General features: G+C 40.1%; 2 protein-coding genes across 8 annotated transcripts; one reads left to right on the forward strand and one right to left on the reverse strand.

The window, feature by feature from the left end:
• Nucleotides 1–5,350: 5,350 nt before the first annotated feature.
• On the forward strand, nt 5,351–80,749 carry BLNK (B cell linker). The gene is made up of 17 exons (XM_082854138.1): nt 5,351–5,544; nt 28,143–28,208; nt 32,406–32,455; nt 43,179–43,219; nt 47,744–47,900; nt 50,448–50,611; nt 56,088–56,169; nt 57,426–57,497; nt 64,501–64,573; nt 66,304–66,331; nt 67,132–67,174; nt 69,396–69,483; nt 70,047–70,078; nt 73,483–73,559; nt 74,386–74,469; nt 75,926–76,081; nt 80,433–80,749. The coding sequence occupies exons 1-17, from the start codon at nt 5,498–5,500 to the stop codon at nt 80,550–80,552; spliced, it is 1,380 nt and encodes a 459-aa protein (XP_082710264.1). The 5' UTR covers nt 5,351–5,497; the 3' UTR covers nt 80,553–80,749.
• A 12,801-nt stretch (nt 80,750–93,550) lies between these two features.
• On the reverse strand, nt 93,551–119,562 carry ZNF518A (zinc finger protein 518A). Of its 7 annotated transcripts, XM_082854460.1 has the most exons (7): nt 119,515–119,562; nt 116,921–117,006; nt 110,621–110,709; nt 103,961–104,108; nt 101,186–101,237; nt 100,527–100,650; nt 93,551–100,385 (listed from the first exon to the last, which is right to left on the reverse strand). In XM_082854460.1, the coding sequence occupies exon 7, from the start codon at nt 100,255–100,257 to the stop codon at nt 95,788–95,790; it is 4,470 nt and encodes a 1,489-aa protein (XP_082710586.1). In that variant the 5' UTR covers nt 100,258–100,385; nt 100,527–100,650; nt 101,186–101,237; nt 103,961–104,108; nt 110,621–110,709; nt 116,921–117,006; nt 119,515–119,562; the 3' UTR covers nt 93,551–95,787. The 7 variants fall into 7 exon arrangements, with proteins under 7 accessions (XP_082710586.1, XP_082710583.1, XP_082710588.1 ...); XM_082854457.1 differs by lacking the exon at nt 110,621–110,709; XM_082854462.1 differs by lacking the exons at nt 101,186–101,237; nt 110,621–110,709.
• Nucleotides 119,563–144,179: the final 24,617 nt, after the last annotated feature.

The following is a 144,179-nucleotide window of genomic DNA, read 5'->3' on the forward strand; positions in this document are numbered from 1 at the left end:
AACTTATATATTAACTTGGAGATAATGGCATTCGTGACACTGAGTCATTCTACCCAAGAACATGGACCATCTCCCGAGTTGCTCAAGTCTGCTTTAGTTGGGGGCCCTCTGAATCTAGATGGACTGTCTGGGTAAGAGGACTAGGAGACTCGTGGCGCTCCACCAGATAAAAGGTAACAGAAATCTGTCATCAACAGCCACAGCATCTGCTCTCAAGGGCTTCTCCTGGCCTCCAGGACCTCAATCCCTGGAGGCCATGAGCCTTATCTTGGCTTTCTACTTCTCTGACACTCCCATTCCTTGGACAGAGCACTCTGCCTCTCCACCCTTGCCTGCTCTCTGGCTTCATCGTGGCCCTGACTAACAGGGAAGACCTGGTCTCCTGACCATCGAGGACCCCATGTACTTGCCTCCCACCCCATCTTTGGAGAGCTATTTCTGGCTGGTGGCTGGGCCGTGTGACTGATGAGGAGTATGGGTGTTTGTGAACCAGTCTGACCAAAGGAATGGTCACGTGCTGGGAATCAGTGAGGAATAAGATGAAGCCCCAAGGTGAGACTCAGTGACAGGGGCATGAATGACATTCATACTTGGTTCTAGAAGAAAGGAAAAACCTCTGAAATCCTTCTTGAGAGTCAGCAGTTGGGAACATGGCCTGGGAATGAGAGTGGGGGTGGATCTAGCTGCAGAGAAGAAGCAGGAGGCTGAGCAGTGATCCAGGTGAGGATCTAGGCTGGAGTGAGAACAGGGCGAGGGTGGAAATATTACAAAGGAGAGTCCTGCTCGCAGACTGGCTCTGAGGGCTGAAGGCAAGGGAGGAGGTGAAGATGAGACAAAGGCCAGGAGTTGTCTGTCCTGACAACAGGCTATGGTAATGTTCTTGCCAACCAAGGACCTGGACTGATACTTGGACGGTTTTCTTCAAAGCGATTCTCCTCGTAATACGGATACTGCACTGCAGGCCAATTTCATATACAGAATATTGAGTTTACTGAACAGATGAAATAGGGAACTGATTCATGTCACAGAAAGTGAAGCCTCGAGCCTAAAAGAGCCTTTGCCGCTTTGTTCAAGTCACAGCTGTGTCGTCTCCTTCCTTCTTCCTCCCTTCCTGCCCCCTCCCCGCAAAGGAGAACAGATAGACCACTAGCAGCGTCTGCCTCAGTTCCTGTTCTCTCTTGGCCTTTCTCTGGCCTCGTCTGCTATTTTTCTCCAGTGCTTTACCCAGGCTCCCTAACTTCCTCCCAAACCTTCCTCCATCGGGGCCCTTAACTGGCACTGGCCAATTCACCAGGCATGGGCCTGACCAACAGCAAGCCCCTGCTCCTTTGGCCTGCACATGTCAGAAAGCTGCCAGGGCCACCGTTCCTGCAGGACAGCCCCCCCACCCCCATCCCAAGAATGGGGGCCAGCACAGGGAAAAGAGAGGGAATGGTTTGGGGGTTAAAGGGCCCTGGCTCAGGGATCAGGAAGAATGGGTGGCCTTAGGCAAGTGCTGTCACCTTTCTGAGGCTCAGACTTCACATCGTGAATGATAAGCGTACCCCCGTCATAGAGTTGTTGTGAGGCTGACCTTTGTGGGAGTAGGTTATGATTAGAACAATAGAAGCATAGTGTCCATGCCACACTTCGTCTACTTCCTTTGGCAATCTGCCTAAACCAGCCCTGGCAGGGGAAGAGCCATGAGCAGGTGGGTGGCAGAGCAGAGAGGGTGAACCGTGGCTCACCTTCCAGTTTCAGTGAGGACTTGGACTATTTCCAAAGGTCTGTAAACTGACACAACCACCTAGCCTCGCTCTGGGAAGCAAACTCGCACAGACCACCAAAGGCATCTCTTCTGGAAGCTATGAGAGTGTTTCTGCTCACGGAATCCAATTTCTGTGCACATGGGCCAATGTCCAGATGCCAAGTCAGAGGGAGTCTGAGCCCTTCTTGAATACCCTTTCTCATCCTCTAAAGGTGAGAAGTTGAGGCCAGGGAGATTAAGTGACTCACCCAAGGTCTTGGTTAAGTTGGTGCCTTGATGTCAGGACAGGGCCTTCTGCTGAAGCACAGGTATCTCTTGTGATGGCAAAACCCTGTGATTGTCAGCTTAGACTATGGAAACAAGCTTGGGTTTGAATCCCAGCATTGACGAGTGGTGTAACTTTGGGCCAGTTACTTAACCTCCCTATGAATCCGTTTTTTCACGTGTATAATGAATGGTGTCAGGACTACCCTGGTGGTCCAGTGGTTAAGACTCTGCGTTCCCAACGCAGGGGGCCTGGGTTCCATCCCTGGTCAGGGAACTAGATCCCACATCCCGCAACTAAGAGCCTGCATGCCACAACGATGATCCCGCGTGCCACAGCTAAGACCCAGCGCAGCCAAATAAATAAATTAATTAAAAGAAAAAAAAATGAATGGTGTCATAGTACACGAACATAAAAGCATTGAAAACGCATGTTGTTGTTGGTTGTCATTAACGGATGCAAGGAAAAGAACCCAACAGAAACCAGCGCTGCTTGGTCTCATCCCCAAACTCCAATATAATGTCTTCTCGTTCTCAAGCCTCATCGTTTCACAGAGCTAACTGAGACTTGGGCGGACTGTCCTGGCTTTGCCCCATAGCTTTAGACCAGATCTTATTTTATATATTTTTGTTAAATATTTAATATCTACAATAAGTACCTATATACCCACCACTCAACTTAAGAAATAGGACACTACCTTTGCCTTCGAAGTCCTATGTGCCCCTTCACTCCAATCCCACTCCCTAGTTCCATTCACCTGAATTTTATATTTATCATTCCCTCCCTTGGTTTGACCCTATATGTATATGTCCTAAATAATAAATTAGTTTTACATGTCTTTAACCTAAATATAACTGGATCATGGTGTATGATCTTCTTTAACTTGCCTTTATTGCTCAGATTATTTTTGCTATTTATCTATACTGATCAATTGTATTCACTCCTTTTCGCTGTTGAATAGTGCTCCACTGCATGAATATGCCACAATTAATTTATCTGTTTTCCTGTTGAGGGGCAATTGGGTTGTTCCAAGTGTTGTTTTGTTTTCTGTTAGAAATGGTGCTTCAATGACAATTCTTGCACGTGACTTGGTGTACATGGTATATTTTTAGTATTCTGACACAGTGCTATGTTATGTATGACCTCATGCTGGGTCATAGGTATGTATGTCATCAAGTGTATTAGGTAATACCAAGCTGTTTCCAAAGTGGTTGTACCTAGTTATATTTTTATCAGCAGTGTACAGGAGTTCCACATTTTCTTTAAGGTTGGTATTATCCATTTTTCATCTGTTAATCTAGTAATTAATTAATTGTCATGTTCACTGTGCCATGTAGTTCGAGACTGTTTATCATGGTACGTTGATCTCCATGTGCTGTGGAAACCATGTTGTGTGGTCTTACTCTTTCCACAAATCATAGGCTAAAATTTGGTGTCCTCAATTTCCATGTTTGCACTGACCAAGTAGTGGCAGCCTGGAACATCATGGCTATCACACTACGTACCACATGGGGTAAAATGCCCAGTCTGGAAAAGCAGACACTCATTTTTATCACGTCAGACTAGACACAGTAAAAAGAAGAAAGACAAGTGGCTGTAAAAAGAAAAAGCAGAAGTGTAACCCTTGCCCTTGGTCTTTTTCTCTGGGGAAATAATAAGTACGCAGCCCAGGTGCTGAACAGAGTTGTTGGTTGAGAGAAAAGTCAAGTAGCTGACGGGGTGCACTTTACAGTAATTTAGAAGGAACAAGCCGATTATTGCCCCATTCGTTGGAGCTTGATTTTCCTGACCCTGATGACATTCTCCGTGCCCTCACTCTTCCTGGTCTACTAGTTCCCTTCTGTTAAGACCTGTGAGGAGCTGAGAGGTGAAGGTCTAGAACTCTTTCAAGATAAATTGCAAGAAAATTGAGCTTCCTGTTTGGGGAAAATAAACAATTGGAAGAGCCAAGCACTTACATTTTTCTCATGAAAGATGATCTTTCTTGCTGGCCTGGCCAATTCAGGGGTTTGGCCGAGCAGAAGGGCCCCACCCTTCAATAGCCCTGTGGATTCTGCTCCTGACCATCTGGTTAAACTAGAAATTCAGAGACGGTACATGAATGTGAATAATCAAGATTTACCTGGAGAGGGGCTTCCCTGGTGGCGCAGTGGTTGAGAGTCCGCCTGCCGATGCAGGGGACGCGGGTTTGTGCCCTGGTCCGGGAAGATCCCACATGCCGCGGAGCGGCTGGGCCCGCGAGCCACGGCCGCTGAGCCTGCACGTCCGGAGCCTGTGCTCCGCAACGAAAGAGGCCGCAACAGTGAGAGGCCCACGTACCGCAAAAAAAAAAAAAAAAAAAAAAAAAAAGATTTACCTGGAGAAATACAGAACCTCTGTTTGTACAAAGGAGAGGTACAGGAGGAAAGGCATCCATCTACTACATCCATCTCTGCCTCTCACCTTCCTCCCGCTCCTCTTCCCCTCCTCACTGGCCCATCACTAGGTCTGGTGTGGGGATGAAGGTGAGCAGTGGATGAGGCCAAGAGGGGACAAAGGCAGTGAGGAGAGTGGCACTCTGCTTTTAAGGGGACTTCTGGATGGCCTGATGTCAGAACTGCATTGTTGGGAGGTTGTTAAATTTGTTCCTAGCTGACCTTTGAGTACATCTTGATTTTGTTTGAAAGCATCTGGCTATCAGCACAACTCCTGACACCATCAACCTCATAAAGGGGCCATGCTGTACAATGGAGATCCTCTCCCCTTTTCCAGATCTCCTATCTGTCTCTATCCCTAATGACCTTGCCTAGAGAATTGTCTTCCCATTTTACACAGATCTTCAGGAAAACTGAATTCTAACTCTCAAAGTAAACTGTTACCACTGTGTCACTGTCATCTTGATATTTATTTAAAACCATTTGGGGGAGAGGAGTGAGGAGAAACTACACAAAAATGCCATTTTCGTATAACGATCCTTTAAGTGGAAAAGTTTATCCATGACTTTATGCAAATGAGCAGAAAGTCCCAAAGAGACTTTCAGATGGAATTGATTATTCTGCTTTTCCTTGAGCTCAGGAAGGGGACAGCATGACACCTGCTGAAAACAAGGACTATATGTGTTCAGGACAACAGGAAGTAGTGACCAGCCAGAAGCTTGCCCTGACCTGATTATAAATCTGGTTACAGAAGAAAGCAGCTGGAAAGCAATTTGCATGTCCAATAGGTTTCACTATTAAAGTTTACACAACGTGGAGTGATCGGCCAAGCCGGCTGGCTACCCAGGTCACATGACTATGTAGAAACACGAAACTTGACTACATGCTCAAGCAAGTTTTACTTCTTCCTCGTGCAGGGGTGTCTGCCAGCAGCCTGCAGTCTCAGAAATCAGACTCAAGTGACTAGGACTCTTGAGATCAAAGGCTTACCATGCTACTCCCCAGGACAGCCAGGGACTGCTGACGTGACCACTGGACAGTGATCTGTGGCTCGTATAGTTACCAAAAATAATGGATAAGCTTAATAAAATAACTGTCCCCGCCAGTCAGAAGTTGAGGTAAGATTTTCGCCATCCAATACTTTTCCTTCTTCTTCTCTCTTTTTTTTTTTTCAGTGATCTTACTGCATCTCAGAAATACTGAAATCCTGGAATACTTTGCTAGCTGTAAGGCTGTGGGGTGTCAATTGCTATAGGGAAAGGGACTTGCATTTTTAAAGAAATGTGTAGGAACAAGTGAGCTTACTCTAGCTGGCTTTGCCAGTGATGGATTGAAGTGTAAAGCTTTGAAGAGAAAAGAAAAGCCAAGGGCTTAGACTCTACCAATGGTCAGCTTGGAGAGTCTGAACACAGCAAGCTTTTCTAAAAAGAGTTTGGTCTAATCTGAGTACTCAAATATTTCATTGTGGATTACTATTTAATGTTAAAGATTGTTGTAATAATTTGTATCCGTTGTAGTTTTACTATCTCATTTATTTTGTGGCTGTATGTCACAAGTGTTTTGGGGAGATTAGATCTGTTTTTCCAGTGTCTCCATGTCAGTGTAACAATTATCTATAAAAAGCCACTTCGAAAGAATAAATAAACCAGAAGTGTCCCAAGGGGAAAGAATCAAGAAACTCTTCTGACTTACAGAAGAAAAGACTTCCCAAATTTTTATTTTGAAGATTTTCTTTTTGTCTCATTGTGACAACATCATGGCTTTTTGAGACTGGAACTTTTAAGTGTTCAATGAGTGTTTTATATTTCAGCTACCACTTGAACTTCAGTTTTTCACAGGGTGATGTGACACGTGTAGCAAGGAAGTTATCAGAAATGATAAGGAGCTAGAGAATCAGAGCTTTTGAGACAGAATTTAAGAGAAACTAGTCTGAGAATGGCAGAGGGACAGCCCTTCCCAGTTAGAATATGGGTCATAGACCTGGTAGGTACTTGGTAAATGATAGTTTGAAACGAACTGCTGGTCTGGAATCAAGAGGCAGCATGGCCGCGGTCAGCCCTTTCAAGGGTGTGTTGGTAAGGAGACAAAAAGCTTCCTCAGTCTTGCCCTTGGTCTCACGTTGCTACACCGTCATGGGAGGTGGGTAGGTAAAACAGTGCAAGTAGTAAGTGACTCAGTGAGTATAAGAAGTGAATTGGAGTAGCTGGAGAGGTTTTAACAGAGAAGACGCTTCAAGTGCTAAGGTTTGTCAAAGTAAATGAACAAACAAAATCAAATAAAAACGAACATGTAGATGTTGAGAACGGAGTCGTGGTTACCAGAGGTGAAGAGGCAGGGGGCGGAGGGTGAAATGGGTAAAGGAGGTCAAGTGTATGGTGATGGATGAAAACTAGATTTTTGGTGGTGAGCACACTATGGTACATACAGAGGTAGAAATATAATGTTGTAAAAGTGAAATGTACATAATGTTATAAACCAATGTTACCTCAATAAAAATAAGTAAATAAATAAAGAGCTAGGCTTTGAGAGGCAGGTAAGATAAAAGAAGTTGGAGAATTGGAGGGAAAGCCTGATGTGCTGGGAGGGAGGAAAGACGGAAGCTGACGCTGGGAGCTGGACTTGACTAGGTCCATTTGTAGGATGATGAGGAGAGTCTTCTGCCCAACAGAGGCTGTAGAATAGGCCTGTGGGACCAGAAAGTCCTCAAAAGGTTAGATGCGTAGGGTGGGGCCAGATCACAAAGGGCAGAGAGGGCTCTAACCACGGAGGGCTGGAGAACGGTTTATACAGTTACAGATGTCATGCCAGCGGGCTTAAGGGAGGTTGGCAGGATGGACTGGAGGGGGCCGAACCTGGAGGCAGGGATGCTCAGTAAGAGGGGCGGTTAAGTAACCCAAGCCTCTAGTGCTGCAGGCCTGGACTTGGGGCAGAGCAGTGAAAAGGGAGAGCGAAGGAAAGACATGCCAAAGAAACTAACAAGGCATGGATATTAAGATTTCTCCCCAACGAGCAAGAAGGTTTAGCAGGTCCTTTTCAGAGATATTCCATAACCTAGGCCTATACTAAGTCTTAGAACCTCTTTCAGGATATCCAGATGGGGATTTAAATAACGAGAGGCAACAGAACCTAAATCACTTTATGATCCTTCCCTCGGGGACAAAGTTCAGCTTTGTCACAGAGCAGTCGATAGACAACATACAACACTAGATTAGAGGGTAGAAAACCAAAACCATATTGTGGATAATCATATACTACATTCATCTGCTCAGGCAAAAGTAACTTTTTTTTTCTACTTGGTTACTGAGTTGTTTTTACAGAATTGGCCTGTTTTAATAAAATGTGCACTGTCGATGTGAAACTTTTCAAAGAAATGAAATTGTAAACACAGTGAACTTGAAGCACCATTTTAAATCTTTTCTGTAATTAGATGGGATGGCAAGGAATAGGTCAATGAATACTTGATCCCTGTGGTTTGTATCCTCTGTCCTGACAGGTTATCACCAATTCAGAATGTTGCCAACTGTGTAATTATTTGGCATCAGATGGCAGTATAAGTGAAGAGCTGTGTTCATACTCTTAGGTTTATCAAAGTTTATATGATAATTTGCTTAAATTCTTAGCCAGAAAAAACAGAGAGCTAGTGAGTGTCCATCAAGGGGGAGTAAAAGGGATGACCCTGATCTAGGGGGTGTATTCCCAGGGCTGGAAAGAGACTAGAGGCAGAAGGAGTGACCAGGAGGGAGGGAAAGTAGAGTCAGCTAAGAAAAAGAGAGCAGGCATGATTGGAAAAAAAAAAAAAAAAGATTCTCAAAATGAAGGAGAAAGAGAAGGTTCCAGATGGACCTTCCCAGATGGACAGCTGGGGATGAGTAGTCAGCCTGAGAGTTTCTACTGCAGAGGAATTGAGAAAGGCGAAGTGGTTAAGTTGTATGTGACCACAGAAATGTGTGAGCACAGATTCTTGCTTTTTTTCTCCCTTTGGGGCACTACATGAAGTCGGTTTCTCTGTTAATGGGAATTCAAAAACTCTCAGGATCTTTTAGTTGATTCTTAGCCATGATTTTCCCTGGATTTTATAAGGTAATGATATCATCAGAAACTCAGCTCAGACCTGGGGTCTCAATCCTTCCACAGTAAGTATTCCTATTCATAAAAATATTACACTCCTAGGTAAACGTTTCAACATTTACAGTCCTGAATCACAATGACTATATTCCTTTCAAGTTAGTGAAACTAGTTTGTAAAGGAAATTTTACGTTTTTATATTTTTAATAACCTCCCAGATGACTCATCGTTTGTGCGTGTGTATTTTTCTTTGTAGCTCCCACAAACACATACTCACTTATTTTTACAAATGGAAAAAGTCTTTGACACAGGTGTGGTCAAGCCAAGTCTCCCTAATCCTTATATTATTGGTTGAAGAGTATGGTATTTTTCAGTCAAACTAACCTATGTGTGAGTTTAGGAAAGTTTACTTAAATTCCCTGGTCCCGGCTACTTCAGCTGAAAAGATAGAGATAATAACAGCACCGATCCCACAGGGCTGTTGTAAGGATTAGAGTGATCCTGGTACATAGTAATTATTGGATTGAAAAATGGTGGTTATTTAATATCTTATTGTTATTCTTATTAATTCTATAGGTGTGCAATTGATTTTCCGAACAGAAACATAGTACTTTACGTTGATCCTTGATAAATTTCATGTCAGTTTCAGTTCTTCTTTTTAGCTATTTTGTCTATTTTACCTGTTGCTTCTGACATCTGTGGCATTTAGCTTTGCATGGGCTGTGACGTGACAAACGTCCCTTCTCTGCCCTAATCTAAGTGGCTAATAAACTGTTGAGCATGACAGAGCCCTGCCATGGGTGTCTGGGTCTCATGGCTAGGGCTCTCATTTGGAGATCCGATTTGACAGATCCTGGGACATGATTTTTCTTCTCAGGTCTTGGAATCCTCAATTGGCATTTCCAGTTACTTGACTTTTCAAGTTCAATTCTTCAGAAACAGAGTTATCTTCTTTTCACCTTTCTGCCACTAGATCCCTCTCTGGTCCTCCCTGTTTCTGTCAATGGTGTCATCATCAACTCTAAGTCTGATGCATCCTTTCCTCTGTACCTCCACTCACCTAACACAACCTCAAGTCTTTCTTTCATGATGCTTCCATAGATGCCCTTTTCTTTCCTTTTCTACCACACCATCCTGGTTAGGTCCTCATCACCCTGTGTCTCCCAGCTACAAAATGAGGAGTTTGGATCTGACAATTCTCAAAGTCCCTCTCAGCTCTGATGCTGTGTGATCCTTTAGCCATGAAGACCATGCTTGAAATGTTACATCCTCTAAGGCTACCATTTCATCCCATGACCCTCAGGAAATATTTCCTGATGGAATTATCAACTTGTTTGAGATAGTTTTCAAAATATTTTCAAACTCTTTTCTTACAAAGTTTTTGAAAACTGCCCAGCTCAGAACACTGGGAACAGAGGATTAATCTAGACAGCATCCAGATGCATCATCTAGAAGGTAGCTATGATGTATTTAGAAGGACAAAGCAATTGGTACCCAAAAGGTCAGGATTCCGATTGCCAATTACGAGCTATGGGTCCTGATGAAATCACTCAACTTCTCTAGGCCTCAGTTTCCTCAACTGTCAAATAAAACTAGAGATGCCTTCCTCACAGGCTTGTTGTGAAGACATGGGCTAAAGTGCCCAGAATATTTGTCACATGGTCAGTATAACAAGTAAATAAAAAGTAAATACAACAATCAGTACTTTAACCCACCCTTCATGAGTGACCATTTGTTCTCTGTCTTCCTACTCATGGTAGAAGATCCAACCCCCTTTAACTGGAGGGCAAGCAGAGCAGGAAGCTGCCCAGGGGCTCACGGTGGGTGGATAGAGCACATCCTGAATACAAGTGTATCTCGGGCATCTCTCTTCTCATTCTTTTATAAGTTTAGATCAGAGGCCAGTGCTGAGGTGGGAGGGCAAGAGGAGGCACAGCATCTAATGGTAGAGATAAGATAGACTTCCCAGGAAGTATGGTTTCCTATTCTCCTCACACTGCCTCCCTGCCTTATGTCAGCTGAGAACCTGCACAACTAGGCTATATTGTGTTGTACCAATGGATGCAATTCTCAGACAAGGTCTCTGTCTTCGCATGGGCAAGCTACATGGGAGCCACTTTAGACATTTGCTTGGTGTTTGTGGATTTCAGGATCATCACCTAGGAAAACTCAAGGCACTCTTTCTCATCCACTCTGGGCATGGGTCTGCCAGGAAAATGCTAAACCAGAGTCCACATATTCAAGGCACCCTCTCTTCTGGATCCAGTAATCACCTGAACAACATGTGCTGTGGCTGAACAATTCCTCCCTCTTCGTGCAACCCGTCCCCAAAGTGGCTATGATGCAATTAATTCGGTTTCCAAGAACTGAACCACAATTACATTCTAGCCCTGCCTCTTACATCACTGGACGGGAGGAGATTGGGCTGGTACCAAATGCTTTAGGCACACATTTACAATCTCTCGGTTTTCCCCCACAGATGATTAACCTCATCTGTTCTGTGGAGAATTTACTTATTTGGTGCCTTTTCAAAGAGGATCTTACTATTGCCCTCATGCAATGACATGAAGGAATCCAGGCTTGTTAAAGAAACATGAATAAGAAAAAAAAGAAATTAAATAATAGCTTGTTATAGAGATATTGATGGCTTTCTTTGGCTTTTTAATAAACCCCAGAGAAGTTATCTCCTTCTGCCCTCCCCCAAGACACAGCTGCATCATTTAGATCAGTGGTTCTCCACCAGGGACAATTTTGCCCTCCAGGGGACATTTGACTATCCCACTGGGGGAGGGGGTGCTGCTCGCACCTCGTAGGTAGATGCCGGGGCGCTGCTAAACACCCTGAACTGTGCAGAGCAATCCTTACAGCAAAGTATTATCTGGCCCAAAATGTCAATAGTGCTGCATCTGGGAAACTCTGATCGAGACCAAGTGGAATGAATTCTGTGTAGAGCAAGAAGCACAGATTCTCTTGCCTGTGCTTATAGTGACAGCGTGTATTTATAATACATAGCTTTGCAATTGATGTGGCCTCTGCTTGCTGGACTGATTTTCCTCTGTCTGGGATGATTTGGGTCAGGGGTTGCCAAGGGGAAAGTTCAGAAGTGCTTGAGCCTATATTTCAATGAGTTGTTTTTTTTGTTTGTTTTTTTTTTTTCAATGAGTTGTTTTTGAAAAAGAAAATTTTTAGTGTCAAACAAAACTAGATTCCAGGAACTCCACGCACCACTGAAGCATAAGTTGTTCTCTCCTGGGTAGAGAAGTGAGAGCAGGAAAAGATTTCCAGACATCATGTCGCCTTAGAATAGTATGTTTCTACCTCTCTAAGTAGACTGGGCAACTTGAGTGGACACCACTAGAGTTAGGATAAAAAGTCAGTCAGACTCCGATTCTGTAGGTTAGTGGTCACAGGGGCTGCCGCTGCCTCCCCATCAGACACATTGTGTCTCTTACTTTGTGATTTGGATCCATCAGGTCCCCTTAAATCTCACTGACCTGGAACCATTCTGCTTCTTTAAGGTGACCCTGCACCTCTCTATTTGCTCCCTTAGGTGTTGATGTCTAAGCTCTCAGAAACAGCTTTAGTTTTCTCATTCCACGTACCTGCTCAGCTTCCTAAGCCTCCAGGGACCAAGCACACAGTTAGAGGTTAAGAGGATGGCACACCTGTGGCTCCAGGAATGGGCCCCCCCTGCAGATTGGGTGGAATTCCAGCCCCATCCAAGTCCTGCCTCCAGATCCAGGGAGCCGTGAACCCTGAAGCGTGTTCCAGCTAACTGTCCGCTAGGCCCCACTGACCTCAAGGCTCCCCAGCACGCTGTAGCGAAGCAGCTTTTGTGCCGGGCTCTGATGCAGAGGCACAGGTCCCCTGGTTTGCGGTGGAAACCCTCCCTCAGAGAAGCACACCTCCTGCTGTGGGCTGAGCCTCTCGCTGGCTCATGTGCTCCCATTCCCAGTTCTGCGTCCCTCAGTGGGCAAGCTTGTCTTCCTTCCCACACCTGTACCTCGCTCCACAGCTGAGGACTGTCTGCTCCCAACAACTCCTCCCTCCAGCTCCTCGTTGTTTGACCCGCCTTCTCCTACCTGTCCTGTCTCACCTCCCTTCCGAAAGGTCATCCATCAGCAGCTATATCTGCAGGCTGATTTTCCACTCAGGTGTTTTCACAACCCTTTTACAGCATCATGGTCTAGGCCCCCAAACAGGCCGTAGTCCCTCAGTCCAGCATGGCTTGTTTCAATGCTGATTTCCACAGCAAGGCATGGAAGCCAACTTAAGGGACGTATTGCATGTCCTTGATGAGCGGTGCTTCCCTGTTGGCCACTTTCCCGAAAAAGGAGCTCGTTATCCCGGGGGCGTCTCTGCCTCCCAGCAGGCTAGCTGGGGGCCGCAGATCTCCTCCAGGTTTCAACACTCCCCACAGTGTAGGGAATACACAGCAGAGGCCACCAAGTTTCCTGGGCCTGTGCTGTGCAGTCTCACGGGGCCCCATGCTTGGTTTAGTGTCTGCTGTGGCCGTCTTAAGATTCTCAATAATTTTGAACTAGTAGCCCTGCATTTTCATTTTACACTGAGCCCCAGAAATTAGGTAGCCAGTGCTGGCCACAAGTTCCGTGAGCCCCCTCGGCTGAGCCAGCTCTCCCTGCAGTGTGTCAGGACGCAAACATCAGTGGAGAAGCCTCCTCCTTTCCTCTCCCCAGCCCCCAAATCAGAAAGGTTTACAGGGCAAGTGAGAGGGAGCGGCCATCTCTCTAGTCCCTCAGGTAAGAGGCCCAGAGAGGTGAAGTCACTTATCCAAGCTCACACCAGAAAGGCCTAGTCTAGAACTACACCTCCATGTTTGCCTAGGAGGAGGGAGGAACAGCAGGCCACGCCTTCCTTTTTTTTTTTCCTGTGTTATTTACTGGCCAGTAAAATGTTCTAGCTTAGTCTGTGTTCTGTATTTTTCCGAGACTTTTTTTTTTGTTTAACTAAAAAGCAGCTAATTTACTAGTCAGAAACCCCAGTGAGGCCCTACAGAATATTACTGTCAGTATTTCATGCTATTACATGTTTCCAGGTCCAAACTTGAATTTCACACTGACTCAGTCATGTGGTACCCTACTGAGACTATATATTTTTCAAAGAATGCTCCCACAATTGTTCATGGAATCTGAGAGTGAGTTATAATTAAAAAGAGCAGAGTTGGTCTTATGTGTAGACTAAGCATACAGGACCATGTTGTATAATTTAAGAAATGCCCCAGAAAGGTGTTTTTTGCTGAACTTTGGAATCAGGCAGACCTAGGTTTGAATACTTGCTCTGTACTCCCTTGTTCTTGGTCTTTGAGAAGGTTACTTAATTCTTTTTAGCCTCAGCTTTTCACCTGGAAAATGGGAATAATAATATATAATATAATAAGGGTGTTGTAACAGTAAACATATTAAATAGAGAGTAAAAGTTCAGTCAATGTCCCCTCTGCACAAGTCCCTCCTGGCCTGGGCTCTCCTGTTGCCCCAGTTGTGTCACTAGAGAGACATCCTCCTGGGATAAGGCGTGTCTCAGAGTCCTGGTTCAAACTTAAACATCACTATGTGTAATAGGTTAAGGCATTAAGCCTTAGCCGTCACTAACACCCAAGTGGGAGTCTAACAGCTCAGACCGTGGGGACAGAGAGCTGTGCTCTTCTGTCTCCAGCACAGAGGTGGCTCAGTCTATGGTTGTTAGTTGAAAGAAGGGGACATTGTTCAGGAAAGCGGTGATAAGAAGGAGGGGAAGGTCAGAGGAGGGAGACCACACCTAAGTAAAGGGAGTTCCCAGCGGGGAGGCTGTGACTGAGGTTGCTTGGACCAGAGGATTAGAGAGTTGAGCTCAAAGGTAGAAAGAAATGCCCTCCCCCATTGACTATGTTGTTGCTGTTTACTTTACAACTTCACTTGGTTCAAAGTGCAAAAACTGCAGGGTGAAGGGTACCTTTTAAGCATGTTTGACATATTAATGACCATACCTAATCCTGGACAGGAAGGAAACAGTCATTTTAGTGCAAATAACTACAGTAGAATCAAATACAAACATGAGAAATATACTTTCAAAAAGGAGCATGGCAAATGTAATACCACATCACTGGAAAACTGGGCCCTCTACACATATGTAACTATTTTGCCTTTTGAATTGTCTTTACAGCCTGTTCAGGGTCAAAATCTGCTTTTTACAACTGAAAACCTTTTGATTTCATGTCATCACCACATTTACAGATTATTTCAGTTGCCCAACCAATCCCAGATGACTGGTCAAATTCACCTGATGAATGCTGAAAACAACTCTTCACATGACTAAAACAAAAGTTATTCATGTGCCTCAAAAGTAAATTGGAAAAAAAAAATCCGCTTTAAAATTGTTAATGACTACTTGGGGTGAGGAACTGTTCTGCAACTAGTTAGTGGTGGTGATTGCACAGCACTGTGAATTTACTAAATGCCACTGAATTGAACACTTTGAAGTGGTGGAATGATGAATTTTTGATAATGAAATTATTTTCCATATTTATCATAAAATATTATGAGGATCCATGATCATATTTTTGTTCGACCAATTAGATACTGTATCAAAGCTGTTTTTTTAGAAAAATGTATTAACTGGGGAATTCCCTGGCAGTCCAGTGTTTAGGACTCAGGGCTTTCTCTATCGTGCGCCCGGGTTAGATCTCTGGTTGGAGAACTAAGATCTCGCGAGCCGCGCGGTGCGCCCAAAAAAATAAAAAATGTATTATCGATAAATGTTTCTGGATGGTAAACATTTAAGAATGTCAATGCTTCCTTCCACTTCAATCCCTACACGTGATATTCCCCAATATCTTTTTTTCACTAAGATCCCAAAGAAATGAGCTTCAGTCAAATTTTTTCAATGTATCGGCAATACCATTCTGCAAAATCTCTCTTTACTCCCTGAAAATATCTTTGCTTTCAGCTATAGAAATGAATGCCCAGACAAGTGGGTGTACCATGTAGACACAGCCAAGGCTCATGTTTTTTCTACATTAAGGCTAATTTTTTAAAGAACACGCTCAAATTCTTAAAACATATTCCTTTTCTAGAATTACATAGGATTATATTTTCAGAATTTTATGAAAATGATTAGAGTTACTTATTTATCCTTGAGTCTTACAAATTTGAGAATCATCAGTTTCACACAATAATTTTCATGCTGTTAGAGGAAAAACTGTAAACATCACAAAATTCCTGCTACCAGCAACTAGTTAGAACAAGAAGCAAATCAGAGCCCAGGGACTTCCCTGGTGGCGCAGTGGATAAGAATCCACCTGCCAAAGCAGGGTACATGGGTTCGAGCCCTGGTCTGGGAAGATCCCACATGTCGTGGAGCAACTAAGCCCGTGCACCACAACTACTGAGCCTGCGCTCTAGAGCCCATAAGCGACAACTACTGAGCCTGCGCACCACAACTACTGAAGCCCGCGCACCTAGAGCCTGTGCTCCGCAACAAAAGAAGCCACCGCAATGAGAAACCCACACACCGCAGCAAAGAGTAGGCCCCGCTCTCAGCAACTAGAGAAAGCCCGTGCGCAGCAACGAAGACCCAAAGCAGCCAAAAATAAATAAATTTATATTTAAAAAAATAGGCTTAAAAAAAAAAAATCAGAGCCCAGTACAAGATTAAGTAACAGGACGTCTGGGGGTTCTTCCAAACCCATGAGCCTCCCTTAACGTTTTTGCTTTTCACAACCTGCTTTCACATGTTTTAGGAAGAAGCTTCCCTCTATCCCAGCCCCTCCCTGCTGCGTGGGTGAGTGAGAGCAAGCACCAGCAAGAGGAAGGAAAGTGCTGCATCCCTACAGGCCCCTAACATCTGGGAGCGGGGGAGCCTGACAATTTCTGCTGTCACATCAAGGGGCAAATCTTCTAAGAACTTTTTACAGCTAGTATAACCTAGTTTCCTGTCATCTCATCAGTGTCAGAGCGGTGTGGCCCAAGCCTCACTGCCTGATAGGGTAGAGTGTGCCAGGAGTTTTTTGGAAAGGAATCAGGGTATTAGTAGGATCATCCTTGGTCCTGGTTATGCCAAGTCAGCCCAATTTTGGTCTGCTTATAACCGAGATCAGCAATCTAGATATGCCAAAGACTACCACAAAATATTTGCAGATCTCAGTGGGAAAAAAAGAAGGAAATGGTGGAGCGTCTGCAGAAACTTGAAAATTACTTTCTCTGGTTAATAGGTGGTTAGTAAGACAACCCAGGCTGCGAGATGCTCACGTGCAAGGTGCACACATGCCCCTACTCCAGGACTCTTAGGTGGCCTTTCTGACTAGGGTGATAAGAAGGGCGCACAGGGATAGCTACCCAGGTCTCCTTGCAGCTGAGCTCAGCCACTCTGCTTGTAAGCCTGCTCCGGACCCAGAGAGCCCCTGCCACATTCCTTTCTGCCGCCTGTGTGCCCTGCCCTCTCTTTCCGCCTTTTCCTGCCATCTGTCCCTTCCTCTTTTTTCTCTGCCCCTCCCTAAAGACTGAAACAGGCCCCTAAGAGACCGTGCAACCATCTAGCAACAAGTCTGACCTTGGGGACTAGTGGCAGGGCAGTGGGGGCACATGTGTTCCCGGTAAAACCCACTTGGCTGGTAGAGGGATTGGATGCCTTCTCCAGGGACGGAGAGGAAGGTGCCCAAAGAGGCCCGTGGTGAAGCTGGTCATCCACCCTGGTGAGGGGCCCAGGCTGAGACAAGTCAGCACATGTCATCCAGGGGTGATGAGAGCACGGGTTCTGGAGTCAGACGGCCCGATTTGGAATCCCAGCTCTGTTGTTTATTACATGTAGGACCTGGGGCAAATTACTTCTCTGGGCAAATATTTTCTCACTATAAAAATCAGGATAATCACAACAATGTGAATATACAATGCGATGTGAATACACTACTGACTGTACACTTAACATTGGTTACGATCATACATTTAACGTTGTGGGTTAGTTTTTGATCACACTTTTTAAAATGGGGATAATAATAAGACCTACCTCACACGGTTGTGAGGGTTAAATGAGATAAGCACGCGAAGTACCTGGCACATAACACATGCTCAGTGAGGGCTGGCATTCACTGTTGTCGCCATTGATTATCCAACTGACCACTAGCCTGGCTCACTGGGCTTGGACTGTAACCATGGCTCTGGGCTATGGTATGAGACGTTGGAAGGCACATCCCTGCCATGGAAAAGCTGCTCCTCTAGAAGGAGAGTCGGACCATGTGTGGAAAGGGAAGGAGCAGGGTGTGAGGGAAAGAGCTGGGGGAATCCTCAATAATTGATCTTGGTGCAATGGGAAAATGTCTCTGGAATTTAGTGTCCTCCCTTCCAGTAGGAGGCTGACCCAGGATATTCCTAAAGTCTCTCTCACCATCAAACTTCTGTGACTACCTTGATAACAGGCAAAACTAGGAGTTGGGATTTCAGAGCTGCGTGGTCTGAGACCAGCCCGGTGACCTCCTGGGCCTTGTATCTGCATCTGTGAATGGGGCTGGGGGAGCTACCTCACTCTTGGGAGGCTTCTCAGGTTATCACAGGATGGAAAGGACTTGCCAAAACTTCTGTCCCAGCTTCACCGTGGACTCGCTCTCCAGAACGAAGCAGCTTTGGTTGCTGAATTTGCAAATCTAAATATAACACCAATAATACCACAGAAAGGCTGGCCTGGAGGAAATGGGGCATGAGGAAGCCAGGCCAGGGCTAGAAGAGGCTGTGGAAAGGACGGAGGAGGGAAGCTGGTGATAGGACAAGGTCTGCTGCATGCAAAAAACAGAATACTCACTAAAAAGTGGCATTCTGTTTCAAAATGACGGTCGGTAGCCAGACTTCAGTTTTGAGATGGAAGTTATCCAAAAGGAAGATATTTTGTGTGAATCAGAGAATTCCTACCCCCCACCCATCTGCCTCTCTCTGTCCTCTGGTCTGATATAAGTCATAGGCTTCTGTCATGTGATATGGTGGCAGAAGGGACCTTCCTCCTGCATTACCAGACACAGGGTTTGTGTTCAGGGTAGCTCTGGATCCACACATGCCCTACTCAGTCTGCACTCACTGAATATTTGTGGAGTAAACAAGTCAAATACATGTCTTACATAAAACAAATAATAATATTAAACTTTAAGGGGGAGGCCCCCCAAGTCAGTAAATCAAGAAATAATATTTTCATGTAATATTTTAAAAATCAAAATTAATGCAAAAAATTCCATGATGAACAAAATATTGACATTTTAAATGAAGACAGGACCAGGGCTACTGACACAGCGCTGTGTTCCAGCACAGTCCTCTGTGAGAACTGTTGGCCTTGCGGCCATCAATTCTCTCTTCTGCCCAGATGAGGCCCTGAAGGCCACTCCTAGTGTTACCCCACTATTTTGGGGATCCCACTGCCGTGGGCTTGGGCCAGGGCCCAGCAGAGTTGCCTTCCTACTGGTCTCTGAGCCACCAGTGTCACCATGCCTAGGCCCTCCTCCATTCTTCCACCCTAATCATGACACTCCTCTGAGTAAAGGTTTCCAAAGGCTTCCTGTTGCCCATAAACCCCATCTCCTTGGCCTGACTAACAAGGTCCTTGACTCCCTGTATCCCCCCAACCCAGCCTCAGCTTTGACGGCACCTTTCCCCCATACCCCCAATTCCTGGCACTCTCAGCTTCTCACTAGACCCCAAACATCTCAGACAATTTCCTCTGAGCCTTTGTAGTTGCTGTTCCCACTACCTAGCTGCTGTTCCTCACTCTTCTGCCTGGTGAATTTTTATTTTCCCATCAAGACCCAGCTCTCAGGTCACTTCATCTTAAAACCTCAAAGCAGTCACTCCCTTTTTAGGATTCTTACAGCTCTCTGATCTTCCCTGTTCCCAGCAAAGAATTATGAGTAGTTTTCACTTGTTATCTGTCTGTATCACATGAATTTTAAAAAATTAGTTGTATTACTTTCATAAACTGAACAAAAAAACTATTTTCGGTTTAGGACAAAAAAACAGTTTAAGATATAAAATACAAAAGATGTCATGTGAACCAAATCATAATTCAAAAATTGCTATAGCACTGGAGATTAAATGACTAAGTACTACGTGCATGCTATGAATTCAGGATATATAGAAATATAATTTAGAGCTGCGAAAGACTTGAATGTCCGTGTAATCCAGCCTTCTCATTTTACAGGAGAAAATGAAGCATTAAGTGTGACAAGAATTGCTCAGATTTGCACAGCCAGGAAGCTTCAGAGATTAGAGTAGAATCTGCATCTCTAGACTCTCAATCCAGTGCTCTTTCCTTAAGTGGCCTCCCTTCCTGTGCCTTTCCTGTGTACAGATCAAGAAATGATCTGTAAGGGGAAAGGGATGACTTGAGCTGGGCCGTGGGCTGGTGGGATGGAATGGGAACAATTGTGTGTTCATAACAGTGGGTTAATTATGTCTAAAATGTTTGGTGTCCAAATTTTGAAGGCCTTTGAATGCCAAGCTAATGAGTTTTTACCTTATCCTGCAAGCAACAGGGAGACATCGAAGACTATTCATGAGTGGAATGACATGATAAAAGCAATTTAAGAAAATGAACATGGGGAAGGGGAGAGACTGAAGGTAGGGAGACAAGATGGGGGACCACAGAGGAATGAATAAAGAAGATGTGGTACATATATACAATGGAATATTACTCAGCCATAAAAAGAACGAAATAGGGCTTCCCTGGTGGCGCAGTGGTTAAGAATCTGCCTGCCAATGCAGGGGACACGTTCAATCTCTGGCCTGGGAAGATTCCACATGCTGCAGAGCAACTAAGCCCGTGCACCACAACTACTGCCTGCACTCTAGAGCCTGTGCTCTGCAACAAGAGAAGCCATTGCAATGAGAAGCCCACGCACCGCAATGAAGAGTAGCCCCTGCTTGCCTCAACTAGAGAAAGCCCATGCACAGCAACGAAGACCCAACACAGCCAAAAATCAAAAACAAATAAATAAATAAATTTATTTAAAAAAAAGAATGAAATAATGCCATTTGCAGCAACATGGATGGACCTAAAGATTGTCATACTGAGTGAAGTAAGTCAGACAGAGAGAGAGAAATATTGTATGATATCGCTTATATGAGGAATCTAAAGAAAAATGATACGAATGAACTTATTTACAAAACAGAAACAGACTCATAGACTTGGAGAGCGAACTTGTGGTTGCCGAGGGGAAGCGGGGCGGGGGGAATAGTTAGGGGGTTTGGGATTGACATGTACACACTGCTGTATTTAAAGTGGATGACCAGCACAGGGAACTCTGCTCAATGTTATGTGGCAACCTGAATGGGAGGAGAATTTGAAAAGGAGTGGATACATGTGTATGTATAACTGAGTCGCTTTGCTGTACACCTGAAACTAGCACAACTTGTTAATCAACTATACTCCAATATAAAATAAAAAGTTAAAAACAAAAGATGAGGGACCACTGGCATAGTCCATCATCCATGAGATCACAATGGCTGTAGCTGAAGGAGTGGACAGGAGGGTACAGAGATGGGTAAGATGCATCTAAAGATGAATTGATGTAACTGGTGAGAGGAGATGAATAGTCAGTGAGAGAGAGAAAAAGTTAAAAAAAAAAAGCTTGGAAATTTCAAGCCTGAAGATCCAAGAACACCAGATTATTTAATTACTTGCTAAATTTAATAACAAAAATAAAATATACCATAAAATAAAATATACCATAAAATTACTTGCTAAATTTAATAACAAAAATAAAATATACCATAAAATGATTAGTTGCATCTTAAAAAAGAAATCCAGAGTCAATAATGAGATCATTTAAACTCCAGTAAAAGGGGGAAGTCAGCTAAAGAATCAGCAGACCTAGTGATGAGAGTTACATTTTAAAAAATCCGTTCATAGCATGAAGTAGTTAAGAGACTGGATGTTCTCTTTGCCTCTCCATATACCAAAGACAATATTAGAGATATTTCTACTCCGATTTGATCTAAGAAACATGTAAGTTGGAGATACCAGGCCAGTTGTGAGGAGGACACAGGTAGATGTCCTAAGAGTACCCAACCAAGCAGGTGTAGCTAATTCACAGGCAGTCACACTCGCAGTTCCGGGAACTCAGGGTGAGACTGAGTAACTCTCGGCCAAGAGTAACAAAAAGCCAGGCTTGATTCAATAGACACTGGGGTGCTGCAGGCCCTTGAGGAGGGAGTGGCCTGGTGAAAGCTGGGTTTTAGAAACATTAGCGGAATAGGCCCTGACAAAGCTTCAGAGCATGGATTGGAGAGGTACACGGGCAGAGGCAGCTTCTTCCTGGTGCAAAGGGGCAGCTGTAGGCGTGGATCTTGGCTGCAGGAGAAGGACCAGCCCCGTGCATACTGAAAGGATGAAACTCCAGAACTGGGCTTGAGGTTAAGATGTGTGGGGGCGGGGGTGGGGGGGGGGGAAGAAGGAGGAAGGAGTTGCCTGCTCTTTTTGTTTGTGAAGAGTTGCTTGAATATGAAACCCTCTTTAATACATTCCTAAATCCAGATTAAATAGGGATTTTCTCAGATTAACATTGCTTTGCATTCCACTTTTTCTAGAAAAACAGAGTGAAAAAAAATACACTAAAACCTGTCTTTTCATGGTCCTCTGTGAGTGCAATAAGAAGCTAAAAGGAAAACAAGATGTTTTCTGATTTTTTTTCTATTAAACTTTTAAAAAAGCACTTCTTGCAGATGATAACATCTTTTAAATCATGTCCTGTATATAATAAAAATTATTAGAAAGGTTTTTAGTGAAATATGTCTGTTTTTAGACTACTCTTTGCTGATCTGGCCACGTGCAGCTGCCTTCCCAGTGCCCCCCACCCCAATTCCAGCCCTAGTGGAGCTCTGCATCCCACCAATCCATACTTCCATGCCAACCAGCCATGTCAGGCTGGGGAGTGTTCTCAGTCAACCCTCCCTGCCACTACCAAAAAAAAAAAAAAACCCACAGCAACAACAATAATAATAAAACCCAATTCTGGGGTACCTTCCGGCCTGGAGGAAATCTACCCAAGTTCATCTACAATGAACATGTATTGCATACAGCTGCCATTAACAGTCTCACACAAAATAGTTTCACTGCCCTAAAAATCCCATGTTCCCTAAAAATCCTTTCCTCTTCCTGAGCTCCTAACAAACCTCTGATCTTTTTACTGTCTCCGTGGTTTTGCCTTTTCCAGATTCCAGGTGGAATCATACAGTATGTAGTTGTTTCAGATTGGATTCTTTTACTTAGCACACATTACATTTTAAATCAGAAATCATCAGAAATTAAAAGTTGTACAGCCTGTGTAACCAGCCACTACTTACCTGTAAGTCCAAAAACGAAAAGAAAAAAAAAAAAAAAGAAAAGAAAAATGGTTATCTTTTGCCATTCAAATCATAGTAGCCCTAGCCCACTTTTACAGACTTCCTTCCCCTGGGATTCTGAGTGTCCTGGGGCTGCTTGCACGTCCCACATCTCTACTCTGGCTCTTGCTTGTGTCCAGATCCATTCACCCGTCTCTAGGAGCCATTCTCTGGTGCAGAGGGTATCTTCTAGGTTCCATCTGGATTTCTTGGGCTCCTTCCACCTCTTTCCACCAACCCATCCCTTATTTCCCCACAGTCCTAACAGAGTTAATAAGACTTCACTGAAGTTTGAGGAATAACAGAAGGGAAGTATAACACAAAGAATGACACATATTTGCTATTAGTCAAGGCTTCGCTTAGTGTCCTGGACCCTTCCTCAGGTCCTCCCTGCTTTGCTCCCAGCCAGAGACCACGTTGAGTGCCAGCTCACCTCTGCATCACGAGAATGAATGCTACTAGAGGTCAACTCAACCTGTAGTCCAGGGACCAGCAACCGGGAGGCCCCAGGTAGACAGGAAACAGCCCGGTACCAGAGCCCAAGACCTGCCAACCACATCCTCATTTTCTTCACTGCCGGTTTCTGGACTGGAGTCTTTGCAGGATGAGTGACAGCAAGGACAGCTCATCCCCCACAGATAGGGCTATGGTTGTGTCTTCATCCCAATGCCACCACATTCCGTTCTATTCCGGGTTAGAGCGCCATATGAGGAATGGCAAAATCCAGCCATAGCACTCCGCTCAGAGCAGGTCCAGTTGCTTCTGGATTACTGCACGGTGCCAGGGGCACATCCTTCCTGTAGCCCCTTCATCTCCACTCTGCGGCTTTTACAAACTGTGGCTCAAGAAGAAAGTGTGTGACTATAAGAAAAATAAAAATATACAGGCACAAGGTAGTCTAAATTCCCACAGAGAAAAATCAGGTCCCATAAAGAAGCGACAGTCTGGTAAAGAATACGTCCAAATTAGGTTACCAAACTGACCACTCAGCTTCTCTGTCTGAAACTTTGCACGGGGTTAACAAGGATTTTAATTTTCCTCAAGCAGGTATTTGCTTTACTTGACACAACTAAAAGGCCCGCAGTGGGAAAAGGTATGATCCGTCACAGTTGAGCCCAAAGGGTGGGCTTCTGAGCAGTAGAGTCAGCATCACCTGGGAACCTGTTAGAAATGCAAATTCTCCAGCCCCACCTAGATGTACCCAATCAGAAACTCCGGGGGTGGAGTGAAACTCTGGGTTTCAAAGGGCCTCCAGGTGATTCCGGTGCAGTTTGGTGTGAGGACCACGGGTCTATCAGATTCTAAAGTAAGCTGCTTCTTTGAAGGCAAAAAACTGCTGGTAACTTTCAAATGATGATTTTTCCTCTCTCAGGACCTCATGGGATCTAAATTTATTGAGATCCAGGCTCAGCCAACACACTACAGTGTGTTGTTAAATAAATTTGTTGATATTAACTCAAAACCTTGAAAAATAAATTTGAAACAATGACAAAGGAGAGAATATAAAATTCAATTTGGTTTATACAAGGAATAATAAATATAATTATTTATATTACCTTCTCACCATTTTTAAACGTCTAAATGCCATATTGCTTAAAAATTGCTTATTAATATTGTTTTAAAATGTGTATTAGATAAGCTATGTCCTTTGTTTTATTTTGTTACGTACACATGGCTGTCTCTTCACAACTTTAAAAAATTAGAACATTGTGATCCTATTATTCATTCTCCCAACCATGGAAGGATATCTCAGAAACAAAAAATCAAAGTGCAGCTTTTTTATGCCTTACCTATTTTCACCCACACACAACTTATCACGGTGAAACAACTGATGTGCAGCTCGAGAGCATCCTCTCCTGAAACAGTCCAGTTGCACATTTCTTTGCTATTGCATATCCTTCAAGTTGTGGTAGAGGAAAAAATGTGCTCCAAAATGGAGCAGAAGATACTAGAGGGCAGCAAAAGCTGTGCATCGCACAGTGTATGAAGAGTTGATAGAATGAGCTGAGAGCGTTACCACATTTTCTTGGTTTGGGGGACACTGACTTATAAGGTAACCTAAGTTTGGCAGCTGTAACTGAGCAGTCTGTGGACGTCAGGATTTGTGTGAATGAGATGCAGAGGGAGGAGAAAAATTCAATGATTTACTATAGTTATAGATTATAATTATTTTAATAATCTATAATTAAAAGTAATTAGGAAATGCCAAGAAACATCAGCTACCAAGTTGAACAAATGACAAAATTACCTCAAACTTTTTTGCAACTATTTGTAACATCTGTTTGTCTACGCCTACAGCAAAGTCACTTATGCAAATCAGCCTCTGGCTCCCTATTACTCTGCCTGTGTCCCACTCTTGACAGGCCTCTGATAGGATCCTTCACTCTGGCTCATTTTGGCCTTTTACCCCTTTAGGCATTAACTTAGGCTAAAGACTTTCCACTCGGTTACAGTCAGCTTATAACCAGAGGTGCCCTCTGCTCTCCACTTGAAATTATTCAAGTTCTTTCCAATCAATCCATTTCAACCTCTCTCTCAATCTCACTTCCTCTCTACTCCCAGACCTCCTATTTTTCATTTTCACCCATTCCTCTATCTCACAGATTCTCTATAGTTCCTCCGGTAAAGGAGAAAGGGGTTTGTACAGGATGTACGTGAACAAATTCTAGAATACTGTATGGTTCTGAGGTAACTCAAGAGTCCAGCTTGAAGGACCCTCTGTGTGTCTCTGATGGACCAGTTGGTCCTCTTCTCTCTCATCCATCCTTCTCTCTCTGCCGCTGAGCCTGGTGCTTTGCTGCGCTCTCACACATATGGAGTCAACATGCCCAGCCTCCCTAACTAGCGATATAAGATGTGGCCTCATTTCCTCTGTTACCCAAATTATGACTTGCACTGACCTTCCCATATCTGAACTTGGGCCCCTCAGTGGGTCCCCCAGTTATGTAAATGATTCCCCAAGACGCAGCCTTAAGGATGTCCTGAAAGAAGTCTCTCTTCTCTTTCTACTCCACTCTCCAGCCTGTCCTCCCTCTGCACTCCACCGCTCCGTGCCAGTGGGACACACTCTTCCCCACAGCCCAACCAAGGCTGGGCTGCAGATCCTGACAGGATACTACTGAAGATTCAGAGACAATAAAGAGAATTATCTCGTTGAAAATGGCTACTGATGGCATTGTGGATGGCTCTTCTCAACGCAGAGGCCCAGACCCAGTCTCAGGTTCAGGGCTACCTCCCCACCCCTCCAGCTCCCCACCATTGAAAACCCCTCAGGTTTGTCTCTGCTCTTCAGGTCTCCAGGTCCTCACAGTGATTAGACCTAGAAGGGAAAAGGGCTCCTCCAAATCCCCAGTCTAAGTTCCCACTTCTTGTATGACAATCTCCCTTTTCCCAAGGTTGTTGAGAGAGGGAAAGTCTATCACTTATGCAATAAATCTCCCACCATTTCCTTGATGCCCAATGGTCCTCAGGAAACAACTACAGCAGAACATCAGCACAGGAGAGTTAGCCTGAGATTAACACTTAGTGGAGGACGCAAACAGGCCAGGCCAGGCGGAGTTCCTCTGACAAGCTGTCCTCTCATCCTCTCAACTGCTCCATCCCTACACCAAAAATCTTTGCAGCATATGAGTCATAAATCCATACATAGTCCAAGAGACTAGTTCTCCCAGATTCCAATTCCAATCAATGGGGTTTCCTAGACCTATGCTAAGCCTAATTATGCACCACTCTTCATATTAGCTAACAGAGGGCTTAGCTCCCAAAGTGAGAAAAATCTGCATTTTTTAATGGAAAAAGTCCATTTTCTTCTAGAACAATGGCTATATACAAGTTTACATTTCATTAACTAAAGGGCCCAATGAAATAGTTTTCTCAGAACAAAGGAAAGGCTTGCCTGGAAGGTAAATTCAAATATGTTACTCTTTCAAGGCAGAACCATGTGAAATTTTATTTAGATATATTTTAAGTTAGAAAATCATTATTAAGAAAACAAAACATGGTCCTATACTTTGACCCTTTTTCTAATTTGTAAACTTTTCTAATTACAATTAGCTTTGAAAACCATTTAACAACTTCTTGCATATCCTTCTAAAAAGTTATGCCCATATCAGCACACATGTATGTATGTCTTTTTTTCCCACAAAAAAATATATGCATATTCTGAATTTTCCTTCTTTCTTTTCTTTCTCCTCATCCTCCATTTTCATTTAACTTAATACCTCGAGTATTTTTACATATCAGCAATATAGATGTATTTCTTTAAGGTCTGTGGTATTCCATTTATGGTTTTATCAATGTGTATTTAACTAGTTCCCTTTTAATGATAAATGGGCATTTAGGTAGTTCCCAGGTGTTTTTAGTGGGAAAGGCAGGAAGGATTAGGGTTATTACACATAATTCTGCAATAAACATGCTGATATGTATAATGTTTGTATAGCTTGTGACTATGTTCATAAGGTAAATTCCTAGCAGTGGAATTTCCAGGTCAAAAGGCAGAGTGGTTTTACATTTTGACAGATACTGATTGTAATAATTTATATTCCCAAGAATATCTGTATTCTCATATACTTGTCAACCCTGGGGATTATTATGCTTAAGTTTTGCCCATCTGATAGGTAGAACATGATATCTCATTGTTTCCATTTAGATTTCTTTAAATGTAAGTGATGTTAAATAGCTTTTCATTGGTCTGTTGGCCACTGGTATTTTTTTTCTGTTAGCTCTGCATTCACATCTTTTGCTCATTTTCCTACCACATTTTTAAACTTTTTTTACTGAGTTGTAAGATTTCTTTGTTAATCAAAACATGTAGTTCTTCTTCTTATTATGTGTTGCAAATATTTCTTCCAGCATGGCATTTATCTTTCGATTTTGTGCATATTACTTTTGGTTCTGCAGAAGTTTCAGATATCTGTGCAATTTTCCAGATTCTACCTAGTTAAGTTAACCAAGAAAAAAAAATCTTGAGTCTGATTTCTGTCTATACTGTGTCCTTCAAGGTAGCTGCATCCCTGCAATGTTGATGCTCCGAGGACAATAAGTGATAAACAGTGAGGCTTATGATAGCTCACATGTCTCCTCAGAACAGATATTCTGTTCTGATCTGAGAATCAGAATTCCTCTTACAGCCATAGACTGACCCAGACTTCAACGGGTGGGGGTGTTGAACGGGTGTTTGGGGGTTTATGGTAAGGTGTTTCTTTCTCTCTCTCTCTTTTTTCTTTATACTCAAGAAGGAGAGAAGACTTTTTAAAAAATCAACCTAGTTGTTAACATTTTATGTTTAATTTCATTTCTTACAGGCAGCTTCAAAAAATGGTCCATGATATCAAGAACAATGAAGGTGGAATAATGAACAAGATCAAAAAGTAAGTTAGATGCCATAGCACTATGTGAACACTTATTTAGGTAAATAACATCTTATGTCAGCCTGCACTAAGTGGAAGAACACAAAACTTCCCTGTTACCCGAGTGATGAGTTGCAACCTCTTTAGCATGCGACACTTTCTTACTCATGGCTAGAGTCATGGTGGTCAGACCCACATTCAGGAAACATGGTGAATGAGTGGGTGGTACTCAGGCACCTTGCTTTTCTCTCTCACTGCTGGAAAGCTGAGCTATGCCATGCAAGGTGCCTGGCAAACATCAAAAGAGACCTTTATAGAAGCAGGACAATCAGCTTCTCTGACCACTCAGCCAAGGGTCACTAGGACACACTTGGAGAAGTCCAAAAGAGAAGTTGCAATAACACAGCCTGACTTCTTTAGGATGCCATAACTGTTTCCATATTTTGATTTCTGCTTTTTCAATTATGGCCTTAAAATGGTGTTTTCAATTGGCACTTGGAGAGGGCAAGTTAGAATTCCAAACCTTCCTGCACACACAGACACACACACAAGCCCCTAAGGTTCTTTTTGTTGCTTTTTAGAGAATAGAAATTGTACATTGTACATACCAGCATTTGCCACTCAAAATCTAAGTCAAGAGGAAAGGGGAAATGGTATTCTGTTAAGATTTTGTTTAAGGCTTTTTTGTTTTTGTTTTTATGAAAGTAATACAGATTCACCAGGAAAAAAAAAATCAAAGAGTTCAGAATAGTACAAAGTCAAAATCTCTCACTTTCTCCTATCCCCACCCTAACCCACTCCCCAGAAATGGACACAGCATGAGCGAATTTGGTTTATATATCTATATGTGTATGCTTACATGCTCACATACACATGTTGACATAGATATAGTACATACATTTTCATCATGAGTGGCATCATACCACATACACATTCTACCAACTTGCTTTGTTGGTTTTAATTAATGCTAAATCACAGACATCTTTCTTTGTTAGTATGTAAAAATAACGATATACCTTTTTTTAAAAGTTTATTTATTTATTTATTTTTGGCTGCTTTAGGTCTTCATGCTGCGCACGGGCTTTCTCTAGTTATGGCGAGTGGGGCTACTCTTCGTTGTGGTGCATGGGCTTCTCATTGCGGTGGCTTCTCTTGTTGCGGAGCATGGGTTCTAGGCACGTGGGCTTCAGTAGTTGTGGCTCGCGGGCTCAGGAACTGTGGCTCATGGGCTCTAGAGCGCAGGCTCAGAAGTTGTGTCGCATGCGCTTAGTTGCTCCGCAGTACGTGGGATCTTCTTGGACCAGAGCTTGAACCCTGCATTGGCAGGCAGATTCTCAACCGCTGTGCCAGCAGGGAAGCCCACCATATACCTTTTAAACAGATAATTAATAGTCTACTATAAATGTATTATCATTAATTTAACCAGTTACATATTGATGGACATTTTTTAAAGTGGGAGTAGGAGTTTAAACATACATTTTGGGGGCCAATTTGATAATATCTATCAAAATTTTGTGGCCATTTCTTTTAGTTTACCTGTCACAAATAATACTTCAATAAATATCCTTTGCAGACTTTCAATGTACCAGAAAGCTAAATTCCTGAACTGAAATTTCTAGTTTCTGGGTAGAAGGATTTGTGCCCTTGAAATTTTGCTTGATATTGCCAAATTGCTGTCCAAAAATTTTGTACCACCAATAGTGGATAAGAGTTCATTTCCTTGTGCCTTCAGAACAGAGTATCTTTTTTTTTGCTTTTTTTGGTCTTTGCGAAACTTAAGAGTAAGAAATCAGGGACTTCCCTAGTGGAGCAGTGGTTAAGAATCTGCCTGCCAATGCAGGGGAAACGAGTTCGAGCCCTGGTCTGGGAAGATCCCACATGCCGCAGAGCAACTAAGCCCGTGCGCCACACAACTACTGAGCCTGTGCCCTAGAGCCTGCGTGCTGCAGCTACTGAAGCCCGTGTGTTACAATTACTGAAGCCTGCGCGCCTAGAGTCTGTGTTTCGCAACCACCACAATGAGAAGCCTGCGTACAGCAAAGAAGAGTAGCCCCCGTTCGCCACAACTAGAGAAAGCCCGCATGCAGCAACGAAGACCCAATGCAGCCAAAAAATAAATAAAATTAAAAAAAAGAGTAAGAAATCACTTTTTGTGGTGTTTTTAGGCTATAAAATGTAAACGAGTTTCAATATGTATAACTGATCACCATAAAATAGTTAAAATGGTCTTCTGCTTGTGGGGCAGTGGTCACCTCATACAGGAGAAGAATTTGTCTTCATGTTCTGTCCTATGATGGCGAGAGGTGTGTGATTATTTTCATTTCTTATTTCTGATATATATAGACTCTCATTGAAATGAGAGAACCCTGCTAGTCATTGTTTCAATTACTAGCAATTCTAGATTAATTATCCCACAGTTGCCAATTTTACAATACACCAATTCTCTCAATAATATGAAGTCTTTGTATAAAATGTCTCTTTATTCCATGGCCAGTCATACTTAACAGAAGCCATGGAGCTCAAATTTTTCCATATAATTTCTGTGTCATTCTGCCCATTGTCCCTAAATGCACTTTTACTTGACAAACCATGTTTTCTTCTCAGCTTGGGAAATATGGCTGCCACAGTCATTACCCTGGGTGAAGTCAATGGCCCTTTGGGTCTAAGTGCCCCGAAGTTAAGCTCTCACTCGTAACCAAGTAACAGGTGCCACCTTGAAAGGAGGAAGCACAGTTGAGCACACTGGTTTCCTAACAGAAGAGCAGAACAGAGTTGTCACTGGTTCATGGTCAAATGAGAAAATAAGGACCTTCAAGTGTTGGGGGTTGGCATGCAGCTGCTGGCTGCTCAGTGAGGCCCAAACCACACCTCTTATTCCTGGTCGGTGTTCAGTGAACAACGGTAATCTCTTGAATCTGTCCTTTATTCTGAGATGATGACCTTCACACATTTGGGGGTATTAAAATACCCTTTCTTTCCTTTTTTGAAAGGAAGGCAATAAAAAGTAATAGTTGGTTTGTGTTTTTTGAAATCTTAATGTTCCATGAACAGATCTCGCACCAGATACACTTTTGTTTTTGTTTTTCTTCCCTTCATCACCTTGGACAATCTCTCTCTGGACCTCATCATAGGTCTAATGACAATGTCTTCCCAGCTCGCCCTGCTGGCTTGCTGAGAATTAAATGAAATAACAAACAGGAGAGCCTTTGGTGAAACAAAAAGCAGAATTTCTAGGCAAATATAAATATTGTTAGTTTTGCAACATTACAGTTCTGGTTTATAAGGCTTGTTTTTTGTAATCAAACGTGATTTTCTGTACCGCTTTTTTCCCCCCAAAATGAAATATGTTTTGTATGTAATGGTTACCTTATACACTGCTTATATAAAGAGATGTGATATTTTAGTATATGAAGGCTACTGAGTTTTATATAGGTTTATTTATATATATTTTAAATTTCACTAAGCAAATCATTCTTAAATAAAATGGGTAACTATTATTAAAAATAATAATTTACTATAAACCTTACACATTTCAAATAATGAAAGAGAAAGTGTTGTCAGAACTTGTAAAAAGCCTAAAAACTGGGATACATTTTTGAAATGTAATTTTAGTTTTCTCCTTTTAATGAGTGGGGAAGCATTGTGCATATTCAGAACATTTTATATGTGCATAAAGATAGCAGTTTTGAGAGTGCTTGAAACAGTTCAACTTCTAATCTAAATATCACAATCCCCAACCTGGAGACACTCACTGCTCACTTATTTGGCATTTTTTCAATAGTACAAAAATAATTTCAGTCCCACCTACAGCTAAACTGTTGATTATAGCTAATTTTTTACTATTATTTAAAGCGTTTATTAAATTATTTGTTAAAATAGAGTTCATCTTCTCTTGCCTTCCTATCAACCAATCAACATTTACCTTCCTTGGACCTCTGAGCTCAGCGCTTACATGTATTCTGGCCTCTCGGAGCCCTTTCACCTCCCAACTTCACTTTTGTCGAGTCACAGCCACACCGGGGAGATGGGGAGAGGTGGGAAACCGCTCACTAATGGCTTTGCTATGTTTACAGTACATTTAGTCTTTCAATGTGATGAGTCCAAAAGAAGCTATTATTCTATTAGTTATCTATCCATTATCTCTAAACATGCTTATATCATGGACCTTGACAACAGTTGTCCTACTCACTGACCAGATGTCTAATTTGTTATTTACAGGCTGAAAGTCAAAGCACCTCCAAGTGTTCCACGAAGGGACTATGCCTCAGGTAAGAGTTATTTCTAAGATACTTGGACTCTTGACTAATCTAACGTTCACAGTTACTTCTTGAAAAGTGAACACTGTTCTCCTCATTTGAAAACAAAAGGAGCCCATCCTAATTTTAAGAATGACCAAATCTATTAGGCATTTGACTATAGCGGGGAGGTAGTAATCCTTCAATCCATCCATCCATCCATCCATACATACATACATCCATACATCCACTCACCTATTTATCAAATATGTACTAAGCAACTTCCATGTGCCAGGCACATACAAGGCTTTAGTAGAAATACAGTGAAAATAAAATAGATATAATCTCCATATTCATAGAATTTATAGTCTAGAAGGGAAGATAAATGATATTAAAAGCAATTACAATTCAGCGTGATGGGGAAGCACAAAGTTCTATGGAAGTACATAGCAACAGTACCTAATCTAATCTGAGGTGGAGAATGTGCAGGAAGTGGGGAATGGAAGGCTTCCTAGACAAAGAATTGTTAAAAAGATATTTGAGGGTCAGTGAGGTGGGGGGAGGGGTATCGAATAAATTACTGATAGCACATAGTTACTCAGTGCTCTCCAAGTTTTAGCCCTGCAACCCCATTCCACCTAAGATCAACTTCGTCAGGGAAGAGGAGTTACTCTTGAGGTTAGTAGTGTTTATGGCAGCAGTAAGCTAAGTAAACTATCCACCACACTTGCCTTTTCTAGAACAGATGCATTGGGAGGATAAGTCTAAAATCTCTTTCTACTGGCTTAAATATAAAAATGTCCTGGATATGGACAGATCTATACAGCCCTCAGTGAAAACCACAAGGCTACAGACATTGATGAAGACTCTTCCTCTATAGCGCAACAGCTAAAACCAAATCACAACCTTAAAGGATGATTATTATTTTATTTTATTTTTTTCTGCCACTGATCAAGATAGCATTAAATCAGGTAGTTGAGTTCCCCTTGGGCACTGATGGAATCTTATCACATTCAGAAATGCTGACCAGCATACCAAGTCTGGTGACTGACCCATTGGTCACTTTCCAGAACACACTAGGTCACACAGTATTTATTGACCTCACATTGCCAATCAGTCAGCAAGCCTAGACAGTTGATTAGGGGATTCCTTTGCAATTTGGAGCTAAAGAATAAACACCCCGTCCTGACTTTTAAAATCTACCTAATTTGTCTATGGCCATACCACCCTGAACACACCCAATCTTGTCTAAAATCTACTTAATCAAAAGCAAATGAGGGAATTTCCTGGCGGAGGGCCCGGGTTCAATCCCTGGTTGGGGAACTAATACCCCACAAGCCGAGCGGTACAGCCAAAAAAAAAAAGAAAAGTTAAAGAGAACAAATACATTTTCCCTCCAAGTTCTAAAAAAGAAAAGAAATCAAAGCAGACTGAACCTGTTAGGTACCCAAAGGTTTGATTGGAAAATATGGAATCATGGAGTCTCAGGTTTTAAAGGGACCCCAGAGGTCATATAATCTAACATCCAATCCAGTGCTTAAAGATACCCCCCCCCCCCACCATGCACCACACACAAGGCCCACTTTCCACTTGGACACCTCCTGTGATGACCTCCCAAGCCTGTCTTGTCCAGTCACGGAGAGACAACCCTGGAGTGATGAAGATGTGATCCATTTCCTGTGGCTTCCTAAGTCTCTCCGGGTGGCCACATAGTGCAAGTTTTTAAATATTAAAAAAAGGGGAAACAGAGTTGTTCTGTGAAACTTCAAGGATAGAATTAAGAAGTGAGGTCCTTCGAATGGCTTCTTCTCTACAATAAACATCTCCAGGTGCTTCAGCCATACCACACAGTCTTTGATTCACTCAACAAATATTACATGAGTGTCCTGTTTGACACTCACTGTGCTAGATATATAATAAGGAAAAAAATATAGTCTTCAACCTTAAAGTGCCTAATGACTAGTGGGGAGTCACATAATAAATCGGAACATAAACAGGTAAATACAAATTACCAAACATGGTAACTGCTGTGAAGGAACATGGCAGATGCAGTGATAGGGAATCAGTATGGGGTAAGGGAACAATGTAAGGAGTCAGGGAAGGTCTCTCTGAGACGGTGACATTCAATTTGGATCCTGGGGAATTAGGAGGAACGTTTGTCACATTGTAGATGACCCAGCAGCACTGGAGATGCTGGATACAAACATTAGGCGCTCAGAGGCAATTCGATCTATCTGACTTCAGGATGGATGTCTGGCCTCCTCATACTCAACTGTCTCCTTGCTCATGCCCTCACCCAGGCCCCTTCTTTTCCTCTACTTTTTACTTGGGCGGAAGACAGGGAGATTCATGATTTATTCACCCTTTGGCCTAACCCACACACACTGGAGATCATCCTTGATTCCTCCTCTTCCTTCAAACTCTACAAAAAAAAATTAATCTCTAAAACTTATTAATTCTCTCTTTTAAGTGTCTCTCAAACATTTTTGCCCCTCTCTATGTACATGGCTACAGCTCAGACCCTGGTCATCTCTTGCTTGTCCTAGAACAAAAGCCTCTAAGTAGTCTCCTGAATTCCTAATTCCACGGGGTCCTCTCAACCTCCACCAGAGAACTGTTCTGAAATACCTTTGCTTAAATATTTTCATGGCTCTCCATCATCAACAAGAAGAACTGCAAACTACCGAGCCTGCATACAAGGTCCTTCAATGCCTAGACACTAAATGGCTGTGTAACTTTGGACAACTCGCTCTTTTCTCCTTTTCTAGATCATGTGGGGCTGAACCAGAAGACCTGTTAGGTTCCCGCCAAAGCAAATACCCAACACTCTGGCAGAAACACAAGTCCTGGGAGCCCAGGACCCAGTGATGAAGCAAGTCTCTCCTAACCTTCCCTGGCTTTAGAACTTTGCCTCTTCCAATCTCCTTGATGCTCAGAAGTTGCCTTTCTTGACCTCAGACACCTGCTCTCTTCCCTGAAACCCCCCAAATAGTCTTGATATCAGTACATTTGTACTTAATCTCTCTTGGAACACAGAAACCTGGCCCAGTCATGTCTTCTAAGTCTTTGCTACTCAAAGTGTAATTCCTAGCCTGGCAGCAACAGCATCACCTGGGAGCTTGTTAGAAATGCAAAATCTCTGCTCCACCCTAGAACTACTGGATCAGAATTTGCATTTTAAGAAGAACTCCAGAGGATTTGAATGTATATTAAATTTGACAAACCCTGCTATAAACCACCAACTCTGTTCTTATATTGATTCTCCTGAACTGAAAGACAAATCTGTTGAAGTTCCAGAATCTCTAAAATTTATCCTATTGTTTCACCAGACCAATATGGCCTTGCTTAATCTCCCTGCTCTTACACTCAATCCCTGGAAAAGGTCCTTTTGGCAAAACCACCATCATCACCTGCAGTTAGTACCCCCTTTGCCAATCCCTGCCCCCCCAAACTCATGTCCCAGGAGCATTTCCAGCTACTTTCCCTGAGCCTTGGGGTCCCTGCACAGCTGCAAGCCTGGGGCCTCAGAAACCAACCCTGACGGTTCCTCCTGAACCTATAGCATCTTCAAGGATCTTGGAGGCCCCAGTGCTTGGAGACCTTAGCCCACCAGACCTCCTGAGTCCAGGAAGCCTATCAAGTGCTCCCTGGAGGTCTGTGCAGATTTGATCCACCCAAGGCTTCTGAAACAGCCCCACCTGTTTCAGCTGGATGCTGGAATTATGTCCTCTTTCCAGTTCCAGAAGCAAATGGCTTCCCAAACCCTTTAAGCCAAGTTGGAGAGTGTGTTGACCTTGGTGATGCTGACCTTCAGAGAGCAGAGGATAGAAAGAGCCAGCGCCCCCCAGAGGTCAGCAAAAGAGTAACCACAGTCCCTCTAGTGGAGTGTGTAAGGACAAAGCTTGAATTATACAAAGAATGGAGGCCTGGACCTCCTACAGATGCAGGTCAGGCCAGCGTGCAGCCTGTTGCTTTCACTTCAGACCTCACAACCCTGCTTGGTCTCTGAGGAGGGAACATTGCTCACAGGGAGCTCACGGTCCACTGAGCAAACTGTATTACTCCTGCGCAGCTGGCATTGTTGTGGGAAAGGAAGATATCCAAAACATATTGGGTGTTTACTCTGTCCTGGGCATTATGCTAAGCTCTTTACAGACATTAGCTCATTTAATCTCCCATTAGCACATTATATAGAAATGACTATCTCAGTTTCACAAATGAGGAAAATGTGTTTCAGGAACATTAAGTAACCTGTCCAAGGTTACTGCAGCCACTAAAAAGAAGACCCACCCCAGGCTTCCATTTTTCCTCCCTTTGACCCAAGCTGGGATGGCTACACTTTTCTGGGGCATTTCTTATTTACTATTCTGAAAGCCCCAGAGCCTCTGACATTAACACCTGCTTGTTGAACTTTCAGAGTTGAACAGCCTCCTCTATCTTTGAGTCTAAGGTCTGGCTGGAGAGGGAGGGTGGGGAGGGGAGATCAGTCGTGGTGCCCCAGAGTCTTCTGGGGTCACTGCAGAAGCCCCACTCGTCACTCTGCAAGCCCCTGAGAGGTCAGAACTGAACAAGGCCTCTCTCCTTGTACGCTAGGGCCCTGACAGCCAGGGGCTGTTGTCATGTCCCCAGGAGGTCCACCTTCTCCTCCCACCACTGATAAGGTTCAGGGAAGAGATCCGAGCAATGATAAAGCGGGGAGACCTCAGGGCAAAGAAAGATACTTAGACAGGGATTGCTGGGTAAATGCCCACCACAGAAGCAGAGCTTTCTGTTTCTCCTTGGTTTTATCTGAATGCTCAGTGGAGGGCCAGGTGGCTCACATGAGATTTCAGCTGCAGGAGCCAACACAGCCTGGCCTCCAATCCAGCCCCCATACTCACCAGCCATGTGCCTCAGACACATGTGCCTTAGCCCCAGTTTCCTCGATTGTAAAACAGAGATAATAATGGCCCCTACCACATAGTACTGCTTTGAGGATAAATGAAGAAATACACTTATAACACTTCCCCTAGCACCCAGCACATAGGAGGTATTCAATGATGGAATCTATTATTATTTTCCTCATTGTCACCCATTCAACACATTTATCAGTTTATGCTTTTATTAATGCAGAACTACAAAATGCAAAATGCCATCCAGACCCATAGATAAATTAAATAGGTCTTGCTTTTCGGTACAGAGAGACACAAACAACTTAGTCATAGCACAGGGCAGAATGAAGTACATGCTACAAGGGGCCAGCAGCATCTACGAGGGCTCAGAGGAAGAAGTTGACGGGTTATGAGCAGAGGGACTGGGAAAGACCTTATAGAGGAGGGATGACGGGATTTCCATGGAAGAAGGAAGATGGGCTGGGGGAGCAGCGCTAGCAGAGCAGAGAACTATCAAAAGTGCAGGCTGGAGGAACCAGCTGTCTGGTATTACTAGACGTGAACAAGGACGATCCGGCTGCAAGAGGAGCCGATGGAGGGACAGCAGGTTCAGGCATTTGAATGTGCTGATACAGAAGCTTGACTTTATTCCATAGGGAGCCACTGATGATTCTTGAGGAAAGGAAGCGCATGATCCAACCTTTATTTTAAGAAAATAGCCAGAAACGGTCGGAAGGATGAATTGAAGAGGAAGGATAGTGGAGACAGGAAAACTAGTTAGACGATGGCTGCAACTGCTTTCACGAGTAGCTAATCAGAAAGTGGACCCTGCCTGACTGAGAACAGGAGTGAACCAAGGCAGGGAAGTGTGTCTTATAAAAGCATTTTATAAAGGTTTCTATTGTAAATGATTGAAACAAAAACATCTTGCTGCCTTACGTTTTGACCTTCAGTTATCCCCAAACTTAAGGTATTAGAAATTTCTTCCCCCACTGTTCCAGTATTGGCATATTGGGAAGAGGACTTGTTCACCTATTCTTCTAGAGTTTCTTGGCAAACCTAATGATCAGAATACACTATAATTTGGTATAAGTCAACCCAGAGAATAATTTCATAAGAATTATTTTCTGTTAATGTCAAGGTTTTACTCACGTTTGACTTGTAGAATGAAGCTCCTTCTTAGAGCCTCTATCACGTTTCTCCTGAGAGAGGGCGCTGTTGATACCACTGCTTAAAACCTGGCCACCTTGATCCAAAGACTTCCTTCTGGCCGCGCTTCAGCTCCATAATTCTTTTCCTTGTGCCTCTGTGGACTCCCCCTGGTTCTGGAGTCAGTGGTCTGCTGTGGCAGGGGATAGAAATGGCAAGAAAAGCTTCCACTGAGGTTCTGGGGGATTCAGGGACCATCCACCAGGCCTTCTAGCCATGGCTGCTCAGTGGGGTGGGAGGGAAGATGGGATGCTTTATGGTGCAGTCATCAGAGCCACTCTGCCATCTGAACCTGTGTCTCATTGAGTGAATTGTATTTAGACTCTGAGGTCAGTTTATGTGATGGGATTGACACTAAGCTTCTCATACTCTAAACGTGTTTTGGTGGGAAAGGGGTCTAATAGTCTCCTTGACTGTCATAATCCAGACCTATTTTATTCTTCAAGATCATAAGCTACTTAAGACCTGTCACATCCATCTTTATACACCCTGTGGAGCCTAAGACAGTGCCTGCACCCTGGAGCCCAAGGACAATGAGGCAGCATGACGCTGGGGTTCAGAGCATGCACTTGGAAGTCAATCAACTTCCAGAGCTCAACCCTTGGTTTTACCATTTACTATATGACCTTCGGCAAATGATCTATTTTCTCTAGTCCTCAGTTTCCTCATAAGATTTTTGAGAGAGCTAAGTGAGTACAAAGCTCTGATAATATTGCCTGGCATGGAGTAAAGCACCAGAAAAAATTTTTTTTTATAAGAAAGTCAACATTTGAGCCACAGAGAATCATAGAAGTTACTCTCTTTTAGAGATCTGGAATTTTATTTTATAGATCTGGAAAATTGAGGCCGAGAGATGTTAGATATTCTTGCCTACTCTCCAACTAGTTAGAAACAGATCCTGGATGAGAATTCAGGTCTATCTGACTCCCTGTGCAGTGTTCTTCCTATTACACCGTCCACATATTGACTCAAAGAAGTCCTTGGAAGCAGCACAGTATGGATTGCTACTCCCAGGTCCCAAAAATGTCCCTTGAAAAAGACATATAAGGGTCAGAGGCACCATTTCTCTGCCCCAGTGAGACTTTTCTTAACGCATTGAGAACTGACTTTATTTTATTTTATATTATTTTTTTCAAAATTCTTTTTCTTATTAGTCAACCATTTTACATACATCAGTGTATACATGTCAATCCCAATCTCCCAATTCATCACACCACCACACCACCCCCACCACTTTCCCCCCTTGGTGTCCATACGTTTGTTCTCTACATCTGTGTCTCAATTTCTGCTCTGCAAACCGGTTCATCTGTACCATTTTCTAGGTTCCACATATATGCGTTAATATACGATACTTGTTTTTCTCTTTCTGACTTACTTCACTCTGTATGACAGTCTCTAGACCCATCCATGTCTCAACAAATGACCCAATGTCGTTCCTTTTCATGGCTCAGTAATATTCCATTGTATATATGTACCACATCTTCTTTATCCATTCGTCTGTCGATGGGCATTTAGGTTGCTTCCATGACCTGGCTATTGTTGATAGTGCTGCAATGAACATTGAGGTGCATGTGTCTTTTTGAATTATGGTTTTCTCTGGGTATATGCCCAGTAGTGGGATTGCTGGATCATATGGTAATTCTATTTTTAGTTCTTTAAAGAACCTCCATACTGTTCTCCATAGTGGCTGTATCAATTTACATTCCCACCAAACGTGAAAGAGGGTTCCCTTTTCTCCACACCCTCTCCAGCATTTGTTGTATGTAGATTTTCTGATGATGCCCATTCTAACTGGTGTGAGGTGATACCTCATTGTAGTTCTGATTTGCATTTCTCTAATAATTAGTGATGTTGAGCAGCTTTTCATGTGCTTCTTGGCCATCTGTATGTCTTCTTTGGAGAACTGTCTATTTAGGTCTTCTGCCCGTTTTTGGATTGGGTTGTTTGTTTTTTAAATATTGAGCTGCATGAGCTGTTTATATATTTTGGAGACTAATTGTTTGTCTGTTGATTCATTTCGAAATATTTTTGCCCATTCTGAGGGTTGTCTTTTTGTCTTGTTTATAGTTTCCTTTGTTGTGCAAAAGCTTTTAAGTTTCATTAGGTCCCATTTGTTTATTTTTGTTTTTATTTCCATTACTCTAGGAGGTGGATCAAAAAAGATCTTGCTGTGATTTATGTCAAAGAGTGTTCATCCTATATTTCCCTCTAAGAGTTTTATAGTGCCCAATCTTACATTTAGGTCTCGAATCCATTTTGAGTTTATTTTTGTGTATGGTGTTAGGGAGTGTTCTAATTTCATTGTTTTACATGTAGCTGTCTAGTTTTCCCAGCACCACTTATTGAAGAGACTGTCTTTTCTCCATTGTATATACTTGCCTCCTTTGTCACAGATTAGTTGACCATAGGTGTGTGGGTTTATCTCTGGGCTTTCTATCCTGTTCCATTGATCTGTATTTCTGTTTTTGTGCCACTACCATATTGTCTTGATTACTGTAGCTTTGTAGTATAGTCTGAAGTAAGGGAGTCTGATTCCTCCAGCTCCATTTTTTTCCCTCAAGACTGCTTTGGCTATTTGGGATCTTTTGTGTCTCCATACAAATTTTAAGATTTTTTGTTCTAGTTCTGTAAAAATGCCATTGGTAATTTGATAGGGATTGCATTGAATCTGTAGATTGCCTTGTGTAGTATAGTCATTTTCACAATATTGATTCTTCCAATCCAAGAACATGGTATATCTCTCCATCTGTTGGTATCATCTTTAATTTCTTTCATCAGTGTTTTACAGTTTTCTGCATACAGGTGTTTTGTCTCCCTAGGTAGATTTATTCCTAGGTATTTTATTCTTTTTGTTGCAACGGTAAATGGGAGTGTTTCCTTAATTTCTCTTTCAGATTTTTCATCATTAGTGTATAGGGATGCAAGAGATTTCTGTGCATTAATTTTGTATCGGGTCACTTTACCAAATTCATTGATTAGCTCTAGCAGTTTTCTGGTGGCATCTTTAGGATTCTCTATGTAGAGTATCATGTCATCTGCAAACAATGACAGTTTTACTTCTTCTTTTCCAATTTGTATTCCTTTTATTTCATTTTCTTCTCTGATTGCCGTGGCTAGGACTTCCAAAACTATGTTGAATAATAGTGGTGAGAGTGTACATCCTTGTCTGGTTCCTGATCTTAGAGGAAATGCTTTCAGTTTTTCACCATTGAGAATGATGTTTGCTGTGAGTTTGTCATATATGGCCTTTATTATGTTGAAGTAGGTTCCCTCTATGCCCACTTTCTGGAGAGTTTTTATCATAAATGGTGTTGAATTTTGTCAAAAGCTTTTTCTGCATCTATTGAGATGATCATATGGTTTTTATTCTGCAGTTTGTTAATATGGTGTATCACATTGATTGATTTGCATATATTGAAGAATCCTTGCATCCCTGGGATAAATTCCACTTGATCATGGTGTATGATCCTTTTAATGTGTTGTTGGATTCTGTTTGCTAGTATTTTGTTGAGGATTTTTGCATCTATATTCATCAGTGATATTGGTCTGTAATTTTCTTTTTTTGTAGTATCTTTGTCTGGTTTTGGTATCAGGGTGATGGTGGCTTCATAGAATGAGTTTGGATGTGTTCCTTCCTCCGCAATCTTTTGGAAGAGTTTGAGAAGGATGGGTGTTAGCTCTTTTCTAAACGTTTGATAGAATTCACCTGTGAAGCCACCTGGTCCTGTACTTTTGTTTGTGGGAAGACTTTTTTTTTTTTTTTTTTTGCGGTACGCAGGCCTCTCACTGCTGTGGCCTCTCCCGTTGTGGACACAGGCTCCGGACATGCAGGCTCAGCGGCCATGGCTCACGGGCCCAGCTGCTCTGCGGCATGTGGGATCCTCCCGGACCAGGGCACGAACCCGTGTCCCCTGCCTCGGCAGGCGGACTCTCAACCACTGCGCCACCAGGGAAGCCCTGTGGGAAGACTTTTAATCACAGTTTCAATTTCATTACTTGTGATTGGTCTGTTCATATTTTCTATTTCTTCCTGGTTCAGTCTTGGGAGGTTATACTTTTCTAAGAATTTGTCCATTTCTTCCAGGTTGTCCATTTGATTGGCATAGAGTTGCTTGTAGTAGTCTCTTAGGATGCTTTGTATTTCTGCGGTGTCTGTTGTAACTTCTCCTTTTTCATTTCTAATTTTATTGATTTGAGTCTTCTCCCTTTTTTTCTTGTTGAGTCTGGTTAATGGTTTATCAATTTTGTTTATCTCCTCAAAGAACCAGCTTTTAGTTTTATTGATCTTTGCTCTTGTTTTCTTTGTTTCTATTTCATTTATTTCTGCTCTGATCTTTATGATTTCTTTCCTTCTTCTAACTTTGGGTTTTGTTTGTTCTTCTTTCTCTAGCTCCTTTAGGTGTAAGGTTAGATTGTTTATTTGAGATTTTTCTTGTTTCTTGAGGTAGGCTTGTATAGCTATAAACTTCCCTCTGAGAACTGACTTTAAAAAAACAAACAAAAAAAGGATTTGAAAGGAATGAACATGAGATGACTGTAATAACCGTTCAAGGCCTCGTAGATAGGAGCTGGTGGCTCAAAGGCAGAGAAGGCAGGTTTGGGGTGCTTGTGGACAGGGTGGAGCTGGTCAGCTGAGACTTATGTTTGTGCATTCTGCTTCCCACATGCCATTTCAGAGAGGCCAGCTGACGAAGAGGAGCAGTGGTCAGATGACTTTGTAAGTATTTGTTCCTGGGACTAGAAGGGTATCATTTCCACCAGGGCCCCTGGGAGGCCTTTATAAAGACTTGTTTCTGAATGACACGCTGGCGGTCAGCTGCCCATCACGGAGGGGAGATGGCTGGGCTGGAAGGGCCACCTATAGGCTGGGCAGCAATAACCTCACAACGGCTGGCGTGAGCAAGCACCATCATGTGCCAGGCTAGGAGCTTCCTACTTATTCCCTCGTGTAACCCTCGTGACAGCCCTATGAGTAGGCATTCTTATCCCCATTTTCTGCTGGTATTCAGAGTACTCATCAGCACAGCCAAAACAGACGTTAAAATGCTTGAATATTTCCACCTCCGTTGGCAAATGCCTCTGCCCTGAATTCCGCAGTGCCCCATCACTGCTTGGTCCCTGCCAGGAGCCCTAAACAAACTAGAGAGTGAATGCTTGGCACATCGGGGAGTCTCCGGGACACTCCTTAAGGTCACGGTCAGTACCTGGGCTGGATTTGTTCTTAAACAGTTTGGACATCAGCCCTGCCCATTTTACAGGTGAAGAAACCAAGACATGGAGAGTTTAAGTAACTTGCAATTCCAAAATTCAAACCCAGGCTCTCAGATCTCAGAAGCAGACTTTTAAAACTCAAGGGGCTTGCTGTGACCAAGAAGATATGAACGGACTCTGGGGGCCACAGATGGCGAGGGCTCTCCCTGACCATGATGACATTGGAGTGGTGTGTCAGAATTAATTGTGAACCTCTTCAAGATGGCTCTGCAACCCACAGGGCCCCAGGGGCCACTTCTCTTTGGGCCTGAATCTTATAGAGACAAGACATCCTGAAAACTTTTCTGTACAATGATTATTCCTCACATATCAGATTCATGCAGAATGTTAGGCTGCTCCAGTCTGTGAGCTTTATATCTGGAAGGGATCCAAGAGGGCCTCCACACAACCACATACCCCATAAGGAAACTGAGGCCAAGAGCCTGAAAATGACTTGCCGACCATCTCTCAATTACTCAGTGACCCAGTAGGATGAGAACCCAGGACTCCTGTCCAGTGCCCAGAATTGAGCCTGAGCCCAGCTCTGCACTGTGTACATCACCTGGGGTTTATTCAGAGTATCAGGAGACGGAAGCTCCTCCCGTTTCAACTGCAGAGAAAATATTTTTGTAAAGAAGGAGTGAGGTGGCCTCACTGTGGGTCACCTAGGCATGGAGAGCCTCCCAGGGCTCAGCAGCACTGATCCCTCAGAAGCACTGCAGCTGCGCCCCCTGCTGGAGGCACACACACACACACAGGGCCACATCGGAAGCAAAGTTAAGACGCTGGACCAACCTCCCCCAGGCAACCGAGAAAACTGAGCTCGCTGGCTGAAAGAAGACAAGGTGGGGACCTAGCAAACACAAAATAAAATCAGCCTGAAGAGGAGGGAATGACTTGTGTCCCCAGAGTTAAACAACCAAAATGAAGGTACCAGCTATAGTAAGGATTGATTGAACATTCACTCACAATTTTTACCTTCTTGGATTCCCTTGGTACATAGAATGAAATCCAGGCTTGTTGCTAAAGCCTCCAGACCTGATGGAATCTGACCCCTGCAGCCATGTCTAGCCTTCCCTGCACCCCCTCAGCAGGGGTTGCTCATCCCAGCCCAGGCACACAGGCCTGCCCTCAGTCCCTACAGCAGGTCGAGGTCCTGCCTAACTCAGCAATTTCAGACTCATGGTCCTTGGGCAGGTGAAGGAAGAGCGGAAGAAAGGAGAAACCAGGGTATCCCCATCGTTCTTCACTTGGTCGGCTCCTTCTTGTACTTCAGGCTTGGCTTAAGTGTCTGCTTCTCACCAGGAAGGCCTTTCCAGCACCCCTCTCCAAGACAGAATCCCTCTTCCCTTTGCTCTCTGTCTCAGGAACCTGATCATTCCCTCAGTGCATCTATGACCAGGCATATCTATTTTATCTGTTTGATTATTTACTTATTTATTATTCACTATTTGTTTGTTGTTGGTCTCCCGTGCTAGCATACAAGCACTATGAGGCCAGGGACTGTGCTCTGAGTCAAGCATGATGGCTGGCACATAGTAGGTGCTCAATAAATATTGATTACATGCATGAAGGAATGGACAATTTGAGAAGATTTTTGTCTGATTACACATTCCCTTCTTCAAAGTTCCCATTAGACTGTCCAAAGTATTGTACTTCCTCAAGTATTGAATGAATGAATGGATTAATTAATTAATTAATTAACAAAAGAAGTTTGTTTGTCATAATTTAGAATAATTTGGGGGGAGGGGATTTTTTTTAACTCTCAGAAGTTTGAATAGATTCCCTTTCAATTCTCTTGATGAAAAGGCATTCAACACATTCTACTGTGCTTGAAGTAGGAGGGGCTTGTGGTGCATCTCCCACAGAAAAGACTTCCCAAATGAAGGGCCAGTTCAGCACTTCCTGAGCGTCCATTCCCTCCTCCTCAGTCCCTTCAGAGCCCAGGCAGCAGCTCAACGCATTCATTCATTCCAAGTATGCTGGGTGTGCACCTACCCTGCAGCAGGTCCCATGCTGGGCCCTGGATATATAGTCTCAGTCTGGTCCTCATGGGGGCACAGTCTGGTAGGCAGCCCAGTGTCAGAGGACGGCTGCCAGGAACAGCTGACGTGGGATCTCTCTTTTTCTACCTTCTCTGCCACCTCTGCCAACCTGGTCCTCTCAGTCAGACTGCTGTGCCGGAGGGGCTGCAAGGACTCCAGACTCCTCCCCGGGATGCACACTGATCCTCAGCCTCCAGGTAATTAAGTCTAGGAAGCCAGTCCCTGCTCCACGAAAACTGAAACAAAGTGGGGTGCCCAAACCGTCCCCCACTCAGGCACATGTGTCTGGCTGCCCACTGGTTCTTTCACTTTCTGAATGTCTATTAAAGCAACTGCTTCTCCGTGCTCATAATGACGTCTCCCTGGGATGCTGCAGCAGCACTAATTGGGTCCTTGGCCCGGATGAAGAGAGTTCCTGGCTTGGGAAGCCAGGGTCTTGCTCTGTTAAGCCTCCCCCTGGCCCACCCTTTCACCCCCACTCCACCTCCCAGGCCTCCAGCCTGGGAACAGTCTTTGGCTTCTCCAGAGCACAGACGGCAGGCTTAAATTACTCAACTCCTCTGGGCCTCAGTTTCCTCAAGTGCAAAATGGGACTTTTTAAAAAACTATCTCATATGATTGTGATGAGGGGTCAATGAGGTATACAGTGCATAGAAATGTTAGTGATAATAATAATCATTACTATTATCATTACTTTATTCAGCCTAATTTCATATTTCCATTTGCTATTTCTGACCTAGGGGTTTGGGAAAAACCCCCTACAGGAATTTTCTTACCTCCCCCCTCTCCCTGTCCCTTCCTGGCTCCCCCATGCCAGGGTAAGGACAAGCACCCTCCTTTGGGCTCCTTCCTCCTTTTATTCTGTCTCCCCCGACTCCTCCAGCCACCTCGGGAAAAGCTCTATTTTCAGCCTCCTTTCTCTTTCCTTATCCCACTCTTCACCCTCTTCCTCTCCTCTCCCGCATCTCCCTATGGACTGAGGAGGAAAGCACAGCGCTCGCTCACTGATTCCTTCATTTGTTCCAAACATCCTGAGTGTCTCTCATGTGCTGGCCCTGTCACGGGCCCTGAGGATACGGCAATGAAGGAAACGCTATACCTGCCTCAATGTTACACAATTGCCAGGGAAAGGAGACAGGCCAAAAGGCAGGTACATCATAGATTCATCGGAAAATCATGTATGGATTGAGCATCATGTCAGGCAGTGTGAGGGGGCAGTGGGCACAGAGGTCAGAGGACCTCTTAAGTCCTGAATCAAATATTTCCTCCATAGGAGTATATGTATGTGTGCTACACACATAAACTATCTCTGAACAAAACGCACAAGAAGCTAGTCCCTCTGTTTGCCTCTAGGGAGAGGAACTGAGTGGCTGGGAAGACTTCCCTCCTTGTGAACTGTTGGAACTTTAGACTGGCTCCACGTATTTTCAATATGGACTTAAATAAAATTTATATGAAAAAAACAAACAAAAAGAAAGAGAATGGACTCTGAGTCAATTTGAAGTCCTTGTCCCTGCAACTGTCCAGCTCTGTTTAAAACAAACAAACCTTATCTCCTCAAAAGTGTCCATATTCCTGAGCTTCTCCTTACCCTCTCTTATTAAACTTACATTTTCCTCAACCATCAACCTTCATGATTAATAAAACCTATTTGGTTATTCTATTTTATTGGGTCCTTTTTCTGTCTTCTTAAAATATATTTTATCTCTGGCTCTTCTTTGCAGACATACAGAATTCAGCCACCCTTGGGGTTAGTAGTCCATGCGTTCCCCCAGGATAGTAGTCCAGGTGATACGTGTTGGAGGCAAAAGGCCCGGCTTCAACCCCAGGGCTGCTGCTAACAGCTGCCTAACCCTGGTTAGCCGACCCCTCCCAGCCTTCCTTTCTTGTCCCTCCGTCCCTCCTAAGCATGCGTGGGGCGCTGAGCATGGTATCTGTACTTGCAGGACAGCGATTATGAAAACCCAGATGAGCACTCCGACTCGGAAATGTATGTGCTGCCGGCCGAGGAGGCTGGGGATGACAGCTACGAGCCACCACCCGCCGAGCAGGAGACTCGGATAGTTCACCGGACCCTGCCCTTCACCAGGGGCGAGTACGTAGGTGAGTCCCCACCCAGACCTTGGTCGCTCGGCCTTCAGGGCAGCAGGGAGCGGGGCAGGCCAAGGTCGCAGCATGGTGGGCACCTCCCACTCTCACCACCTCCAAGTGGGTCATCTGGTCACTCACAGGCACTGGAGGCCCCGCTGGTAAGTTTGCCCTTTGGGGAAGGGAGGGGGTATCCTCCCTAAACTGGGAATGTTGAAAACAGGCAAAAGATAAAACAAGCACATCCTGACGTGGTTCCCCACCCCACCTCAATTCCTAATAGTCCCCAGAGAAATCAGCCCAAGATTAGTCCCTTCTTCTCTTCTGGCTTCCTGCGTACAAGGTTCTGGAATTTCTCTTGAGATGGCTGTATGGAACCAGGATGACCTTCAGGGATCCCAGTGTCTGCTAAGGCCCCTCCTTCCTCCATCCCTCCCACCGCAGCGCCACGCTGGCAGGCTGTACAGATACACTGAGTCTGGACAGTGGAGTTTTAATTGGGGGGAGGGGCAAGGGGAGGGGATAGGAGTGAAGCCCTCTAAGCCTGGAATTAGCCTTATTGTTTAAAAGGATGGGATGAGTCTTAGGTGTGGCCTCCAGGCCTGAGTGTAGCTTTTAATGCCCGCCCCCCCCCCCCGCGCCCTCCCCCAAGAAGAAGTCTGTGTTCCATTCTAACAGGTGACTAAGTTCAGCAAGGTGAGGTGGGGAGTGTGTCCATGTGATCGCCGTGAGGCTAGGAGTCATACAGAGCATCCCTACGTGTAAAGGGTTCAGTGTCCCTTATCCCTGAGGATAACTTCCTCCTTACGGGGTACGAGGTACTGCCCCTGCTTCGCGCCACATCTGTTGAGGACCTACTATGTGTTGGAGCTATGCTAAGCAGCAAGCAGGACAGGCAGACTCCCCGACTTTTCACAGTTTTACAACTTAGCGCTTTACAGTCATGGCCTACTTCACCTTCTTGATAATCACAAAGGAAGAAAGTGAGGCTCAGAGGAGTGAACTCACTGGGCCAAGGTTTATAAGTGGCAGAGCTTGGATGCAAGTCGGGCCTTTCAGCCTCCAAAGCCCGTGCTCTTCACCACTCTGCTCCACACACCGCAACCAAATTTGTGACCTCGTTCAATCATCGCAACAACCCTGGGAAGGAAGGGGCTGCATCAGGCCTGTTTACAGACCAAGAAACCGCTATTCGGGACGGTTACGCGGCTCATTCCAGGTCATACTCTTCGAAGCCTGTCTTCTATGCTTTGCTCCTTCTGATGGGCTTAAATCTTATATTAAGAAATCTCAGTAAACTCCAAGAGCTGCCAATAAAACCACAAAAACTGACAGTCATAGGCACAGTAAAGTAGATGCCTTGGCGCCTGAACGCGGCTACGCCGCCAGAAGGAGGCACCAAGTGTAAAGTTAACCACATACCCTCAGCGAGGCAGAAGCGCGGGCCGAGGGCTGGAGCAGGCGCCGGGAGGAGAGCAGAGTGGGCCAGGCAGAGGCAGGGGCAGCTGTACCAAGCTAGGGGCCGGCCGTAGCAGGAGGAAGGAGCAGGAAGCCAGGGTAAGCGCCTGGGCTGGTTCCGGGAAGGGGAACCCACCAGCTTACTCCTATGCGAAGATTTTCCTACGGTGTATCAGTCAGAATGTGTGCTCGCAGATCAACCGGGTAGACGCCCTGTTGCCTAAGCCCTCCACCACGTTATGCAGGTAAGGTTAGCTGTGTATGTTAGGCATCGGCTCTGCCTTGCTGCTTCCCCCCTAATCCCTACAGTAACTCTCTGAGGTGGATAGCTCCGATCCTCATTTTAAAAATGAGGAATGTGAGTCCCAGAGAGGTTACATAATGAAGAAGCAGCCCAAAGGAGTGCCGCTGGTGGGTGGAGAGCAGGAGCCTGGACTCCTTCCCTGACACCTGGTGAGGACGGTCCTGGACCAGGGGGTACTCACGACTTCCCCATGATTCGAGGACATCATCAAGGGGAGGAACGTATAGGTTCACCCGCATAAGTAGTTGCAACCCTGAATACACCTTAGAATAACCTGGGGAATTTTAAAACTTATAATACCAGGTCCCTCCCCAGAAGTTCAAACTGCATGTCTGGAGTGGGGCCTTGGCATTTTTTAAAGCTCCCAGGTGGTTCCTATGTGTAGGCAGGATTGAGAGTCACTGCCCTTAAGGCTTCATGGAGCAAAGTGAACCACTGAGGAGTACCGCCCCCCCAAGACCCCCCCCCCCCCGCAACACACACACAAGGTCACCATCCACTCTGTTTAGCAGAGTGTTTGGGCTGTCTGCTCTTCTGGGTCTGTGGGTCTCCATCAGTCCCTAGGAGGATGTTTTTGATGAGGACATTCTCCTGGTTTTTATAATGTAAGTCAATGGGCAGTTGAAATCTTTGCTAACATGTCATTCTACTCTTTAAGGGAACGCCCCAGTTAATAATGTGTTGGCTACCTAGATGCTGGGGGTTTTATACTTTCTAGATCTCGGTGGCTTCCGCCCAGGGAATGATCCAGAACCCGTTCATCTTATGCTTTGTTGTTCTTGTTGTTTTTCCTCTCAAAGACAATCGGTCAAGCCAGAGGCAGTCTCCGCCCTTCAGCAAGACCCTTCCCAGTAAACCCAACTGGCCTTCGGCAAAGGCGAGGCAGGCCGCCACTCTGCCAGCCCCGACTTCTCTGCACAAACCTCAAGTCCCACCCAGACCCAAAGAGCTCCTTGAGGATGAGGTAAAGTAACTCTGTCCAGAAGACTGCCCAGACCCAGTGGAAGGCAGGATGTGGGCCGGATAGGGGGAGGGGCAGGACAGTGTGGCCTCAGGCGTGTCTTCCTTCCTCCAGGCCCCGCTCTCCCGCTGGCACTAGCCACCCTGCCCCCTCTAACTCTCCACTGTTATGCTGAAAGGATGTTTTCTTTAAAAATGGCATATATGGTCTTATTTTAAGCACTTTCATTTACTACAGGCATATATATCCATACTGGAGCTGTGCCCCTCTAATTATTCCTTCGAGAAAGAGTCCCTCAGTTTCCTGCAAACCTCTCTTTCCTCCATAATATATTTCCCTCTTTATTCCCCATTGCTTCTCTCCCTGTCCTGCCTCATTTTCTTTCCCCCACCTTCTTTTCTCTCTGATCCTCCACCCCCCTCCTCTAACATGCAGAGGGGTGCAGTGGGACATACACTGGAGACCCCTAGTCTGTAGGAAGACCCGTGGAGGAGCTGACCCCTCACTTCCCTCGGCAGCTCTTGCTTCTCACTCCCTCTCCCCAGTCCCGGGTATCCAGGGACCATCTTTGCCGATTGTCCAGGACCCAACTCTCGGTTTATGTCATCAGTCTCCCTTCTGCCAGCACCTAGATTTTCACGTCTTATTCCATATGGAATTGTTCCAATTTAAAAATGAACAGGTAAACCCATTCAGGCTATTGGAGGAATGACTGATAAAGCCTAATATGTTATGGCTCCCAGATGTATTTGTATTTTAAATAAAGTCAAAGACAAGCCCTCAAACTTAGCCATTAGAACAACCCTACAAGTGTAACAGTCTGAGAAAGAAAAGAACATTAAAGGCAACTCTTAACCATCACGACATAATCTTACTGCAGCTTCTCGAAGAAGTAACTTGTTTTTATAAATTTATTTATGTATATATTTATTTATTTTTGGCTGCGTTGGGTCTTTGTTACCGCGCGTGGGCTTTCTCTAGTTGAGGAGAGTGGGGCTACTCTTCGTTGCGGTGCACGGCTTCTTATTGCGGTGGCTTCTCTTGATGCAGAGCACGGGCTCTAGGCACGCGAGCTGCAGTAGTTGTGGCACACGGTCTCAGTAGTTGTGGCTCATGGGCTCTAGAGCAGAGGCTCAGTAGTTGTGGCACACGGCTTTAGCTGCTCCGCGGCATGTGGGATCTTCTGGACCAGGGCTCGAACCCATGTCCCCTGCATCGGCAGGCGGATTCTTAACCACTGCGCCACCAGGGAAGCCCCAGAAGTAACTTGTTTTTAAATGCCTGTAGATGGTAAAACCTACAGCTTATGAGCATGTTGTGAAATGACCTTCATTTCCACCTTAGAATAATTTGTAGCCCAAGAAGAGATGGAAAAGAGACTTTTAAATAAAATAGAGGCAGCACCCAAGCTCAAATTCCTGCTTTGACCCTTACTAGTTGTGTGACTTAGGCAAGTCAGATAAACTGAGTCTCAGCTTTTCCTCTCTTCAGGTTATTTTAAAGATTTAATAAAGGAATATATATATATATATATATATATATATAATCACTAAATACAGTGCCTCACACAAAGAAGGATTCCATGTATCATATATAGATATTGGATTCCTTTCTACCATATTCTAGATTCTTTATAAAATCCAGTTTTCTAGTTTCTCCTGAAGACTGAGGGTCTGTCAACACTTGGCCAGCCATGGCCTCAAAGCAGCTGAGCCTCATGGCAATACTCCAGCTCAGCTGTGAATCCCTGGCCCCTGTTTCCATTTGTCATCATCCCCATCACTCATACAAGACTTGCACACACCCTGACTCTGTACATGTCCCATTATTGTTCCACGCCTGCTCCTATAAGTATTTGAGGTTATGACCCCCTCTCTAGAGACAGTTTAAGTCAGGAAGTCAGCAGACTGAGAATGAGTATGGTTTGTCAATCCTCAGTCTGTCTGTCAGTCTGAGAGGGGATGCTGCCCTTTCAGGGTGAGAACAGGGTGGCCGGGAGAATCTGAGCGTGGGACATGGTAGGAGACCATCTGTTAGGGTCTCACGGTGGATTCTTTCGGCATTCGGCAAATCCATATGAAGATATCAATTCAGACACAGAATACAAATGAAGACTGCGGGTTTTGTGAAGCTCTCCATTTCTGTGACTAACTGGAGGTGGACCCCAGTGGGGAGAGGCCGAGCATTGCCAATAGCAGCCTGTGGAGGTGGCTCAGGCAAGCCTGAACCAGTGGGAAAAGGAGAAGTCTGGAGGAGGCACATTCTGGAATGGGCAGATGGACAGTCAAGATGAGAAAGAGGTTTAAAAAAGAAAAAAGAAGCCAACATTAAGAGCTGGCTGAGCCATTAGACAGGAAAAGAAGTCAAACAGAAGCATAAATGAAGACGTTTAGCCCTACCATGCAGGTTACAGGCATAATATGGGGGTTCAGGCTGACCAGAGAGTTGGCAGTGGGAGGAAGGAGCATCTGTGCTATAACATCTGTGCTATAGCATCTGCACTATAACAACAAGAGCGGCTAACACTTGACCAGTGCTGTGTGTCGGTCGTGTTCTGAGCACTCCGTATGTATTATCTCATTACATCCTCACAGCAACCCTAGGAAGTGTGTGCTATTATCACCCCCATGACAGATGAGGAAATGGTACAGATAAGGTGCAAAGGGGTTGAAGAACTTGTCCAAGGTCACAGAGGTAAATGATAGAGCCAGCATCTGAAATCAGATGATTACATACTAGATCCCAGGTGCTAAAGAGCTATCCTGTGCCACCTCTCCAGTAGCCACTGAGAAGAGACCAGCTCTTCATTCAACACAAATGTGCCAGGGCTTCATTGGTGCCCAAAGCAGACCCAGTACATGTCCTTGCAGGGCATCAGTTTTGTGATTGTATGTGACCTTGGATAGATTACTCAACTGCTCTCAAATTCCTCACCTGTAAAATGAGGATAAGTACACCTAACTTAATAGTAGGTATCATTGAAAGAATTCAGTAAAATAATGTATGTAAAGCTATTAAATGTTCACATGAGTTGTATTAAGCAAGAAACTCATGTGGGCATTTAATAGCTCATCTTAACGACTCCTGACATGGAATGGGGTGAAGGGCGATGGGAAAGTGAAAATAAGATGAATCCGTGGTGCTCCTAGTTTTCACATTTAAAGTTTGGGGGAAGGCAAACATGTAAATACCTACAGCAGGTGTCTTGATACTGAACATCCAAACACTGGAGTTGATCTAAGATAATTGTTTAAATAATCATCTATATTTTAATCATGCCATTGTAAAAGCTGAGGAAGGATTCTAATAGCATGTAGGCTGTGGCAGTAGAATAATCTGCCTGGCTTCAAAAGACCAATTATTCATGTAACTACAGCCAGTTTTTTGTGATGTGAACATGGGATAATGGGGTTTATATCAAAACACTGCAGCACCGTGAAGATGAACTTGTTAGGACACAGATTATGATGATTCTTGACCATCTGCTTATTTTGGCAGGTAACAGCTTTAGTATAGTGTTACAGCATAGTACTAGTGGCACCTGCCTTTCTGGGTTATTACAAGGAGTAAGTGAGATTACACACGTAAAGTACTCAGAAGAGCACCTGGCAATAAGCGCTCAATACATGTTTGGTTTTTGTTTCCTCCCAGTCCCCATGTTGGCAACCAACCAAGGCAGGTTGTAAAAACCACTTCTGAGATCTGGTTACTTTATTTACCTCTTATAAAATCCCTCCCTCCCTATATTTATGGTCAATTGATTATTGACAAAGGTGCCAAGAAAATTCAACGGGAAAAATTAGTTTTTTAAACAAACAGTGCTAAGATAACTGTACATACACATGCAAAAGAACGAAATTGTACTCCAATCTCACACCATATATAAAAAGTTAAATAAGACTGGATCATAGGTCTAAGTGTAAGAGCTAAAACTATAAAACTCTTGGAAGAAAACATAGGTATAAATCTTTTTTTTTTAATTTTAAAAATTTATTTTATTTATTTATTTTTGGCTACATTGGGTCTTCGTTGCTGTGCGCGGCCTTTCTCTAGTTGCGGAGAGCGGGGGCTACTCTTCGTTGCGGTGCGCGGGCTTCTCATTGTGGTGGCTTCTCTTGTTGTGGAGCGTGGGTTCTAGGCACGCAGGCTTCAGTAGTTGTGGCACACAGGCTCAGCAGCTGCGGCTCACAGGCTCTAGAGCGCAGGCTCAGCAGTTGTGGCGCATGGGCTTAGTTGCTCCGCGGCATGTGGGATCTTCCCGGACCAGAGGCTCCAACCCGTGTCCTCTGCATTGGCAGGCAGATTCTTAACCACTGTGCCACCAGGGAAGCCCAGGTATAAACTTTTATGACCTTGGGATAGACAACGGTTTCTTAGATACAATACCAAAAGCACAAACAACAAAAGAAAAGAGTAGATAAAAGTGACTTTAAAATGTAAAACGTTTGTGCTGCAAATGATACCATAAAGTAAAAAGACAACGTGTAGAATGCGAGAATTTTTTTGCAAATTATATAACTGATAAGAGATTTAAATCTAGAACATTTAAATAACTCATAATCCAAGAATAAAAAAGACAAACAACTCAATTAAAAGTTGGCAAAGGGGTTGAACAGACTTTTCTCTGAAGAAGATATACAAATGGCCAATAAGCAGACGAAAAGATGCTTGACATCATTAAGGGAAATGCAAATCAAAATCACAATTAGATACCACTTCACACCTACAAGGATGCTTACAATCAGAAAGACAGACAATAACAAGTATTAGTGAATATGTGGAGAAATTGGAACCCTCATACATTGCCAGTGGGAATGGAAAAATTGTGCAGCCACTTTGGAAAACAATTTAACAGTTCCTCAAACTATTAAATATAGAGCTACAATATGACCCAGCAATTCCACCACTAGGTATATTCTCAAGAAAAATGTCCATCTACACAAAACTTGTACATGAATGTCCACAGCAACGTTATTCATAATAGCCAAAAAAGTAGAAACAACCCAAATGTCCATCAACTGATGAATGGATAAGTAAAATGTGGTATAGTCATACAATGGAATATAATTTGTCCATAAAAGGGAATGAAGTACTAAAATGTGGTTAAACCTTGAAATAACTATGCTAAGTGAAAGAAGTCATGAAAGACTGTGTATTGAAATATTGTATGATTCCATTTATATAAAATGTCCAGAATGGGCAAATCTTAAAGATAGAAGAAGGTTGGTGGTTGACGAGGTCAGGGGAGGGGATGGATGGGTGTGACTAATGGGTGCAGGAGTCCTCTTGGGGGTGATGGAAATGTTCTAGAGCTAGATTGCAGTGAGGGTTGCACACTGTTAATATACTACAAATCACCAAACCACTTTACACAGGGGAATTTAATGGTATCTGGATTATATCTCAGAAGATTTTTCTAAATATCACTGCTTCTTATGCAGTAAACTCTGAATATACAGCATTTCTGTATTTCTTTTAGGCTGATTATGTGGTCCCTGTGGAAGATGAAGATGAAAACTATATTCATCCCACAGAAGACAGTTCACCCCCATCCGAAAAAGGCAAGAGTTTGTAGTTTTAAGCACCTGAAAACTTCTGCAGTTGACAGAGGCATACAAGACCATTTGGTAGCGAGCTCTAAGGGGCTCAGAAATGATAGTGCCCAGGCCTCTCTCCTCTGTGGCCGTAGCATTTGCCTTCTTTGGCTAGTGGAACAGAGAGCATAGTGAGCAACCCATCTCTGTGTTTTATAGCCTTTACCCTTCTTTCTCCATCCTCTTCCCTGATTTAATACTCTCTTCTCAAGGTATAAAAGCACCTAAGTTCTTCTCTTTAGCTACTCACTTAGAATGGATTTCTTATCAAACCTAATACTCACAAAGTCATGAGCCACCATGTTGACCTTACAAATATTGCCCCAGGAACAGTTTCTGCAGAGGGCTGAAAAAATGAAAGAGTAAAATATGCTCTATGTTCTAATGCTTTAAAATTGAGTGCTATCTCAGGCCCATGAGAAACATTTCATTTGTAAATCCTTCACGAAATAACAAACGCAGTCACAAACAAATTATCTCCAAAAGCCTGTGCCACGTAGCCTCAGATGAGGTGTGGAACAGTGTATGATTACTCTGGATATAGTCGCTATGGAAAATATAATCCTGTATAAACGCTGCCTCTTCAAGTAACATTACTCATCTAATAAACTTGACTCCAAGGTAGCAATACTCGGTTTTTACACTGCCATCACGTCGCAGCTCTCTCCCACGCCCTAAATATCACCGACAGCTTCTAGACCCACCAGTATTTCTGAATTCACCCATCACCATGAAACAATAAATACAAATTAAATGCCCCCACCTCCACCCCCCAGAAACCTACAAAATCCAAGAGGAATGATATGTGCTATGTGTGTTACGTGTGGCAGGGAAGGTGGGGCTATTAATCTGGCCCCTCCATTGTTAGTTCAATGCACGCCTCCTGGTAAAAAAACAAACTCTTTCATCTCCTAGACACCCAGTTTGGCAAATGAAATTCCAAGCCAGTATTCACTTTAATTATTAATATATTCATTCTAAAAATGTTTTTTTCTTCTGAGAAGGCTTCTTTTAATGGCTTGTGGGCTTACTAATTGTGTCCCCCATTCTTTGCAGATTCTCTGGTCTGACCCATCATTTCCACAATGCATTTTTCCATAAATGTGAATCTCCCTCAGTAGACTATCTACTATATATGTATATGTGTGTGTGTGTGTGTGTGTGTGTGTGTGTGTGTGTGTGTGTGTATATAATTATAATATAGGTGTGATTTTGTGTTTCAGCTCCCATGGTGAATAGATCAACCAAGCCAAATAACTTCTCAAAGCCAGCCTCACCTCCAGGGACAGCTTCAGGTAGAGTGTACACAAGATTTGGCGGTTTTGTTTCTGTTTTTTTTATTGTGAAATGATTACATTTGGGGGTTTCATTTTTAATCTGTTCTAAATAAAACAAACAACTCAGAGCAAATATTAAGAAATAATCCCTTGTATTTCCAAATGTCCTAATAAATGGTAACAGAGGCCTCCTCCTCAGGCTCATCCACCGTCTGGGGGCACCTATGTGACGGGACCCTCACCCCCATGCCCCTGTGCCTCTATCAGACAAGTCCTTTTTTTCATCCTACCTCTCTGGGCACTTGGCTGGCTTGCCCTCCTTCTCCCCTCCCCTGACTGAGGACGCCTGCACCGTTCAGCCTCAGCCCTCTGCTCTTCCTTCAGAACGTCGTGCAGTTAAGAGCTTGGGTTATGGGCCAGGCATCCCAGTGCTCCCCATTATCAACTGTATCACTTTGGGTCTGTACTTCACCTCTCCAAGCATCACATTTTCTCATCGGTAAATGGAGATGATAGCCCGTGCCCAGAGACAGGAGAATTCTGAAATTGTGAATGGGAAATTCTTAATGCAGTGCCTGGCACACAGTAGGTGCTTGGTAGAGTAGTATTTTTCACTTCTTCCCGGTTTATCCATTCTTCTGGCTTCACTTCTCTGGTCTAAGCTGATAACTCTGGTGTCCAACCTTGACCTTTCTTCCCTTCTGAACACACTGACCTTCCCACTACCTCGAGCTCAGTGCATCCAACACCCTTACTCTTTGGGCATCCTTATTCCTCTTTACACATCAGCCTCGAGGCTCCATGTCTCAGAGTGCCCATGTTCTGTCCCAATTCTGCTTTGCTTTTTCCTGAATTTGCTGTTCTATTTTAGTTGCCACCACCTGAGCCAGGCTTTCTTTACTTTATCACTTCATACCTTCTGTCTTACAGAGTCCACTAGCCATAATCTTGCCTCTAGGCTCTCTCCTCAGTCACTGAGATGAGCTTCTGACCCCCTCCAAATGTTGCTAGCTTCATTCCATTACAAAGTTAGTTTTTACCATGTCATCCCTACCCAAACCATGAACACTCAGTGGTTCCTAGATGTCTCCTGTAGGGTTTGGCAACCCCCAGACTGAGGCCCACAGTACTGAGTGGCGCCCATACCCCAACCTTTTTACAGCACAGAGAAGTGCAGGAGCTTCCTCAACAGCATTCTCTCCTTCTCCTCTCCCCCACCCTGTACCAAACACACACACACACACACGCGCACGCACGCACGCACACACACGCGCGCACACACACACGCACGCACACGCACACACACGCATGCACACGCACTCCCTTCTGTCCCAGACCTGAAGGCTGAACACAGAGACTGGGAGACTGACCTCCGCTTTCAGGGACGTGCTCCTTGAGAGAAAATGAAAGAAGAGTATTTTTAAAAATCTTTTCCTAGACTCATTTCCTGTGCAATTGCTCACCCTCTTCACAAGTTCTTATTTATCCTCCCCCTCGGAATCCACAGGCTCTTTATACTTGGGGACTAGAGGTCAGAGGCATCTTATCCAGCTCATCTTAATTTCTGGGAACAAATGTCAACACACCAACCTAAAACGTCACGGCGAGGTCGCTTTGGTCCCAACTGAAACGGAGACTCCTGACACTTGATAACTCAGAGGGGCTGTTATTACTGGAATAGAGAACCTTTCACTGAAACAGATAAATGAAGGCTTAAACCCTCCTTTAGAGTATAGTTTAATACTCTCTGGTGCTTACATCTTAAAATGCTCTTCTTGCCTTACACAGACCTCTCCTTCCTAAAACACACCCAGTACTCCAATCAGCCTGTCTTTGCCATAAGACTCTCAGCTCCATGTCTTGCTCATAGCTGTGTTTCCACGGCCTAGACAGGACCTGGCTCACAGTAGGTGCTGAAATGGTAGATGGGTCAGTTGGTTGAGAGAGCGAATGAGTCCCCCAACTCTGGCTGTCTTTAAGGAATCACATGGCCCCATCATGAAGGCATTAGCCCACTGGATTTTTTTATTCATTAGTTTTTATATTAACCTAGTATAGCTATATTTTATCACTAGAGGCATCAGATGAAGAAACCAAACCTGAACAAGAAAATAATTTCCTGGTTAAATGATTATTGGATATAGACAGGAGGAAGTTCAGGAGGAGGAAGGAAGTGAGATAACTTGAGCGGGGGGGCCGTGGGGGGCGCGGGTAGGGAACAAACCTGCACAGCTAGAGCGAGTTTCTGAGTGTGCAAACAGTACAGTTTTCAGAGATGATTTTTATAAAAGGAATAATCAGACTACTTGCCTGTGTCTTTAAATAACAGATCATTGTCTTTAAAGGCTTCAGAAAGTTCCCTGATAGGCATCATGAAAGTGCTAAGGTTTCAGGGTCTCTGTTAAAGTCCCGCTCCACGACACTTGCCTCTGGTTAATGCTGCTTTTGGCTCTTTGATGGCTAATAAGCTGCTGGCCGCAGATTACACAGCGAATTAGGTGCAGAGGTCGGCTCTCCCTCTCCTTCGTGTTCCATACTGGGAAGTACAGTAGCAGGAGTTAGCACAGACTCCAAAGCCAGAGGGTCCAAGTCTTCACTCACTAGGTGCCAGACTTTGAGCAAGCTAAGTAATCCCTCTGTTTCTTAGTTTCCTCTCCTGAAAAAAATGAAGGGGAAAATGGCACCTATACCTAGCGGTATTGTGAGAATTACATGAGTAAAAAGATACGAATCACACTCATAAAATGATAGCTTTGTGATTATTGTTATTGTTCAGAATCCCTTGTTTAACCTGCCTTGATTCATGACCAGCCTGGCACATCACCCGGTACACACCTCAGAGAAGTGTTTCTTCCTTTCCATATAAAGTTTTACTCTAAATTTCGGGGGTGTTTCAACCTCAATACAGCTGGTGTTTGGGGCTAGGTGATTTTTGTTGGAGCTGTCCTGGGCATCGCAGGCTGTTTAGCGGCATCCCTGACCTCTGTCCACTAGATGCCACTAGCACCCCCTTCCCCAGTAGTGATAGGCAAAGATTTCTCCAGTCATTGCAGAAAGTCCCTGGGGGAGGGGGACAAAATCACTCCCAGTTAAGAAGCACTGGTCTAAACAAACTGAAAGACTGAAGTCCATTGTGATTTATCTCTAAATGAACATTTAGAAGAAGGTAGCGCAACCTCTGGCTAATTTGTAGCCTTTGTCAGAAAAGGGTAGACAGAGCATGTATTTCTGAGCTTGCTCTAAGTAAACAGCATTTTTAAAGTATTCTATCTCTTTATTTCTTAAAATAGGGGAGGAGTTTAGGAATTTACAATGCCCTGCTGATATGCAAGCAGAATTTTACCCATAGCCCAAATTATTCTTAAGTTGTTAAATTAAATCTCTTTTATGTATTTTGTAAGAGTTCATATAGTACCTGAGAGTAAGGGATGCTTCGGCTAGTATGCAAGCCCCACTAATGATAATAGGGTGTCTCTAACAGCTAAAAGAGAGTTAAATCCCAAGGGCTTACAATGCCAACACTGAGATCATTAAGAATAAGGAAACCTACCACACTGTATGCAAAACTGAAAAGAGGATGATGTACAAAATATACATGGTAGAAGGAAAAACTAAGAGTAAATTGTTTTCCAAGTTAAGAAACTTCGGTAAGCACCAGCTTGTGCAAGGCCTGTGCTGTTAAATCAAACCTTAACATAACTTTTTGCTCCCTATGATTTAAACAAAGATGATTTTTCTCTTTTATTAGTAAGCTTTTGGACACATCTCCCTCCATTGCATCCCCAGTTTCTCCCTTGGAGCGTTCCAACCAAGAATTCGGCTTGGCCAGGAAGCAGGGATCCTGGCAATGAGAAGGGTACAGTGTTGTCCTACCCCAGCCATGCCCCGGGGTCTGACTTCAGCCGGGGCGGCAGAGAGGGTCACTGGCCTACGAGGAGTAACTCTCCATCCTCCCGTGGGCATTCACAAAAGCAGCCCTCTGTTTCACTAATCTTTCCCCACATAAAGGAGAAGCAGCAAGTGACTCTGACATGCCAAATCATGCCCCAGAGTAACATTATGAGATATTGGCTAGAGAGGACACTGCCTGCCTAGGCTTTCAACTTGAATGGCCTTGGTTTCCAACCCTGGCCTTGCCCGTTAACCCCTCTGAGCCTCTGTTTGCTTCCCTTGATGTTATGTGAGGCTTAGAAGTGGCACATGTGAAGTACCTGGCACAGTGCCCGGCACCTAGAGATACTGCCGTGGTAGATAACAAGATGAGAAAATGAAAATAGCAATAATCATATTTACTGAGATCCTTTATGAGCTATAACTTATGTATCATAAAACTCACTCATTTTACATGTATAATTCAATGTTTTTTGTAAATCATTACATTTATAGAGTTTTGTAACCAGCACTACAATCCAGTTTTAGAAACTTTCTGTGCCTACCCCAACTCCAAAAGAGCCATTATGCTCATTTGTGGTCAATGCTGTTCCCATCCTCAGCCCTGGGTAACCCTGATCTGCTTTCTGTTGCTATAGAGTTGCCTTTTCCAAACATTCATATAGATGGAGTCATATAATATACAGTCTTTTCCATCTCACTCCTTTCACTTAGCATAACATTTTTGACCCTCAAAACTTTCAGTCCCTTTCCAGCAATATTACTTTATATTTGGCTAATTCTTTACATGTTCAAAGTTACCTTATTACCTAACCACAGTAACTCTGTGTTAGATAAAGTAGCTAGTGGCATCCCCATCTCACAGAGGGGGAAACTGAGACACAGTGGCTCGTAAGAGGTCACACAGCCAGTTTGGTGGCAGAGAAATAACTGGAACCCTGTCTTCCTGATGCAGAACCAGAGCTTGTACTGGACTCCACCACCACAGAGGACAGCCAGCATGCCCCTCCTTCTCCTCTGACTGCAGAAGTTATTTACGAGGAGGGAAGGGGAAAGGAAGACGTTGGCCAACTGTTTGCAGATATGAAGGAAAGGGAAGCTTAGTAAAGAAGCCAGGCAGTAGATATGACAACAATAACATGCTCAGGCCAAGCGAGCCCTTGGTGAAAAGAGAGGGGACCCCTGGGAGGAAATTCTGACTTAGACCTTCTTTCTGCTTCCTTATTTTTCAGACGAGGGATTTTTTTTCTCTTCCCCAAAACTTTCTATCAACATCTATGAGTAGCAAAGTGTATTTTCACAATGTGAATCTTAAGTATTGAGAATGTGAAGAACAATATCAACTTGATACCCTTGCTAATAAAACACAGTTAGACTCATACTACTACACATTCAGATGACATTTCAGTTTATTGTCGGAGGAAATGTTAAAAATTCCATATGGGGCTTCCCTGGTGGCGCAGTGGTTGAGAGTCCGCCTGCCGATGCAGGAGACACGGGTTCGTGCCCCGGTCCGGGAAGATCCCACATGCCACGGAGTGGCTGGGCCCGTGAGCCATGGCTGCTGAGCCTGCGCGTCCGGAGCCTGTGCTCCGCAACGGGAGAGGCCACAACAGTGAGAGGCCCGCGTACCGCAAAAAAAAAAATAATTCCATATGTAGTCTCTTTCTCAAAATGTTTTTAAAAATCCCATCAGGGTCAGCTTACATCTAAGTAAGGGTTACATGGGAGGGGCCGTTCCTTCACCAGATGCCACTGGTGAGTGCTTATGGAAATTAGCCCTATGTAAGGACTATGTGTAGAAAGAGTAAATGGGCTCTGAGTGAGAGCCTGAAGGCCTCTCTCTAGTCAAGTACATGAGAATGAACTTTATGATCTCTGTGTTTAATACTTTTCGAGGACTTTTTCTCTTTTTGTGTGTTTGGAATAGGTGGTCCTGTCAGATGAGGTGGCATGGGGGTGCATGTGCTTCTCTTGTTATAAATTCTGAGAGGGCAGAAGCCTATGTCTACTTCTTCAGCTCCTCCACAGCCCCTAACACGGTGCCTCCAAGGGCTTTACACATACCAGGTTCTCAATAACTCTTGCTAATAGATGATTACCTCAGTGTTTACTTATGTGTGCTTTATCTTGCAAACTCAAATACATACTGTGGGCAAGTCCAACCTATATGTACAGAGTATCCCCTTTAAGTCCATTAGGAATTGTGGACTTATAAATGTAGTAAGTTCTTAATTAAAACATTTATTCAGTTCAATTTAATTCAGTAGAGAGCCTTTATCTCACTGAGCAGTAATGTCCAGGCAGGCGGTATCAGCCTGGGAGGAGGCAGCTGGGACACGCTGAGGGGAGCTGGCTTAGCTCTGGCCTCTCCGCATCCAGGCCTGCTGCCTATCTCAGCAGTGAATCTCTGCCTGTCTCTCACCTTCTTCCCTCATAACGATGCTCTGGCTTCTATCTTCAGGTAGAGGGAAGGGAAATGGGCGCAGGGGACAAGGCCCTCTGGGTCCCTTCTGTGACTTCAGAAGATGAGATTTGGGTAATAGCTTGCTGCTTCTCTCCATTTGTTTATTTCTGCAATGAGCAAAGGCCCTAAGAACTCAGAGATGAATGAATGAATGAGTGTTCTCCAAATGTGAGGTTAGGTTTGTGTACTGTGTAAATGTGGTTAGGAATGAGCAGTGTCTATAGGTGTGATCAGGAGTGGTGGGTCTGTGCTCCTCTGTCTCTAGGCACTGCTGTTGTGCACATTTGTGCAGTGCATATAGATACAAGTGTGAGAGCTCTTAGCTCCCTTCCATAGGAACCCTTGTGAGCTCTTATTGAACCCACAGAATCAGGGGCTCTACACTTGTCCCATGGGGGAAATGAGAAGGTCATTTAGCAATGTTTAGATGGAGTTCCTAATTAACATCCTAGTTCTGAGCTTATAAATTGGCATTTATAAAATGTTTCATCACCTTTGCCTATAGGTTTTCCCCCAAAACTTCAATGTAACTACTTATATATGCTTAGCTGAAAGTAAGAAAAAATGTGCATGTATTTCTGAGCCTGCCAGCAAGGCCAGCTCACTGTGACCATCAGCCCTCAGTTCAGGGCTAGAGACTGACCTGTGTATATGTCTGCGCAGGTCGAAAGAGCGGGGCCTGGGACTCTAAGTCAACCTCTTCACCTGCTGCACCATCCCCACTGCCCAGGGCTGGGTAAGTTCCTGTTGCAGAGAAGCAACTCTGTGAATTCAGTGTATGGTCTCCATCACTGCTGTGAGCAGAGCTGCCTGGAATCCACATAGGAGTCCTGCTTGAGAATCTGGGGGCCAGAGGGGGGTGTTTTTCTGCTGTTTCCATTCAGAAGAGCATACCTGCCCAAGCTCATATGCAGGTGCACCTAACATTACAATAGGTGTGTTCCTGAAGAGTGTGGAAATGAAACCCTATCGCCCTGATGTTCTCCACACCCATGCATGCTTCCAGTTGGACTAGGGGTGTCTCTGCTGACATCAAAAACTAGTAGTCTTTCCTCCCATAAACTTCTAGCTAAATCTTGAGCTCATTGACTTGTGTTCCACAAGACACAAGCTCCAGCACCTGAATAATTTTTAGACCCACTAGCAGGTTTCATTCCTACTTTCTACTCCTCGGTTTCTCTTCCAAGTAGTTAGTGATCTGCAAACAAATGTGTACACAGAGCCGCATGCACTGGGTGTTCAATCAAAGCAACACTGCCAAGGTTCCTTTCAAAAGGGAGAGGAGAGAGGCATTCTTTCTCATTGAACTTAGAAGAGCTTTGTAAGATATTGGGTGAATGTAACGTATTAATATTACAAACAGTGACCCCATAATTTCATATTGGCTCAATAGGTTATTTTAAAAGCACATTTAAATCTGTCCAAAGCAAGCCTGCGTGGTTATAGCCTTAATTCTGCCTCTGAGTAAAGCAAAGAAATTCTCCATTTCAGGGGTTTATTAAACAAAATTCTGCGCACTTCTCTCTTGGCTTAGGTTTACCACTTCAGGCAAGTTACTTAGTCTCCTAATCTCTAAAATGTAATAAAAACACCCATTTAAAAAGGACAGTGTGAGATTTAAAAAATATGTGAAGAGCCTAACCCAGTGCAGGCGTCTTAGAGGCACTTGGGAATTGTTAGTATTCTTCCCCCAATCTTCCAGCTCTCAGCCAAAACAAAGTGAGAGATAGAGAGAAAGCCAGTATTCAAAATAAACACAGAAGAGAATTATAAAGCCTTAGAAATATTAGAGCCCAATCTCTACTGAACTAAGACAAACCAGTACGTTAGGTCAGGCAAGCACCTTCAGGACCAGAGATCAGAGTGGGTTTCAAACTTGTGTTGTGCTGGTCTTGGGTTTATCTGTTTGGAATGAAATTCTAGGCAGACGTCTAGCAGAGAAGAGTCACCTGAAGCAGGGGGAACATTGGCGTGGGGAGGTGCTGGCTACAAACGTACCTGCTTGGCCACCCTCATGTCTCCACCCTCCTTCCCAAGACAGTAGCCCTGGGGTGCTGTTGGGGGAAGGGACGGCTCTACATACACACTTTGCAAACGCTGATTCTGGTCCTCATTTTACAGATGAAGAAACTAAAGTTCAGACTGGCCCTCACAGCTGAGAGAAACTGGCCTGAGGTTGCAGAGTAATCAGTAGCAGAACTGGAACAAGAGCTCAGTTATCCTGATTCCCTGGCAACTGGTCCTCCTGTTTATCCCCATTAACCCCTTTGCCATCTGTCAGCAGACCCTATCTGAGGCTATGAAGGATCATGGCTAAATCCTGCTTTCATCCCTCTCTTCCCTTCAAGGATGGTCTTCCTACACACCTGTATCACTTTTACTATTCTAGTTTAAATTTGAGAGTAAAATCAGCTCCTCTTTATCTTTGTTGTGTTTTAACAAAGCCAATCTCTTTTCATCCCCCAGGAAAAAAACAGCTACGCCACTGAAGACGGTGAGTTAATTCTGCTTTTAAATGTGCTTCATGTTTCCCGCAATGTTTATTCTTGTCCACTTATTTAAAGTTGACGATGCTTCCCGCTAAGGTGAACACAGCAATCATGTTGCTGCCCAGACAGTCCAAGAGAAACTTGGAATCCTCACTTGGGTAGGGAAGATGCTGCATGGGAGGGTCACATCCTCCCTGAACCCGGTGGCTTCACTGAATATGAACGGCCGATCAGCGGTCAGGCTCCCTGCGTCCCAAGACCTTTGTCTTCCCCTGTGTCTGCTTCCCACCCGCAGGCCTGGGAACTAATGACTGACAACTGCATATCAGGCACAAAGGCCTGAGTACACTCAACTTCTGGGCAGAACGTGGGGAACCTGGGCCAGCCCACTATTCGAGGAAGCCCACCTTGACCTGGTATCTATACTGTAGCCTGACATTTACAGTCCCTTACAAACACCAAGACGGTGGGGCCCTGAGACCAAAGCCGGATGCCAGATTTCCACTGCATAAGCGCTACTGCCCAGCAGCTGCTGGGGGTCATGGTATCCACCAACCCTGTTGACAGAGTGAGGAGGCCAGGATGACACTGCTCCTTCCCTGACACACTTCCAGTCCATTGTCACTTAATGCAAAAGTGGGCCGGGGGACTGTGTGTTTTTAATTGTTGGTCTTGTGACTGAAAGAAAAGCTATGCATCAAAGAAATGTTCTCCCCCAGTATTTATTTTAATAATATTGCTTTGACTTTTATTTCCACATACCACTGTATTGAAGATCCTTGCCTTTCTTTTTTTTTTTAAATAGACTCCAGTTGTCTCTCAACAGAATGCCTCAAGTGTTTGTGAAGGTAAGCCTATGTTACCTTGACAGATGAGCAAATAACTCTGAAAGTTATTTTGATTAAGGATTTGTATACAAATGTATTTCTAAATTTCTTTAATTATTCATAAGGCAACTGTGAACATAAAACTCAATTTTCTAAACAGAACAGTCTTTACTTTGCCATGAGTAGTGAGTAGCAAAGCTGATCAGGACCTGCGCATGCCAGGCTGCACCTTTGGGGCAGGCCACAGTCTACATGCCCAAAACCTGCCTGTTTGGAGACAGATATGACTTGCCAGAAACAGTGCCACAGTGTTACATAGGTGTGAAGACTTATTTAGAGCCAGTCATGTATCTTAGAATTAATGGCTAAGGTAATGAATTTTTAAAAACCTGTTTGTTCGAACAAGTTCTTGTGCTAAGTTTTCAAAATAATGTTTCCTGAGTTCAAACATCTATCTTAGTACATCTTCAATGCTTCCCTTCCTTTGTTTTATCATAACCTAAAACCCTTATGTATACTTTTTATTAGAACTTTCCCATTAAAAAAATATTTGTATTTGAAAATACTGGGGGAAAAAAAACAGAAAGAAGAAGAATCATCCATAATCTCAACACTTAAAACACTATATAGAAATTAAAATCCTGCACCCGTCTAATTCCAATCTTGAAGGTACCCAATGTTAAAAGCTCACCATTTCCTGAGTTAATGTGGGCACACCTGGTCTCACAATGGACGGTAGACATTTTCTGAATGTGCATTACAACTCACCTGTCTGCTTTGACTGCTCTGTGGAGTTTTTTACATCATTTCCCACATCTTTCTCCCAGGCTGTTCCTGAGGTACTGCTCCCTTCCTGTGTCTTGCTTTCTTCTGCCTTTCCTGATGCTTTTGCCTTGCTGTCCTTCCATTCCTTACAGTCTTCCATGCCTGCTGAGCAGGGAGCTTGGAGTGATAATGGAGCATTAGGGTGAGCCTCTGTAGGAAGTAAGTACAACCCTGTGCAAATTTCATGGCTTCAGAAGCTTCTGAAAACCATCAGAGAACAGGCTCTTGGCATGTCCCATGCGGCTCGGGTGTCCTCATTCCCAAAGGGCTCCCAGTGCAGGAGCGTGGTCTCTCATTTCAAGAGTAGAGGCAATGGCCATCCAAACCCAAAGCGGGTGAGCGGCCTCTTCTGACCTAGGAAGGAAGCCTCCTGGAGGACGGGCGCAAAAGCAGGGATGGTCAAAGCTCATCAGGCCGTGGGGAACCAAAGGGTTCACTGTTTCTCCTCAAATTACCATGTTGTAAAGTCATGAACAAAACATCTCATGTGGCAGCTCGAAGTAACTTGCCACAAACTTGAAACAATCTTCAGAGATTCAAAGCTTCTGAATTTCTCTGCACCTCAAGAAACCCTGAAGTCTATCATCATTTATTTGAGTCTTTGAGTTCTTACTGCTTTTATTTATTCGGGGATCCTCTAGTGGGAGATCAGTAGTTCTCAAACTTTCTTCCATGCAGGAGACAGACCTTTGGACATACCCAGACTTTAACACACCCTAGACGAAATTCGAGGGAGAATAAAGCATTACAATAATTTATAATCACTTTTATTAGTGGTTCAGCAATAAATGTTCTTCACCATAAACTTCTTAGATTTCAGGTTACGCACATTTCCCTGTGAACTAATTATAACTCCACCCCTTCCTCTCTCACTCAGGAAAAGAGTGAAATGCAAGTGAGATTTAACGTTATTATAGGGATAACCTTGAATTTGCTCAATTCAATTTTCAAAAAGGTAGATCATTCGCAAATGCTGATATTTTGCCTCTTATCAGTAAGCAATTACTTATACCATGCCTTGTGACTAATGAAGACACAGCAGGGTGTTGTAACACCTATGTGGAGGCCACATAGGAATCAGGGGTGGCTAAAGCTTGCCCATCTTCTGGCTTTTACTTGTAATCACACACCTAAAGGTCCAGATTCCACAGGTTCAGTCCCCATGTGTTTGTACATTGCCAAGAGGTGAATGCAGAGGTGGTAGGGTGTGCTTGTAACACCGCTGAGTAGGAGTCCTGGTCTTAATAGCTCAGACACACCACCACACTGACAGGACAAAGGGATGACATCCTGGTGAAAGACATGCTCATGGGAAGACATGTGACCAAATCTGGTTCCTCTTGGTTGATGTTTCTGAGTTTGGGCATGGGGACAGACATTTCACCCTAATCCTACTATGATAATTTTCTTAATGCAGAAAAACCTATACCTGCTGAACGCCACCGAGGGTCTAGTCACAGACAAGAAAATATGCAGTCACAAGTTTTTCCTCCTCCTCCCCAGAAGTAAGAATTCTTTCCTTTAAAACTAAGTTTCCTTGGGGCTTCCCTGGCAGTCCAGTGGTTAGGACTCCACGTTTCCATTACAGGGACCACGGGTTCAATCCCTGGTCGGGGAACTAAGATCCCACATGCCGCGCGGTGTGGCCAAAAAAGTTAAAGTTTCCTTAACACCTGCATTGTTATACTGCACAGAAACACTGGCTTGTTGTGATTGGTAAAGATTTAATATTTCATTGCTTCGCAATTAAATTTAAAAAGGTGTTAAGTAGGTAACAACTTTAAAAAAACTGCTTAGAATTACAGAGACTGAACTAATATTTGGGTTAATTATTGGACTTCACTAAAAAATAACACTAGTCAAGTCTCCTCTTTTTATAAAATTAAAGGGAACAATTTTACTTATCCTGAAGGTTTTGGTGCCTCTCCTATCTTTAGATATGTTTTATTGGCCATTCCTGTTGATCCTTTGTGATGCACCTGTTCTGAGTATCTTCAGTGCAAGCAAAAAGTCAAACTTATTCATCTTGTGCTTTGCCCTTTAATTAATCTGAAATTCTTCCTTTCAGACCAATTCATCAAAAACCCATACCTCTGCCAAGTAAGTACAATGAAGGCACGGAGAGCAATATCAGGTATCGGCTAGGGCTGGCTCTTCACGTCTGAGCCACGTGGGGGTCCAGGGCAACACTGCCTCTTCCAGCTGGAGTATCTTAGTATCCTCTCTAGCTTGTTTCCTCATCCGTAAAACGGGGCCAAGAATATTTATTTCATGGAGCTGTTCTGAAAAGTAAATAGATTTGAGATCATTTTTACTTTTTTAGTTTTGATTGAATATTTTACTGGTCATACTGGTCATCTTTTATTTATTTAATTTTTTTCACAACAACAATACAACTATTTTCAAAATAAGATGATTAAGTAAAACAACATATTGTGCTTGGTACATAGAAGGTCCTCAGTAAATGATAGCTATTTAAATTGAATCTACAATACATTTTAATGATCGTAAAATGTATCTACAGAAGGCACCCTGAAAAGAAGATCTGGCAGATATCTGGATAATTTTCCCTAGGCTAATAATACAATACCCTAAAAATATATGAAGTCAGACTCACAGAACAGAGCTGCCCAAACCTTGATTTACTTTCTACTCAATGTAGGAAGAAAATGAAAACACAAAATAAAACCCTCCTGTACATGGATAAGTTGGAAAATACTCCAAAGTAATCAAGATTCAATAAATTTAAATAAAGAGAATAATTATTATATACAAAAAGTATGTGTGTTTATATAAACATAAATCTGTTTCTTAGGCTTTAATTGGATTTTTGATTCATCTTAAATAAAAGAAACTTTTCTAAAATTCTGAACACAAAGTGAAATGGTATAGCTATAGAAATTTTATTGTATTTTTACTACGTACAGCTTTATTATACCCTTTATTGTTTTTCAACCCAAGTCATTCTTTTAACTGACAAATAGTTATTGACTGTCTGCCATGTGCCAGGCAATATTTTAGACCCAGAGGATACAGCAGTGAATAAAACAGAGTCCCTTCCTTTATGGAGCTTCTTTTCTACTAGAGGAGAAATAAACAACTAGATAAGCCATACAATATCAGGCAAATGTTAAAGTGATATAAAGAAAAATAAAGCAAGGTGGCAGTGGGTGGGCACAGAGAGGAATGGAGACAGTGAGGGCTGCTGTGGTCAGGGAAGACGTCACCTGTAAAATGGGGTCTGATAGCTCCTCCCATAAAGGGCGGAAGTGAAGGCAAAGTGAGCTAAGATGTGAGAAACAGGACAGGGCTGGCACATATTCAGGGATCAGAAAATGTCAGCCTTGAACCCCCCCAACTGCCCAAACTGTGGAAACCACCAACCTCCTTGTACTATGTACTTTAGAAGAGCGTGACCTCCCACCCTATTTTTGCTGCTCCCACCCAGGAATACTGTCCCCACCTGTCAGAACACAGCCTTCCTTCATACTCAGCCCTCCTGGGCCTGCCAAGCCCTCATTGCTCCCTCCTGTTAACAATGGTGGCTGTCACCTTTGAACGTCCAGGGCACTTTTATCTGAAGCAGTTGGTTCATCTAAGCCTGTTTCTCTTGTAGACTTCCCCTCCTAAGAAAGGACAACTCTAGTTGCTCTGGTCAAAAACCTTAGGGTCACCCATGACTCCTCACTTGCTTTCCTTTTTTTTTTTTTTAATAAATGTATTTATTTATTTTTGGCTGCATTGGGTCTTCGTTGCTGCGTGTGGGCTTTCTCTAGTTGCGGCGAGCGGGGGCTACTCTTCGTTGCGGTGCGCGGGCTTCTCATTGTGGTGGCTTCTTTGGTTGCGGAGCACGGGCTCTAGGAGCGCAGGCTTCAATAGTGGCACGCGGGCTCAGTAGTTGTGGCTCACGGGCTTATTTGCTCTGCGGCATGTGGAATCTTCCCGGACCAGGGCTTGAACCCGTGTCCCCTGCATCGGCAGGCAGATTCTTAACCACTGCGCCACCGGGGAAGTCCCTTCACTTGCTTTCTTCACACCTTCCAGCCATTCCTTCAAAATACATTCGGAATCCAGTCACTCTCGCTAATTCTGCTGATGCCATCTGTTCCAAGCCACCATCACCTCCTGCCTGGGCTTGCAAGACTCAACTGACCTCCTCTCTCTGCTCTTGCCCCCTTCTATCTATTTCCAGCCCTGGAGTCAGAGTGACCTTGTTAAAAGACAGGCAAATCACACTATTCTGTTCAAAACCCCCCAAAGGCTTCCCATACCATGCCTGTTAAAGCCCAAGTCATGCTAAGTGTCCACTGGGTCCCACAAACCTGGTCCCTTCACCACCTTCTGTATGACTTCATCCCTTATTCTTCACCCCTTTTCTCACTGCAGTCCAGGCACAGTGGTGCCCCTCTATTCCTCAAATATGCCAGGCCCTTGCATTCACTGTTTCCTACACCTGCAACATTGTTTCCTCAGATATCCACAGGCCTCCTCCCTCTCCACCTACAGATCTTACCCAAGTGTCACCTCAGTGAGGCTCTCCCTGACCAGCCTATTTAAACATACTACTTATCCGAAGATATCCCCCACCCACTTCCCTGCCTACTTTTCTTCATAGCACTTACGACTTTGTAATATTGTATATATATTTACTTATGTCTTTATTGCCTATCTCACGCCCTTAAAATTTAAGCTCCAAGAGGGAGGGGCATTTTGCTGTTTTGTTGACTGCTGTATACTCCCAAAACCTTGATCCATGGCAGGTACACAATAAAGAATGAATGAGTGAGTGGATGAATGAATGAATGAATACAGCTAAGTATTTTCTCCATTTCATGTGTCTCCATGTCTCCACATTTAGATGGTAAACTCCCTGAGGGAGTTTATGCCTTAGGGCAGAAATTCTCAATCATTTTGACCTCAGGACCATTCTAACACTGTTAAGATCATTGCAGACCCAAAGAACTATGGTTTATGTGTTTCTTTCTAACGATATTTAATGTATTAGTTAGAAGACATTTAAAACATTTATGAATCCATTTTTAAAATATTAAACTCATTACATGTTAACAACATATTTTTATGAAAAAAATATATTTTCCAAACAAAAGAAATTTAGGGGAAAGAGTGGCATTGTTTTACATTTTTAAAATCTCTTTAATGCCTGGAATAACAGAGGCAGCTGAATTCTCATATCTGTGTCTACATTCAATCTGTTACAATATGTTTTACTGGTCGAAGTATATGAGGAAAATTGGGCTTCACAGAGATATGTATTTGGAAAAAACCTCGCAAACGCCCTGAAAGAATCTTGGGGATTCCCAGGGTCCTCAGACCTCACTTCGAGAAGCACAACTCTTAAGGATTTTTTGGTGTGTGTGATTTTTTTTATGTGTGTGATTTTTCAGTGTGTGTGTTCCTTGTAGCTCCCAGCACAGTGTTGAGGTATAGGCAGAGTAACTGCTCAAGATATAATGGGATCCACTGATTTTTCAAATCCCTTTCAGGATTTCCAGAAGGGGGAAGCCCAACTGTGGATGGCCCATTACCCAGCTTTTCATCTAATTCCAATTTGTCAGAACAGGTATGAAATGAACTCGTTATCAGTAAACTGCAGGAAAGGGCATGACTTCTTATAAGAGAGACTTTGGAGTGAAGCTTGGAAACAGATTCTATTTTAAGTGAGCCTGTGAGTTGTCATTTGCTGATGGGTACAGAATACATTTTTTTCCCAACTGTTAAGACTTTGCTCCATTTATACTAATTTGTATTCTGGATGCCATAAATAACAATTGGTGTTTCTTCAAAACTAGCAAAGAAGTGTGTTGTTTTTATTGTTCTTCCTCTCACATAGATTCTATTTAAACTATGTAATTTTTTCAGAATAGATCTGTGGAGGCATATGATATTAAAACACATAAAATAGCATAGTTTAAGAAAAGACAGAGAAAGGACTCGGTGTGCCCTTGGGCAAGTCTCTAAGCTTTCTCAAATGTAAAATAGGGATGATAGCATGTATTCATCTTGCCTTCAAAGTTGTTACAAGAATCAAATAAGAAATTTGTAAAAACACTTCGGAAATTATAAAACGCTCCACAAAGCAACAGTAAGATCATAATAGAAAGGGAGATTATAACTTATTTAGGAGAAAGGAATAAATGGTTCAGGAATCTAGCAGGATTAGGTCTCAAGTTCAAATACTAAGTCTACCCCCTACAGCCAAATTGGGGAAAAGTCAATTATAATCCTTGTGGTTGATCAAAAGAAGCATAAAACTCATTTTCAGATTACTGGCCCAAATGTACTTAGGCCTTTCTGGTAATGCAAAATGGGACTTTGTTTCTAGTGCACAGAAGGTTCAGTGTCATTGAAGGGCCATCTCATGCTTAATAATGCCCTCTCACTCACAGGAAGCTGACGTTCACTGTAAACCATGGTACGCTGGTGCCTGCGATCGAAAGTCGGCCGAAGAGGCATTATACAGATCAAACAAGGTCTGACCATTTTAAAATCTCATGTTGTGCCCTCAGCCTATATCGGCACAGTTGTCATACCGATAATATGCTAATTAAGTAATTGCAACAATTATGGATGCAGGGATCTTTTCTCTTTACTTACTCAAGAGGAACTGCCGTCCCCTCCTCTCTTTGAAGTACCTCCCTCTTCCTTTGTTCCTCTATCTTATTGCTGCTTATCCTTTCATCTATACATGGATCCATAGGCTTCACTGCTCTCCAAATAGTGGAAGAGAAGAAAGCTCTGGAGGGGATCTCTGTAAGCCTTGGTGCTACATGAGATCCATCCAGGAGTGAAATGTAACAGACTATTTTGGATCAATGCTTGGGATAAAAGATTGGGATCAAGGTGGCAAAAAGTACTGGGAAGTAAATTTTTGGAGAGTCGAAGCCCAGTCATATAGGAACACTAGAACAGTCTGGACAATCCAAGATTAAAGTGCCACTTTTCTTTTTCTTTCTCTTTTCTCCGCCCACTTGCACCTTGCCTTGTCAGAATATACTGGTTTTTTGTGGGTTTTTTTGGCTGCACTGGGTCTTCGTTTGCTGTGTGTGGGCTTTCTCTAGTTGTGGCTAGCAGGGGCTACTCTTCGTTGTGGTGCACGGGCTTCTCATTGCAGTGGCTTCTCTTGTTGCAGAGCACGGGCCCTAGAGTGCAAGGGCTTCCGTAATTGTGGCACGTGGGTTCAGTAGTTGTGGCTCATGGGCTCTAGAGCACAGGTTCAGTAGTTGTGGCACATGGGCTTAGTTGCTCCGTGGCATGTGGGATCTTCCTGGACCAGGGCTCGAACCCATGTCCCCTGCATTGGCAGGCAGATTCTTAACCACCGTGCCACCAGGTAAGTGCTTTTTCCCAGGTTTGATCAACTTTTATTGCATTCCTTCTTCCTGTTTTTGTCTATTTTTTGTTCATAATTTTTGAATTTATGATTGTAGAATATTTTACAAGATATTTAATTAAATTTGGAATGTTGTGTTACAATATTTTTTCTGCTTCAACATAAATTTTTGGAGAGAATTTTTATCAGCTGAAATGTTTTGATTCCCAATATCTGCTTTCTTCTTATAGCACTTTTGAATGGAATTTGTTTGATATATTTTTTTATTCATAGGCAACTTGTGAACATGGTTCCTAGTTCAAGAGTTCCCTTTAGGTTTGATCTTAATGTGTCCCTTCACACATTTCCAAAGCCTATAAACATAAGATCTTATTTAGTGCCTCAAAATGCCAGCATTTACTTCTTTCAGAATTTTCTGTAAGTATATATTTTACTGAAGTATTTTCTTGCAAAATAATAAAACAAGCTCTAATTGGTAATAAAAATCATATACCTAAATAATTACCTTTTGAATATAGGTATTTTTCATAAACTGATTTTAACCTATGGAAATACAAGTAACACTAATCATAATTATTCTTTCTTTTAATAAACAGGATGGATCATTTCTTATTCGGAAAAGCTCTGGCCATGATTCCAAACAGCCATATACACTAGTTGTATTTTTTAATAAGCGAGTATATAATATCCCTGTGCGATTTATTGAAGCAACAAAACAGTATGCTTTGGGCAGAAAGAAAACTGGTGAAGAGGTCAGTAATTTCTCTTCTAATCCAACTCTATAACTATGTTTTGAGCACAATGCCATCATACTGTATTAGGTGCCAGAGATGTGGAGAAAGGATACAAGAGTACCTGGCCTAAGGCTTGCACGTTGTCATAGAGTACGAGATAAAATACTATGTTTGGGCAGTATATCCTATGAGAGAACAGAGAGGAGGAACGACTGGTATGATGTAAAAGCTATATCTTTAATCCTGTTGCTTAATGAGGTCAGTCTGACTCGGCATTTTGTTTGCTTTGTTTTTTAGATGCCACATATAAGTGAAATCATATGGTATTTGTCTTTCTCTGTCTGACTTACTTCACTTAGTGTAATACCCTCTTGGTCCACCCATGTTGTCACAAATGGCACAATTTCACTCTTTTCATGGCTGAGTAATATTCCATTGTATATATATATATCACATCATCTTTACCTATTCATCTTTTGATGGACACTTAGTTTGCTTCCATATCTTGGCTACTGTAAATAATGCTTGTATGAACATCAGAGTGTACGTAACCTTTTGAATTAGTGTTTTCATTTTCTTTGGCTATATACCCAGGATAGGAATTGGTGGATCATGTGGCAGTTCTATTTTTAATTTTTTGAGTAATCTCCATGCTGTTTTCCATAGTTGTTGTACCAATGTACATTCCCACCAACAGTGCACACGGGTTCCCTTTTCTTCACATCCTCACAAGCATATTGTCTCTTGTCTTTTTGATAATAGCCATTCTCACAGGTGTGATGTGATATCTCATTGTGGTTCTGATTTTCATTTTCCTGATGATTAGTGATGTTGAGCATCATTTCATGTGCCTGTTGGCCATCTGCGTGTCTTCTTCAGAAAAATGTCTACTCAGGTCCTCTGCACATTTTTTAATTAGATTGCTTATTTGTTTGTTTGATACTGAGTTACAAGAGTTCTTTATATATTTTGGATATTATCCCCTTATCAGACATATTATTTGCAAATATCTTCTCTCATTCAGTAGGTTGCCTTTTTCTTTTGTTGATGGTTTCCTTTGTTATGCAAAATCTTTTTAGTTTGGTGTAGTCCCATTTGTTTATTTGTGCTTTTGTCACCCTTGCTTGAGGAGACATGTCCAAAAAATATTGCTAAGACCAATGTCAAAGAGCATACTGCTTATGTTTTCTTCTGGGATTTCTATGGTTTCAGGTCTTACATTTAAATCTTTAATTCATTTTGAGTCTATTTTTTTTTTGCATATGGTATAATAAAATGGTCTAAAATTTTCTGTTCATCAAAGGTCACAATCAACAGAGTAAAAAGGCAACCTATGAAATGGGAGAAAATATTTGCAAATTATGTGTCTGATAAGAGGTTAATATCCAGAATATGTAAAGAACTCTTATAACTTTGTAGTATAGTTTAATGTAGTCCTATTTGTCTATGTTTTGTTTTGTTGCCTGTGCTTTTGGTGTAACATCCAAGAAATCATTGCCAAATGCAGTCTCGTGAAGCTTTCTCCCTATGTTTTCTTCGAGGAGTTTTATAGTTTGGAGTTTTATTTTGCTTTTAATAAAGTCTCAGATAGTTAGAAAATGCAAAACTCTGAAAACACAAAACACCGATCAAGACCAAATGGGTTTTAAAATATAGATTGCATTATCATTTCACACCAGTTAAACTTTAACAGAACTGTCTGCTTCTCCCTACTCACAAAAACATTCATTCTCACTGAAACCTTGATATGACAAAAATTTTAAACTATATGCTCCTCAACAGTAATCAGTAGTAGGATATGGTGGTGATCCTAGTAGGACAGAGTGACTTTGGATGGATGGTTACATTCTAAAGCCTCCCCAGGGACTTCCCTGGTGGCGCAGTGGTTAAGAATCTGCCTGCCAATGCAGGGGACATGGGTTTGAGCCCTGGTCTGGGAAGATCCCACATGCCGCGGAGCAGCTAAGCCTGTGCACAACTACTGAGCCTGTGCTCTAGAGCCCACGAGCACAACTAATGAAGCCCGTGCACCTAGAGCCCGTGCTCCACAACAAGAGAAGCCACTGCAATGAGAAGCCAGTGCACCACAATGAAGAGTAGCTCCCGCTCGCTGCAACTAGAGAAAGCCCACGCGCAGCAACGAAAGACCCAATGCAGCCAAATAAATAAATAAATAATAAAAATTTTTTTTAAAAAAAAGCCTCCCCAGGGGTCCGGTACTTCTATAAGAGGCTTAAGGGTAGGTGAGGGCACTGTCCTTTTTAGTGGTACTGAAATTCACTCAGATAAAGTTTGAGCTCTCAGAGGGGCTCTGGACTTCCTTGTCCTGCTAGGAAACTCTGATAAACAGTGATTCTTCTTGGCTTAAAGAATCTTCATCCCTACCTCAGAATGAATAGATCAGAGCTTCACCCCATTCCCCAATTATCCAGCCTATGGATACCAAAATAAATACATATTATTATAATAGCATCTGGAAGTACTGAGAGAGTCCTTTAAAACACTTACTTAAATTATCTATAATAAAAAGATAATTTCTCCCATATACTGAACATCTGAATTGAAAAATGAAAACTTTGGTTACATGATGTCAACCATGTGGAGATCTTGAAAAGTCTGTTTGTCTGTATTTGTGTTTGGGTATTCATGGGTAGAAAAAGTAACTAGTTGATTAACTGTTTAACTTTTTTTGCAAATGTTTTGACATTATGTGGATACATATTGAGTATTTTATCACTCTGAGATCTGTTTGCTTTATTTTATTGACCATGGGATTTTGAGTTATCAAACAATTGTTTTTCTGTCCATGTATGAATATCTCAAATACACTGAATTAGTGTAGACCAAAAAAAAAGTGTTAAGGGGAAACTGCAACTAAGTTATGCTCAATCCTTCATTCAGTCAAATCACAAATATGCCTCAAGTCCAGTCCTTACTTCAAACATTTCAACTCAGCTCAACCCCCTACTTCAAACATTTTAATCCCCAAACTCCGCAACACAGCAATCCTCAGAAATATTCAGAAGAGTATAAGGACAGAATGAGATGCTTATTTGTATAAGCAAAGCAACTCTCTCCTATATTTACTGGGTTCAGAACACACTTTTTCACTTGGAATTCACTTCAAAGAGGTTGTACTATTTCATTTCCTGGTGTGTTAGTCCACAAATTTAACTTCCAACTGCATTCAGATTAACAATATGCTGTGCCAAACAAACAGAATGAATGTCTTTATGAATATCATAAAAACAATTCATTGGCAAGTACAGGAGGGCTGAATGATTGAAGAGAAAGTAAGAAATAAGGACTAAAGGTACTTGAAAGTCTCTGTCTCTCCTCCCTGACCTAATATTCAGAAGCCAATTACCTAAAAGACAACTGGTGTTTTGTTTGAAAAATGACTAGTATTCTGAATACTTTACTTATTTTAATATATAATATTTGGAAGCTATTCAAATAATTAATAAAGGCTTTTAAACATTTTTTATTCCAGATGTTTATCTTTATATGAAAAACTAAGAGAAAATGAAGTCATTTGGTGGTAACTGCTAAATTATATGGCAGTGTTGCAAAACAATTACCCCTTTAAAAAAATGACTCTAAATGCATTTATCTGATGATCATGAGCTTGTAGCACTTTTGTATAATCAATGCATTTCATTTCTTGGTCTGTGTTATACTTATTTTATCTTTCACTTAAAACATTGATCATTTTTCAGAAAAAAATTGTGATAGCCTTAAACTAAAACCAATAGACAATAGGAATTAATATACGGAAAAATATGTATGTATAGTAAGAGCCTAGCATGAAATTATTAACTAGGCACTAATTTAGCTCTAAACTTACTGAGAGCTAAAGCAAAAATGGGTATATGAAGGTTTATAAAGGTTTCCTTATTTATTCAAAAAAAAGAACACAAAAACAAACATGAATTAACCTGGGAAATAACTCTCTTCACATTAAATTCTAACGTTAATTTACTACATCAGTCCTTGTATCTAATACATGCAACATAACAGATAATCTATGTTTTATAAAAATGTAGAGAAATTCAATGTATGACAGTTTTACACTTGGCACTAAATAAAAAACAAAATATTAAAATATTACATCATAACTCAATAAAGTAATTTTCTCTAAGAAGTTATACTAAATGAGGATGTCAGTTGCATTTTCAGTCTCATTGAATGGCCAGGGTCTGCCACCTCAAAGGTTACAGCCATTGTTAAATTAGACTTTTTTGGATAGAATGTCATCTGGGACCTAGTAACTCTGACTAACTTGAAAGAGTTGGAGAAGATGGGAGGAGTGGAGTTCACTATTAATATAAATGCCAATTTGTAATTCATCTATGTTTTCTTGTTCTAGTACTTTGGAAGTGTTGCTGAAATCATCAAGAATCATCAACACAGTCCCCTGGTTCTTATTGACAGTCAGAATAACACAAAAGATTCCACAAGACTGAAATATGCAGTTAAAGTTTCATAAATTAAAAAAAAATTTTTAAAGGAAGTCAACATCATTGCTTCAGACATTTTACCTACTTCTACTTTTGAGGAAAAAGTCCAAAAACTTCATATTTTGGATTATGAATCGTCCAGTAATAAAATAGAAGATGAGGAAGCTGTTGAGGTGGTCGTCGATTTCCTTATAAGAAGCTCACATGGACATGTTCTGTTGCCTGACTTGATGAACTGTTAATATCTGGTGAGGCTGAGAATATGCTACTAATATTCTCCAAATAAATGTCTTTATTTAAAAAAACAGGTGTAAAGTATTTTCAGTCATGTAAGAAAATAACGCGCTACTTCCAGAAAAAGAAAATGATGCTCTTGGATAAAACAAAGCTGCTGAAAATTTAGACCACCACAATGGTCCTAGTGCCCCAGTGTAACTAGGATGCCTACTGTCAGTGCTTGACAATTGCCTTGGTTAAAATTTTAATGTGTAGAAAATAAAATATAGATAATATATGATATTTATAAATACAAATAAGGGGGATGTAATGGTTCCTTTTTGTGAGCTCCCAACCATGGGAGATGTATACAGATACGAACTTTCTTATCCATGATTATGTTGTTAGCTTAGCTTATTAAATATAATTGTACCCTCTTTGATCTGCATGTCTATTAAATGGACCCTAAACTTGATATGAGGTTCAGAGTGGGATGAGAGCAAAACTAGATTAAAAGCCTAGGGAAACAGCCCACAGAACAGGGGCAGAAAAGCAGACATTGATGAACACTCAGGAATAAAAGAGATACCATTGTGAGCAGCCATATCCAAGGTCTTAGGTTGTCCCAGCAATGTATTATACTCTGTCATATCAAAGCTTTTTATCCTACTGTGCACTTTAGACAGCACTGAAATGATAAAGCAGCTAATTAAGATAAATCTAATAATTAAATGAGGAATGCACTTGATCACTGAGTAAGACAGCAATCTGAAAGGATTTTGAAATTCTAGAAGGTTATGAACTCACAAACTCACTTATAAAAATAACTGTATTCTTAAATGTCATAATACCCCCCTTTCACTTTTATATTTATTTGTTTACTCACCATTTCCAGCGCTCTTAATTCCTTTGTATAGATCTAATATCCACCTGGTATCATTTTCCTTCCACATGAAGAATTTCTCTTAACATTTAAGATAGAGCAACTTTACTGGTGATGACATATCTTAGACTTCTCTTTTGTGAAATTTTCTTTGTTTTATCTTCATTTTTGAAGGGTAATTTTGCTAGAGAAAGAATTCTAGGATGACTTCAGTACCTTAAAGATATCATTCCACTCTTCTGGCCTGCAGCGTTTCTGACAACAAGTCTGCAGTAATTCTTATCTTTGATTCTCAGTACATAATGTGTGCTTTTTTTCTCCGGCTGCAATAAAACTTTTCTCTTTATCACCTGTGATGATGAACATGTGATTATAATGTGTCTTGGTATGGTTTTCTTTTTCCTGCTTGAGCTTCATGTTGCTTCTTGGATCTTTGTATTTATATCTTTCATCAAATTTAGGGGAAAAGTTTCAATTATTATTTTTTCTTCAAATATTTTTTCTGTTATCCTTCTTCTCCTCCCCTTCAGGGACTCCAGTTACATGAATGTCACACTACTTGATATTGCCCCATCGTATGGCAGCCATGGAGGTGCACTGTTTGGATCTCCCATCAGGAAAAAATTTGGCATTCAGCTGTAGGAGTGCAATTAGCTGACAGCCTTTAGCTGTTAATGCCTTCAGAATCTGCCTTGGGTTTTGAGCCAATCCTATGCTCTTCCTAAGCAGCCCTTGGTCTGGCTAATTCTGCCCAACATGGAATTCCTCTAACTAATGGATAGTCTTTAACCTAAAGTATCCATTGAGTTGGCTGACTTTGTCAGTGGTGCATGGAAGTCTGAGGCTTTCTATACCTAATTCTGCTTCCACTCACCAACCTTTTCTTTCACCAGTATCAGATCTGCATTACGGTGTGAAAGCTTTTCTTACTCAATCTTGCTCCATCCCCCAGGCATTACTGCCCAATAAACCTCTTGTACTCCTAATTACATCTCAGCATCTTCTCCCCAGAAGACCCAAATGACAGATTTAGTACCAGGAGTAGTTTCAAGAAAGTAGGCATTAAGATGGCATCTTTGAACCAGATTACTCACCACCCAGTTGACAATAAGGACTCCATCCTTGGGGTATTTGAGGCATGAACCATCCCTGGTACAAAGTGGTGACCCAATTGCTAATCTCCTGCAGTGGGAGAGAAGAAAAAGTTGAAGACCAAACTCAGGATTTAATACAGTTGCTGAACTGCAAAACTATTTTTTTTTTTTTTTTTTGGCCACACTGTGTGGCTTGTGGGATCTTAGTTCCCTGACCAGGGATCAAACCCAGGCCCACAGCAGTGAAAGCACTGGGTCCTAACCACTGGACCTCCAGGGAATTCCATGCAAAGATAATTTAATGCTAAACCAAGACAGGTCTGTCCAACCAAGGTCAGAGTCCTAGTTCAAAAACCCTGAGACCCTGACAGATGGGATGAGAACATCTGGGGATGAATGATGGTAAAACCATCATTAATGGTGAATGCCACCAATTATTTGGCTTCCCAGACTCCTCTGAACCCTCAGAGTCAGCAGACTTAACCCCTGTCATTAAGAAATAGCATTCTGCCTGTGTGGGAAGACACTGCAGAGGCCTCTCCCCTGCAAGGCAACAGAAATACCCCTCAGGATATGCCCCTACCTTCTGTCCGGGCTGCTAGGCCAATAACTAAAGTTAAGTTGCAGCTTAAATCAGCTATAAATGTGCTAGGCCTGCTGAGGGAGGAAAGAATACATCCTGAAAGAGACGGATGAATTAGGCACCATGTACTGGCAGGAGCTGAGGGAGTACCATGGAACTAGATTTTGAGAATACTTGAGCAAAGAAGCCAGAATATAAGATTGGATAAGGAATAATTTATTAACTTAAGGGCGCTTCTCAGGATACATAATTTAATACTCTGGCAATGACCCTAGGAGATGATGCAAACTCATTGAGTGGCTCCTGGAAGACTAGAAAAAGTGATGACCTTCACCGATTGAGGGTGAAATGCCTGAATTGCTACGGCAGATAGTAGAGGAGAGAATTAAAAGGCTCAGGGAACTGAGCGTGCTGGAGTGGATATATTATGTGAGGGCAGAAGGCCCACCAGAGAATTATGTCCCAAAGGACAAGTGTGATCACCAAGGCCATTAGAAATGCACTGGTAAGAAAGGAGCAAATATCACTAAGAAGTTCACTGGTAGCCCTGTTCTGCTGGCCAGGGCTAATGGTAGCTAGGGCTAATAGTCTAAACCCCGGGACATTGATAGCAGCACTTACATATCAGAAGCCAGGGGGGTCTCAATTATCATAACAAGATTAGGATACCAATCAAGGGGGCTCACAGAGTTGTGGATAAGGCTAACAGAATATGGCATCAATTGAGGCAGAGTATGGGCCAATAAGGGTGCTGCTTTATATATATATATATATATATATATATATATATATACACACATATATATCCCTCCCTCCCTGCTTCCAGTGTGCTTTTTCCCTATCAGTGGATTAGGGAAGCCCAGTGACAATCACTCTCCTCTGAGTTTCTCAGCCACCTAGCAGGTCACTTTTTGAGGACCAGTTCTGGGCTGTGGTGTCTTCCACTGAGCTTTGCTGCAGCACCCCCAGGCCAGGTTCTGCTAACTGGCTTTATCCCACCAGTTCTCACCAATGAATTTCTCTCAGCCACCCAGTAGGCTCTAGCTTGGCCACACCCTCTATGAGTTTGTCTGCCACTCGGTGAGGAAACTTCCTGTGGACCAGCTCAAGGCTGCCAGCACCTTCCAGTGAGTTTCTTTAGCTCTTAGCAGGAGTAGACCAGCTCTAGCTGACCAGCACCCTCCAATGAGTTTCACAGCCACTGAATTGACTATTCCCACAAACCGGCTCAGTCAGGTCTGCACCTTCTAGAAAATCTCTTCACTATCAGCAGCCTGAATGTCCCTGTGGCAGCTACAACCTCTTCAACAAGGCCTGAATCTCAGACTAGGGGTTGGTAAGACCTATTCTAAGTGCTTAGTTTCTTCCTTGCTTATTCTCACTTGTCATTTCTGCATTCCTTAATATCCAATTTTCCCCTTCTAATAGTTAACCAACTTTTACTAGTTGATAATTTTAATGGTATTATTGAGATATAATTAACATACTATAAAATTCACCCACTTAAAACTATACAGTTCAGTGGGTTTGACTATATTCAGAGTTGGGCAACCGTTACCACAATCTGCTTAGAATCTTCTCACATCAAAAAGAAACTCCATACCTAAAAGCAGACACTCTCCACTCTCCCCGAGCTCCCATCCTAGTCATCCACTGATCTAGTTTGTCTCTATAGACTTGCATATTTGACATTTCATATGAATGGGATCATACAATATGTGGTCCTTTGTGACTGCCTTCTTTCACTTAGCCTACTGTTTTCAATGTTCATCTATGTTATAGTATCAGTACTCTATTTCTTTTCATTGCTGAATAATATATTATATAGATATACCATATTTTGTTTATTCATTAATCAATTGATGGACATTTGAGTTGTTTCCACTTTTTGGCTATTATGGATACTACTACCATAAACAATTTTGTTCAAGTTTTCGAGTGGATGTATGTTCTTCATTTCTTTTGGGTATATATCTAAAAGTGGAATTTCTGCGTCCTATGGCAAATATACTTAACAGTTTGAGGAACACCCAACTGTTTTCCAAAGTGACTACACCATTTTACATCCTGACTAACAGTGTATGAGTTTCTGTTTCTCTGCATACTCATCAATCGTTGTTATTGTCTTTTCAACTGTAACCACCCTAAAGCGTGTGAAGTAATATCTCATTGTGCTTTGGATTTGTATTTCCCTAATGACTAAAAATGTTAACCATCTTTTCATGTTGTTATTAGCTATTTGTATATCTTCTTTGCAGAAATGTCTATTCAAATCCTTTGACAATTTTTTTTTTTTTTGGGCTGCATGGCTTGTGGGATCTTAGTTCGCCAACCAGAGATCGAACCCGGGCCCTCGGCAGTGAAAGCGCAGAGTCCTAACCACTGGACTGCCAGGGAATTCCCTCCTTTGACCATTTTTTAATTGAGTTGTTTGTCTTTTTATTATTGAGTTGTAATCATTTATGTGTATTCTGGGTGCAATTCCCACATTAGATATATGATTTGAAAGTGTTTTCCCCCATTTTGTGGATTGTCTTGAGTTCTTTGAAACACAAATGTTTTCAATTTAATGAATTTCAACTTATATGTTTCTAATATTTTAATCATTTTATCTCTAACATGTAGGTCTTTGATCCATTTTGAGTTATCTTTTATACATGGTATGAAGGAGTATCTAAATACATTCTTTTGCATGTGGATATCCAGCTGTTGAAGCAGTATATGTTAAAAGATTATTCTTTCCATGTTGAATTGTTTTGACATTCTGGTCAAAAATAAATTGATCATTAATGTTTGGGTTTATTTCTGGACTCTCAATTCTATTCCACCAATCTATATGTCTATTCTTACATCAGTACTACATTGTCTTGATTACAGTAGCTTTGTGGTAAGTTTTGAAATGGGGAAATGTGAGGTTTCCAATGTTATTCTTCTTTTCAAAATTGTTTTGGCTGGTACTTCCCTGGTGGTGCAGTGGTTAAGAATCTGCCTGCCAATGCAGGGAACAAGGGTTTGAGCCCTTGTCCAGGAAGATCCCACATAGCACAGAGCAACTAAGCCCACGTGCTACAACTACTGAAGCCCACGTGCCTAGAGCCCGTGCTCCACAACAAACAGAAGCCACTGCAATGAGAAGCCCTCACACTGCAATGAAGAGTAGCTCCTGCTTGCCACAACTAGAGAAAGCCTGTGCACAGCAACAAAGACCCACACAGCCAAAAATAAGTAAATTAATTAATTTTAAAAATTGTTTTGGCTATTCTGTATCTTGTGTTTCTATATGAATTTTAGAATCAGCTTGTCAATTTCTGGCAAAAAGGCAGCTGAAATTTTGACAGGGCTTGTATCAAATCTGTGAATCAACTTGGGTAGTACTGCCATCTTAACAATAAATGCACAAACATGTCATGTTTCTACACTTATTTAGGTCTTCTTTAATTTCTTTCAACAATGATTTGTAGTTTCAGTGTTAAAGTCTTGCATTTCTTCTGTCAAATTTATTCCTAAGCATTTTATTCCCTTAGATGCCAAGTGGAATTTTTTTCTTAATTTCACTTTGATTGCTCACTGCTAAAGTATAGAAATAGAATTGATTTTTCTATTGATCTTGTATTCTGCACCTTTGCTGATCTCTTTTATTACTTATGAGGTTTTTTTTTTTTTTTTTTGCGGTACGCGGGCCTCTCACTGTTGTGGCCTCTGCCATTGCGGAGCACAGGCCCCGGATGCGCAGGCTCAGCGGCCATGGCTCACGGGCCCAGCCGCTCCACGGCATGTGGGATCTTCCCGGACCGGGGCACGAACCCGTGTCCCCTGCATCGGCAGGTGGACTCTCAACCACTGCGCCACCAGGAAAGCCCAGTTATGAGGTTTTTTAATGGATTCCTTAGGATTTTCCACACATAAGATCATGTCACCTAAAAATAGAGATATTTTAATTCTTCCTTTCCCATTTGGATGCCTAACTGCCACCAGTACAATGTTTAACGGACACAGTGAGAGTGGACATCCTTTCTTGTTCTTGATCTTAAAGTTGTCAGTCTTTCACCCTTAAGTTTGATGTCAGCAGAGTCCTATAAATAAAAAACCTCATTCCTGGTATCAGAGGGAAACAAAACAGACTTCATTCATAGAGAATTGTAATTATTTGTTTTGACTACTCTGGTGACTTCCTGGAAGATTGGCTATTGCCTGACATGAAGCTGGCAGAGAGATACAGCTGCTACCTAGGGGCCATGTTGAAAACATTGACGGGCAGATGTTTTAGTCGCTGCTGTCTGATGCGATAGATAAAATTTGAGGCGATTTGGTTACGGTTATCCCTAACCAAAAAGCTAGGGAGAAAAGCAATAGGGCTTTGTAAAGCTTTAACATACTCCTGGGAATCTAGAAGGTCACACGCATGCCCACGACTGTGTGTACACTAAGGAAAGACCTAAGAATGCCATAAGCTCTCCTATCTGGCTGACCTGGAAGCTCTGCTGAAGTAAGAAGTGAAGGCTAAGGCAGAGCTGTAAACTGCCTGGCTAAGTGCGGCAGGGTCACCACAAAAACACACACAGTGTCCCTTGGTAAACACTGAGAGACTTTTTCATTCCAAGTATATAAGGAATTCTCTGTCCAATCATTAGCTGACCATTAAGCTAACATTACAGAGACTTTATTGGTGACACATAACAAAGAATAAAGACTTTACAAACTTAGCTCAGAAAAGTTACTAGACAAACAAACAAATACAACAAGCAAAATGACAACAAACCCTGGAGGGTGTGTGTGGGGAGGTGGAGAACCTGATTTTCAGAGTTGCCGCATTATAATATTTTAAATGTCCTGTTTACAACAAAAAAATTGCAAGGCATGTAAACAAAGAGGAAAGTATTGCCCAGACACACAGAAAAGCAATCAATAAAAATCCTGAAAAAGTCCAGGCACTGGATTTTCTAAACAAAGATTTTAATTTAGCTATTTTAAATATGTTCAAAGAGCTGAAACTATGTTTAAAGAATGAAAAAAAAGTAAGACAATGATGTCTCAACCAAATAGAGAATATAAATAAATAGACAGAATTTATGAAAAGAATTTTTAATTCTAGAACTTTCAATTATAGAGTTGAAAAGTAAAATAACTGAAATGAAAAATTCACTAGAGGGGCTCAGCAACAGATTTGAACAGGCAGAAGAAGGAATCCATGAACTTAAAGATAAGTCAATTGATATTGCCCATGTTGAGAAACAGAAACACAAAAAATGAAGATAAATGGACAGAGCCTGAGAGATCTGTGGGACACTATCAAGCATAACAGCATATTAAAAAGTGAGTCTCAGGGCTTCCCTGGTGGCGCAGTGGTTGAGAGTCCGCCTGCTGATGCTGGGGACGTGGGTTCGTGCCCTGGTCCGGGAAGATCCCACATGCCGCGGAGCGGCTAGGCCCGTGAGCCATGGCCACTGAGCCTGCGCGTCCGGAGCCTGTGCTCCGCAACAGGAGAGGCCACAACAGTGAGAGGCCCACGTACCGCAAAAAACAAAACAAAACAAACAAAAAAAAAAAAGTGAGTCTCAGAAGGAGAGAAAAAAAAGCATCAGAAAGAATATCTAAAGAAATAAAAACTTCCCAAATTTGATGAAAAACATTAGTCTATCAACCCACAAAGCTTCAAGAACTTCAAGTAGGATAAACTTAAAATGTGCACACAAGGCATATCATAATCAAGCTATTGAAAGACAGAGAATCTTGAAAGCAGCAAGAGAGAAGTGACTCATCACATACAAAAGGTTCTCGGTAAGATTAACAGCTGATTTCTCATCAGAAACCATGGAAGCCAAATGGCAGTGAGATGACATAGTCAAAGTTCTGCATAGAAAAAACTGCCAACCAAGAATTCTATATTCAGCAAAACTAACCTTCAAAAAGGAAAGAAAAATTAACACATTTTCAGATAAACATTGCTAGCAGAACTGTTCTACAAAAAAAGTTCTTCAGGTTTAAAGGACACTACATAGTAATGCAATTCCACACAAAGAAATACACAACTGATAAATGTAAATACAAATATCAGCATAGGTAAATATAAAAGACAAAAAATACATACATTTTACTTGTAACTTTTCCTCCCTCTCATTTAAAAGAAAAATGCATAAAGCAATAATTATAAATCTACATTGATGGGCACACAATTTATAAAGCTATATAATCTGTGACAATAACAGCATGGGGGGAGGTGGAGAGATGAAGCTACAGAGCAAAGTTTTTATTATTGAAATTAAATTGGTATTAATCCAAACTAGGTGAAATAGATCAGCTTTACAATGTCTTCTTCTAATAAAAACTCGATATATCTTTTGTCTCTTATTTTTTCATTTGCGATTTTGGTGATGACACCAAAGAAGAAGTCTAATAAGGCTTTGACTAAACAAGGGTCATAAATATTTACTTCTGTATTTTCTACTACAAGATTTATAGTTTTTTCTTACATTTAGGTTTATACTCCCTTTTGAGTTAATTTTTGTGTATGTGGTGTGAGGAAGACTGTTTTTCTTCATTTTTATTTTCTGTCTGTACTTCATATTTCACAATTTCTATCTATCTTCAGGTTTGCTGATTCTTCTGCCAGTTCAAATCTACTGTTGAGCCTCTCTAGTAAATTTTTCACCTTGGTTATTGTACTTTTCAACTCAAGAATTTTCATTTCATTCTTTTTTTGTAATTTCTATCTTAATATTTTCCATTTGATGAGACATTGTCAGTATACTTTAATTCTTTAAATCTGGTTTCCTTTAGGTCTTTGAACCTATTTATAATAGCTGCTTAACATTTATCCTACATCTGGTACCCCTCAAAGGAAGTTTCTATTGCCTTTTTCCCTCATATGTCGCACTTTGCTGTTTCTTTGAATGTCTAATTTTATATTGAAAGCTGGACATTTTAGGTAACATATTGTAGGATCTCTGCATACTCCTCGCCCACTCTGTACTTGTTTTTAGTAATTTGGCTAAACTAATTCACCAAGTCTTTTTCCCCTCACAGTATGCACCCTCTGTTGTCACTGCTCAACTTGTTTCCCCCTCATTTTTATCTTTAAGCCTGACTTCCTAGGGGTTGCTTTCAAGTCAACACCACCTAGCAACCAGCCAGACTGATCAAAGGTTGTGCTTAAGCCCCCTGAATCAGTAAGAGATTTACACCCTTTACCATTGGATCTGTGACTTGGAGGCTGCTTTCACTGTTTAGGGAGTTTACAAGATTTGCCCTACATTCAGCAAGTGTTGCTCCTATGCGGTTGCAGCCTTGAGCATGCACACATTCTTTCTGATTACAAAGGACGTCTGCAGTTTTATTCAGACTTTCTCTCTCTCTCTCTCTCTCTCTCTCTCATCTTTAAGCTTCTCAGTGATATCTAGTGGTATCACCAGCAACTGTTAGCCTTCAGTAACTGCTAGATGATTGCTCTATTGTTTTCAACAATACTATAGGGTATAAATTGCTCCAGTCTGATCCAGATAAAGTCAGGCCCCAGACAGCCTGTTTACCAAATCTTTGAAGCTCACTCCAACCCTCCCCTGAACAGGACCCCTGTGCCTCTGTGCTATGGAGCAGGTTGTGGGGCGGGGGAATGTTGGGAAACTGGGTCTACATTGAATGCTCCCTGAATACTCCCTGTGGAACACCTGTGCTGGTGGCTGGGGAAGGCATAGGAAGAGACTAGAATGTGCCAAGGTTCACCAGCTGCTGAATGTACATACAATAGCTCTCCTGCCCCAAGAAAGCTGGGAGAGATGTATGCTGCCACATGACTGCCAATCCAACCAGAGCAGGTTAAGTCGCTTATAACAGAGCTGTGAGGGAAACGGGGACTGCACAGCTCTGTAGCTGCCCTGTCCTGATTTTTATACTGCATGAATTAGGAATGGGGCAATGGGCACCACTACCCAGCCGCCACCACCTTATTCAATACAAGCCTTCTGTGGGGCACAAGAATGGAAAATGAGATCTTCTGAACAGCAGTATATTTAACCTTACACCCAGAAACACTGTATTTCTCCCAGTTAGGTTCTGTGGTTTTTCTTTTGGAAGCTTCACACAATTTTTACTTTGTGGCTCTTATTATAAATGGGTCTTCTTTTATTGCCTCCCAAATGATTACTCTTAAGTGTTCAGAAAACTATTTCTCAACGTACTCTCTTGGATTTTCAAAATACTGAAATAAAGTCATTTGCGAATAGTATTTTGGTCTCTCTCCAAGTTTTCATTTTGCTTTCCTACAATAACACAGCAATAAGTTATGAAATAATTGATGACAGTAGGCACCTATGTTTCACTACTTAAGTGAAAGAGGCAATTTGAGTTGCAACCTGAATATAACCTTCACTTTTGGTTGAAGGACTCTAAATTATTAAGGAAGAATAATTCTTTTAACATATTAAAAATGTTTCTACTAGGCATTAATATTTTTTATAAGTACATTCTTGGCATTGACTAAAATCATGATTTTCAAAATTGATGTACATTAACATTCCTCCTACATTACTCAAGTTTACACTATGATAATTTATGATGTTCACTTTTTAAAGAAAAAAGATTCTTAAACTTGGGGCATTTATTAACAGAAGTCATTTTAGACAGAGAAATAGTCAAAAAATAATTCAAATAAGATTATCAAACACCTCTTCCAAGATATTGGCTACTTCTTGTCTAGTTATTAAAGGAAGCATACTTAAAGCAATGAACACCCAAATCAACAAAGCTGATCCTATTTCAGCTCTCCATTATAGGGAAATTCTTTTGCAAATACTGCACTCTTAACTAACATCCCCCAGCAAGTTTTACCAGGTGAAATCCCCAAGGCACTTTGCTGAAAACAAAGATCGTAACAAATTGCTGTGACAAGGAACAGAGCCAACACCTCAACACAAATGGGACATATCCTAAGTAAGCAGATGTCAATGGTGAAAAGGAATCTTACTAAAAAGAAAAAATCTGAAGTGAGTTGCATGGAATTAATACAACATTCTGTTTTCAGCTAACCTCCATTTCCCCCCATCCTAAAGAATTCCTATTACTTTTTCTCACCAGTGATTTCAAGTCACTAAAAGAACTAGTATCTATTTCTCATCTAACCTGGACATAAATTCTTACAGCAACTGATCTCATTTTTAATCTCTCCATAAATTGCATTACCCTTAGCACACAAAAGACCTATCTACTTCACCCACTAATTATTTTCATTACCTTTACATTCACTTCACTTTCAAACAAATACATCTACCTTGGTTAACTGTATATACATACATTTTAGTTTTTATACTTGTAACTTTTATATAGCTGGTGTATATCACAAAAAAAAACTATATCAAACTTCTGTTTTGAATAAAAATCTCAATCTAAAAACCGATCTTTGAGAGAAAGCAAGGGTTGGTAAACCATTTGATGGGCCAAATTTGGCCCACTGACAGGTTTTTTTTAAACAAAGTTTTATTAAAATACAGGCAAACTCATCCATGTGTCATCTATGGCTGCTTCTGCATTATGACAAAGTAGTTAACAACAGAGACTAATGGCCTACAAAGCCTAAGTTATTTGTCTGACCCTTTACTGAAATACCTGACTCCTTAATGAAAACAAAAATTTTTATAAAAAACTATCAGAATTCAATCTGTGCTGAATGCTTAGTATTGAAATTATATTTCAAACTGTAAAAGTTGAACTATTATTTTAAGTGAATGACAAATAGTGAGGCCCATTTCAATGCAGAAGAACAAATAGGAAAAAATGAAAATCTCCTGACCCAGAAGTTGGATTGCAAAAATAACACTAACTCTTCCAGTTGTAATAAGATCTTCAAACTAATGAATATCATATTTTGGAAAGCCATCTTTAGCTAACTTTCAGCCAGAAGGAGAGAAAGGATAGAGGGTTTTATTTTCAGACTTTCTGCTCTGGCAATAAAGAGGCTCCAAGCAGGCTTTCCTCCTTCAGAATAACCTAGTTTAAAAAACAAAACAAAACAAAAAAACTCATAAAAGGTATCAACTAGAGTATCTGGGGCATGAAGCTTTTTAAAATAGCTTTTAAAACCTTAAGGCAAAAAGTATGTATCTTGACATTAGATTTTTTTTTTTACTGGTATGGCTATTCTGAAATGTATTTTTATAGTGCTGCAAACATTGGCAAGACAGTTCCTTCTCTCTCCTCTATTCACAGAAGGTGATGCATCATAATAGATCTAACCATAACAGAGCAACATTTCAGTTTTACTGCCATTAGGGTACTGAAGAACATAAGCCTCTCTGTGGCTTTTCTTACCAGCATAGTTAAATTATAATATATGTTACCCTTCTCAAACAAAATCTCAAAATTTCACCTATAATTTCTGGGGAATAAAATCCCAAACTTCATTTTGCATTCACTAGCATTAAAAAAAAAAAAAAAAAGCTTTGAAAACTAAGTATTTCCCACTAGAATAAAATTCCCATTTGACTTCATCATAGTAAAAAAAATTATGTAAACACAAACTTAAGATAAATTTAATTGAAGAAGACATTCGTTACAGATTTTAACAATGCTTACCATTCTTTAAACACCATATACATTATTAATATATACCGTATATTTCCAATCAATTCCGTTCTTAGGCTCAATTTAAGAAACACAATTGTAACAGGTTTTATACAAAAAATACTTCACTTCTAAGAAAGTAGACAAACTGCACAAAAACAGTACATGTATAATGTGCATAGCAAGATAGCTTGAAGCATCTATGTATGGCTTTCTTTAAAATAAAATTATTGGGGGAGTGGGCCCATTTGGGACCTAATGTTACAGTTGACGTATGTAAACTGTTTCACATCTTTTAGGCACTTGCTAACAATAGTGTTCAATCCCTGAAAACTGAATTTATCAAAAAAAAGAAATTGTACATCTGAAATGAAAACCAAAAAAATAACATGGGTAAAGTCTTACATATTCCTTTTAAATTAAACGACAAGTTTTATTAGTGCATGCACAGAACTAAATTGAAAGAAAATAAACTTTTTATGTCAAAAACTTTCTGTGCAAAATTTACATAACTGAAAGGTACAAAAATATGTACAGGTTTTAAATTCTTTGTTATATACAGAAAAGGAGCCCTGAAGTTTTCAATCAATGAAAATGTCGTAACACTAGTAGTAACAATGTAACAAAAATTATATAGTATGTAATTTTTTAATACAAGAACTCCATTGTCCAATGGTCCAACAAAATTTGATTCAAACTTACAAAGTGGGAAGTTTAAATTGATGATTCTGTTGTCACGAAAATATTCATTTTAAAACTCTACCTGTTGGGCATATCCCTTCGGAATCTGTCCTGAAGTGTTATGCACTGTCACTGAGTCCACTATTAATGCTTCTTCAATTTCCAACTGCAAACAATCAGTAATCTGCTTTGGGCTGTCAGTCATACTGAGAAGTTGCTAACAAAAATGGTTTGTCCCAATGTGGACATGTTCAGACACTAATAATAAACACAAAAGTATGATTTGCTTTGCTAATCTTACTTCAAAATATTGTTTCTGAGGAATAATTTTTAATTTTCAAGAAAAGCCATTCCCTTGGAAGTGCTTCTATGTTTCACTCTTTTTAAAGGGATGGCAACCAAGAAAAAGATTGGCCACTTGGTTTATGAGGGGACAAACAATTTAAATCAAATAAACATAGTTCTGTGGAAGGGAATCACTGGGGAATATAACCAAATTCAAAAAAATGTTCAAGTTCTTTAAATGAACTTCAAACTAGACAAAGAGTTTAATTCTTCTCTCGAGATTGCCCATCTACTGCAACGCTTGAGAGCCATTTAGAAAAAGAAAATCACCTTGGAAGGGTGTTCCAATCAATGACATGTAACACAGCTTACAAGGAAAAAAGATCTGCTTGTCACAAACTCTTATCAACCATCATATGAGGTGTAACTGTAGTGAGTTAAATGTACCCTCAAAGGAGCTTAACTACCTTCAAAAGAACTACATTTTGCAGATGTAGAGTAAGTTCTTTACCCAAGTTCTCTTCGAGTATCTTCACAAATGATGAGAAACTCCTTCAGTTCCATAATGAAAGAGCTCTCAACCTCTTCAGGGGAGCTACAGTTATCAGAATCATAAGGCTGGTGGAAGAAGAGAGGGAATGGGGCTGTCACCTGTTACTCTCTACTAAGAGTCACTAAACTTGGAAAACTGTTTTATCAAAATTTTTAGCCCTAACTTCCCGAGAACACATTTTAAAAAATTAAATCAAGGTATATCTGTGCTGATTAGTTTCTTTCAAAACTTACATGTGCACTGACAGCATTTTCAAATATCACACTAAAACTTTTGCTCTTCCATGGAAATATAGTCAACTTTTAAATGTTTAACTTCAGGTACTATATTGAAGTAAAAAATGTCTGCATTAGTAATTCAACCCACTATTTTCTTCTAAGGTACTTTTACTTTTCTTTTCCTTGGTAATTACAGTAAATTATTCTAACATGTTCCAATCACGAGTAGCTTCCATTAAATGTCTCTGACCATGACCAGCCCAAGCATCCTGATTGTCAAATACTCTACCACAAAACCAACAGTTAAATTTAGCCTTCAGAACATTTTCAGAGGTAGTTTTCACAATCTGGTAATTGTTTTTGCTTGTCTTTTTGAGAGTTAATTTTAGCACAAATCTTTCTTTCACAGAACTAACAGGTTTAAATGTTTTGTGCCTCTTGGGAAAATCATCGTAAGTTGTTTTAGAAGGGTTATAACAAACTGGTTTCAGTAACGCACTGATAGTTCTTTTTGACAATGAAACCTTAAGTACACGTCCATTAAATTTAGCAATAGTTTTCATTACATTTGCTACTTCTGGGGCATCTGCATCAGGATGATTCAAAACTACAACTGGTTGGTTTCTCCTAGGACATTTCACAAGCTGTTTGGAACTGAAGGGGAAAAGCCGCAAAGTTCTGATTGAATCTTTTGAAAGCCTAGGTCTGCTGAATCCGAATGATTCATGGACATCTTCAGGCTTTGCTTTTTCTTTACACTTTCTGTGTAATGCTTTTTTTCTTGGAGGTTCTTGGTAACTATCCCTACACTTGCGTTTACAGTTTCTGTTTCTAGATACAAAGGAAGTTTCAGAATCTTTACTTCTTTCATGAGTTTTTATTCTTGAACATTTCTTTTTCGAAGTCTTTTTCTTACTGAAGTTTCTCTCAATTCTACAATTTGTTTTACACCGTAATACCCTGGCCTCTGAATGGTCAGTGATACCTATTGGTTCCTCAGAAGATTCTGGGCATGTTGCAGTAGAAGTTATCACAATTTCATTTGCTGGCATCATATCATCTAGTAATAAGGGTAAGGCATCTCTAGAAGATTCTGGCTCTTTCTGCTCTCCTCCTATAGTCTGATTAGATGGTACATTGTCTTTCTGCAATGAGGACGCAGAGTTGCTTACTGACAGATTATTAGCAGCAGTCACATTTAAAACAGGGTTAAAAATTTTCAGCAATATTTTTTGTGGTGTTCCTTCAGGTTTCTTTGGCTGTATATTTTTATAATAAGTACTATTCTGGACTAATTTAGACTTAAGCAGCTCAGTCTTATTTGGCATCACACACTTTAAAAAAACAGCTTGTTTGCCATCAGGCAAAAGAGTGTAAAGAGGTGGTTTTGGAAAAATCTTGTTCTGCTGTTTTACTGAATCTGAGATATTCAACTTAGTGCCCTGATGCTCAGATACTGTATTAGGAGCAGGAACACCTTTCACTGAAGAACTTGCTGGCGTTTTAATAATGTAAGGGCCTTTTAATGACAAAGTATTTTCTGAGCTACTTTTCATGCTCAAACAGCTGCCAATGCTGGAACAAAGTGCAGGGGTTAGACAATTACTGTTTGGTTCTACTTTTAAAAAAGGTGTTCTGCAAGGCTCCTTACTTGTAGTTCCACAAGCTTGAGCATTCTCAGTTTTGACAGCAGAAACACCTTCAAGTTTCCCATTATTAAATGTTAAAATCATCCCAGGTTTCTTGTTTAAAAGGAGAGAGGCAGGGACACCTTGTGTATTAACCAATGGAAGTGGTCTTCCTGAAACATGTAATGTAGGCTTGTTAGCAACGTGCAATGGTACAAAAAAGCCTTTTGGAGTCTGAACAAAGATAGCCTTTTTTGGTTCTGAATTTACAAGTGGACTCTGCACATACAAAGAACCTACATTTTGCGTAGTGGCTCGTAGTTTGTCTTTTACAAGCTGCTGTGTAATTATTGCATCTGACTGAGTCTTAAGTAATGTGCCAAAACCAGAAATTCTAGGAGTCTTCTCTGAATCTCTCACATCTTGTGACATTGACAACATTTGTTTTTCTTTTCCACTAAATTTTAAATTCAGATAATTTGTAGCCACATTAATCCCCATATTACCAGATGGAATTGGAAAGAAGCCTTGTACTTTCAAGTCTTTTGAAGATTCAACTATTTTGTCTTCTCCCTCATGTTTCTGAAATGACTGGTCACAATGAAGCAGCAGGTCTTTGTCTGGAGTGTTACTAGAGTCTTGTTTTACATCAGGTTTTGCTTTTAATACATCTTGAAGTAACTGGTTTATTTCAGGTGGCAAAAGTTCTGACGCCTGTTGGCTCTGGAGAGAGAAAACAGATGTAATTCTAGGCATCATAGGTGATTCAACACTAGAAACATCATCCCATTTAGGCTTTTCAGTCATGCTCTCTAAATTCTGATTTTCATTAGTGTATAGGTTCTGCCCATCAATGTTTTGTCCTTTTTCTAAAACACACTGTTCTTCAATTTCAGCTTGTGCTTTTAAAGTTCCATCTTTAGTATTTAAACGACTAATAGATGCTAACAGGCTATCTGGGTTTGAGCTCTCCTTCCTCACTAGTGATAAAACTGACTCACTTATTGGTTGTTGAACTGCTGTCTTGCTTGATGAAGATTCTCTTTGAGGGTTTTCACACACTGCTGTCCCTGAAAACCTATGACGTTTATTAGAATTATTCACTTTTGAGTAATTATGAAAAGGTAATGATCCTTGGTTGGAAGATTCAACAGGTAACTCAGAGTTGACATAATTAATGCAATAGTTATGCATATCTCCACTGTTGTATGAGTTTGGTTTGGTAGTACAGGTGACTTTATCTTGACTTTTAATGGCACTACCTGATACCTCAGGGTGACACTGAGTAATATGACTTCCCCATAAGTCAACATTCTCTCTCGTTTCTACTTTTGTGGTCAAATTCACCGATGCTGTGCTCAATTCTGATGTTACTGGCAAAGGAGAAACACTTTTTCCATCATCCATTGTTGGAAGCATATTACTTGTTTGAGATAGCAAAGCCATTTCTTTTTCTGAAGTTACCTTCCCTGAAAGTATAGGAGATGAAGATGAAAATGGAGTAGCTGCTTTCATGTAAACTGTGTCATTTAACTCAGTTGTTACTCCTGTTAAAAATGCAGTAGTGTCCAAAGTCTGGGGTTGCAAAATTGCAGTATTGTCCCTTACAGCACCTGACTGTGAGCCTGGTGAATATAAATTCTGTTTATTGGTAGGCAACAGTTTTATTACAATATGTTGTTTTCCATCCACCATCTTAAAGCCCATAAACTTAGCACTGTAGTTAGCAGGAATTGTTATTCTATTATTTTTTACCATTAACACTGTAGGTCCTTGTACAGCAGTCTTCAAGAAACCTGAAGCAGAATTTGATCCCTCTTCAGCTCCATTACATTGCCCAGTGGACAGAAGAGTTGGCTTTTCTGACTCTGACTCAGCAGGTTTATCATTATTCTCACAGTATAGTCTTTCATCCTTTTCTTCATTTATATGTTCCTGAACAAGATGGCTCTGGTCTTCAGATTTAGCCTGTGTTTTGTTCACTTTTTTAAGCACTTGAGTGTTTCTTTCTATACTTCTGTCACTTCCATTGTTGATTTTCTTACGTTTCCAGAATGTCTTCCTTGATGCACCTATTTTATATCTTTTCAATATTAGTTTAAGTCCTGCTGAAGTCTTTGCCATCCTTTTTTCATATTTGTCTTTTTCCAGTTTTTCTTTCGCATATAAATGTTCTTTGTGCAAAGTTATAACATGTCTTACAAGGTGCTCTCTCCTGGTAGCACCATAGCTACAATATTGACAAGTGAAGGGAAACATACCAGAATGAATATGAAGGTGCTTCTGAAGCTCTCCTTTGGTTAAACATATATAATGGCATTTACCACATCTATAAAGGATTTCGTTATGTCTATGTATGTGCTGAACAAATGTGCCAACATCCTGGGTGGAGAATTCACACTTTTCACATTGAAAATTACCATTTACACAATGCATGGATGAAAAATGCTTTGTCAAGTCTAATAAAGTATATAAATTCTCATTGTTACAAATGTCACATTTTACTAAAGTAATTCTATGGGTTCGTCTATGTTGTTTGAATACCTGGAAGTCGTTTGCTGAAAAACTGCACATTTCACAAGGATATGAAGGTAATTCACCATGGTGCCACATTTGGAAGTGTTTCTGCAAATCATTTGGGCTATACCGAGTACTATCTCGGCACTTCAAACAGTTGAAGTTGAGTATTTTTGCAGACATTTTTATACCTTCTTCTTCAACTCTCTCAGACTTATGGAGTAACATACACTCCTCTACACAGCTTACAGTCTTTATACCGATAGATTTTCTTGCAGTCTGTGGTTTATGCTGAAATAATTTTCTGTATTTGTCAACTTCATGTTTCAATAGGACCTCATTTGGAATATTTATCTTCGGCAAAACAATTTTCACATTTTTTAGTTCATAATGAAAACTACTTTCTGAAATTTTTGGTTTAAGTACTGATCTGATAGTATCAACTCTCTCATTTTTCACATCATAATCTCTTTTTAAAGTATTCTGTTTTTCATCAAAAAATAAATGTTTCTGTTCAGATGGCATGATTTAACCAAAAATATCCCAATTTCTTTTTTTCCTGCAAACTCTTGAAGTTACTTGTAATTTGAACAGGAAACAATACTGTGCCGAGACATCTTCAAAATACCAGGACTTTTCCCACATTAACTCACCTAAAATCAAACAAAGAACTGAAATTTTCATCACAGAAGTATCAGTAAAATTCATATTTTAAGTTTATTTTGGCACAAAGCAAGAATGTTGATCAAACAAAAGACAGAAAAGACCTATTAAGTATTTTAAGAACAGCTTACCAAGAAGTAATAGTCTGAAGTAGAAATGACACTAATCTGGATCTCAGGAAATACAAGCTTTACTTCCAGCTCTGCTCTGTAACACTGGGTAAGGTTTGACTTCTCTGCACCTCAGTTTCCTCATCTAAAGAAAACCACAATTGGATATGCACCTTTAAGCTCTAAGATTTTATATAAAGTTGATACTACAGTTTTTAAACAGGATTTTAAAAATCTCAACAAGAGAGCCCTATAAACTTAAGTTCCACTGACACACATGGTTCCAATTATACATATATACCATTAACTTTCTCAATTACTTAGTTGACCCTATAGCTATTACCTTGTGAGAATTTCAACAGACTTCTCTGCAGATTTTCTACTTCCCTACTGCCTCAGGGATAATTTACGTTTAAAATAAAAGTTTCATTCACCTAAACAACAATAACAAAAAGACATTGCCTGCTGTCTCGAGTTAGCATTAATAACTGGTAAAAAAAGAAGAAATTAAAAGGAGTAACACATTTCCCTGGGGTACTCCTAAGTCTAGCTACTACTTCTGATTCCCTACCATTTTGGCTTTTTTTGTCCCTAGAACTAAGTCAGGTGGCAGCAAGGCAAGCCCTTGGCAGATTAGAATGTACCCATTACTAGCTGCCTCCATTAATTCAAACACTTACTGGTTTGTGTTACTCTAGACAAGTCTCAATCTCTGTGTTTTAGTTTCTTCATCTATAAAATGAAAAAAAAAAAAATTAGTATTTCCCCTACCCCTTTCACAGGGTTGTTGTAAAGATTAAATGAGGACACATAAGTAACAGAATTCTGTAAAGTACTATATAAACTGTAGCTACCACCATTACTGTATGTGATCACCATGTATGAGACATTATGATTCAAGGTGCAGAGGAACAGAAAACAGTAGAGTTAAAAAGATGTGACAGGGACTTCCCTGGCTGTCCAGTGGTTAAGACTCCATGCTTCCACTGCAAGGGGTGCGGGTCTGGTCTGATCCCTAGTTGGGGAACTAGGATCCTACATGCCACACAGCAGGGCCAAAAAAAAAAGGGATGTGACAATATATTGCTGAGAATGGAATCTGACTACTGAAGGTTCAGTAGTAAATATATCAAGCAGTACTACATTTTCTTACTTTCATGGTCTTAAATATGTATATGAGTAATAGATATAATTAGGTAAGCTAAAAAAATAAAGTATAAATCACATTAAGCTTCATCCATGTCTATCCAAAGGTCTCACCTCTAAACTTCAATTAATCTAAGTAACTAGGAACTTCACTGTTTTAAAAATCCCTTCTGAGAGAATAAAATTAAAAGTTAAATTACTTTACATTACTACTAAGAGGCCCTTTGAATATTTCTCAAACTTAAAACTTTTGGTTGGGTCTAAAAAACACCTTCAATATTTTTCAAATATATATATGCTAACTTGAAAATGAATTCATTAGAAGGGTATGAGTTTACTGAAAAAAAATTTTTTTACATACCATGCCTAATACAGTAAAAAAAAATATTAAATTTTTTACTATATTATTTAAAGCTAAATGTAAAGACTTTTTCTTCAAAAGTAAGAATAATAATAAATGGCTGGAAAAAAGTTCAATGATACCTGGTGGATACTTCACACCAACTGAGAAGATTCTCTACAGAGTATCACATTCTCAACAGTGAGTGACAAGCATCATGGTCATCTATGGAGTTTACACCATACCAGAATCTGAGGGTGGGGCTCAAATATGTGAAACTTTTAAAGCACATTAAGTAATGATTCTTCCACATTTGGATACCATATTGTGGTCACTCCAGACTATCCATACCCAAGCTTTTGTATTTCTATATATAATCAAGAGAAGTCTGTATCATAGGTTTCATTACAAAAGGCAAATTGCTTCTTATAGTAATATTATGTTTCCAAAAATGTATAATGCTAAAAAATTACATATTTTGATAATATTTCTAAATATCATCAACTTCATTTCAAAATACCTATATAATTTAAAATTTTTCTTAGAAGAAAACACATATCCCAAAGTTTGACAACCAGTGTGATTTAAATAACTTCATCAACTAATACTTACTAAAAAAATACCTACTATAAATGTGTTGCATTTTGATGAGTGCTATGGAGAGATGCAAAAACATGGTCCCTACCCTTAACTGCAGCTTGCAATCTAAAGGAAGAGGCAGGACAAATAAGTTAATATATTGCTTATTCAGATTGATCATCCAGCAACCGTAAGCTTCTAATACAAAAAAATAGAAAATAATTAAGTAGGATGCATGGCAGCCAAAACAGATGCCACAGAGTTCACCCATTAGTGTACATGCCCCTTCCTCACATACAAAACAATGCTGAAGGGCTTCCCTGGTGGCACAGTGGTTGAGAGTCTGCCTGCCGATGCAGGGGACACGGGTTCGTGCCCCGGTCCTGGAAGATCGCACATGCCGCAAAGCGGCAGGGCCCGTGAGCCATGGCCGCTGAGCCTGCGCATCCGGAGCCTGTGCTCCACAACGGGAGAGGCCACAACAGTGAGAGGCCCGTGTACCACAAAAAAAAAAAAAACAATGCTGAAAAAAGGGACCACCTCATTAAGAAATCCACTTAGCTTTTACCTAAGTCTGATAACTGCTAATTAACTGATGTTGAATGTCATTATTTTTTATATTTAATGTATGGCATATATAATGAAGCTTTAAGAGAGTTTGTGCATTTTAGGTATTTTGGGGTTTATCTGCCCTCAAATTTTAAGTTTGGAGAATGTGTTTTATTTTTTTCAACCTGTTTTATGTGGAAGCAATCAAAGATGACACCTGGTAGCAAATTATACTACGGTTGCCATCTATGGGGGGGAAAAATGTGTTCCATTAAAAAAAAAAAGGAAAGAAATTTTATTATAATTTTAATCTTCCAACCTATTAGCTAATGCTATTTTCACTACAGACCAATCTCTACACCCCACCAACAAGGATTACTGATTTTAAATCTCCTACTTAAATTACTGCCTTACATATATGTATTGTTATCTCATAAGACTTGAACAACATATCATCAAGCCTTAAAATACTATTTGTTTAAAGTATGACTGGCCCTTTAAAGTAACCCAGAGTTTGCTGCATCAAGATAGCAACTCAAGCCATTTGATTTTCTCCCTCTCCCAACTGAAACACAAACCAAAAAATATAATTAAAACAAATCCTACAAAATGGCAAGAAACTAAAACACATTCCACAGCTATGCCACAAGGTGTTTGGAAAGAAAAGGTCCAGAGAGAGAAGAGTGAAAACAAATGCTGATCAAGCAGCACTTTTAAAGCACCACTTTTAAAGAGGAAGCACACTAGGAGACATTCATTCAACCAATATTCAATGAGTATCTATCTATTATGCCCTAAGTAAAAAAGTAACAAGTCCACCCACTCCCTCTCCTAAACATACCTTGTGAGAGAAGTGAGGGCTTGAGAGGAAGCTTGTGTGAAGCCCTTTGGGGTGACAGAAGGCTCAGGCTGAGGTATGGGAAGAGAATGAATCCAGGGCTTTGAGCTGGGTTCAGAGACCAGACACAGTTGGGGGTTGCTAGCACCAGCTGTCAGGAGAGATGTAAAGAAGACATCATTTCTGAACAAAGATACATCTTCCTAAATCCATGGCCATCTTGTTCTGTTTAAGAGTGCTGCCTTTTCTCAATGTAAGTAAATTACTAACTCTAAGCTGTCAGAAGAAAATTACATTAACTTTCTCCACTTCTTGGAGAAACATCACTGGATGCAGCAGCTCAAAAAAGGGAAAATAATCTGAACACTCAGAGAAACCTCTCACCCATTCTCTCAACCAGCAGTGAAAACGAATAACTATAATGAAACTTACTGGAGGAAAACGGAGAAAGCTTAAAAAAAAAAAATCAAGTAGTGATTGGCAATGTCACTAAGACCTGAGCTAGTATACTGAGAAAAACAAAAAACAAAAATAAAACATACTGCCGGGCTTCCCTGGTGGCGCAGTGGTTGAGAGTCCGCCTGCCGATGCAGGGGACACGGGTTCGTGCCCCGATCCGGGAAGATCCCACGTGCCGCGGAGCGGCTGGGCTTGTGAGCCATGGCCACTGAGCCTGAGCGTCCGGAGCCTGTGCTCCGCAACAGGAGAGGCCACAACAGTGAGAGGACCCCACACAGCAAAAAAAAAAACAAAAAACAAAAAACAAAAAAAACCATACTGCCATGAAAGGGAGAACAAAGTAGATGGGGGAGAAATAATGGTTTTGCAAACAGGAGAAAAAAATTACATGGAGTTGTTGCTTTTTTTTTTTTAAAGCCTTGAATTTTCAAAATCAAAGGCTCCCCAAAATGCCAGGCAAGATTATTAGTGGGAAAATATAAAACTCAGTATCTAAACTTATCCTAGTAAAATGTTTGAATTAAAAGATAAAAATGAAATTTTACCAAAAAAGAGTGGAATGGGAATTACCTAAAAAGATATTCACAGCACCAACTTTAATCAGACATCAATATTAATCAGACATTTTACTCACAATTCGAAACACTAGAAGACAATGAAATAACATTTATAGAGTTCTGAGGGAAAATAATTAACCCAAGAATTAATTCTATACCCAGGAAAACTCTCATATGGGAGGGAAAAACACAATTTTAGATATGCAAAGATTCAGAGAATATACTACATATGCACTGTTTCTAGGAAAATTTTTAATACTTCAGCAAAAACCAAATTTCAGTCAGAAAAGAAAAGAACTAAAAAAATAATGTGATATAAAAGAAATATCTGTCAATAATAACATCTACAAAAGAGAAATAAATGTAAATATTTTGTAAACACAGTTAAGAAAGCAGAAAAGACTGGAGAATAGGAACATCTGCAAAATGACAAATATATAAGAAGCCCTTACAGAAAAATTAACGATGGGAAACAGAAGAGGTGACAATAGCAACAAAATTCTAGATACTGGAAAGGAGATAAGTAGTAAATGACCTTGCAGACTCAAGAAAACAATCCCAGGCAGACAGTGCAAACTAAGAACTAACCCATTTTATACTCTGAATCTTCAAAAGACTTAGGAACTGGCAGCACCAAGTCACTCTGAAATGGGAAGAAGAAAGGAGGAGGAAGATAAAATAAAGAGAATTTTGGAGAAAGCTGCTTGAGTTTTGGTTAGATGCTAAGATTCTCTTCCCCACTCCATCAAGCTAGGTTACTGCTGTTCCCCAACCACAGCAGAAGTCTGGAGGTTATTCTCTGCAGAAAGTAAAACAGAATCTTTGAAATACAGGATACCAGACACAGCTGAGAAAGTGGGTACCACACCAAAAAGAAGAGGATTAAATGACCATATACATATGAGACACAAACCCCATGCCATGCCCCAGTTGGCTCCTAGGCTAAAACAGGGCTACTAAAAATGTGGTTTGCTGATGATCCATGAACCATTTGTCACCAGTCCATGACAAGATTTGTACAGAAACTGAGTAAGCATTTAGAAACTGTAACAGCACTTTCACAGTGTTAAGTTTATGTCTGTTGAATCCAACAATAAAAATTTGGGCTTGTTTTGCATGCTTTCTTGTTAAAATTTCATTTTCTTTTTTGTTTTTTACCATGCTAAAAATCATTTTATTTTTCGTTCGATAAACATTGTGCATGGATTTCCTATAAAATTTCATTTTCTAGAAATAAAGGCACTACAACATACTAATGATGGGAATGTAAGCTGACAGAACTTTCATAAAAAACAGTTTGTAAAATATATGTATTTATTATAAATATAATAATTTTTATAAAATAATATAAATATAAACATATCTACATCTACATATATGCTGGGGGAGAAAGTACATTAACTTCCAATTCACTCCTAGAAATCTATCCTAAAGGTAATAATCAGATGTTCACAGAAGCACTGTTTACAAAATCACAAAATTAAAAATAACTAAAAGCCCAGCAATAAATACGGTATTTCTATTCAATGGAATATTCTTCAATTTTAAAAGCAACATTGTAAACCCACATTTATTAACAGGAAGAGATCCAAGACACATTAAGTGAAAAAAACAGAACTCAAACAGTAGACATGTTAGGATTTAATTTGTTCAACTATTAGATGGGTAGAAAATAGATGGATAAACAGACACATGGTCCCCTACAAACTCTCAGTAAGAAGTCAAGAACATACACACAAAAAATGTTTAGTGATTACTGGTTATCCTTAGGTCAGTGTTTCTTAAAATGTTATCCTTGGATTACTATGACCTCCACACTGGCATACTTCCTTATCATAGCACAAGCAAATAGCTTACATTTGGATGTAACAAGAATGACAATCTCTTTGTCCCTAGACCACACTATTATGAAGCTTTATCAAAAAAAGTGGCATGAATCCATGAAACTTTTGTAATTCTCAAACAAAGCAACTGACTTTGTGGTAAACCAACTAAGCTTTTCCTGAACAAACTCAAAATAGTAAACTTGACGCCAGTACAAAATTGAAGAATGTTGACACTAAAGGTGGACAAGAAATTAAAACAAAATAGGTATTATTCAACGCTGTCCTCCCCTTATCAACACACAGGTACCCAATTACACTGTAACAGCTACAAAGCTAATGGCAAACATAATACTCACAGAATGAAGAACTATGCTATTAGATGTCACTATACCTCATAAATTCATGCTATGAAGAGAAATTTTTTAATTTAACAATTAATTTGAAAGCCATGAGGTTATTTAAAAAGTAAGTAAAAAGAGAGTTGGCACCACCAGAATAGCAGTTATGTATGCACTGCTGTTAAACAAATAAAAAGTTGTATGTATTTTATACAGAAAACAAGTAGTATTCAACTAATAATACGATTCCTGATCTTGGTACATTGTTAAAAGAAAGAATAAAAATTGTAACATCAATCTAAATTTGACTTTTTTTTTCTATACACTATATAAAGAAATAAATAGCAAGTATAATGTTGAACTGTTTTTGCAGTAGTTAAGCATATAATTCTTTAATAAAGTACTGGCTTTGATCTGACAAAATTGTATTTATTCTTATTTTCTTTTCTAGTGTTCTCATTAAGTTTTGGTATTGGTATTATGAAGAATTTGTAAGATGAATTGGGGTACCTTCCATCATTTAATCTGCTCTTGAACAGTTCACTGAACATGAGACTTGCCTGCTCTTTAAAATTACACAGACTGCACCAACACACCATATGGGTCTGGTACCTCTTTAAATTTTAGACTTACAATCTTTGTAAGTTCTTCTACGGTTTCTGGGATCTTTGGGTTTTCTACTGCTTAAATCACTTTTGGCAATTTATGTTTTCCTTGAAAAAAAAAGCAATTTCCTTCACATTTTCTAAGTATACCTCCATAAACCTTACTTTTAACAATCTATCCTACAGAAATAAAAGCACAACATAGAGATATGAATCAGTAGCACTTAAATGTCCACGAATAGGAAAATGATTAAGTAAATTATGGAATATCCACATGAAAACAATATAAAGAAAGAGGTATATGTATTGAATTGCCTTGGAAAGATATTTATTGTGAAATTTTTTTAGTTTTCAAAAAAGGAAGTTGCAGACTAAGGCATGTAATATATTTTTAAATTAGCAGGAAAGAGCCTTGTTTTTATGTCAGAAGCAAAGATCCTATGAGTACATGTTTGTACATAGACAAATTTATAGATATCCTTCAAACTACTGATAACAGGTTAATTTATTTTAAAGGAATGACAGCATGGCACAGCAAAAACAAAATAAAATAAAACAAAAACAAAAAACCAAACAAACCAAAACAACAGGGAAAGAATCATCAGATCTCATAAGAACCTTGACTGAAACCAAGAAGGCAATGTCACTACCACAAGTCTTTACTGAGGCCTGCCTGTATATTCCTGCCCTTGAATTCTAGGAAATTCTGTATCCTTAACATAATTCCCCCTTTTCAGCTAACATTAGCTTAAACTAGCTTAAGCTAGTTTTATTACTTGTAACCAAAGTTTCTTTCTTTTTGTTTTTTTTTAATTGGAGTATAATTGCTTTACAATGTTTTGTTAATTTCTGCTGTACAAGGAAGTGAATCAGCTATATGTATACATATATCCCCTCACTCTTGGACCTCCCTCCCATTCCCCATCCCACCCAGCTAGGTCATCACAGAGCACCCAGCTGAGCTGCCTGTGCTATACCACAGGTTCCCACTAGCTATCTATTTTACACATGGTAGTGTATTTATGTCAAATCTAATCTCCCAATTCATCCCACCCTTCCCTTCCCTCCCTGTGTCCACACATCTGTTCTCTACGTCTGCATCGCTGACATTAAGTTAATAGATCAATGTTGACTGTGTTTATTTCACAGAAAGGAAGGTTTTGTGATGATCCTTTAAAGAGTTAAACGACTTAAACATGTAAGAAAGGAGGAAAGGTTATCTAGACTAGAAAAAAAGAAATATTAGAAGAACTGCAGGATCTAGATCACAGACAGAATGGCAAGGTTAAGTAAGAAGACTACAGAGGCGGGCTTCCCTAGTGGCGCAGTGGTTGAGAGTCCGCCCGCCGATGCAGGGGACACGGGTTCGTGCCCCGGTCCGGGAAGATCCCACATGCCGCGGAGCGGCTGGGCCGGTGAGCCATGGCCGCTGAGCCTGCGCATCCGGAGCCTGTGCTCTGCAACGGGAGAGGCCACAACAGTGAGAGGCCCGCGTAACGCAAAAAAAAAAAAAAAAAAGAAGACTACAAAGGACAAATTTGAACTTGAAATGAAAGGTAACAAGGAGCCATCCATATTACTTTATGAGCAGAGAGTTATGAAAGCAGTACTTTAGAAATAGTATTAGAATGCTACTAGACAGCAAGATATATTGGAGAAAGAGAGTAAAAATAGAAGTGAGAAAACTAAGAGGACTAAGTGACAATCCAAACAAAAAAGTGAGGAACCAGAGAACTGGCAGTGTTAGCATATGTTAGGAATCACACAGTAGGTACAGAGAAAGTTTTTAAAAGATGATTCCCAGAATAAAATGCCAAGGATAGAGACTTAGAGTGAATCAAAAAGTGCCATTCCTGGAGAGTTTTTTTTGCTTTCTACAACAGAGTTTTGTTTTGCTTTAAAAAGCAAAAACATTCTACAGTGTTCAGCTTTAGTGAAAAGGTATAAAAAGAATCTATGTGCTAACTCACAACGTTCTAGTTGCTCAAACATTAAACAAAGAACTAAAAAAACTCTTAGTTTAGCCCTATTTGTGACTCAGCATGTACCTCTGTAACCTAACTTGTCACATTAATTGTCCATACACAGTTAAGAAAACTGATTAGTCATTATTTTTTATAACTACTGCATTCCTTGAGTTATTGAATTTTTCTCTGCAGAGATAACTGAATGCAAAACAATCATATAAACATACAATTGGAGACAGAACAAAGCAGCATGCAGCAGGAAGAGCTTGCTGAAAAACATAAAGTTCTGCCTAAAAGGAACCTAGACTACACAAAATACTAAAACTCTTATTTTCAAAGCAGAACCTATTTTATTTTATTTTTTAATTGGGGTATAGTTGTTTTACAATGTTGTGTTAGTAGAAACTAACAGAACCTATTTTAATGTCCTCAAAATAAACTATTATCTTTTCATGACTTGGAACATTTTGGGCTTACTCTTTTTGTAGCTGTTTTAAGTTTTTAAAAAGTTTACCCCAGAAGCTGACACCTATCTTATTTTAAACAAGTGAAAAATAAATATTGTAGAAATTTATATTGAAAGTCAGCTCCCTTCAAATCATTGTGGTCTAATGACCTAACTTACCACAAAAAAGAGAAATAAAAAGTTAAGTATGCAAATGTGATCAAGTACAGATATAGAAATATTCAAAATGCTAGTGTACATGTAAGCCACATACCATTCAGGTAGATTTGTGACACTGGTATACAATTATGAAGGAGTTTAAAATAAAAATTAAAATACAGAAGCAGTTCCTGACTCAGATGAATCTTCTTTTTACTCTCTGAAACTATAACTGCTCACTGTACACACACACACAGCCCAACACATAAGATGCTTTCTGCTCCCCAATATATACACCTATATTTACCTTTGTTCATACTGTTTCCTTTCACCAGGCTTGTCATCCCTCTTTCTCTTAATTCAATTCTGGTCAAACTTCTTTTCTAATTCTACTTCCTGTAGGGACATGAAACATTCTGCAATACACACTAATTTCCCCCCTTCTCTGAATATTCATTTCAAGGATAGCCATTGCGCATCACTTTATTACACTTTTATCGATACATCATTTCATTTTTAAGTTTTACCTCCCAAGATAACTTATAAGCATCTTAAAAATAAGTTCTATTTCGTATTTCTCATTTATCCCTCACAAAAACCAAGAAAACTGGGCACACAGGGACCTAACAAATTCTTAATTCATTTATTCTTTTATTTTCATCTCTCCATCCCCACTGGCATCATCTTAGTCCACTGTCATCTCTAACTTGGATTAAAACAATAGTCTTCCTAACTGGCATTCATGCTTCCCCCCTGCCCACCAACCCTTCTCTGAATCCATTCTCCACACAGAAGCAAAAGTGATCTTCTTAATATAAAACAGGTTACAATATTCTCTGCTTAGAACTCCTCAGGGGCTTCCCAAAGCACTTAGCAAGCAAAATTTAATCTCTTGGCCAAGGCCTGCAAGAAACAGTGACATCTGGTCCTGGACTTCACTCTTCAACTTCATCTCATGCCACTCTTCCCATCTGTAAATATACTCCAGTAAGCTACCATATATAGACTCTCAGTTCCTCGATATTCCCTTCCTATCCTTCTTATCTCAGGCCTTTGCACCTGCTACTCCCTGCTTGAAATATTCTCTCTCCCATTCCTCAAATGGTTAGATCCTTCTTATCTTTTAGGCAGCTCAAATGTCACCATCTCAGAGAGGCTTTCCCCAACCTATAAGCCATTCCCTCCTCAAACAAAAAAAATTGTTCCCTATTTTAGCCCCTTGTATTTCTTTTTCTATAACATTTTCCCCTCTGGCAATATTTTATTTATTTGTCAATTTATTTTCTATCTGTCTCTACCACTGGAATAAAAGCACATAAACACATGGACCACACCTGTCACGTTCTTTGCTATACCACCAGCATCTGGCACAGTGCTGGCCTTGTAGCTAGCACCAAATATGTGCCGGCCTTTGTTCTAAACCTTGGGAATACAGCAGTGAATGAAACAGACAAAAATCCCTCCCCTCATGGAGCTAACACTCTACTGGTTATTTAGATAATATCAACATAAGTAAATTATATAATATAGTCAAAGGTGACAAATGCTGTGGAGAAAAACAAAGTAGAGAAGGAAAGGCAGAACCAGAGTTCTAATTTTAAATACAAAGTCAGGGAGACCTCACTTGAAATGGTCTGTTTTGAGCTAAGATCTTAAGGAGCTGAGGCAGACAAGCAGCATTCCAAGAAAAGAAAAGAAAGAGTAAGTGCCAACACCCTGAGTGTGGAGTGTGCCTAACATGTCCGGTGAACAGCAAGAAGTTGGTCAGTATGATGGGAACAGAAAGCACCAGAGGGAAAGCAGCCGGAGAAGATGAAATCAAAGAAGAAATGAGGAGAGCTGCTGGAGCATTTCGGGTAGAGAAATAACATGAGCTGAATCGTTTTTTGAAAAGATCACTTTGGCTGCTATGCTAAGAACCCAGTATTTGAGAGGGAGGTAAAAATGGAAGCAAGGAGACCACTTTGGAGACTATTATACGACAATTACCCAGGTAAGAGATGGTGGCTTGGTAGAGACAATAATGCATGGTCAGACTTTGAATATATTTTAAAGATAGAGCCTATAGGATTTGCTGACAGACTAAATTTGGTCTATGAGAGAAAGAAACACACCAAGGATAACTCTGAAAGTTCTGACCTCACCAACTGGAAGAAATGCGTTGCTCTTTACTAAGAAAAGATAGTGTGGGAGTAGTAGGTTTGGAAAGGATATCAAGAATTTGGTTTTGGTCATGTAGAATTGGAGATATCCAGTTGACATCCAAATGGAAACATGGAATGTGTAACCGAATACAAAATACAGAGGTCTAGGTGTTAAGATAAAATTTGGGGAGTTATTAGTCTGTGTATATATATGTGTATGTATTTTTGTATATAGAACTGAATGAAAGGGGTAAGTAAAAAAAGAGAGAAGTCCAAGGCGTGAGCCTTAAGATACCCTAACATTTAGAGGATAAAGAAGAGAAGAGCTGGTGTGGCTGAAAGGAATGAGCAGTGAGAATGAAGGTAAATTAGGAGAGTGGTACCCTCAAAGCAAAGTGAAGGAAGTGGTTCCAGAATTATAATGATCAACTCTGTCAAATAAGATGAAGACTGAGAAATGACCCCTGGACTTAATGTCAAGAGTGCTGGTGACACTGATTAGAATGGTTTCAGTGGCTCACAAACATGAATTTAAGAGAAAATGGGAAGAGACATAGAGGTGTAATACAGACAACTGTTTCAAGGAATTTTACTACAAAGGACCAAGAAATAGAGGAGTTGGAGTTTTTTGATTTGTTTGTTTTTTAAAGGTAGAAGAAATTATAGTATGATTGTATGCTCATAAAAATGATCCAGTAAAAATGTTAAAATTAGTGATGGAAGAGAGAAAGAAAAGAAATGCAGGCAATGTCCTTTAGTAAGTGAGAAGAGATGCAATCTAGTGAACAAGTGGAAGAGTTGAACTTAGAAAAGAACAAAGATAATTCACCTGTAGTTACTGGAGAGAAAGAAAAGGACATCAGCAGGTGGGTAGATGTTATTGTGAGAGGTTGTGGAGAGAAATGCCTCATTTAAGTCTACGATAGGGGTTGGCAAACTACAGCCAACAGCCAATTCTGGCCTGCTGCCTATTTTTGTAAATTAAGTTTCATTGGAACACAGCCACATTCATTCATTTACATATTGTTTATGGCTGCTTTGGTGTTACACAGCAGCTGATAGGTACAACAGAAGCCATATGTCCACAAAGCCTAAAATATATACTACCTGGCCATTTATAGCAAAAGTTTGCCAATCCTGGTATATTGGAATCTCTGTTAACTCTTTGAGCTGAGGACCAGATAGAAAAGAAGAAACAAAGAAGAAAGAAGAAAAAAAGAAGAAGATACACAAAGAAGAAAGAAGATAAACAAAGACCTAGGAAACAACAGCATTTAGTGAGAATGACACATTAACCTATACATCATTCCTAATACCTGGAGCTCTAAACAAATATTCTATGAGTAATCAAACATTACTTTAATTTCACTCCTTATCTCTTTTCAAATGTTTTTATAACTATTGCTATATTAGTTTTGAACTGGCTTTATCTCTACAGAGGAGGTATGGTTTCGCCACTGTACTAAGGGAGCTCTCAAAAAGAAGGAGGTAAGAAGAAATTAACTACATATAAAACACAGAACAGCATCGCAGGTTAATTACTTTTTTTTTTAATTTTCAAGGTGGATGGTTATTAGCAACAAGATCTTTTCCATGACAAATAAATATACACCACTTGAATACACTTATTTTATATCTTAGCATCACAAAAATGGTATCACACTGAAAGAAATACAAACATTTTACTCAACGAAAGCTCCACCTTACTAGAAAGAAGCAAAATTTCTGCCTGGCTTTCCAAATACCTCACACATAGATTTACCTAAAACAGCCAACCTTATTTCCCATTACCTCTCATTCCCCCAAAATACAAATTGTTATTGTCAAACCAGTCTCCTCCCAATCTTGGATGAGCACTTAATCATTTTCAACTCCATCCATTCTTCAATTATTCTTTATGCCTATCAAAACCCAATTCATAAGTCAAAATCCATTTGAAGTTATATCTCCTTTCAAGAAACCTTTCTAGACTGGGCCAGCCCTCACTAATTTCCTATCAGAACTCAGACTTACAACCCATATGACTGTGCGTTCATTTAACCTTTTTAGCCATTTGTATTATGTTTCATGTATATTAATCTGGATTACTTAACTAAACTATAAGCACTTTGAAAGCAAAGAGCTCCTCTTATTCTTATATATTACTAAAAAGCTAAGTACACCACAGATTATTCTCAACACACGCTTGTTGATCTGTGTAACCTAAGTATATAAAAATGTGCTGTATTAGAAAAAGTCCACCATCCACTCAGCCAAGTATGTACAAACCTTGACTACCCAGGCAGGTGCACATACTTGTACACACTACTATGTATCCGATAAATATTTGTAGATTGAATGAAGGACTAAATACATGTATAATGAATGAATGCATGCATGCATGCATGAATAAAAGGTATCTTTTATAAGGCAGAGGGAAAGGGCAAATTATGTATGGACGTGAATGATCAACTTGAAGCTATAGATCTTAAATTCATAAAGGCCATATATTCATCAGGAGGTTTTCTGCTACAATCCAATTCAAACTAATTTATATGCAGAATTTTGGGCCAAGGGACTGGAAAGGACACCAGGGTAGCAGACAGAATCAAAAAAAACCCATAGATACCTCATACCATGGCTCCTGGGACTAAAAGTGGTACTCTATCTCCATCTATCTCCCATCTATATGGCTTCACTTTCATCTACTACAAATGCGGTTCTCATACACATAGGAAAGAATGTCACTAGCATCCTCCCAGATTAACGACATTAGAGAAAAGGGAGCATCTTTCTCCCAGCATTCATATATCAATTTCAAAGGATTCTGATTGGCTCTGCTTGAGTAATGGGCAATCACTGTTGCAACAGGGATGACTGGGCTTGCGTTATAACACTGACTCATAAGACAAGACACCAACCACTCATAACAGGGGAAGGATGGTTCCCCAAACGAAGAGATACTGGGTTGATGAAAACAATATGCATACACACATATATATACGTCTTCTACCAGCCACAACCTCTAACAACTCAATTTTAATTAGGAATTGGTGATGACTTTACCATATTTTGAAATTATTTGACTTCCTATAAAGCCAATATTTGTTTTCAGCTATTACCACTTTTTGAAATGAGACCCACATGAAACCCACTTAATTTTCCTAAGCTTCAAGTCATGCACCTGCATTCCAATATTCTGACACTGGTTTCATGCAGTCACACCAATCATGATTTTAAAATTTTAGTCAGATTTTGATTATAATTTTTAAGCTCAGATAATCCAAATCATTTTGATCTGTTACCATACAGCAGTCTCTTATTTACTTCGTTACATGTGAAGCTTTCATTGTTCACCATGTTACTTTTTTTGAGTAGTTTGGCTCAAACTTAGCAAAGAAAACTCTTAGCACTCAGCATTTACTTTCACTGTTAAGGAGCAACACAGTACCCATGTGAATCTCACGGTAAGAGATCAAACAAATGTTATATATGAAGAAATGACACATGTAAATGAACATAAATGATAACCTGGTATCTCAACTTAGCTTTGTTGTTCTCTTACTGTGGTTGTTATATTACCTTAACTTTTAATAAAATAATTTGTACCTTTGTGAAAAATGGCCTGAAAAAAAAAAATCCATCTGCTAGTAAAGTTCACAGAACATGGTTACGATTACTAAAGTAATAATTTAAGTTGGTATAGTCTACTTAAATTATTTTAGTAGTTACACAATCTTATTCCTAACTTAGGGTTCTACTTATGGGTATACATTTGGTGAGGGGAATTATATGATACTGTGATATCCCCAAATCTATCCAACACAAACAGCAAGAGGCACTTGTGTTTCAAGGATAAATATGCCACGTTTTTGTACAAGGGTAAAGTATTTTCCACTGAGTGCAAAGCTTTCCTTATTATAACACCATGGATTTGTTGGCAGGCATTTTTCCTTCTTTTTGTCCAAACCAGGATATTCAGACGACTGTTTCCAGGAAACCAGTCATAACTTCTATAGTGATTCCTAAGTCCCTTTTCTGTCTCACAATGCAGATATCATTAATCACAATACAAATATACATTAGATAATTTTTATTTAGGTGCATTACTTTGCACTTACTAGAGCAAAACAGAAACACTCTTCTGGCCATTTATACAGCTTCAAAACATCTTCCTACCATATTTATCTCCATCATCCATTACCTAGGAGCCCTTAATGTCCTCTTTATACTTAGAAGGATGATACAGTTAAAATAATCTTTAGATTTCTAATGCAATGTTGAAACATAAACTATGAAACAAAAAACTACTTTTTTTCCTTCCATTAAAATGAAAACCCACATGTATTTTATTTAGGCCAAAAGTAAAACTATAACTTACGGAAATTCATATATAGGTAACTATTCCATTTTGCCCAATATTAAAACATATTAACTTACTACTTAATAGACTATGTACTATAGTACTTCAATCTTCACCATACCTCTTTCTTCAAGGAACAAAAGGCACACAATTTAATGCTTGGACAAAGCCACAATCAGGAGCAGTGATCAAAAGAAGAGATGATATCTGGAAATGAAGACCAAAATTTTAAAACTTTGACTGCAAAAACTGTCAGTAAAATGTTTTTAAACTTTTGATTCAGTTATGCTTCATAGTCAATGTATGTGTATAAATTTAGAAGAAAAAAATCTCTCTGCACTTAAGACAAATAACCTATCATTGACACCCAGTGATAACATGTCATCAATTTACAAGTCACAAAACTCAAAGCTTAGAAGGGAGCTTAGAATCAATCTAATTCAATATCTTCATTTATTACATGATAAGGAAAATGAGTCTTGTCTAAATTCACAAAGCTAGAACTAGAATCTGGATCTGATTCCAACCTAGATATCCTACCATGATAATGCTACCTCTTAATACTCACTTCTGATATCTATGGTTCCATGAAAACTGCTCACCATGTGAAGCCAATACCCCATATAGAACCGAAATACTCATAGCCTACACATCTGATATAAGATAACTAAGAATACTTCCAACTTTAACTCTTTTCTTTTGCTTATAGTGCTTTGCCAAAAAACTTTTAATAGAGTAACTGAAGGAAACTGGGCAAGGTCCAAGTCTTTTATCTTTAAAAAAAAAAAAAAAAGCTGTATTAGGTGATCTACAGTACACAATGCCTTAACAAAAATAAACAGGAAAGTAAACAATAAAAGTATATTAAAAGAGCATGTTTAAAGTATATTTTAAAGTCAAACTGTAGAGTTATGCTAAAATATATCCCCTCTGGAATGTTTCAAGATATAAAAACTTTGGGATCACAACAGACTACACTATTACCAGACAGGATAGGAGAAGATCTGAAGTGTGATGATAAAAATCGCAAGCATTTAAAAGTTCATACATTATCAATGTGCAAAGTAGATATTCACTGTGGTTGCTGTCCTTTTATCCTTCCCAAATAACAGACATAAAACGTTTTGAATTGATACTTGTACTTACTTTTCGTGGCAACAACAAGGAAATATTTGGATGTGCAGAACAGGTGTTAGATACCTACATTTTTCTCCCTCCCCACCCTTTTGTTAATTTTCTAGATCTAGGATTCATCTTATTTATGAGAATTTTAACAAAACTCAACATGGTCTACTATGCTTACCGTCCTCATGAAATGCTAACACCCTGAAAAAAGTTAATACAATGCAATGTCTTAATGAATTTCAGGAAAATTCAGTTTTGCTGAAAGATAATGAACCCATTTCTATTGACTTGCAGTTAAACTCTGAAAAATGTTAGGGTACTTCACAGAATCCATTTAAGTGATTTCTATCTGTTCAACTTGAGTACAATAACTTTACAGTACACTCAAATCAGATCCCTTCCTGCATGAAAAACAATTCAACCATTTCAGTAAACTAGGCCTAACACATAGACGTTCAAAGTTAACGAAATTCCCACCCTGATGTACAGTTTGGTGGTATGTTTCATCATCATGACAACCGCTCAGAGTTCAACACTATTATGTATTCTTTAAACATTGACTTATTTTACTTTTCTAGTGTTTTTTTAAGTTTTGATATCCAAACATACCCAACGAATGTTTTCGCTAAAATTGTTCACAAACACTAAACGCCCCCAAATTTAAACCTAAAAAGAAAACTGAACCTGGACTTTTGCATTCAGAACGTTAAAGCTACCGTATTTGTTTCATTGGTCTACTTAAGAGCTATAACATTTTACCTTACATACATTCATCCTATATATTTTCAATTACCATAGCCATCTAGGAAGAGACTGTCTACTACTTGACAATAAGGACATCATGTTAAGAACAGACTCAAAATGGACCCTACAAGTAAGAAAGCCAGTTACAAAGAAATCCATCTGCCACTGGGTGTGGTTGGGGTCTGCACGGAAGAGCGCCCTTGGCCAACTCTGGAGGAGGGCGCGCGCGCCAGAGACTTGAGCATATCTGCAACAACAAAAAAAAGACCTCCAAAGACCACAGACTGAACCCACAATGGGGACGCCGTCGAGTCGGGGTGCCGTGGACCTGCGAACCTACAGCTCGAGGGGTGCGGTCTGAGGGGTGCCCAAGCAGTCTCCACCAGCCCCGGTACGCGCCGAGTGGGTGCTTCGAGCGCCGCGCGCCCCGCTCCGTCCCAAACACCGCGCCCGATCCGCCCCTTCCTCCGGGGCTCGGCTGCCCCTCGGGCTCGCGGAGGCACACTGTGCCGCGCTCCCGCTCCAGTTCCTGGACTGTGGGAGACTGCGGAGTTCAAAAAGCCTCGACGTAAAGCAAGCCCAGGCTAAAGGACTGAAGGATAGCTCTGGCAGCTTAAGAGCGCCTAGAAAAAGGACCGACTTCTCTAGAAAAACTTTGCGACAAGTTAGGCGGAAGCGCTGAATGGCCGGGACTATTTAACAGACGCTTCCTATCACGAGAGGCGGAACCCTGAGAGGGTTCGGGGGGTCCTGCAGCCCCCACAAACTCGCCCTTTGCTCCCTGGCTGGCTCTCTATAAGTCCCGGCATCCTAACAGGTCTGGGCGGCCCCGCTCACGGGGAATACCTGTCGTGGTCCCCATTGCCTGCGAGTCCCTGATGGCGGCCATTATGCTTCCATCCGGGTATTGCCGAAAAGCCGATCGCAGCACTACCGGGAGCGCTCGCTGAGGCGGAGGGATTCGTGCCGCACCTGAGGCGAGCGGAAGAGGACGGAGGCCGGCAGGGTCCTCCCCCCACCCTGGTGAGTCTAGGCCACGGAGCTGGGCTCGCTGCTGACCTCTCGTTTAGCGCGCTTCACGGGTGCCTGACACGGCAGTGGCTCGCTCCCCCCCTTGGCTCACCAGCAGCTGGAGAGAGCCTACTTTCAATGGAATGAGAGACACACCTCCATTCTATGCTCTTCAGAGAAGACATCAGAAGCAGGAACTGTGCTCTTGGCAAACCCTTGCTTGACTGGGAATGGTCTCAACCCTGAGATTTTAATCATTTCCGGCTTTGCAAATGGCGTCTCCCCCACTCCTTCCTTTTGACATGGCAGGGTTTAGCAGCCATTGCAGCCCATGTCAACGAAGGAAGCTGCCACAAGCAGCGCTGGAAGACATATTGAACTCCAAACATGTACATATTTAATAATTGATCTGAAAACCATCGTTCAACAAGGGAGGCTCTCATCCCCATCAAAGGAATCTTTTCCAACACTACACACAGGGCTGACAAAGAGGTCAATTAATATGATTAGGTTTGCGCCAGGGGCCAGTATGGCTCTTCTATCCTTTAGCGGATTTCTGAAATGAAATCTATTGATTGACCTCACTTTTTTACATAAATTACCTTCCTTGGGAGGGGGTGGGGATTGTTATGGTGGCAACTTTTTTTTAAATGAAAAAAATAACGTGACTGGAGGGGAGGGATATGCCAAAATATTAAAAGGGGCAGTGAGATAGAATTTTTGTCTTCTATTTTTTATGTTCCATATGTTCTTAGGAAGTATATATGCCGTTTGTGATTGAAAAAAAAACTTTTAAAATGTTAAACATTTTTCACTGTCTTAAAGTATGCTTTTGAAAATGTTGACGTGTAACCATACACACGATTTTCTGCATCCTTTAATAAAAATGTACTCTGTGGAATCCTCACTCTGTCTTTAAGGAATTTTCTTATCACTGTCTACTGGTCTACATAGTTCAAAAAAAGGAAATGAGGGGTAGTACACATTAGGTGTGTTCATATATCTTGTACTCGTATGCCTGTATAAAACACACAAGGAGAAATCTTACATAAACACCTAAAGGAATGCCAATATGGAATGAAGAACATGTTTACAAAATGGATTTTATTTTGCATTAAACATCCTCCTCCTCTCTCCCGTCTTTATTTCCATGCAAGTCAGACATGCACATACATCACAGAGGAAAGAGAAGTAGGATTTTTTTTTAATAGCAAAAAAGATGATGATAATTGGGAACATGAACAGTTATTTTGTGTTTTGATGTAATTTTTGTTTTTTGTTTTTCACATTAAGAAATTTCACCCCTTTTCTCTGCAGTACATACAACTTCACCCTTGCATTATACATTCACCTAAAAAATCTTGCAAACCTGCATATGTTATGAAAGAATTAGATTGTACGTTTATATCGGCCCCAAACTTGTCTCTTCCCTCTTTTCTTCCTCCATCTGTATCACACAACCTCCATCCACTCTCTTGCCCTCTTTTTAGAACATTAAGGTTAGCACATAAAAGGGAATGAAACACAAGGAAGGAAAGAAGATGGTTAAAAGAAAGAGCGAGAAAGAATACAAAGAAGAGGATATTGAAACATAGCTTAAGAAAGGATTCTGGATTATTCTATACTTCACAAAAATAGTTAACATATAAGTGGAAATTACATGTCACTCTAGGGATTCACACCTTCGAATCATAGATAACATCATACCACAATAAAGTTATAACAAGCTTATATATGCATTTACAAAAATGTAAGCATGCTTTTAGTTGTAGCTTGTATATCATAAGCATTATAAAAATGATAACTGTTACAACCATAATTAAAGAATTAAATGATATTAATTTGGAGAACAATTCTCTTTAAATGGCTGTCTCCTTTTTGCTGATCTCTCAAGTCCACATGCCCTACCTCCAAAAATATAATCAAGTGTAACCAGAATTGGAAAAATAGAGATACCAAGAGCCTGGGTGATCTAGCTTAAAGTGCTCACACTTCTTGGTTAAGAAATTATGGGTTGATTACTCTCTTCAGTTTATCAAACAAGTGTTAGTTGAACATGAGCTTCAAGTATCATCCTTCCCAATGGCCTCTGCAATGTTTGTTATTCAATATTTATTCAGCAGACATTTTCTTGAACACTGTTTATGTGCCAGAAACTGTGCTAGGGATAAGACATGACCCCTCATGGAGTAACAATTATGATGGGAGATTTTTGATACCTAAAAGATTTCATGATTCAACACAGCAATTACAAAGGTGGGATTTCAGACACTGTGATAGGCGATGAGAAAGATATTTTTTAGGGTAGGCATCCCTGCCAGTTTCCTCTCAACTCAGACTTCCTAGATGACCAAGACTTTGGATATGCTATTTCTATTGTTTTTATTAAAGATAGTAAAGTCTCTCTTAATTCTTTCAGTGGATAATATATTCAACTGTGAAGAATGTTAAACTATATAAACTATATTGGCCTTACATAAGTATTTTAGGGCACCTTTCCCTGTCTTAGAGAGAATTATGTAAAATTCTAAGATTCACTGTATCCTGAAGGCAAGAGAACAGAGGGCTCAGATAACTCAAGGCCTTGCAAAACTAAAAAGAGGGAATTGAATGCTAGTTAATTACATTTCTTTTAAGAACAAACCTGGTACATATATATGTTATATATACTCCTTTGTATACTTTTATATGAATAGTACATTTCATTATTTAAAGTTTTAAAAAAATAAAAGTATAGAGTTTTCCTTTTCTTCTTTCTTTCTTTCTTTCTTTCTTTCTCTCTCTCTTTCTTTCTTTCTCTCTCTCTCTCTTTCTTTTCATTGTTGTTGGAGATTAAATACTACGTAAATTAATTTGATGTTTTGTGGAAAGTTTTTTTTTTAAAAGGGTAAACCTAATTTCTGTGAGACCAGTGACACTGCATCATGTTATTATCACTAAATTACACTTAAGAACTTGTAAGAGTAGATTATTATGGCTCATTACTCCAAAATTTCCAAGTTACATCCATCTGCACATTTCTCTAACTCCTCTCTTTAAAAAAATAAAAGCCTAAGCCCAGGTTGTTTACTTCTTTTAATAATGCCTTAATACTGCTATATATGATGCCTCAAAAGTCTTAAAATTGTATTAATGTTGTGGTTCATGTTCTGTTTTTGTTAACGTCGTTTGTTGGGAAAGTGGAGGATGTGAGGAGACAGGTCCTTAAAGTATATCCTGAAATGTCTGATGGAATAAATGAGAAACAATTATGAAATTTAAAAGAACCAATAACTCATTTCATTTAGCTTTACATGCCTTGTTCCTATTGACATTAGAAAATGTCAAGGTGATGAGGAAACCCTGGAGAACTAGGATAGCAAAGGATTTAAGTGTATAACACAGCAATAGGAAGAGCATAATTTGTCAAAGAGGGAAGAATTAAGTGCAAAGGAGGCAGAAAAGCTCTATTCTAAAACTTTACATATATGTATGGAGAGATATCAATTGGAAGTTGGAAACACAGAGGAAACCATGTGGATGAATATAAAGGCACACAAAAACACAGCTAGGATTGATATGAGAATAGATTCAGAAAGCCTCGGCGAGATGGAGGAGATAAATGATACTATCAAAGTATAAATTACAAGAGTGGCCCAGAGATCAGTAATCATTTTGGAATGCCTGCTAAGGGCCAGGGGATACAAAGACCTGCTCTTGCCCTCAGACACAAGGTTCATCTATGTTGAATACAGGGACCATACAACTCAGTTTGCCCTGGAAAGCCCTGATTAATGCCTGCTTTCCCTAGCTCTCACTCTTTCAGTCAAAAGTGTTCCAGTTTGGACTATAATTGTATGGTCTACATATGGTCTGTATGATAAAGGGAAAGTGCTGGAAATCTTATCTGTTAAGAGCAAATAATCTCAGAAATGTTTGACTTGCTTTGCTCTTGCTCAGAGAAGCTAAACAATTCTTCAGTGGAAAGAAAGAAAGCAGAAACAGGAATTATTAAGGTGAATTAGGGCTAATCAACAAAAAGGAAAAAGTTGTTCATGATGTGATGGGATGAGTGGATTGGCCACAGTGATCAGAAGTGGCTTTGTGGTACCTGGTCTCTCAGCTCTGGGGTTCTTTCACTCCTCTCTCCTTAAACTCACACTCCAAGGAACACACACTAATGGACACATACTGACTATATGTTTTCAACCTGACCCAAATACACATTACCTGAAAGAGGAGCACAAGCTCCCCAGACACGTGAAAAGAAAAATTAACAGAAAGAAAGATACCAAACCAAACAACATATACTATATGATGAAGAATTATTATAACAGAAAGACAAATGTTTTAAAATAAACATGCTAAATATACTTAGATGAGGTAAGATAGTACATAAAGAGATGAGGGAAGATAGTATATAAAGCAAGAGCAAGAAATCATTGGAAAAATGTAGAAATATAAAAAGACAAGAGCAAAATTTTCTGTCTTATTTTATCAGGGAGAAAAACCTATTCCAATAAATTTCTCCTTGTATTTTATTGGCCAGGACTGAGTAACATACTCTCCCCTGGAACAAAGGAAATGGCAACGGAAAACAGGATTGTTGTGATTGATTTAAATCAATTATTATTTATATCCTGGGAATGGGCAAATTGCCACCTGAGAAAAAATAGTAGTTAACTAGCAAGGAGGAGGATGCAATGAAACTTCTGGTTTGCAGTGGAAGATGTTTGGCATTTGCTACTATCAAAATAAGAGGGAGAGATAACCAGGAATTATGGAAGAACAAAAGAGTACCTATAAAGTAACCGTAGCAATTCACAGGAAATACAGAAGAACATATTAAACTACACCATGGGGATAAAATCTGCTATGAGCTTTAGGAAACTGCACAGGATAAATGACTTGTTTTCTCAACCAAACAAAAAATTGCAAGAAAAAAAAAAAAAGAGAGAGATGGAAGGGATATCTATAGATTAAAAGAGACCTAAAATGCTTATCAATCAACTGCTATATGTAGAAGTTAGTTATTTAAATCCTGATTCAAGCCAAAAGACAAAACACACTTAAGACATGTCTGAGACAATTGGAAATTTGAAGACTGAGAATATTTGATGATATTAAGAATTGTCTTGTTAATTTTTTAGGTGTAATGTATATACTGTTATGTTTTAAAAGTTTATCATTTAAAAAAAAAGTTTATCATTTAGAGATACATGCTGAAATATTTACAGATGAAATTGATAATGTGTCCAAGATTTACTTCAAAATAAAGAGGTAGAGGTATACGTGAGGGTATGGATGAGATAACATTGGCCTTGAGTTAATAATTGTTGGCCCTGGAAGACGGGCATAGAAGGAACCATTATAAAATTCTGTCTATTTTTGGTATATGCACTACATTTTTATATTTTCCATAGTAAAATATTTTTTAAAGTTGTTACAAAGGGAAGGAAGGGAAGCTGAAGGAGAGCCTATAGTCAAGACATTTTAAATTTCACTGATTTCCTAACAGTGGGGGAAACTTGGAGGGAAGACTAGACCACAGCAGAAAAGGGAGATACTATCCTGAGAGTCCGTTTTCCATTTACTGAATAAATCAACTGCGAGAGAGAAATATCTCCATACACCATAGGTCTTCACTTTAATTGATCCTATCACCAATATGGCCAATGTTCCTCAAAAAACAAGAAACCAGAGATATGCAAAAGGAACTGGTCCTTAGGACAAAGGGTGGAGATCCAATGGATTTAAATGAAAAAATGCCCAGATGGACACTGAAATTACACCACTGCCTTTTCCCCCCTCTAGTGAAATGGAAGGATTCAAGAAAATTATCATAGAGGTTGACATTTAGGGTCTTTCAGTAAAACTCTAAGCCTCCTCAATAAAGTCCACTAGTCATAAGCAATCCATTCAACACTCAAGTGCCTCACCTTTAAATATAAAAGCTTTAGGGAGCCAAAAATAGTCAGAAATTTAAGAAAAGCTTACAAAAACATAGACTGTTTTTTGTAAAAACAATATCGAAAACAGAAAAAGTAACTGAAGAAGAGACTCAATGCGGCAAGCAGAAGAAAGCAAAACAAAACAAAAGCACTATTATATCTCCAGATGGATAAGAAAATATATTGTATCTATGAAAGAAGAGCAGAAATACTATGAAAAAGGAATATCCTGAGGCCAAGAAAGCACTCTTGAAAATTAAAGGTGTACTCTTAAATATTTAATAAATAGTTTTGAAGATAAAATTCTAATTACTGCCCCCCAAAACAGAAAAAAAATTCAGAATTAAAAAATCAAAAACATTAACAAATTAAAATCTAACATGCAATTAATAGGCGTTCCAGAAAATGAGAAGAAATCATTAAGTAAAAATTATAAGAAAATGCCCCAGAACTGAAGGACACAAATTTCCATACTGAAATTACTCACTGAATGCCCACCAAAATGACTACACCAAGATATATCATTGCAAAATTCAGAAAATCAGGATATAAAAAGCCTATAATCTTTCAAAGAGAAAGAGTAGGTCACATGCAAACGATTGTAAATAAAAATAGAATCAGATTTCTCAATGATTACACAAATGGCTGGACATAATTGAAAAAATATCTTCAAATTCTGAATACCTTCCAATTTTTTTTCAACATAGGGTTCTACAACCAGTCATACTATCAACTAAACATGAGAGTAGAGTCAAGACATTTTCAGAAAGGGAAATTCTCCAAAATTTACCTCTCTTGCGGTAGTAAACCAAGAAAGAGGAAGACATGGAAACCAGGACATAGGAGACGTAAGTCAGGAGAAAGAACAAGAAAATCCTAGTGTAATAGTAAAAGAAAGTCCCAGGAACAAAACAAAATCATCCACTGGATCTGTGGGGGAACTGTGATAGCCTCAATTTACTCTGGAAGAGAAGGCTTGTAATCTATCATATAAGACCTTGTTCCATTCCATAGGGCTGAGATAGGCTGAAAAAGACAGCTTCAAAATAACTAGACAGGAAAAAGTGAGCAAAGAGTGAGAGAGTAAGAGCAAGCAAGAGAACAAACAAAAGATAAACTTCTCACTGAATTAAATTAAATTAAATTCCAAACCTCATAAAGTAATCTAATGTTATGAAAGTAGCCTATAACATCAAACTTCAGAACATAAATTCACTCTGGAAGAAAATGAACTGCCTCACTCATAAAAGCAAATGAAGAAATGATGTTATTAAAAAGAACAGGCAAACAATTATGAAGCGGGAAGGAATGAAACACAAATAGACTGATGTTTTGAAAGAATCGATTTAAAATACAATTAGATAATCCTGGGATAGCCATTGAAATAACACGATACAGACTGGATAAGGTCTACAGCAGCTACAATAGAAAAGAAAATAAATGTGAAGAAAGCTCTGAGGAATTTCCCCAAAATGCAGTAAAGGGAGATAAATACATTAAAACATGTGAAAGAACAGGTAATAGACGTGGAGAATAAACTGAGTGTCTCAAACATATACATCTGTTGGAGGAGTACAAAAAGTATGCATGTGTGTTAATGGTGGAAAAGCAGTATTTGAAAGATAAAAGCTGAGCATTTTTCTGAATTGAAGAAATATGAGCCCTTCATTTAAAAATGTACCACAAACCATCAGTGGGATAAATAAAAAGATACCTAGATACACCATATTGAAATTTTAAAATATGAAAAGTAAAGAGAAAATTGCTTTAAATTCTCAGTGAGATAAGACAGATTAAATACAAATGACTGACAGCCTAAAGACAGAATTTTCAATACTTTAGTAAATGCCATAGACAATGGCATGATTTTTGAAACGTTAAGAGATGGTGACTGTCAACCTAGGATTTCATGTCTAGCTAAACTAGCATAATGAGGGCAAAATAAAGACATTTGCCATTATATGAAGATCAAGTAAGCTTATTCCCCATATATCCTCCCTAAAAGTACTATTAAAAGAATGAATTTTAGCCAGAAGGTAAGTAAACCTAGAGGTTTGAGATTTAACAAAAATGGTAAGTTCTGAAACTTACAATGTATTTCTGTAAATTAATAACTCTTCAAAAAAAATCTTAGCTTTGAAAAAAATCTATGCAACAACTACAAGATTGCTGTTCAACTGATAAAAGTTATGTTGTATTCAGAAGATAGAAATACTGAGTAATTACACATATTGTCAGAAAAATTGTAAAATTAAGGGTTACTATGAAAAGAATAGATGCATTCCATCGTTTCCAAACCAGAAGAGGAAGTAAAAGGCAGTAAATTTTTTTCAATCCAACATAATGAAGGAAAAAATAAAGATACAATGATAAAAGGTGATAAATAAAAAATGCAAGTACTATGGTAACAAATAAGTCTAAATATATCAATAATCATTTCAACAAATTAAGCTTGCATATTGAAAGAGAGATTCTCAGAATATATCACAAAAAGCAAATTTCATCTCTATGCTGCTTACAAGAGAAAATGTAAAACAAAACTATGAAGTTTGAAAGTAAAGGATAGAAAGATACACCAAGAAAATATTAAACTAGAGGAAGACAGGTTTAAAATATTAATATGAGTCCAAAATATCATTTAAAGATAGAGTTGTAATAGGGATTTAAAAGAGTCACTATATGTAATAATAAAAGGAACAATCAACCAAGAAGGTATAACAATCCTGAATTTATACATAACAACTTAAAATTGGAATTTTTAAAGCAAAAACTAACAATTAAAGAAATTGAGAAATCCACAATCATAGAGAGAGATTTTAATACCACTCTATCAGAAACTGATAGGGCAAGCAGAAAAAAAATTAGGAAGGATAGAGATTTAAACAATAAAACCATCAAGCTTCATCTAATTTATATATTCCTGCACTTAAAAAGCTAAGAATAGAAAAACGGGATACAAAACTTGAATACATTTTAAGACACAAAGTGCTAAAACATTTCCTAGAATTAATACCATACAACCTAATGATTCCAAAACTAGGATAAAATGACAATATAAATAAGGTTTCATTTCACTTCACATCGTAGTGAAATATGCGTATTAAGATGGGTATTTTCTTTAAAATTTTCAAGATTAATGAAAAATTTTAAAGAGAAAAACTAGGGCTTCCCTGGTGGCACAGTGGTTGAGAGTCCGCCTGCCAATGCAGGGGACGCAGGTTCGTGCCCCAGTCCTGGAAGATCCCACATGCCGAGGAGCGGCTGGGCCTGTGAGCCATGGCTGCTGGGCCTGCGCGTCCGGAGCCTATGCTCCGTGGCGGGAGAGGTCACAGCAGTGAGAGGCCCGCGTACAGCAAAAAAAAAAAAAAAAAAGAGAGAAAAACTAAATATTAAATACAATTCAAATACAGTAACCTAAAAACATATGTTATAAAATAGCATGCAAATAGATAATTAATGAGAACCTACTGTATAGCACTGGCAACTCTACTCTGTGCTCTGTGGTGACCAAAATGGGAAGGAAATCCAAAGAGGGGATATATGTATACACATAGCTAATTCACTTTGCTGTACAGCAGAAACTGACACAGCAGTGTAAAGCAACTATACTCCAAAAAAAAAAAAAAAAACATAGTATGCAAAACACAATTTTTAAAAAATATAATCATTAAACCTGCCTATCATTCAAATACAAATAGAGTGGTGACGAAAGATAAGCTATTGGAAAATACCTGAGCAGCTACCTCAAAATTGATAAAATTTAATTTAAATGAAAAATAGAAAATGAAGTAACATTTAATAATTTTTAGAAAGTTAATTATACCAGGATGGAAAATGGCAAGAAGGGAGTTAAAAGTCATGTCAAATCTTTTCATCTGTCTCCTTCATTGTCAAATAATCCTATCTCCATGTGATGACTCTGAGTCTAGAATTTTAATTATATGTAAACTATTATAGTCTGTTTCAAAGAAAACATTTCCAGTAAAGTTTTAATATTCTTTAATGTCATCTCATGTAAATGAGATTCCACAGAAAGTCATCCATATCCATTTCAGTGTTGTCCTGTTCATATTCCAGTTGTTATAAGTCTTTGACCTGGAGTAATAAATAATCTTAAAATAGAAGATTTGCTGTGTTGATTGCCATTTTCATCTTGCTCTTGAAGAATATGGAGATTTCACAAACATTTGTTTGATTCAACATTTTAATGAGGTATATCTCTTTTTGGAAAGAGATGATTTTTGCAGAGCCAGTGTTTTAACCATAAACTTCATAGTCACATTTGTAGTGAGTTGTATTTTATAGAAACATGCTTCAGTGGCCAGCTTTTCTGTAAGAAACACTGATGTTTTCATAAAAGTCATATTGAATCTGACTTCAGACAGAACACATTTCAGAATTTAAATACATTAATGTCTTCTGAATTTTTTTTGTAGATTATATGTGTAGAGAAACATCCCCCAGTACCAAGTCCTGAAAAATGCTGCTTAAAATTTCAAAAATAGTTTAAATTAAAAAAAATATTGCTGATCAGGTAGAGAGGTAAAAAACTCAAATAGAGACCAGAGCAAAAATGACTCCATAGGGATAAACAAGTACCAGAGCCAGCAATTGTCCTCAGTGCATCTGCCATAACATGGCTGCCAAGAACTGGTGTTTTTATGTAGCTATTGCCCAAGAAGAGTAAGTAGTTCATGAAAAATATTTTCACAAAATATTTTTTAAAACATACAGAGAAATGCACAAATAAAAAAGGTTTACTACAATGAATTTTCTCAAAGTGAATATATATAATCACGACATAGGTAAAAAAATTGCCAGGACTTCAGAAGCCACTCTCATGCCTCCTCCGAATCATTACACACTCTCCTCTTCCCAGAGGTAATCACTTTCCTGACTTTTTTTTCTCGTAAATTAGTTCAGCCTGTCCTTTTAACTTCACATAAATGAAATTATAAAGGGTGATTGCGTGCTTGTGTGTATTTATTCATTTATCCATTTTCTTGTGTAGCATGAGATATTTTAAAATTGCTATAAACTGTTACATTGTAAGAATGCACCATGATGTATTAATCCTTTCTATTGTTGATGGACAATTGGACAGCTTCCAATCTGGGATAATCACAAATAATGTTTCTATGAACACTCTACACGTGTCTTTTGTTGTACATGTGCACACATTTATGCTGGATATATACCTAGAAGTGAACCTGGCAGATCATATGACTGTGTATATTTATTTTTAGCATATATTGCCAAATCATCTGTAAGATGCTTATACTAATTTGCATTCTGACCAGCAACATACGAAAATAGTAATGGTTCCACATGCACACAAATACTTGACAATGTAGTTAGATTTGTATTCTACTACTTAATAAAGAGGTTGAGCATCTTTCTATATACTTATTGCCTAGGTGGATTCTCTTCTGTGTGGTGTGTAAATTTTTATCCATTTTTCTATTTGGTTGTATGTCTCATTGATTTACAGGAGGTTCTTTGGATATGGTATTCTGGATATGAGTTCTTTGTAGATTAAATATGTTGTTAATACAATCTTCCTTTCGTGGCTTGCACTTTCAATCTCTTTTTTTCCAACTTTATTGGGGTGTAATTGGTATATAAAAAACCTTTAAATAATTAATGTATACAATTTGGTGATTTTGGACATATGTATACATACACTCATTTATCATCATCACAGTCAAAGTCATAAACATATCCATCACCTCCAAAGATTTTTTGTGTATCCTGTTGTAGTTTTGTTGTGTTTTGTGATAGGAACACAACATGAGATCTGCCCTCAACAAATGTTTAAGTTCACAATACTATACTGTTAACTATAGGCACTATGGTGTACAGCAGATCTCTTGAACTTAGTCACCTTATATAACTGTAACTTCATACTTATTGAACAACAACTCCCTGTATCTCCCTCCATCCCCTGGTAACTACCATTCTATTGTCTGCTTCTATATGTTTGACTATTTTAGATGCCTCATATAAGAGGAATCACGCATGCAGTGATCATACTCCTTTGTATAATGTCTTCTAGGTCCATCCATGTTGTCACAAATGATAGAACTTCCTTTAATGGTATCTTTTGATAAACAAAACTTTTAAACTTGTTAATATTTCCTTTTAGACTTGGTGCCTTTTTGAATGCTGTTTAAGAATTACGTTCCCACACCAAGAAGGAAGATATTTTCATATATTACCTTCTAGAAGTATTATTGCTTACTTTTCACATTTAGAAGTAGACATTACTTCATTTGTTTGCCCTAAAGATATCCAATTTGCCCAACATTATTTATTGAAAACACAGTCCATCCATTACTGTTCTACAGAACCACCCTTTTCATAAATCAAGTGTTCACATAGATGTGGTCTATTTCCAGACTGTGTCTTCTGGGCAATTGTTCTACTTCTCTATACTTGAATCAATAGAACACTGTCTTCATTACTGTAACTTTATGTAAGTCTTGATATATGATGAGAAAGTCTTCCCACCTTTTTCCTCTTGTTCTTTCAAACTGTTGTGGATACTCTTGGCCATTTGTGAACTTAAATCTATGGTATTACTGTTTTTGTTGTTGTTTGTCCTACATTTTCTGTGGTCTTTTTTCTCCTTTTGTATTGATTGGTTGTTTTAGTATTCTTTTCTGTCTTTCATCAACTTGGTAGTTATTTATTCTTTAATTCTCTGTAAGTGCTTTACCCGTAGCCTATTTTATTGACCCTTGACTTATTAGTGTCTAACATGTATTAGTACTTCATCCTCTTCCTGGACAATGAAAACAAAGCACTTTAACTCAGTTTAATTCCATCTCTCCTGACTTACATTCTATTGTTGTTCATGTATTTTAATTCTCTATATATTCTAACTGCCAAAAGACTTTGTTATTACTTTTTTATACAGACATAATTGATTCAGATTTATTTACCTTCATAATGTGCTGCAACTCCAAGCTTCCAGCTGGGATTCTTTTCCTTCTGCCTAAAAGGAATACCCTTTTTTTGTCTTTTAGTGGGGGTTTGCTGGTGATTCATTTTTTTCAGTTTTTGTGTCATTGAAGATGTATTTATCTCACCTTCATTACTGAAGGGTATCTTGTTTGGTATGGAATTAATTATAGGTTGGCAGTTATTTTCTTACATCATTTTGAAGATATCTTTAAGTTGTCTCTGGCTTCCACTGTTTCTATTGAAAAGTCACAGCTATCTAGTCAATCTTTGTTCCATGGAAAATAACGTGTTCTTATAATCTTTGTAAGGAGACAATTTTGCTTTAAAATTTCCCTTTGTCTCGGACTTCAGCAGTTTGGTTCTTAAGTGCTTACTATGATTTTCTTTCTTGTATGTAAAAACAACCCCTCAGCTTTTTTTTTAATGAAAAAAACCCCTCAGTTTTGGAAATTTTTTATGTATTAGCTATTTATAAATGCATAAAAAATTGTCCAAAGCTTAGCCGATAAAACCAATAAATATTTAACATCTTATATAGTTTGTGTGAGGGATCCAAAAGCAGCTTAACTAGGTAGGTCTGGCATGAAAGCCACATTGCTTTTTATGACATAGTCTCAGAAGTTACACTCCCTCATTTCCACAATATCCTATAGGTTACAGAGGCCAACTGTATTCAGTGGGGGAGGGGGCTACACAAATGTGTTAACACTGAGAGAGTAGAATAACCGTAGCCCATCTTGGTGGTTGGCTACCACATTCTACACTCTGTTCCTTTCATATGCAAAACACACTCATCCTCAAAAGATTCATCCCATTACATCAAGTCCAAAATTTTATATCTACATCAGGACTAGGTAAGCATGAGGACTAGGTATGCACTGGTGGTTCCAATATATGAACCACCAGTGGGGATATTTCCACCATCTGTTTTTTCCACCATCTGGATTTTGGTAATTTGGACCTTTTTTTTGTTTATAGCATGCCTCATAATTTTTACTGGATACCAGACATCATGTATTAAAAATGTATGACACTATCTCTTTCCTGAGCCAATTAAGTTTTCTTCTGGCAAATAGGCATGGTACAATAGATCATCTTAATCCTATCTAGGCTTGGTTTTAGGCTTTGTTAAAGATGATTTACTTTTTGCCCTTACTCCTAAGATATGGCTTTTCTGTAGTCTCTTCTCTTTACATAGTTCCTCTACCTTTGCCAATGTCTAAGTCCATCCTCTGTCTTCCTAGCACATTGAAGTTGCTGAATCTCTGTTAAGCTCTTTAGTCTCAAAGATACTCCTTTATACTGGATTTCTTGGAATATCATCCTGTGTATATAAAGCTCCACAATTGGCAGTTGTCTTGAGGCAAGATGGCATACAGGTTTTTGGACTCACTTTCCTTTGATTCTCTCTGCTGTGGAATTTTGTCCCTCAAGTTCCAGTTGTTTGTCTCCGCAGCCCAGTGGAACTGATTCTTTCTGTTATGAATATGTTCATTTATTCTAAAAATTGACAAATTACCTCAGAGAAAAAAGCCAAGAGCCTATCAAAACTGACCAGAGATATTTACAAAGCACCAGGTAGAATTTCCAGAAAATGAAAATATATCAACTGAAAATTAAAATTCAAGAATTATATTAAATTATGTATTAGAAACTCATGAAGAAGTGAGTGGTAAAATGGAAGATAGATCTGAAGATATTTCCTGAATGCAGCACTGTCAGAGAGAAAAGAACAATGAAAAGAACTAAGATACAAAGAAGCGAGAATTTCAGCAAAGGTCTAATTAGAGTTCCAGAAGAAAATGATAGACAAAATGCAGGATAGGCAATATTTGAATAAATAAACACTAAAAATGTCTGCAACTGATGAAAAGACACAAATCTTCAGATTCAGGAAGTCCAGCAAATACAAAGTAAGATAAATAGAAAAACAACTATACCTAGAGACAGTTTAGACAAACTGAAGAATACACACACACTCACACAAGAAGAAGAAGGGGGAGGAGGGGAGGAGGAGGGAGAGGGGGAGGGGGGAAACATAAAGCCAGCTAGAAATAAAGAGCAACAATTAGGCTGAGATGAAATAGTTATCTAAGTAGAAAATCCCAAAGAATTGATCTAAAAAACTGGAACTAAGTGACTGCAGCAAGGTTTCAGGATACAACATTAATAATATAAAAGTAAATTGCTTTCCTTATTTCAATAATGAACAAGTGAAATTGGAAATTAAAAACAAAATACTATTTATATTAGCACCAAAAAATGAAGTACTTAGAAACAAATCTAACAAAATAAATATAAGATCTATATGAGGAAAATTTTTAAAACCTGATGAAATAAATGTAAGATCTAAATAAATGTAGAGATATCCCACTTCATGGATAAGAAGACTCTATATTGTTAGGATGTTTGGGCTTCCCAACCAAATATACTAACATCTTAACATCTTCTCAACCAAACATTTTCAATCTTATCTATAGATTCAGCACAATTGAAATAAAAACCCAGAAAGTTATTTTGTGAATATCAACAAACTAAAGTTTTACTGGAAAGTCAAAGACCCAAAATAGTTAACAAAATACTGAAGAGGAAAAACCAAGTAGGAGAATTGACACAACACGACTTCAAGACTTAACTATAAAGGCATGGTAATAAAGTCAGTGTAATATTGGTAAAAGAATAGACAAATAGATCAATATAACAGAACAGAGAGTCCAGAAATAGATACATACAGATATATTCAACTGATTATTGATAAAGAAGCAAGGCACTTCAATAAAGAAAGGTAGTCTTTCAACAAATGGTGCTGGGACAACTGGACACCCACATGGAAAGAAAGAAGGAAGGAAACAAAGAGAGAGTGAGAGATGGAGAGAGAGAGGAAGGAAGGAAGGAAGGAAGGAAAGAAAGAGGGAAGGAGGGAGGGAAAGAGAGAGAGAGAGGAAGGAAAGAAGAGAGGAAGAAGAATCTAGACACAGACTTGCCCCTTTCACAACTTATAACTGAAATGGATCATAGATCTAAATGTAAAGCGCAACACTATAATAATTCCAGAAGATAACACAGGGGAAAATGTAGGTGACACTGGGTTTGGCAATGACTTTTTAGATACAACACCAATAGCATGATCAATGAAAGGAAAAACTTGGTAAGTTGGACTTCATTAAAATTTAAAACTTCTGCTTTGTGAAATACACTGTTAAGAGAATGAAATGATAAGCCATAGTCTGGGAGAAAGTTTTTGCAAAACAACGGTCTGATGAAGGACTTTTACTCAAATAAAAACCCTTGGTTAATGGCCCAAGGTGACTCACTACTGTATCTAGATTCCCGTTAGCAAGGAAGGGAGAAGGAGAGGGAAAGGGCACATCTTTTCCTTTTAAGGACATAACCTTGAGATTTGCACACATCTCTTCAGCTCATGCTTTATTGGACAGAACTAAGTCATATGACCCAATTGCTAGGAAGCTGAATTTTTGTTTTTGGCAGGCCTGTGACCCACTAAATTTGAGAGTTCTATACTGCAGAAGAAGGCAAGAATGGATATTTGAGACCATTACTGTTTGTTTCTTAATTGAATCTAAGAATACAAAAAAACTCCCCCAATAAAATTGTGACAATGCTTATCACTTAGAATTTTTATTGTGTACTTATTGAAATAGAACTTTTTGCTTTACTTACACATGAACTTAATTACATGTTACTTCTGTGCATATATAAAAAGGAATATGAAAGCAAAATAAATCATCCAAGGTATTTTAAAATTTTCTTCACATTCAGAGTGTGTTCTCAATCACTTTAACTTGGAGGCATAAATATCTGAGTTTTTCTATTGGGTGTCACCCTCTGTACCATAACACAGGTTTGTGATCCAGCATTTCTTTAAAAAGTGATTAACTATTACCTCCAGGATATTATTACACACAGCTTACACCCATTCTGCAGGTTTTGATGCTGGTTATGACTAAAAGAAACTAGTAAATTAGTATTGACCCTGGACAGCTATGGATCTAACTAAAAATTGGGGTTCTGTGAGTGTAGAAGGGGAAATTGATATCAAGGGACAACTAGGAGTTTCAGCAACATGGTCATCATTTCCATATCATAACTACAAGGTAAATGAAATCCAGAGAATGGACTAATTTTCCCAATGACACACAATTACTAAGTCATGGGGCCAGAATCAAGCAAGGTGAGTCCAGATTTACAAAACTACTGTAAAACACAGATCTAGAATTTATAAGGCTTTGAGGAAACTGGCATACTTACAAACTGTTTGTAGGAGTATAAATCACTACAACATTTTAGGGAGGAGTGATTTAGCAGTACCTGTCAAAAATTTAGATGTGCTTCCCTTTATTTTTTTATTTTTATTTTTTTAAATATCTTTATTGGATTATACTTGCTTTACAGTGGTGTGTTATTTTCTGCTTTATAACTAAGTGAATCAACTATACATATAGATATATCCCTGTATTTCCTCCCTCTTGCGTCTCCCTCCCATCCTCCCTATCCCACCCCTCTAGGAGGTCACAAAGCACCGAGCTGATCTCCCTGTGCTATGTGGATGCTTCCCACTAGCAATCTATTTTACATTTGGTAGTGTATATATGTTCATGATGTGCTTCCCTTTAAACCCAACAGTTCCTCTAGAACTTTAGTCTATAGAAATAACAGCACGAATGTGCAAAGATACATATTTAGGATCTACGTGAGCGAGTAACTTATACTGGCTTTAAATTAGAAACTGGTGCTGCAAATAAGGGCGGTGGCTGGGGGGTGGGTGGGAATGGTGGCAGGTACATTGAAATTTCAGAGCCAGCAGTAGCAATATTGTCATTGGTGCAAGCCACAGAGTCTATAACCAGCAGTCACAGCAGTGACGCCCCCGCTAGACCAGTTCTGTGGTAGGATTTGGGGGAGTTTGTCTTGCTGAGTCAATCTCTAAGATAGGTTCTCTGGTAATTCCAAAGATTCTGTGAGCTGCCAAGTATTTTTCAGTAAATTCCTTTTCCCCTTAAACTGTTACATTAGTTTCTACTGGTTGTCACTGAGAACTGTAACTGATACATTGGCCTCATTTCTTTTCCTCTAAACTGCCAAGATGTTACTGCCTTAGGATCTTTGCTCTTGGTGTTCATCTGCTGTGGTCTCACTGGGGCTGCTTCCTATGTATCACTCTGGATTTAGGTCAAAGGTCAGCCGTGGAAACACTGCCCACATCCCCCAATCTCAAGAAGTTCTGTACACACACTCTTCACTCTTTCAAATCTCCATGTTTCATTGTCTTCACAAAACTTATCACTAGGTGAAATTATTTAGCTCACATTTAGTTGTTTTCTTGTTTATTTCTTCCCCTCCCACGAATAGAAACTCCAGAAATTACCATGCCTAGAAAAGTGCCTGGCAGTTAGTATGGGCACCAAAATTTTTGCTGAATTAATAAATGAATGAAAGAATTTTATATCTTTGTTTTGTAATAGCATGTAATTGTGAACAGCCTTTGAATATCCATTATCAGGAAATTAAATAAACTGGGGGCACAACCATACAACAGAATATTATATACCTATTAAAAACATGAAGTATATTGTATATATCTTAATGTAGAAAGAATTCCACAACAGATTGCTGAGTGAAACAGTGAAATGTAAATGAAAGTACTCCTAAGGTGATATGATTTCATATGTGTAACATGCCTAGAAAAAAATATGGGAAGATATTAAGCAAATATGTTAAGAGTAGTTAACTCAGTATAATGGGAATACTGAGATGGAAAGAGAAATCCCCCACTTTTTGCATAATAGTTGCTTTTTATTTTTGGCAATGATCATGTATGCACTTTTAGTTTCAAACAAATGAACTAGCTTGAAAAAGATGAATTTATTGGAAAAATACTAAGGTGTGATATCCTTTGTAATGAAAGTAAGAGTTAAACATACAACTACTGAAAGGGCAGGAATGTTACTGGGTCTCAGAAACTCCCAGAATCAGAGATATAAAAATTCTCAGATCTGAAATGCAAATCAAAACTACAATGAGGTACCACCTCACACCAGTTAGAACGGCCACCATTAAAAAGTCTACAAATAACAAATGCTGGAGAAGATGTGGAGAAAAGGGAACCCTCCTACACTGTTGGGGGGAATGTAAATTGGAGCCACTATGGAGAACAGTATGGAAGTTCCAGAGTTGCCATATGATCCTGCAATCCCACTTCTGGGCATATATTCAGAGAAAACTCTAATTCAAAAAGGTACATGCACCTCGATGTTCATTGCAGCACTATTCACAATAGCCAAGACATGGAAACAACCTAAGCATCCATTGACAGAGGAATGGATAAAGTAGATGTGGTACATATATACAATGGAATACTACTCAGCCAGAAAAGAGAATGAAATAATGCCATTTGCAGCAACATGGATGGACCTACAGATAATCATACTAAAGGAAGTAAGTCAGAAAGAGGAAGACAAATACCATATGATATCACTTGTATGTGGAATCTAAAATATGACATAAATGAACTTATCTATGAAATAGAAACAGACTCACAGACGTACAGAACAGACTTGTGGCTGGTTGCCAAGGGGGAGGGAGGATGAGGGAGGGATGGATTGGAAGTTTGGGATGAGCAGATGCAAAATATTATATGTAGAATGGATAAACAACAAGGTCCCACTGTGTAGCGCAGGGAACTATATTCAATATCCTGTGATAAACCATAATGGAAAAGAATATGAAAAAGAATGTATATATATATATATATATATGTATGTATGTATAACTGAGTCACTTGGCTATACAGTAGAAGTTAACACAACATTGTATATCAGGGCTTCCCTGGTGGCACAGTGGTTAAGAATCCGCTTGTCAATGCAGGGGACATGGGTTCGAGCCCTGGTCCAGGAAGATCCCACATGCCGCGGAGCAACTAAGCCCATGCGCCACAACTACTGAGCCTGCGCTCTAGAGCCCACAAGCCACAACTACTGAAGCCTGCATCCCTAGAGCCCGTGCTCTGCAACAAGAGAAGCCACCGCAATGAGAAGCCTGCGCACCGCAACAGAGAGTAGCCCCCACTCGCTGCAACTAGAGAAAGCCCACGCGCAGCCACAAAGACCCAACGCAGCCAAAAATAAATAAATAAATTTTAAAAAAACATTGTAAATCAACTATACTTCAATAAAATAGATTGAAAAAAATAAAAATTCTCAGATGTTTTTCCATCAATCTCTTATCTCAGTTACTGTTTGCATGTCAGCTTCATTCTATGTCACTGCTACACTTCTGCTACCCAAATCTAGAGCTGGCGATTATAGCTAAGCAATAGAGAAAGCTGACCCCTTCAGCTTCATCAAAGACTTCATAGAACTATCATCAAAGACTTATCATCAAAGATTTCATAGAACTATCCATAGAGCCTGTATACTTATCAGAAGAGGCAGAAGAGGAAGCAGTAAGGGAGATGGTTTGTAAAGAACCACATATGCGGCATTCAGATTGGTACTCTGAGTTCTCTTACCTCAAAGAATACATTTAGAACAATGTAAATGATGCAAGATTCCAGTGATGGACATCCACTGTGAAAACTTTTACATTGTCATCAGGGTAATTGACTATTATCTAGATCATCCATGTCTTTATGTCCACGCAGACTGTAGGTAACATCTCATCTTTAAGCATTGCTGAGAACCCTTTCACAAACTGAGAACTAGTATGTAACTCTGAATAGGGACTGTCAACAGCTGTAGTACTATATTATTTCTCATAAACCTTGGTTAAATCTTAATCACATTTATTTAGATGGTTGATATCTTTACACAATATTTTTGCCCAAACAAGTCAGTCCCATCAAAATCCATAAGGAAGTGTTTTAAAGCTGCTGATATGTTTGTTTGATTTATTTCAGTGTCTTAACAAAATGAAGGATTATTGCTTTCTCATGTACCAGTCCAATGTGGGTTAACAGACACGGGGTGGGGGCTCTGTTCCATGCAGACACTCAGGGACCTAGGTTTCCTATATCTAGGGACTCCACCTCCACCAAGGGGCTCAGAGTCCTCCAAATTCTCCACATCTGGACTTCAGAAAAAGAAAAGGAGGGAAAATAAAGAAGCCAATACCTACTCTTAATCATCACAACCTAAAAATGACACACATTACTTCTTCCCACATTCCACTGGTGACTTACAAACTCATCTAGAAACAAGTCAAGTTGGGAAATATAGTCTGGCTGTGTGCCCAGGAGGAACAGGAGAAAATGGATATTGGTAGTTGCTATTTACTTTTATAACAATTGATATTAAACAGCTTATTGTATTTTGCAGATGCTTATTTATAAAACCACCTCTTGTTAGCATGAATAATACCATGACTGCACAACTGCTTTAGCAGTTTCACATTCTGTATTAATTGAAGCTCTTTTGGTTGCAAATATCAGAAATCCAAAGCAAACTAGTAAATGAAAAGAAGGACATATTTGCTCACATAAGCAAATCTCAGATGGTGGAGGTATAGAGCCAACCCTGGGGACAGTTGCAATAACAATAGGGTCTTCTCTCTTTGTTGCTGATCTTTGTTTTTCTCTTTGCTTATTGGCTTGCTTCTTTAAAACTGTAGGTCTGTGTGTTAGGTCTGTGCTCAGATCCAAACATCTCTCTAATCAGTCCTAGTTCTAGAAACGGCAGGAATGGACTACAATAAGCCCAGGAGTCATTCCCAATATTCAATGTGATCCTCTTAACCTTGAGCTTGGGCTCAACAGGTGTTGTGCTCATGTGAGCAGAAATGATAATATGCCACTTTGGTACTAATTAACTTATCAGTTCATTCATCTCTCTGCCGTTATCATGGCAAAGAGAATAATTCTATCAATACTAAAACAGGAGGTTAAAGTTCTGGCAGAAGAGTGAAGCTGTAGGAGATCTACAATGTTTGTAGTGTTTGGCACCCTTTCAACAGCTATGAAGCAAAATAGGGTTTTTTATTAGAAGATGAAAAGAGGTACTTGAAATATTTAGCACATTACTATACTAGGATGCTTTAGAAAAGGTTTCCCACAGTCAAAATACATTCCTCACAACAGGGACTATGAGCAGTTGCCCAATATATCCATTCCCCTCTATTTCTAGAGCAGGAGTTGGCAAATTTTTCTTAAAGGACCAAATACGGAATATTTTAGGATTGCTATGTGGCCATAGGACTCTACAGATCTCTGTCACAACTACTCTCAACTCTGGTATTGTAGCACAAAAGCAGCCACAGACAGCACCAAAAGCACAAGCAACAAAAGGAAAGGTAGATAAACTGATCATCATCAAAATTACAAACTTTTGTGATCCAAAGCGTACCAAAAAGAAAGTAAAAAAAACAACCAGCAGGGGCTTCCCTGGTGGCGAAGTGGTTGAGAGTCCGCCTACCGATGTAGGGGGCACGGGTTCGTGCCCCGGTCTGGGAAGATCCCACATGCCGCGGAGCGGCTGGGCCCGTGAGCCATGGCCGCTGAGGCTGTGCGTCCGGAGCCTGTGCTCCGCAACGGGAGAGGCCACAACAGTGAGAGGCCTGCATAACGCAAAACAAACAAAAAACCCCAGCAGAATGGAAGAAAATATTTGAAAATTATATTTCTGATAAGAGATTTATATCTATAATATATAAAGAACTATTACAATTCAATAACAAAAATACAAATAACCCAACTGAAAAAATGGAAGAAGGATCTGTATAGACTTTTCTCCAAAGAAAATATACAAATGGCCAATAAGCTCATAAAAAGATGCTAACATCTTTAGCTATTAGGGAAATGCAAAACAAAGCCACAGTGAGATATCTTTACACAACTACTAGGATGACTATAATAAAAGAGATGATAAGCATGACAAGGCTGTGGAGAAATCAAAACCTTCATACACTGCTGATGGGAATGTAAAGTGGTATAACCACTTTGGAAAGTAATCTAGCCGTTCCTCAAATGGTTAAACATTAACGGTTACCATACTACTCTGCAATTTCACTCCTTGATATGTACCCAAGAGAAATGAAAACATACAACACAAAAACTTGTAGATGAATGTTTATAGATGATTTATTCACAGTAGCCAAAAGGTGGAAACAATCCATATTTCCATTAACTGATGAATGGATAAACAATATGTAGCATATCCCTACAATGGAATATTATTTGGCCACAAAAAGAAATGAAGTATTAATACATGCTACAACTTGGATGAACCCTGAAAACATTATGCAAAGTGAAAGAAGCCAGTTGTAAAGGACAACATATTGTATGATTCCATTCATATGAAAAGTCTGGAATAGACAAATCTATAGAGACAGAAAGTAGATTATCGGTTGCCTAGGTCTTGGGGGGAAGAGGAAACAGGAGATTCAAGGACAACAGCTAAGGGGTATGGGGCTCCTTGTCAAGGTAATGTAAATATTCTAAATTGTGGTCTAAATTGATTTAGACGCATGATTCTGTGAATATAATAAAAGCCTTTGAATCGTACAGTTTAAATGAGTGAATTGTATGGCATGTGAAGTATATGTTAATAAAGCTATTTACAAATATGTAGCCATAGACAATAGGTAAAATGGGCAGGGCTGTATTCCAGGAAAATTGTATTTATAAAAACAGGTGGCTGGGACCTCCCTAGCAGTCCAGTGTTTAAGACTCCGTGCTTCCACTGCAGGGGGCACGGGTTCGATCCCTGGTCAGGGAACTAAGATCCCACATGCTGCGCGGTGCAGCCAAAAAAAAAAACCAAGAAAACAAAACAGGCGGCTGACCTGTGGGCCATAGTTTGCTGCACCTCTGTTCTAGAGTGATAGAATCCCCAATTTTTTAGCTAGTCACTGGCTTATTAAAAAAAAACAAAACAAAAACCCCTACGTTTTCCCAGCCTCTTTTGCAGAAGCTTGGGTACAACTTTTGGGAATTGCCCTAAGTGGAAGAGTTATGCTTTTCAAATGCTTCATCCTCCCTGTTCACTGCAATGGCCAGAGCTCTAGTGGCCATCTTGGACACTGAAATGAATTTAGAAAATGAAAGCCACACATAGTAGGCAACAAGATAGCAGGAACCTCACCCCATGAATCACCATACTAACCCCAGACCGATTTCATCCAGATTTCTTGAAAGAAAAAAATAAATGTATGTTATGTTTAAATAACTTTCATTTTAGAGCCTTCTGTTCCTCTGTGCTCACAGCTGAACCTAGTTCCAACTACTAAAGCCCTTAAGGAATTAAACAAAAACAGCTAGGCTTCCTGGAGGGGTTCAAGTGGATGCTATCCAACATTCAATTCTATGAACATAGACATCCAATTCTCTCCTCTTCTCTCTCTCTCTCATGTAACATTTTTTTAAATGTCAAATTTCATACATACAAGCAGCACCATACAGAACAGTCCCAATGTTTGCTAAATCTCTGTTTAGTCCAAGTCCTGATCACTGTCTACACAGTCCGTTGTGGGTTTCTCTATGGGTTAGGTAGTGTTAGCATTAGCTCGTGTCTTCCTCTGCTCTGTAGGACAGAAGAAAACAGTCCTCTGGGTGGGTCCATCTTTACCTTGATAAGATTAAAATAATGTCTGAAG

Source organism: Leucopleurus acutus, assembly GCF_964270905.1.
Source record: "Leucopleurus acutus genome assembly, chromosome: 14".
Classification (NCBI taxonomy): domain Eukaryota; kingdom Metazoa; phylum Chordata; class Mammalia; order Artiodactyla; family Delphinidae; genus Leucopleurus; species Leucopleurus acutus.

Bases quoted from the DNA above. Each gene is read 5' to 3' on its own strand.
- ZNF518A (XM_082854462.1), bottom strand. From the start codon at position 100,257: ATGCCATCTGAACAGAAACATTTATTTTTTGATGAAAAACAGAATACT.
- BLNK (XM_082854138.1), top strand. From the start codon at position 5,498: ATGGATAAGCTTAATAAAATAACTGTCCCCGCCAGTCAGAAGTTGAG. The intron at 5,545-28,142 runs GTAAGATTTTCG...CATTTCTTACAG, and splicing joins CCCGCCAGTCAGAAGTTGAG to GCAGCTTCAAAAAATGGTCC. The intron at 73,560-74,385 runs GTATGAAATGAA...TCTCACTCACAG, and splicing joins ATTCCAATTTGTCAGAACAG to GAAGCTGACGTTCACTGTAA.